General features: G+C 35.6%; 7 protein-coding genes, 2 non-coding genes and 1 pseudogene across 10 annotated transcripts; 4 read left to right on the plus strand and 6 right to left on the minus strand.

Annotated features, from left to right (window-relative positions):
• The first annotated feature begins 11,474 nt into the window (after nucleotides 1–11,474).
• Nucleotides 11,475–13,226, plus strand: LOC112733880 (G-type lectin S-receptor-like serine/threonine-protein kinase LECRK2; annotated as a pseudogene).
• Nucleotides 13,227–13,563: 337 nt separating this feature from the next.
• Nucleotides 13,564–16,600, minus strand: LOC114924106 (G-type lectin S-receptor-like serine/threonine-protein kinase LECRK4). The gene has a single exon (XM_029291591.2). The coding sequence runs from the start codon at nucleotides 14,710–14,712 to the stop codon at nucleotides 13,732–13,734; it is 981 nt and encodes a 326-aa protein (XP_029147424.1). The 5' UTR covers nucleotides 14,713–16,600; the 3' UTR covers nucleotides 13,564–13,731.
• An 18,733-nt stretch (nucleotides 16,601–35,333) lies between these two features.
• LOC112733883 (G-type lectin S-receptor-like serine/threonine-protein kinase LECRK2) lies at nucleotides 35,334–39,916 on the minus strand. Of its 2 annotated transcripts, none has more exons than XM_029291593.2 (3): nucleotides 39,780–39,916; nucleotides 37,445–38,018; nucleotides 35,334–37,350 (listed from the first exon to the last, which is right to left on the minus strand). In XM_029291593.2, exons 2-3 carry the CDS (start codon nucleotides 37,720–37,722, stop codon nucleotides 35,523–35,525), a joined length of 2,106 nt encoding a protein of 701 aa, XP_029147426.1. In that variant the 5' UTR covers nucleotides 37,723–38,018; nucleotides 39,780–39,916; the 3' UTR covers nucleotides 35,334–35,522. The 2 variants fall into 2 exon arrangements, with proteins under 2 accessions (XP_029147426.1, XP_025638766.2); XM_025782981.3 differs by lacking the exon at nucleotides 39,780–39,916 and adding an exon at nucleotides 38,559–38,698.
• On the plus strand, nucleotides 38,892–41,178 carry LOC112738241 (peroxidase 25). Its single transcript, XM_025788592.3, has 4 exons — nucleotides 38,892–39,095; nucleotides 39,209–39,388; nucleotides 39,797–39,959; nucleotides 40,575–41,178. The coding sequence occupies exons 1-4, from the start codon at nucleotides 38,892–38,894 to the stop codon at nucleotides 40,994–40,996; spliced, it is 969 nt and encodes a 322-aa protein (XP_025644377.1). The 3' UTR covers nucleotides 40,997–41,178.
• Nucleotides 41,179–41,460: 282 nt separating this feature from the next.
• Nucleotides 41,461–41,542, minus strand: TRNAS-GCU (transfer RNA serine (anticodon GCU)). The gene has a single exon. It is a non-coding gene; the product is annotated as a tRNA-Ser (tRNA).
• Nucleotides 41,543–66,621: 25,079 nt separating this feature from the next.
• On the plus strand, nucleotides 66,622–69,262 carry LOC112738243 (heme oxygenase 1, chloroplastic). Its single transcript, XM_025788594.2, has 4 exons — nucleotides 66,622–67,547; nucleotides 67,655–67,878; nucleotides 68,678–68,785; nucleotides 68,866–69,262. The coding sequence occupies exons 1-4, from the start codon at nucleotides 67,295–67,297 to the stop codon at nucleotides 68,962–68,964; spliced, it is 684 nt and encodes a 227-aa protein (XP_025644379.1). The 5' UTR covers nucleotides 66,622–67,294; the 3' UTR covers nucleotides 68,965–69,262.
• A 230-nt stretch (nucleotides 69,263–69,492) lies between these two features.
• On the minus strand, nucleotides 69,493–72,245 carry LOC112738245 (protein BUNDLE SHEATH DEFECTIVE 2, chloroplastic). Its single transcript, XM_025788596.3, has 5 exons — nucleotides 72,097–72,245; nucleotides 71,903–72,000; nucleotides 71,364–71,433; nucleotides 70,623–70,719; nucleotides 69,493–69,844 (listed from the first exon to the last, which is right to left on the minus strand). Exons 1-5 carry the CDS (start codon nucleotides 72,152–72,154, stop codon nucleotides 69,766–69,768), a joined length of 402 nt encoding a protein of 133 aa, XP_025644381.1. The 5' UTR covers nucleotides 72,155–72,245; the 3' UTR covers nucleotides 69,493–69,765.
• An 84-nt stretch (nucleotides 72,246–72,329) lies between these two features.
• LOC112738244 (uncharacterized) lies at nucleotides 72,330–74,769 on the plus strand. Its single transcript, XM_025788595.2, has 9 exons — nucleotides 72,330–72,499; nucleotides 72,574–72,707; nucleotides 72,821–72,899; nucleotides 73,137–73,219; nucleotides 73,421–73,459; nucleotides 73,653–73,723; nucleotides 73,808–73,922; nucleotides 74,041–74,143; nucleotides 74,459–74,769. Exons 1-8 carry the CDS (start codon nucleotides 72,454–72,456, stop codon nucleotides 74,113–74,115), a joined length of 642 nt encoding a protein of 213 aa, XP_025644380.1. The 5' UTR covers nucleotides 72,330–72,453; the 3' UTR covers nucleotides 74,116–74,143; nucleotides 74,459–74,769.
• A 66-nt stretch (nucleotides 74,770–74,835) lies between these two features.
• LOC112738242 (uncharacterized) lies at nucleotides 74,836–76,907 on the minus strand. Its single transcript, XM_025788593.3, has 2 exons — nucleotides 76,094–76,907; nucleotides 74,836–75,584 (listed from the first exon to the last, which is right to left on the minus strand). The coding sequence occupies exons 1-2, from the start codon at nucleotides 76,700–76,702 to the stop codon at nucleotides 75,216–75,218; spliced, it is 978 nt and encodes a 325-aa protein (XP_025644378.1). The 5' UTR covers nucleotides 76,703–76,907; the 3' UTR covers nucleotides 74,836–75,215.
• Nucleotides 76,908–101,732: 24,825 nt separating this feature from the next.
• On the minus strand, nucleotides 101,733–101,836 carry LOC112738594 (small nucleolar RNA R71). The gene has a single exon (XR_003169547.1). It is a non-coding gene; the product is annotated as a small nucleolar RNA R71 (small nucleolar RNA).
• Between the last annotated feature and the right edge of the window lie 5,993 nt (nucleotides 101,837–107,829).

Consider the following 107,829-nt stretch of genomic DNA (forward strand, 5'->3'; position numbering starts at 1 on the left):
ATTACCTGCTCAACATGGTCAGCCATAAGGCATGATTGAGACTTTGTTTCAGATTCTTCATCGTCTTCAGAGTCATTTTCAAGATCTTTCCATGATGCCATCAGTCCCTTCTTCTTCCTTTTCTTCGGTTTTTCTTCCTTCTTCAACTTAGGGCAGTCAGATTTGAAGTGCCCCGTTTCTTTACAGTTGTAGCAAGTCACCTTGCTGAAATCTCTCTTTTATTTTCTTGAGCTGCTTCCTTTGCATCTCTCCTTGAGCTTTACCATTTTCCTGAATTTTTTTGCAAATAACACAAATTTATTTTCAGATGAGTTATCACTGGATTCATCATCCATAGGGTTAGTGACAAATGAGAAAGTTATTCCTTTCTTTTTTGAATCTTTTTTCAAATAGGTGTTTTCAAAAGCAAGTAAGTTTCCTCTCAAATCATCATAAGTCATAGAGTCAAGACCACTACTCTCAGAAATAATTAAAGCTTTTGTTTCCCATTCTTTTGTGAGACATCTCAACACTCTTCTCACTAGCACAGATTCAGGATACTTGATTCTCATAGCATCCAAGCCAACAATAATGTTGTTGAAGTGCTCAAACAGATCATCAATGGATTCTCCTTCCTTCATTGCAAACATTTCATATTCTCTGTTTAACATATCTATCCTGGTCTTCTTCACAATGGTTGTTCCTTCATGAGTAACTAGGAGTTTGTCCCATATTTCCTTTGCTGTTGTGCAACGTGATACCCATCGGTATTCCTCAAAACTGATAGCACAATTGAGCAGATTGATAGCCTTGGCGTTGAGTTCAACCTTCTTTCTATCTTCTTCGGTCCAGCTTGCTTCTGGTTTAGGAGTGACCACTCCTTCGGCATTCGTTAGGGTTAGATATTGGGGACTTTCCAGGATTATCTTCCAAAGTCTGTAGTCCACTGCTTGCACAAAGATCTTCATCATCTCTTTTCAATAGGTATAGTTTTTCCCATTGAAAAGAGGAGGTCTGTTGCTTGATTGTCCTTTAGCCAAGTTGTAGGACACCAGATTTGAGCCACTGTTTTCTGCCATTAGGATCTTTGCTCCAAGCTGCAAAGCTTGATCTCTTTGAGACCAAGCTCTGATACCAATTGATGGTTATCAGTGGCTAAGAGAAGGGGGTTGAATCTTAGCCCCCTTTTTTTGATAATACTTGCTGGCCTTTGAAACTACTTCTGGAAACTTTTTGTCTTTTTATCTCGTAACTATCCACGAGACTTTTTCTTTTGTCTCGACCCTAGCCACAAGACTTTTCTTTTTGTCTCGTCAGTCAGCATGAGATATTTTCAGTTTTATCTCCTGGGCAGTAGAAACAGAAATAGAATAGAAGAAAGAGAGAATTACACCAAGATATATCCTGGTTCAGCTGCTAAGTGCAAGGCAGCCTACATCCAGTCTCCATCACAACAATGATAGAATTTTACTATAATCATCCTTGATTAAAAACACCAATTTCTCCCTAGGAACTACCCTTCCTATCCGGGACAAGTCCAGAATCTAAACCCAAACTGAACTTGACTTGGTCACAGCCAAGCTTTCAACTGTAAAGTGCTAACCCAACTTACAAGGGGATTCCCACAGAATCATGAAACACAACACAGATGTACAAAGGAACTCTAAGGACATCTATGGCTTTTCCTTTTAATTTTTCACTCTCTGCCTTTTTCCGCTCTATGGCTTTTTCATACAAACCTCATTGTTTGCCTTTTCTATGAGACTCAAGACATGACAAAATTAAATAGAAAATTACAAAATAGAAAACATTGAAGGAGAAGAAGTCTGTTAGCTTGGGGAGCTATAGAAACTCTGTGCTCACTCTTTTCTGTTCCTTGAATCAACCCTAACTGTTCACCCTTTCTTATAGAGAGAAGCCTTCAAGGTTGAAACCAAACAAAACCAAGCCAATCTTTTTCTTCTTCAAATAGAACCGGTTCGGCCAGAGAGAGAAAAAACGTAACCCATGCAAAACCCAACATGCAATTACCTCTAGTCCTACCTTGGTCACCACTCTTCATCAATCCGAGCCCTTCATCCTTGGCTTGCTCTCCAAGATGAACTTCTGGCCCTTGATACTTCATGATGATGATAGCTTCATCTGCTCCAATCTCTGCCTCTTCCATCATGTAGCCACTGTAGCTACCTTTTGTGGTGGTTGAGCAGAATCAGAGACAAGCCATCCTCTCCAAGGATCTTCTCCTTGCTGGCCGAGATCTTTTTCTTTCTCTTTGGGTATGAAGAGCTCGAGATTACCTCACCAAATCTTACCATTCTTGGTGAGAATCTCAGCCACTACATACTTTTAATTTGCTTTTTCTTGCCATCATTGTGATGGTCTTTAGGCGTGCTTCTTCTTCTTTACGGTAGCTTGCTATAGCTTCCATGGTTGGTTGTGTAATGACCGAAAGAGATGAAGAAAGTTGAGAGAGAGAGGAAAGAGAAATTTGAACATTAACTAATGGATTTTGACAAAGTAAATTAAATGTTCACTTCCATTTGTTTCTCGGTGGTGTGTAGCAGTAAAGGAGCTATCAAATCAATTTGTATAATCTCCCTCATATTTCGCATTCATTTATTAATTTCACTTAAATGAAATTTGAATTCCATTACATGGTGAAGCATGAGATCTGTTGGAGGCATAAAGCAATAAAAGCACTTGCTTTCCTTTCCAATTGGTTTTGGATCATGCATGTGAGACTATTTGGGCTTAAGGTAATATTTGAATTTTGGCCCAAATAATCACAAATTGCCTCAGCCATTTGATATAGGAAACTTTCAACAAGACTGAATGTTTATAAGTATATTGGGCTTGCAATGGAGATTCGGACTGGCCCAAGTGAACATAACAATCAATTCAGCCATATGGATCAAGAAAATTTTGTATCAATGCTGAATGTCATTTTGATATGGGCTTGCAACAAATTTCTTATATTTTCAGCCCAAAGTTAAATCTGCAAAGCAAAAATTAATTTAATCACTATATATGAATTAATATCTTTGCAATTAATTAAATTAATAATGTTTAGTCATCACAAATGTTAATTTAGAGTTTTCCAAACTCATCACCTCCCAAAGAAAAATTATTTTATTAAAAATATGATGAAAATAGGAAAAATGAAAAACGGGCCAGAATCATGGAGTGGGTCCAATTGAGTTTGGTTGGGATTAAGTTCAATGACGCCAAGGTTCAATCTCCCCCTACTTCATGGCTTGTTTCTTACATACCCAGATTTGTCTCCTTGCCTTCTACGAGACAAAAACAAACAGAATCATTAAGATCACAATTTTTCAACAGAACTCAAATCTAACATTCCCAAAATGTTTCTTAATGAACAGAACCTATCTTCACACAAATGTTTAATGAATATGTCAGCCAGTTGTTCTTCGGATTTCACAAATTGAATATCAATAGTACCTTTTTGCACATGTTCTCTAATGAAATGATATCTAACTTCAATGTGCTTAGTTCTAGAGTGCAGAACAGGATTTTTAGAAATGTTTATTGCACTCATATTATCACAAAATAAAGGTATACTATTGATCTTCAATTTATAATCCTCTAATTGATTTTTTAACCAAATTAATTGAGAATAACAAGCAGCGGCAGATATGTATTCAGCTTCAGCCATGGAAGTACAACAGTGGCTTGTTTCTTGCTTGACCACATGTTGAGTGAGCTTCCAAGAAAGCAACACATTCCGGATGTACTTCTTCTATCCACTCGATCGCTCGCATAATCTGCATCACAAAACCCTACTGCACAAAACTCATCAAACTTGGGATACCATAAGCCAAAATCACTTGTTCCCTTAATGTATCTAATGATTCTCTTAACAGCTGAAAGATGGGATTCTTTTGGGTGAGATTGAAAACTTGAACATACACCCACACTTTGAACAATATCCGGTCTAGAGGATGTAAGATACATGAGTGAGCCTATCATTCCTCTATACCGTGTCTCATCCACATCTTTGCCATTTTCACCCTTATCAAGTTTAGTATTTGGATGCATAGGTGTTCCCATTGGTTTGAAATTTTCAAGGCCAAATTTCTTGACTAATTCTTTTGCATATTTACCTTGGTGAATAAAAATACCACTAGGAGTTTGTTTAATTTGAAGACCAAGAAAAAAGGTTAATTCACCCATCAAACTCATTTGAAACTCACTAGTCATAAGTTTTTCAAACTCTTCACACAAGGTTTCATTGGCCGAACCAAACACAATATCATCCACATAAACATGAACAAGAAGAATATCATCATTAGATACTTTTATAAATAAAGTTGTATCGGTGGTTCTCCTTTGAAAATGATTTTCCAACAAGAAGGCACTAAGCCTTTCATACCAAGCTCTTGGAGCTTGCCTAAGGCCATAAAGAGCCTTTAAGAGTTTGAAAACATGAGTTGGAAATTCTTTACTTTCAAAACCGGGAGATTGTGCCACAAACACTTTCTTATCTATAAAGCCATTAAGAAGTACATTTAACATCCATTTGGAACATCTTAAAACCCTTATGGGCACATAGGCAAGAAGCAATCTAATTGCTTTCATTATTGCTATCGGAGCAAATGACTCATCAAAATCAACCCCTTCCTCTTGATCGTAACCTTGGGCCACTAATCTAGCCTTGTTACGAACAACACTATCATCCTCACCCAATTTATTTTTGAAAATCCACTTAGTACCGGTTACTTTTTTACCATTTAGGATTTGGTACAAGTGTCTAAACCTCATTCTTTTCAAATTGAGCCAGCTCCTCTTCTATGGCTTTAACCCATGAAGGGTCTTCAAGAGCTTGCTTTACATTGAGAGGCTCCAATTGGGACAAGAGAGCAACATTGCTTTGTTCAACTTGATTCTTGCTTGAGGATCTAGTGGTCACGCCTTGGGAAGGATCACCAATGATAAAATCATGGGGGTAACCCTTCAAAAACTTCCATTCTCGTGGCCTTTGAGAGATGGTTCTACCTTGATGAGTTTCAGTTGACTACTCTGTTCTGGGTTCTCTGGCTAGGTCAGGAGACAAAACAGAAATATCTCCTTCATTCTGATGAGATGTTTCTGGATAGTCAGGTTCAGCGGCTGGGACGGTCTTGGGATCAACTTGGCTGGCTTCTTGGTTTACATCAGCATCACAACCTGCATCATCTTCTATCACAACACTAGGAATAGAGTTAGAATCACAAAAGGATATATGTATGGATTCCTCTATTGTCGTATGTTCCTTGAGATAAATCCTAAAGGCTTCACTAGTGGTGGAGTATCCAACAAACAATCCTTCATAGGATTTTGGATCAAATTTTGCCAGGTTTTCTTTATTGTTAAGAACAAAACATTTGCATCAAAAAATGTGAAAATACTTAAGATTAGGTAGGGTTCCTTTCCATATCTCATAAGGAGTTTTCTTTAAGCCTTTTCGAATGATGGTTCTATTCAAAATATAACAAGCTGTATTTACAGCTTCAGCCCACAAAAATTTTGGTACCTCATTTTCACAAAGCATTACCCTAGTCATCTCTTGAAGGCTTCTATTCCTTCTTTCAACTACTCCATTTTGTTGAGGAGTTCTAGGACATGAAAAGTTGTGAACAATACCAAAATCATCACAAAATTTTTCAAAATCTTGATTTTCAAATTCTTTTCCATGATCACTTCTCAAGTGGGAAATTTCAAATCCTTTTCATTTTGAATCTTTTTGCAAAGAATGGAAAAAGCATGAAAAGCATCATTCTTGTGAGCTAAGAAGAGAACCCAACCGAATCTAGAGTAATCATCCACCACCACCACCAAACCATAGTGTTTACCTTTCAAACTTTGAGTCTTTGTTGGACCAAAAAGATCAATGTGCAACATCTCTAATTGCCTCTTAGTAGAAATTTCATCTTTTGGTTTAAAAGAAGATTTTACTTGTTTGCCTAGTTGACAAGCATCAAAAGTAATATTTTTATCAAATTTAATGTTGAAAATTTCTCTAACCAAGTTTTTCTTTACAAGCTTAGAAATTTGGTACATGCTTGCATGACCCAATTTCTTATGCCAAAGCCATTTTTCATATTCAAGAGAAGTAAAACATGTTACTTTTTGATCTTTTAGATCCTCAAGAGTCAATCCATACACATTATTACACCTTTTTGCTTCAAACAAGATTTTCCCAGATTTTTCACAAATAACTAAGCAATCCAATTTTCTAAAGATAACTTCATAACCAAGATCACATAATTGGCTAATGCTTAGTAGGTTATGTTTCAAACCATCAACAAGTAAAACATCATTAATAAAAGAAGAAAAACTCTTACCCACTTTACCGATGGCTACTATTTTTCCTTTTCCATTGTCACCGAAAGTAACAAAGCCTCCATCATACTCATCAAGCTTGATGAAGAATGTTGCCTTTCCGGTCATATGCCTAGAGCACCCACTGTCCATATACCACATGTTGTCCTTTCTTTTGGATGCTAGGCAAACCTACAAAACAAGCTCAAGTGACCTTAGGTATCCAAATCTTTTTGGATCCTTTGATGTCAAACCATCTTCTTTGTCCCAAGCCATTATAATCACACACAATTTTGTAAACTTTGTTTCCAATCATTCTTTCACTAAAGAAGCACTGAATAGGAGAATATCTATTCCGATTGCATATTCTACAAAATCTTTGAGTTGCTGTTTTTCTAAAGCTTGTTGGGTTTTGAAACCTCACATCATTTGAAGATGACACCATGTTGGTAAAAGAAGGTTTTTCAACAGATTTTGCAAATTTATGAAAACTCAACCCAGCTTTATCATAAAGAGGTTTTTGACTAGCCAAAAGTTGATTTAAGTTTTCAGAACTTTGAGCAAAGGTGGCTAAGTCATCTTTAAGTCTTTTTACCTCTTTAAGAAACTTCTCATTTTCTTCAAAACAATTAAGATATGCAACCATAGAATGCTATTTTTCACACACTTTTATTTCATCTTTCAACCACTTGTTTTCTTCAACAAGATCAACAGCGGTTTCAGCCTCTCTCAACTTTTCTTTCAGAAAACCATTTTTTGCCTTTAATATTTCTATTTGAGACTCAAGATCTTGGTTTTCACTTAGGAAACATTTAATCTTTTCAGAAAGATGATCAATCATAAAATGAAGGTCTTAAGTGTCAGGGTTATGAAAAACTACCTGCTCTACGTGATCGGCCATGAGGCAGGTTTGAGACTTGGTTTCAGATTCTTCATCTTCATCAGAGTCATTTTCCAAGTCTTTCCAAGAAGCCATGAGTCCTTTCTTCTTTCCCCTTTTCGGTTTATCCTCCTTCTTCAGTTTAGGACAATCGGATTTGAAGTGCCAGCCTCTTTGCAGTTGTAGCAGATCACTTTGCTGAGATCCTTTTTTGTCTTTCTTGAGCTGCTTCCTCTATTTTTCTCCTTCAGCTTCATCATTTTCCTGAATTTCTTAGCAAACAAAACAAAATCATTTTCATATGAGTTATCACTGGATTCATCATCCAGAGTTTCAAAAACGGATTTGAGAGCAATTCCTTTCTTTTTTGTATCCTTTTTCAAATAAGTGTTTTCAGAAGCAAGCAAGTTTCCTCTCAAATCATCATATGACATATTATTAATGTTGCTACTTTCAGCTATTACTATTACTTTTGTTTCCCACTCTTTTGTGAGACATCTCAAAATTCTTCTCACAAGCACAGATTCAGGATATGTGATTCCCATAGCATCCAAGCCAGTGACGATGACGTTGAATCTTTCAAACAGTTCCTCAATCGTTTCTCCTTCCTTCATTGAGAACATTTCATATTCTCTGTTTAGCATGTCTATCCTGGTCTTCTTTACTAGGGTTGTGCCTTCATGAGTGATTTGAAGTTTGTCCCAGATTTTCTTTGCTGTTGTGCATCTTAATACCTGTCGGTATTCCTTGAAGCTGACTGCACAATTGAGCAAGTTGACAGCTTTGGCGTTGAGCTCTACTTTCTTTCTATCTTCCTCATTCCAATCGGCTTCGCCTTTGAGTGAAACCACACCTTCTGCACTCGTAACTGTTGGAAACTATGGACCTTCCAGGATTATTTTCCAGAGTCTGTAATCTACAGACAGAACAAATATCTTCATCCTTTCTTTCCAGTAACTGTAGTTCTTTCCATTGAAGTACGGAGGTCTGTTGCTTGACTGCCCTTCTGTCAGAGTATAGGCAACCAAATTTGATCCACTGTTAGCCGCCATCAGGATCTTTTCTCCAAGCTATGATACCAATTGATGGTAATCAGTGGCTAAAAGAATAGAGGGTTTAATCTTAGCCCCTTTTTTGTTGAGTATTATTTTCTGCCTTTTAAAATAGCTTCAGGAGATCTTTCTGCTTTTTGTCTCATAAGCAGTCAAGAGACATTTTCTTTTTGTCTCGTAACCAGTCAAGAGATATTTTTCAATTTTGTCTCCTACGTAACAGAAACAAAAATGGAGTAGAAGAGAAAGAGAGAATCACACCAAGAAGTATCCTGGTTCAGCTGCTAAGTGTAATGCAGCCTATGTCCAGTCTCCATCACAACAATGATGGAATTTCACTATAATCAACTGATTACAGACACCAATTCTCCCTAGGAACTACCCATTCCTATCTGGGACAAGTCCAGAATGAATTTATACCCAAAACTGAACTTGACTTGGTCACCTGCCAAGCTTTCAACTGCTAAGTGCTAACCCAACTTGCGAGGAGATTTCCACAGAATCATGATACACAACATATAGATGTACAAAGGACCTATAAGACATCTATGGCTTTTTTTCTTTAATTTTGCATTCTCTGCCTTTTCCACTCACTGGCTTTTTCTTACAAACCTCACACTGTTTGCCTTTTTCACCATAAGACTCAGACAGACAAAACTAAAGAAAAGAAAACAAAATAAAACACATTGAAGGAGAAGAACTTCTGTTAGCTTGGGTAGCTATGAGAACTCTGTGCTTTTCTCTCCTTGTCTCAACCCTTGGCCGTTCACCCTTATTATAGAAAGGGAAGCTTCCAAGGTTGAAACCGGTTGAACCAAGCCACCTTCTTCTTCTTCAATAATCAAAACCGGTTCGAATAGAGAGAAAAAGAGAGAGAAACCGAAAGCAAAACCAATATGCAATTACCTCTCTCTCATCCCTTCTCATCAAGCTTCATCAATCTGAGCCTTCCATCTTAACTTGGTCCCCAAGAAGGATTTCTAACCCTTGATGAACTCTTGATCCTTGACAGCTCCTTCTGTTTCATGCATATTTGCTCCTTCCTCAACGTAGCTCCAGTAGCTACCTTCTGTGATGGATGAACAAAAGTGGAAACGAGCTTCACCTCAGAGATCTTCTTCTCTGACCGAAACGGATTGCTACTACTTTAGGCATGGAGACCTTGAAGCTTCTTCATCACATCTTGCCTTAAGTGGAAAAGATCTCAGCCACGCCATGCCTTGGATCTTCTTTTTGCAAGGGCCATCATCACCTTAGCCGCTTGTTTCTTCCTAGCTTCTCTGTGATTTTCTCTGATAGCTTCTTCCATCTTCTTTTCCTGATAGAAGTGATAGACGAAAACAAGAGAGAGAAGAGAATAGGAAACTCTGGAAGTAATGAATATAATTAAACCAAATAAATTCCCACTTTCCATACCCTATGCATAGTAGCGTGTGAGGCAATAAAAGCAATCAAATCAATTTTGATTTTTCTCTTTCCTGTTACCAATACAATTAATCCAAGTTAATTAATTTTGAGTTTCATCCCACTAGAGTAGGTAACCAAACTCATCATGTTTCAATTCCTTTCTTTCTTTTTTTCAATTCGGACCAACCAATTTGTTGGACCAAGAGGAATTTGTTATGGGCTTTATATTGGTTTCCTAGCCTAAACATCAATTGTAATAATTCAGCCACAATGCTTGAAATATTTTTGTACCAAATGCTGAATAAGTTTTCAACCTATTGGGCTTTATGTTGCTTATGTCCAATGATAAAAAATTTTGCACACAAAACAGAAATTATTAAACAAATAATTTGAATCTAAAATCAAATTAATAATTTCTAGTTAATATTTTTAACAATGTTTGATCATCACAATAATTTAAAGTTTTTCAAACTCAACAGAAAATATATGTTAAAATATAAAATATACATCAAATATGAGTTAAACAAAATATATATATATATATATATATATATATATATATATATATATATATATATATATATATATATATATATTTAGTGATTAATTTTAATATATAAATAATATTTTTATTATACAATAAAGGTCTAGATAAGTTTGCAAGGGTGAAAAAAAATGAATAGATTTGTATCTTAAAAGAATATTTTCGGAGTTTTATCATTATATGAACATACACTACTAACAAAATTAGTTTAGTTTCAATGTAGGCATGCATGTATGTATCCCCAGAAGACTTGGTTATAATGGTAAGTCATGCAACGTGCATGGCTATTCTTTTCCAATACGTTGATTTTAGTAGTTGACTTGCCAATGGCGAAGCTTCATAGATTCAAAAAGGTGCCATATGGGCCATGATGGCCACCTCCAACTTCAACATTCGAAATCGTTTGTAAAATTATTCAAAGATCTTAATTTGTCCCTTCCAATTACCAGTCAATACGACATGTTGCAGCAGGACCCTCTCCTTAATTGGTGGAAATTAATTTAGTTTAAGAGTAAACATGTTCATGGTCATGCTAATTCTCAAGCTGCTCATGGCTACCATTTCCACCATCATTCTTGTTCTGTTCTTGCTGCTAATACTAATAATAATAGCAAATGAAGCCACAGCTGTTGATAATATCATTGGGTTGGGCAAATCACTCTCTCCCAAAGGTAATAATAGTAACAGCAACAATCCATGCTCATGGTTATCAAGTCCTGGCAATTTTGCATTTGGTTTTTATCCTCACCGTGATGGCTACGCTCTTGGAATATGGCTTCTGGACACCGACAACACGGTGGTCTGGACCGCTAACCACGACGGTTCGCCACTTCCCTCTACCTCCACCTTGCAGCTAACCACACAGGGCTTGCTTCTTCGACAAGAAGAAGAAGCACTCAATACCACTAACTTTTCGTTTTCAAACCTTGGAGAAGAAGCAGCTTCAGCTTCCATGCTGGATGACGGTAACTTTGTGATCTATAATGCTTTCAATGGTGTCGTGTGGCAGAGCTTTGATCACCCAAGTGACACCATTTTAGGAGGACAAAGGTTGATCAATGGAAACAAATTGATCTCTGGTGTCTCCAAAACAGACCATTCATCAATTGGGCTTTTCTATCTCATCATGCAGAGACATAACAACCTTGTCTCTTACCCTCTCAAAAGCCTCCCTTAACCTTCTGATGCTTACTTTGTCACCGGCACCAGCACCAGTGCTTCTTGCACCTTCACCTATCATCTTTACCTCAACCATACAACAGGCTCTCTACTTATTAGGAACGACACTAATTTGATGCCCATTCGAAATCTTTTTGTTGCTGCTGAGAATGAGAACAAGAACAAGAACAGGAACACAATTATTTATCGTGCAACTCTGGATTTTGATGGAGTTTTTCGACTCTATTCTCATGACATGGCTAACAAAGTCATCAGCATAGTAAAAACCTGGCCTGATAATGCTTGTTCTGTGAAGGGCTTCTGCGGCTTCAACAGTTACTGTGCACTGGCTGATGAGAATCCTTTTTGCTATTGTCTTCCGGGATTTGATTACCTTGATCCGAACCAGAACACTCTTGGCTGCAAAAGAAACTCCTCAGAAGACAAGTGTAGTGAGGAAGAGTTTTACAGAATGGTTTCTTTGGATAAATTGGCCTGGGATGGCGACCGGTCTTATTTTCAGGCACAGATGGCAGATGAGGAACATTGCTCTTCTTCTTGTTTGAAAGATTGCAATTGTTGGGCTGCTTCTTATGATCAGAGTACCAAGATTTATATGAAGCAGCAAACCCCTCTCAGATATGCAAGAAGGGTACAGTTGAACGAAAAAGTACCCTCCTTGAAATTCTTCAAGGTAGGAAACTTGAACTTGAATCATGTTAGTAGTGAGCCTGTCCCTGAGACTCCACTTTCTCATAAGATCATCAAGACTACTAGTAACAAAGCAATTCTACGTATTATTCTTGTTACCTCCATTTTCACTCTGATTTTCTGCTCCACTATTGGGATATCTTGTCATTTGATGTCAAGATTCGAGTTCTCAAGTACAAAAGGCTCTTGGAGATTGGGGACTTGGGGCTGAATGAGGAAGTGGCTTTGAGGAGATTTTCATACACTGAGCTCAAGAGAGCAACCAACGGTTTCAAACAAGAGTTGGGAAAGGGCTCTTTTGGAGCAGTTTACAAAGGGGTTTTATACAAGGCGGGAAGATGTAGGAGATTCATTGCGGTGAAGAGACTTGAGAAGTTGGTTGAAGATGGAGAAAGAGAGTTCCAAGCAGAGGTGAGAGCCATTGGAAAAACACACCACAGGAACCTTGTTCGCTTGCTTGGCTTCTGTGCCGAGGGTCCCAAAAGGCTTCTGGTCTATGAATACATGAGTAATGGTTCCCTTGGGAAGCTTCTCTTTGGCGATGAAAGGCTTCCAGATTGGGATGAAAGAGTCAGAATAGCTCTGGATATTGCAAGAGGGATCCTCTATCTGCATGAAGAATGTGAGGCACCATCATTCACTGCGACATAAAGCCTCAAAATATCTTGATGGATGAGTTCTGGACTGCCAAAATATCCGATTTCGGGCTAGCAAAGCTTCTCATGCCGGATCAAACAAGAACTTTCACAGGGGTTAGAGGGACAAGAGGATACTTGGCCCCTGAATGGAACAAGAACACACCAATAACAGTGAAGGCTGATATCTACAGCTATGGGATAGTGCTTCTTGAGACAGTGTGTTGCAGGAGAAACCTTGATGCTAATGTGTCAGAGCCAAATGAGATTCTTCTGTCTGGTTGGGCCTATAAGTGCTTTGTTGCTGGAGAGGTGCATAAGCTAGTTCATTGGGAAGAAGTGGATAAGAATGTCGTGGAAAATACGGTGAAGGTGGCACTGTGGTGTATCCAAGATGAACCTGTTCTCCGGCCTTCAATGAAGAGTGTTGTGCTCATGCTTGAAGGGGTTACTCATGTGCCAATGCCTCCTTGCCCAACTTCTAATTCCATGTGACAAAAAATGTTAATGTTGCTGCCTCCCCTTAGTTGATTAAATTGAGTTGAGTTAAATTGAGTTGGTTAATAAATGTTCTAAATTCAATTTTATCAAAGAATTTTTCTAGTACAGAATACTGAGAATAGTGAACAGTAAAGATTGTCATGTATTCTCTGTAAATTTAGTGATCATCTTTTGTTTTTCATTCAATTTAACTCTGCGCATAAAAAATAATAAAAGAAAAATCCTCCCAAACCAAAACGCTACCAGGAGTAGTTTCTAAAAGTCAATAACATATTTCCATAACGTAGTGTAGAAAGTTAACGAGCTAAATTAGAGGCAGAATGAAAAATGTCTAGATAAACAAAATTTTCTGAAACCTGATATGAAGGTTGGACACCGTTTAACAAGTTTGATTTTATTTACAAAAGCACGAATAGCATTGATTCATGCATGTATGTGGAAGATAATTTACAATAAGAACTTGAAAGTAAATTAATACAGAAACAATGCACAAAAATATATATATGAAATCAACTCAGGGAAGACAGCAACAATAACATTTTTTTGTCACATGGAATTAGAAGTTGGGCAAGGAGGAACTGGCACATCAGTAACCCCTTCAAGCATGAGCACCACACTCTTCATTGAAGGCCGGAGAACAGGTTCATCTTGGATACACCACAGTGCCACCTTCACCATATTTTCCACAACATTCTTATCCACTTCTTCCCAATGAACTAGCTTGTGCACCTCTCCAGCAACAAAGCACTTATAGGCCCAACCAGACAGAAGAATCTCATTTGGCTCTGACACATTAACATCAAGGTTTCTCCTGCAACACACTGTCTCAAGAAGCACTATCCCATAGCTGTAGATATCAGCCTTCACTGTTATTGGTGTGTTCTTGTTCCATTCAGGGGCCAAGTATCCTCTTGTCCCTCTAACCCCTGTGAAAGTTCTTGTTTGATCCGGCATGAGAAGCTTTGCTAGCCCGAAATCGGATATTTTGGCAGTCCAGAACTCATCCATCAAGATATTTTGAGGCTTTATGTCGCAGTGAATGATGGGTGCCTCACATTCTTCATGCAGATAGAGGATCCCTCTTGCAATATCCAGAGCTATTCTGACTCTTTCATCCCAATCTGGAAGCCTTTCATCGCCAAAGAGAAGCTTCCCAAGGGAACCATTACTCATGTATTCATAGACCAGAAGCCTTTTGGGACCCTCGGCACAGAAGCCAAGCAAGCGAACAAGGTTCCTGTGGTGTGTTTTTCCAATGGCTCTCACCTCTGCTTGGAACTCTCTTTCTCCATCTTCAACCAACTTCTCAAGTCTCTTCACCGCAATGAATCTCCTACATCTTCCCGCCTTGTATAAAACCCCTTTGTAAACTGCTCCAAAAGAGCCCTTTCCCAACTCTTGTTTGAAACCGTTGGTTGCTCTCTTGAGCTCAGTGTATGAAAATCTCCTCAAAGCCACTTCCTCATTCAGCCCCAAGTCCCCAATCTCCAAGAGCCTTTTGTACTTGAGAACTCGAATCTTCGACATCAAATGACAAGATATCCCAATAGTGGAGCAGAAAATCAGAGTGAAAATGGAGGTAACAAGAATAATACGTAGAATTGCTTTGTTACTAGTAGTCTTGATGAATTGATTGTTCCAAGAATCTCAGGGACAGGCTCACTGCTAACATTATTCAAGTTCAAGTTTCTTACCTTGAAGAATTTCAAGGAGGGTACTTCTTCGTTTCCCTGTATCCTTTTTGCATATCTGAGAGGGGGTTGCTGCTTTGTACAAATCATGCTATTCTGATCATAAGAAGCAGCCCAACAATTGCAATCTTTCAAACAAGAAGAAGAGCAATCTTCCTCCTCTGACATTTGTGCCTGAAAATAAGAGCGGTCACCACGTGCCCAGGCCAATTTATCCAAAGGGACCATTCTGTAAAACGCGTCCTCACTACACTTGTCTTCTGAGAAGTTCCTTCTTCATCCAAGAGTATTTTGGTTCGGATCTAGATAATCAAATCCCAGAAGACAATAGCAAAATGGATTCTCATCGGCCAGTGCACAGTAGCTGTTGAAGCCGCAATAGCCCTTCACTGAACAAACAGTATCAGGCCAAGTGCTTACTATGCTGCTGTCTTTGGTAATTATGTCATGAGCATAGAGTCGGAAAACTCCATCAAAATCCAGAGTTGCACGATAAATAATTGTGGTGTTGTTCTTGTTCTTGTTCTTGTTCCCGGCAGCTAAATAATTAGTAGAAGTATCAAAAGGAAGCTCAAAAATGATCCTCAAATCAGTGTCATTCCTGATAAGTAGATAGCTTGTTGTTTGGTCGAGGCAAAGATGATAGGTGGTGATAGGAGCGTTGTTGTTGGTGCCGGTGGCATAGTAAGCATCAGAAGGGTAAGAGAGGCTTTTGATAGGGTAAGAGACAAGGTTGTTATCTTTCTGCATGACGAGATAGAAAAGCCCAATTGATGAATGGTCTGTTTTGGAGACACCAAAGACCAATTTGTTTCCATTGATCAACCTTTGCCCTCCTAAAATGGTGTCAGTTGGGTGATCAAAGCTTTGCCACACAACACTATGGGAAGTGTTCTTGTTGAGGTTGACCGGTGTATAGCTCGTTCATTGATGAATTTTTTCAAGCTTCTCGTCGGAATGAGTTATACGTCGGCAAGGAGAGAACAAGGGGGTGGGTACCTGCAAAAGACACTCCGACGCTCAAGTCAGTAAGTGTTTAAGATGTATAAGAATAATTCTATGAATATAGAATGTAAGACATAAAATAGAAATCATCATGTGTTGTATATTATAATAATTATATGAATATAGAATATATCTAGAATGTCTCTAGAACGTATCTAGAATGTATAGTGTATATAGAGATTGGTGCCTTTTATAGGTATAGAGTTGATGAATAGAATTGATGATATGACCGTTAATCATTAAGTAGAATAATGGTCATTAAGTCAGTAATGAATGTGTCAGTTATAGAATGAATGATAATTAAGGCCGAGTTATAACTCATAATACACAATAAAGACCGAGTTATAAGGTGACGGATCATAGCCCCCAAGCTTTGTCTGCCGATCATATGATCCAGGCTAAGCTTAGAAAATAAAATGATTTATAACTCGGTTAAAAGATAAGTGAATAATGATATGGTGAGCCCCCAAGCTTAGTCGGGTTATTATGTCGGCACGTATTCAAAAAATAATTGAATGATAAGAGTCATTCAATCAAGATAGTTGTGTGGGGGATACTTTTCCACTTAAGAACAATTTTAGAGATAGATATCCATTGGCGGAATCGATTGTATGATCCGAGGATATAATGGTTAATTGTCTTGGGAATTTTTCCGACCCACAACAACTTATTGATAAATTTCTCTCTCAAAGCAATTAGTTATTGAATATTTACAATTTACAATGAAGATCTGACATGAATAAGATAAATTGAGAAAATGAATAGGTATAAAACATATATTGAATAATATATATTGTAAAAATAAAATAGTTCAAAGTAAAAAAAAAAAATATATATATACCTTGAAAGTTGATAATTGTAGAGAAGAAGACGACATATATGAATGTCATACATGCCAAATGTGAATATCTGAATTTTGTTTTGTAGGACATGCTTTAATTTGATAATAAAGCAATAAGATAACAGTTATTGAATTATACATTTAGTATAATTTTCTAGCAGTTACAATATGACGAGGGATATTCTTCGTGCAATAATAGTAAATTGCCTGTTCAATTTTCTACATTAAACAAATAGTAACATAAAATTTAATAGCATAAAGTGAATAGTGTAACAGTTATATACAATTGATATATAATTAATTTTTGATGAAATCTAATTTTAAGATTTGAACTCATCATTAGTGTCATTTAATTGTATAAATGAAATCATTAAGCAATAATAATATAATACATAATGAAATAAAAATACAATTGACATGGTTGTTATATGTCATTATTGTATAGAACATATATTGAGGTTTGAATATAACTAATAAATAAGTAAATATTAGTTACACAAAATATAAATGCAAAAGTATGTTGAATAAAATATACAATTTTACTTGTGTAAATAGGAAACTTTGAAAAAGTAAGCAAAATTGATAAGTGAGTTTGTGCTCGAATTGATCGAGTTTGTTCTCGGATTGATTGAAAGCCGAGTTTATTCTCGGATTGGTTAATTGATCGATTATAAGATGTGAAATATTATCATACGTAAAAGTGAAGCAATTTGAAGGTATAAAATATAAACCTTATAAAAAGTTACGAATTACGATAGATTAAAATTTGATAAGAAGTATTAAATAAAATCTTAAACAAGATTGTTGAGATTGGTTCAAAAATTTGAATGTAAATCAAGTTTTATAAACCTAAGGGGAGTAGGAATTATTTTACTCGTCCCCACAGACGGCGCCAATTGTTCTTGCTGAGGTTGACCGGTGTATAGCTCGTCCGTCGATGAATTTCTTCAAGCTTCTCGTCGGAATGAGTTATACGTCGGCAAGGAGAGAACAAGGGGGTGGGTACCTGCAAAAGACACTCCGACGCTCAAGTCAGTAAGTGTTTAAGAGGTATAAGAATAATTCTATGAATATAGAATGTAAGACATGAAATAGAAATCATCATGTATTGTATATTATAATAATTATATGAATATAGAATATATCTAGAATGTCTCTAGAACGTATCTAGAATGTATCTAGAATGTATAGTGTATATAGAGATTGGTGCCTTTTATAGGCATAGAGTTGATGAATAGAATTGATGATATGACCGTTAATCATTAAGTAGAATAATGGTCATTAAGTCAGTAATAAATGTGTCAGTTATAGAATGAATGATAATTAAAGCCGAGTTATAACTCATAATGCACAATAAAGACCGAGTTATAAGGTGACGGATCAGGAAGCATTATAGATCACAAAGTTGCCGGAATCCAGCATGGAAGCTGAAGCTGCTTCTTTTCCAAGGTTTGAAAATGAAAAGCTAGTGATGTTGAGTGCCGCTACTGCTTCTTCTTCGGTTCCTTGTCGAAGAAGCAAACCCCGTGGGGTTAGCTGCAAGGTGGAGGAAGAGGAAAGTGGCAAACCGTCGCGGTTAGCGGTCCAGACCACGGTGTTGTCGGGGTCCAGAATCCATATGCCAAGAGCGTAGCCATCACGGTGAGGATAAAAGCCAAATGCAAAATTGCCGGAACTTGAAAGCCATGAAGATGGATTGCTGTTATTATTATTACCATTGGCAGAGAGCGATTTGCCCAACCCAATGATGTTCTCAACAGGTGTGGCTTCATTTGCTATTATTAGTATTAGAAGCAAGAAGAGAACAAGAATGATGGAAATGGTAGCCATGAAAAGCATGAGAATGAGCATGAGCATGACAATGTTTACTCTTAATTAATAACTTAGTTTCCACCAGTTAAGGAGAGGGTCCCACTCCAACATGCCGTATTGACTGGTGGCAATGGCACGCGGCACCTTTTTGAATCTATGAAGCTTCGCCTTTGGCATGTCATAACTACTCAAATCAGCGTATTATATTGGAAAAGAAAAGCCATACATGCAGGTTGAGCGACTTACCATTATAACCAAGTCTTCTTGGGGGATACTTACTGCCGATTGGAAAACTTTAAAAGTAATTTTTTTTTATTTTTGACTTATGAAAGGTAGTAGTATTAATGTTTGGTGCAATTTTCAAAACCAAATTGTAACTTTTTAAGAAGCTATTTAGGAGCTTATAGAGAAGTTAAAAAAAATGACTTCTCTCATAATACTTCTACTTTTCATCATATTTCTATAAAATAAGCACTTTTAGAGTTAAAAATCCAAACACAAAATAACTTATTTATAAGTTACTTTTAACAGAGTCACTTATTATTTAAGTTATTTTATCAAAAGGAGTTTAATTAAATTAGTTACTCAAACTAAGCCTTATACTTATTATACAATATACATGCATGTTCACATGCCTACGTTGAAACTAAACAATTTCTTTAGTAGCAGTGTGCGTTCATATTATGATAACTCTCAAAATATTTTTTAAGATTTATTTTTTGTCCTTACTTCCAAACTTATTTATTCCTTTGGTGTCTATGAATCTAATTTGTCTTAAAAATAGAGATAGAATAAAATAAAATTTACTCTTTTATTTTTGAATTCCATGAACAAAATTTAGATATTATAGAAAAGACCTTCTAAACATACTCATCTAACTTAATTTATAAAGTAGAAGATAAAATAAAAGAGAAAGGATTAGGAACTAATATATGTAGTGTACAATATGTACAATGGAAATTATATTAAAATTAAAAATAAATTAAGGTTAATTAATTAATTTTTAATTGTTTCATATTTGAAATTTGAAAGGAATTAGAATTTCCCTCAGTGAGGTAAAAAAAAACGCAGCCCTAATTCTAATTCTCTCTAGCGTCGTTCTTCTTCTTCTTTCCTTTCAGCACCGGCGTCTCCTCTTCATTTCTCGTGTTGCCATCATCCACCGCACCAAGTCTCCCCTCGTGTTGCCCTCCTCAATCGCTCCTCAGCGAGTGCATCCTCCCTCATGTCGCCCTCCACCATGATACCGCAACCCCGACCATCGTTAGCACGGCCGTTGAAACTCGCCACCCCATGCTGCCCGACGGCCTCCCCCTGCTCGCCACCAGACTTGTTGCAATCCTGCTCTCCGCGACTGACGCCCACCAACACGGTAATCTATTGAAGAATTTCAATATTATTGAAGAATTTTAATATTAGGTGTGAACACATTCCCCTGACTCTGCTCATCAAATTTAAGGTTCTTAACAGAATGAATGTTATGAGTTGTTGCAGATTGTGTGGATGAAATTGATGCACAACAGGTCTTTGACTATGCCCTTTACAAAGATGGAAAAAATACCAAGCTCTCTTATCCCTTAAAAAAGTTTAGTTTTGATATTTCCGGTAAAAGCTTTCACAATGGCCGTTTCAACCAAAGAATGCTAGTGAAGGCTTCTTCTCTTCCCAAGTACAATTTTCTCACCAAGTTCACAACTTGATTCTTCAATAAATAGCTATACATGAAGACATGAAGTTCATTTGATCTTGCTTTTGTACTATTATATTTTGCAGTGTAAAATTAGAACAAAGAACTATCACATCTCTATTAGAAGAAAATGAAATTGTCAAAGGAGTTCACTACAAAACTAAGAGTGGAGAAGAACTTACAGCAAAGGCTCCTCTCACCATAGTTTGTGATAGTTATTTTTCCAACTTAAGGTGTTCTCGTTGCAATCTTAAGGTATGAATTTTATCATGTTAGATTTATATTTTTTATTATATTGTAGAATAGAATAATGGTTCATAGTTCAAAGTTATTCAAGAGATTTTTTAACTTTCTTTAAGTTGATCTACCATCTTATTTTGTTGGTCTATTCCTGGAGATAACTTCAGTTATGTAATTGTTATAAATTCTGGATAGATAACTACATTGTTAATTAACTGCTCTTAAATCAAAATCTTATTAGCTTTCATTAAGGTAAATGAAAGTACAGATACCAGGGGACAAACCTTGGATTTAAGTCGTGACGTTGCATTGGTGAACAAGAGCTGTGATTTTGTAAAAGACGAACACTCAGTACCGCCGGTGTGGTGGCAGGACATGAACAAGGGCCTAGTTAGGGGTTCGGATGGTCTCTGGAGGTAGCCGGTATAGATGGTTATTTTGAGTATACTATTTGTAGTACAATTTATTATCCTGTTGTGTTAATGTAAATAAAAAAATTAAAAGAAAAACTGAAATAGGTTGGATGTTCATTTTACTAGGTATGCTGATAGTTAATTTCATTCTAATTTGGATGTTTAATTGATTTTGATTGAATTTAACATAATTTTGTCTGATTAGTAGACTTTGTTAAAAATATTGTAAGCATGGAGTCTATTATAATTTGAAATTTTACTAACACGCTTAATTCTGATTAAGTTGGTCATTTTCTTAAAATTTAAACTAATAAATTATAAAATATGTCACTATTAGATCAAGTGTCTAATAAATAAAAAATTAATCGATGTGTCTAATAGCAAGAATCCTTATTGTAATTGATTAATACAATAAGAATTCTTACTGTTTATATTACTCTTATTCATTGAATTTTCTTTTTGGCATCAATGATTGAGATAAATCATGTACTATACTTTAAGCCATTTAAATTAAGGCGGATGTTCATTTTAGTATGATTGCGGATGGTTCTTTTCATTCTAAAGCGGATGATTACTTTTGGTATACCATTTGTAATATAATTTATGATCCTATTGTGTTGATATAAACAAAAAATTAAAAGAGAAACTAAAATAGGCCAGATGTTCATTTTACTAGGTAAGACGATGGTTATTTTCATTGTAATTTGGATGTTCTATTTATTATTATGTTTCTTTCAGGGGAAAAAATAAATTAATAAAGAAGTTGTAACTGTATTCATAAACGTGTGATTAAAGACAAATTAGGATTAGTGGTCACCGAACATAGCCGTTACTTCCTATTTGAGATCCTATAAGGAAATTGATTTTGCTTTCTAATTTCTCTAGCATTTTTATTTTTGGTCTATAGCCAGCTATCCACACATTGAAGAAAATAGTAGTATTCTTATGCATGCAACCACATTACATTAGAAAGTGTAGCTCCGTGTCTCTAACTAGTTTGACGTATATTAATTGAAGACAAAATTAAGTTGGATATTCAATATTGGCTTCAGTCTCACTATGTTTAGTAGTTTAGTACTATTTTATTTCAACTTTTGGCCACAATATACATAGTCCAATCTAATGCTCTTTTTCTTGTATTTTTTTAAAGCTTTTCAAACATTCAGTTCTTTGTGCTTTTTGCCAACCCTTTGTACACAAATAAGAACACGTTTTCTCTTATTGTAAATCACAGCTTTATAGGTTCTTGAGTTCATATATATAACATAAAGATTAACAAAGTCAGAAAATCTATAGTATGTTGTCATTTACATTGTTCAATATTACAGAACAAAGAAATTCATGGAGCAAGCAATATCTTCTCAACATGTTGGCTGCTTTCTAGCTATGATGCAATGTGCCCCGCTGCCTCAGAGAGAGGGAAGTATTTGTACACGACAGGCTTTACCTTTCCTTCTGTAATTGCTGGCCAAATATTCTTCTCCCCTTTACTAACAATCACAGCTTTATTTTCAATGCTTCTATTCCGCAAGCCATCCCCTACATTCAATCAAACAAAATTCTGGTTATTGGTTGTCATCAAGACCCCATAAGGCAGCACCTTTGATCACATTAAGCCTCTTTCACACCCATTGAACATATTTTTTTTCTTCACTCATCGCCTTGTTCTCCTATTCATTTCTTAATTTAAACTCCTCTCATTTGAAGCTAATGTCAATGTTTATGAACCCCTGCTTCATGCTATTAGCCTTATTTCCCAAGAACCTTAACCTCCAACATGCTTCCTTCTTTCCATTAGGATATGAAAAAAAAAATAAAGCATAAGGATGTAATCACCAACTGTACATGTAAATCCATTGTCTGTTTGCCATGCAAGTGATAATTTTCAGTAGGAATTTAATTGGTTGCGCAGACCTGGTCAATCAACTAAAACCACAACAACCACCAAGGTAAATTATTTTCATACAATGCAACAACATGGCAGCCCCATAAAAGTAGTTTTTACAGCCAAAAACAGCCATCCAAATAGATAATAAATTAGCCATCCATTTCAGTAAAAAATCGGTACTTACTATCTCAGATCATAACCTGGTTTGAGCATCAAATATGCATTTGTTTACCTAACAAAAGCAAACCAAGAAAAAGGAAAAAAACATGCAACCATCAACCGATTCAAAGAAGCCTTCAACATAATAAAATCAAACCAGCATTCACGATCATCAAAATCAATCAGCAAAATGTCCCTATAGTAACCATCTTTACTTAAGAGGAAAACCTTGTTCAGGCAAGCATAAAATCGAATACGAAAACCAACCATTCGATTACATACTGAAGTAACCATCCAATTAAATAATGAAAAGATCTATCATACAAACCAACCATCCAATACCCTACTAATGTAACCATCCAATAAGGGTCAACCAAACATCGATAATGGTCAACTAGTTTACGTCACATTGCATGCAACGGTCCACACGTTTATGTCACATTGCATGCAACAGTCCACACGGGCAGGGAAAAATATTTTCTGCTTTCTAAACTAGATTGGCAAAATTTTTTGAACATTCCCACGCTAAAGTTAAATCAATTTCAACAATCTCAACCAATTTCTCATCCCACATGCTCCAGGATACTAAAACTGCACCTATTACATTTTAACCATGTAGAATCAACCATCCCAGCAACACAATCTGTCTCTAGAACAAGATGCAACAGCAATGATGAATCATGAAACGAAGAAACTAGCCCACTTACCGTGGATGGTCGACGATGCTCTGGTTGTGTTGTTCGTGCTGCTCTCGGTGAATGGTCCACGTCAACTGGCGACACAAGGCGCGGATCCTCCGCTGCAAACAGTGGCACAGGGATGCTTCAAGCGACGGCGTACAAGCGCGGGGACTGGGCGATGCTCGGTGGGTCGGCGGTGACAGACTGGTGGTTCAGCGCCGAGGTTGCGATGCGGATGTTGCCAGCGATGGTGTATGGTCACGAACAGGAGTCGCTGATGCAGTTCGCGTCGGAGTTGATGCGGGTCACGAGAAAGGCGGGTGCGCGGCGGATGGGGTTGGTGACCAGCTACAGTGACGCGGCGGAGGGGATTTGTGAGTAGCGAGAGTGACATTTTGGAGGGTTAGGGTCACGGATGGTCAACAATGGTAAATTAGGGGTAATTTAATTTAGGGATAGTAATTAGGGTAAATGGAAATCATTAATTTAATTTGGGCCATATAAACAGTTCACTGTATATATTGTATGGAAACTTCATTGTGCCTCTAGCGGACTCTAAATAAAAAATTTTTTTAACATTCTCTCTCACATAAAAATTCTTTTTATATTTTAAATTTACATAAATTTTGTATTAAATTTTTTATTTATTTTCTTCCAAAATTCTTCTCTTATTCGAATCCATCAGAATTGAATTCTATACTTTTTGGAAGACTTATAAACTCCAATACTCTGTGATTACACTATTTCTTTCAAAAAATTATACTAATAATTACAAAAGCTCATTCGATTTTAGAAGTAATTTATTTATTTCATGAACAAACTCCCACTCATGGAAGCTACTAGCCTTTCTAAATATACTGATGGTTATCACTGGCTAAGAGAAGGGGGGTTATCTTAGCCCCCTTTTCGCTTGACAATGCTTGCTGGCCTTTGAAACCACTTCTGGAAACCTTGTCTTTTTATCTCGTAACTAGCCACGAGACTTTTTCTTTTATCTCGTCCCCAGCCACGAGACTTTTCTTTTTATCTCGTCAGTCGGCACGAGATATTTTCAGTTTTATCTCCTGGTCACCAGAAACAGAAATGGAGTAGAAGAGAGAGAAGATTACACCAAGATATAACCTGGTTCAGCTGCTAAGTGCAAGGCAGCCTACATCCAGTCTCCATCACAATAATGATGGAATTTTACTATAATCATCCTTGATTACAAATACCAATTCTCCCTAGGAACTACCCTTCCTATCTGGGACAAGTCCAGAATCTAAACCCAAACTGAACTTGACTTGGTCACAGCCAAGCTTTCAACTGTAAAGTGCTAACCCAACTTACAAGGGGATTCCCTCAAAATCATGAAACACAACACAGATGTACAAAGGAACTCTAAGGACATCTATGGCTTTTTCTTTTAATTTTGCACTCTCTGCCTTTTTCCGCTCTATGGATTTTTCATTACAAACCTCACTGTTTGCCTTTTTTCCATGAGACTCAAGACATGACAAAATTAAACAGAAAAATACAAAACATAAAACATTGAAGGAGAAGAAATTCTGTCAGCTTGTATTGCTATGAGAACTCTGTGCCTTGCACTCTCACTCCTTGAATCAACCCTAACTGTTCACCTATACTTATAGGAAGAACCCTCCAAGGTTGAAACCAAACAAACCAAGCCAATCTTCTTCTTCTTCTTCAAACAGAACCGATTCGGCCAGAGAGAGAGAAGAGATAACACATGCAAAACCCAACATGCAATTACCTCTAGTCCTTCCTTGGTCACCACTCTTCATCAATCCGAGCCCTTCATCTCTTCCTTGCTCTCCAAGATGAACTTCTGGCCCTTGATGCTTCATGATGATGATAGCTTCATCTGCTCCAATCTCTGCCTCTTCCATCACGTAGCCACTCTAGCTACTTCCTGTGATATTTGAGCAGAATCAGAGATAAGCCATCCTCCAAAGATCTTCTTCTCTAATGGCCGAGATCTTTTTCTTCTTTTTGGGTTTGAGGAGCCCGAGATTACCTCACTAAATCTTACCATTCTTGGTGATAATCTCAGCCACTACATACTTTTAGTTTCCTTTTTCTTGCCATCATTGTGATGGTCTTTTGGCATGCCTTTCCTTCTTTTCAGTAGCTCAATGTAGTTTCCATGGTTTGCTGGGTAATGTCCGAAAAGGAGAAAAGAATGAATGAGAGAGAAGAAACAATTGGAAGAGAAACAATTAAATGAATTAAACAAATTAATTGAATAGAAGTTATTTTTCCTTCCCTGAGTTGCGTGTAGTCTTAATGCCATCAATCATATCAATGACATTCTCTCTCATGTTTCTAATGCTAGCAAATTAAATTTTGAAATCCATCCCAAGAGAAGGATTGGGATCCGTTGGAGGTAAGAAGCAATTTTGCTTCCTTTCTTAATAGGTTTCGGATCAAGCATTGGTTCATTTAGCAACAATTATTAATTTGGGCTTGTAGCAATAATAGTTCAATTTTGGCCCAAGTAATGTTACCATTAATTCAACAATGTGGATCAAAAGGATTTTTGTATCAATGCTGAATGTTAGCTTCAATTTGGGCTTATGATGATTTTTGAATTCTGGCCTAAATAATCACAAATTACTTCAGCCACATAATATAGGAATCATTAAACAAGGCTGAATGGTTTTAAGCATATTGGGCTGGCAATAATTCTTTTCCTATTTGGCCCAATAAGAAAACCTGCATCACAAAATTATTAATTAACATATGTTAAATGAAAATCGAATTAATAATTTTGTAATTATTATAATTAATAATGTTTAGTCATCACAAATATTAATTTAGAGTTTTCCAAACTCATCAATCTCTCCCTTGATGACAAACATTATTAAAATTGAAATGGAAAGAAATTTAAAGATTGAAGTATAGAATACTCCCTTTGAAGATTTGAATTTCTCCCCCTTTCTAAATGTCACATGGCTCTCCCTTAATATATGCCATTATTACCAAGGGAAGCACTAACCTGTAACAATTTTTATCAAGCCTTAAGTAACAATGTTATTCAACATATCTTTTACATGATGTTGAATGCTTGATTTATGAGCAGATTTGTATGATAGTCAAAACTCATTTGATATCAATAATATGGTTTTCTGCTCAATCACACACAAAACAATTAATGCAAACAAATTTTGAAGTTTCCTGAAGCTGTTCTTTGAAAATATTTTCCAATGTATAAATCAGAGCAAGTTAACCATAGCAAGAAAATTTTTCTTATCGAGCATAATCATCACAAAAAATTGCAAGCTTCATATTTCTCAATTTTAAAGAAACTGCCAAAAATAAATTCAAAGACAATGAATATTATACCAAGACAAATGTATCACCATTATATTCAACCAAGCATTTCAACAGCAGCATTCACAGAGCAAAGTAATTGCATTATCAACATGCATTAATAAGCATCAAGTGTATCATTGCAACAAGGGTGATCATGAATTCTTTACAGAATTTCATCTCCTGTCTTTCAGTTTCAATTTTATTCCTCCCCCTTTTGGCATCAAGGGGTACCTGCAAAAAGAATATGACATAGCAAGCAGAATATTCAAAATATTTCCAAAAGTGTCCATAGAGTATCACAGAGTTATAGTACTGATAGTAACAAGCCAAAACAGAGTATCAAATTGAGCCTAAGTGTACCAATATCAAACAGTAATAAGAAGTTTAATCATTAGAGAGATGAAAATCAGATTCCTCAGCCCCTGCCTCACTACCCACTTCATCCTCAAGGCTTTCCAGCATCAGACCGACCCTGTCTTTGCATTTCTTCCAAGCCGACTCATTTTCATAGGCTAGTTTGCGTGCCGACTTATGAAATTGCACCATGAGTTCTGACATGTTTGAAAATTCTGTGAGAATGTTTTTGATAGATTCAGTTGCCTTGGAGGATTCCGGCCGACTTTCAAAATCATCATCAGAAGCCACAGATTTCTTTCCCTTTTTAACAGTGCCGCCTCCTTTTATCATTGACACTTTGTTCTCTACAGCCTCATTCAAAAGGTCAATTTTAAAAAATTCAAAGATGCTGGTTAAGAACATACCATAGGGCAGATTTGCCTTTTTGGTGCTCTTTACCGAATCCCACATATGACGGATCATAAGATAACCAAAAGAATTTGGAGTAGATGTAACAAGTGCAAAGATGATTAGAGAATTAGAGAGTGTTACTCTATTGTGAGAGCCGCTTTGAGGAGTCAGAATATGTGTGATAATCCTGTGAAGCAAGGAGTTGGTTGGTCCGAGAGCTTTGTGTGTAGGAGTGGTGCCATCCAAACCAGAGAGATTCTCACAGATGTATTGAAGAACAACCTTATAGGTGACGCCGACTTATGAGTCCCACCTTTCGGCCATGTATGCTTGCGGCCCTTCCTCCTTGTAGCCCAAGGCCGTTCCAATGGTGGCGGTATCAAGAGTGATGTGAACTCTCTTCACATATGAATGTATGGTACCATCTATGAGTCTCACATTGGCGTAGAACTCTCGAACTAAACCTGGGTAAACTGGCTTTTGGATGTGAAGCAGAGGAGTCCATTGAAGCAGTTCAAAAAGAGGAGACACATTAATCCCCTTGCTGGTGAGAGAATCCAAGTTGACAAGGTAGGTTGCACAGAGATGACGCTTCTCAAAGACTTCTTTATGGAATTCATATGAAGCGCAGGAATTGAATCGGGCAGGGTCATAGTGAGAGTGTGTCTTGTTGAATTTGTTCTTGAAGTCCAAAGATTCCAGGTTAGCAGGTTCCTTGGTATTGTGTAGAGCAAATTCTTTAGTTTTCTGGCCACTCTTCCCGGGTGTGGCTTTCTTCTGTGGAGATGGTGGTGGAGACGGAATGGGTGATGTGTGAGACTCTTCCTCTTCTTCCACGGGAACTCGCTCTTTCTTCTTCCTTGAAGAAGTTTTTGTAACTATGACCTTCCTACGCATGGTGTCGGTTTGTTTTGAGGGAGGTGAAGGAGAAGATGATGATGTAGAGTGAATATGAATATGAGTGTGAGATTGTGGAGTGGACGGTTTTTGAGAGAAAAGAATGCGTTCGCTTTTTTTGGGTGCAGTTTTCTTTTTCATGGTAGTAAAAATGGATGGAGATGGAAGTTGAAGAGAAGGCCGAAGGGTGAGGTGAGTGAAGGGAGGTTAAAGAGGCATTAAATGCTGATTGAAAAGAGATAGTGGAGGGAGTTAATGACCATCAAGAGGGAGCGGTTATTAACCAAAGGGGTTTTTATTTATTTAAATTAAACTGAAAAAGGGGTTTCCTTGAATCAAGGGATTAGTTGGAAGGAAAGATTTGATTTGACATTATCCTCTTCCAATAAGATTTGATGAGACAACAAAAGGATTGTGATTTTCAAAAATGAGGAACTAACAAAACGGTCAGAATGGTGTCAAGGAAATTTGGTGGGGCCCATGGGAATTAATTTTGGCGCTGTCTCCCCCTTAATCACAGCCCTTCCAACACTTTTATTTTTATCTCGTCCATTCCTACAAGACAAAACTGAGCAGAATCAATATTTCACAGTTATCAATAGAACTTAAATCAAACATTCCCAAACTTTTTCTCAATGTGCAGAATCTGTCTTCACATAGGGGTTTTGTAAAAATATCAGCAAGTTGGTCTTCAGATTTTACAAATTGAATATCAATAGTATCCTTTTGCACATGTTCTCTAATGAAGTGATATTTTATCTCAATGTGCTTGGTTCTTGAGTGCAGAACAGGATTTTTTGAAATGTTTATAGCACTCATATTATCACAAAATAAGGGTATACTATTGATCTTTAATTTGTAATCTTCCAACTGCATTTTTAACCAAATTAATTGTGAACAACACGCAGATGCAGAAATATATTCAGCTTCAGCCGTGGATAGAGCCACTGTGGCTTGCTTTTTGCTTGACCACATGTTTAGTGAGCTTCCAAGGAAGCAACACATGCCGGATGTACTCCGTATATCCACTCTATCTCCCGCATAATCTCCATCACAAAACCCTACTGCACAAAAGTCATTAGATTTAGGATACCACAAACCATAATCACTAGTCCCCTTAATGTATCTAATGATGCGCTTAACGGCCGAAAGATGGGATTCTTTTGGATGAGATTGAAATCTTGAGCATACACCCACACTTTGGACAATATCCGGTCTAGAGGAGGTAAGGTACATGAGTGAACCTATCATTCCTCTATACCTTGTTTCATCCACATCTTGGCCATCATCATCCTTTTCAAGTTTTATGTTAGAATGCATTGGTGTTCCCATTGGTTTGGAACTTTCTAGGCCAAACTTTTTGATAAGTTCTTTTGCATACTTTCCTTGGTGAATAAAAGTACCACTAGGAGTTTGCTTAATTTGGAGCCCAAGAAAGAAATTTAGCTCTCCCATTAAACTCATCTCAAACTCACTAGTCATGAGTTTTCCGAACTCTTCACACAAGGACTCATTGGCCGAACCAAATACAATGTCATCCACATAAACTTGAACTAGGAGAATATCATCACTAGATGCTTTAATAAATAAAGTAGTATCGGTAGTACCCCTTTGAAATTGATTTTCCAACAAGAAGGCACTAAGCCTTTCATACCTAGCTCTTGGAGCTTGTCTAAGACCATAAAGAGCCTTAGATAGTTTAAAAACATGATTTGGGAAATCTTTATGTTCGAAACTGGGGGGTTGTGCCACATACACTTCTCTATCAATAAAGCCATTAAGGAAAGCACATTTAACATCTATTTGAAATATTTTGAAACCCTTATGGGCAGCATAGGCAAGAAGCAACCTAATTGCTTCCATTCTAGCTACTAGAGCAAAAGACTCATCAAAATCTATACCCTCTTCTTGATCGTAACCTTGGGCCACTAATCTAGCCTTGTTACGAACAACTTGTCCATCCTCACCAAGTTTATTTTTAAACACCCACTTAGTACCCGTAACTTTCTTACCATCAGGATGGGGTACTAATGTCCAAACCTCATTCTTGTCAAATTGAGCAAGCTCTTCTTGCATTGCCTTGACCCATGATGGATCTTCAAGAGCTTGTTTGACATTGTTGGGTTCCATTTGTGACAAGAGGGCAAAATTGCTTGGTTCGGATTGCCTTTTGGTGGAGGATCTTGTTGTTACTCCTTGAGAGGGATCACCAATTATAAAGTCATGAGGATAACCCCTCATAGACTTCCATTCTCTAGGCTTCCGGAGTGGTGTTGAGCTTTGATGAGTATCTGGTGGTCTCACTGTTTCAGTTTCTCGTGTCTGCTCAGGAGACAAAATAGAAATGTCGCCTTCAATCTGACGAGACAAAACTGGACTGACAGATTCTTCATTTTGAGCAGATTTGGGATTTTCTTTACTTGTTCCAGCTTCTTCACCATTTGAATCATTATCTATCACAGCACTGGAAATTAAATTAGAATCACAGAAAGTAACATGTATGGATTCCTCTATGGTTCTATGCTCTTTGAGATAAACTCTATAGGCCTTGCTTGTGGTGGAATATCCAACAAACATTCCTTCATAGGATTTTGGATCAAATTTTCCAAGGTTTTCTTTATTGTTAAGTACAAAGCATTTGCATCCAAAAACATGAAAGTACTTAAGATTTGGAGGGGTTCCTTTCCATAGCTCATAAGGGGTTTTCTTCAACCCTTTTCTAATGATTGTCCTATTCAAAATGTAACAAGCCGTATTCACAGCTTCAGCCCATAAAAATTTAGGAATCTCATTCTCACAAAGCATGGCCCTAGTTATCTCTTGAAGGCTTCTATTCCTTCTCTCAACCACCCCATTTTGTTGAGGTGTTCTAGGGCATGAAAAGTTAATAGAAATTCCTAAGTCATCACAGAATTTTTCAAAATCTTGGTTTTCAAATTCTCTTCCGTGACCACTTCTCAAATGGGCAATTTTTAAATCTTTTTCATTTTGAATTTTCTTGCAAAGAGTGGAGAAGGCATGAAAAGCATCATTTTTATGAGCATCGAAAAGTACTCAACCAAATCTAGAGTAATCATCTACCACCACAAGACCATAGTGTTTACCTCCTAAACTTTGAGTTCTAGTTGGACCAAAAAGATCAATATGTAACATCTCTAATGGCCTTTTGGTTGAGATTCCATCTTTAGGTTTAAAAGAAGATTTCACTTGTTTGCCCAATTGGCAAGCATCACAAGTGAGATCCTTATCAAATTTGATATTTGGAATTCCTCTAACCAAATTTTTCTTGACTAGCTTAAAAATTTGGTACATGCGTGCATGACCCAACTTTCTATGCCATAGCCATTTTTCAGATTCAAGAGATGTAAAATATGTCACATTTTGTTCTTTCAAATCCTCAAGAGTCAATCCATACACATTATTTCATCTTTTAGCTTCAAATAAAATATTCCCAGTTTTCTCACAAATAACCAAACATACAAACTTCCTAAAAATAACTTCAAAACCCAAATCACACAATTGGCTAACACTAAGTAAATTATGTTTCAAACCATTTACAAGAAGGACATCATTTATACAAGATGAAAAGTTTTTACCAGCTTTCCCAACAGCCACTATTTTTCCTTTTGCATCATCACCGAAGGTGACAAGTCCTCCATCATATTCATCAAGCTTTATGAAGAAGGTTGTCTTTCCGGTCATATGCCTAGAGCATCCTCTGTCCATATACCACATATTCTCCTTTCGTTTGGATGCTAGGCACACCTGCTCAACAAGGTCAGCCATGAGGCATGGTTGAGACTTCGTTTCAGATTCCTTCATCTTCTTCAGAGTCATTTTCAAGATCTTCCCATGATGCCATTAGTCCCTTCTTCTTCCCTTTCTTTAGTTTTTCTTCCTTCTTCAACTTAGGGCAGTCAGATTTGAAGTGCCCCGTTTCTTTACAGTTGTAGCAAGTCACCTTGCTGAAATCTCTTTTCAGTTTTCTTGAGCTGCCTCCTTTGCCTCTCTCCTTGAGCTTTACCATTTTCCTGAATTTTTTTGCAAACAACACAAATTCATTTTCAGATGAGTTATCACTGGATTCATCATCCAGAGGGTTAGTGATAGATGAAAAAGCTATTCCTTTCTTTTTTGAATCTTTTTTCAAATAGGTGTTTTCAAAAGCAAGTAAATTTCCTCTCAAATCATCATAAGTCATAGAGTCAAGACCATTACTCTCAGAAATAATTAAGGCTTTTGTTTCCCACTCTTTTGTGAGACATCTCAACACTCTTCTCACTAGCACAGATTCAGGATACTTGATTCCCATAGCATCCAAGCCAACAATAATGGTGTTGAAGCGCTCAAATAGCTCATCAATGGATTCTCCTTCCTTCATTGCAAACATTTCGTACTCTCTGTTTAACATATCTATCTTGGTCTTCTTCACAATGGTTGTTCCTTCATGAGTAGCTAGGAGTTTGTCCCAGATTTTCTTTACTGTTGTGCAACGTGATACCCGTCGGTACTCCTCAAAGCTGATAGCACAGTTGAGCAGATTGATAGCTTTGGCGTTGAGCTCCACCTTTTTTCTATCTTCTTTCGTCCAGCTTGCTTCTGGTTTAGGAGAGACAACTCCTTCGGCACTTGTAACAGTTGGATATTGAGGGCCTTCCAGGATAATCTTCCAAAGTCTGTAATCCACTGCTTGCACAAAGATCTTCATCCTCTCCTTCCAATAGGTATAGTTTTTCCCATTGAAAAGAGGAGGTCTGTTGCTTGATTGTCCTTCGGTCAGATTGTAGGACACCAAATTTGAGCCACTGTTTTCTGCCATGAGGATCTTTACTCCAAGCTGCAAAGCTTGATCTCTTTGAGACCAAGCTCTGATACCAATTGATGGTTATCAGTGGCTAAGAGAATAGGGGGTTGAATCTTAGCCCCCTTTTCGCTTGACAATGCTTGCTGGCCTTTGAAACCACTTCTGGAAACCTTTTGTCTTTTTATCTCGTAACTAGCCACGAGACTTTTTCTTTTGTCTCGTCCCCAGCCACGAGACTTTTCTTTTTATCTCGTCAGTCGGCACGAGATATTTTCAATTTTATCTCCTGGTCACCAGAAACAGAAATGGAGTAGAAGAGAGAGAAGATTACACCAAGATATATCCTGGTTCAGCTGCTAAGTGCAAGGCAACCTACATCCAGTCTCCATCACAACAATGATGGAATTTCACTATAATCATCCTTGATTACAAATACCAATTCTCCCTAGGAACTACCCTTCCTATCTGGGACAAGTCTAGAATCTAAACCCAAACTGAACTTGACTTGGTCACAGCCAATCTTTCAACTGTAAAGTGCTAACCCAACTTACAAGGGGATTCCCTCAGAATCATGAAACACAACACAAATGTACAAGGGAACTCTAAGGACATCTATGGCTTTTTCTTTTAATTTTGCACTCTCTGCCTTTTTCCGCTCTATGGCTTTTTCATTACAAACCTCACTGTTTGCCTTTTTTCCATGAGACTCAAGACATGACAAAATTAAACAGAAAAATACAAAACATAAAATATTGAAGGAGAAGAAATTCTGTTAGCTTGTATTGCTATGAGAACTCTGTGCCTTGCACTCTCACTCCTTGAATCAACCCTAACTGTTCACCTATACTTATAGGAAGAACCATCCAAGGTTGAAACCAAACAAACCAAGCCAATCTTCTTCTTCTTCAAACAGAATCGGTTCGGCCAGAGAGAGAGAAGAGAAAACACATGCAAAACCCAACATGCAATTACCTCTAGTCCTTCCTTGGTCACTACTCTTCATCAATCCGAGCCCTTCATCTCTTTCTTGCTCTCCAAGATGAACTTCTGGCCCTTGATGCTTCATGATGATGATAGCTTCGTCTGCTCCAATCTCTGCCTCTTCCATCACGTATCTACTCTAGCTACTTCCTGTGATATTTGAGCAGAATCAGAGACAAGCCATCCTCCAAAGATCTTCTTCTCTGATGGCCAAGATCTTCTTCTTCTTTTTGGGTATGAGGAGCCCGAGATTACCTCACCAAATCTTACCATTCTTGGTGATAATCTCAGCCACTACATACTTTTAGTTTGCTTTTTCTTGCCATTATTGTGATGGTCTTTTGGCGTGCCTTTCTTTCTTTTCGGTAACTCAATATAACTTCCATGGTTTGCTGGGTAATGTCCGAAAAGGAGGAAAGAATGAATGAGAGAGAAGAAACAATTGGAAGAGAAGCAATTAAATGAATTAAACAATTTAATTGAATAGAAGTTGCTTTTCCTTCCCTAAGTAGCGTGTAGCCTTAATGCCATCAATCATATCAATGACATTCTCTCTCATGTTTCCAATGCTAGCAAATTAAATTTTGAAATCCATCCCAAGAGAAGGATTGGGATTCGTTGGAGGTAAGAAGCAATTTTGCTTCCTTTCTTAATAGGTTTCGGATCAAGCATTGGTTCATTTAGCAACAATTATTAATTTGGGCTTGTAGCAATAATAGTTCAATTTTGGCCCAAGTAATGTTATCATTAATTCAACAATGTGGATCAAAAGAATTTTTGTATCAATGCTGAATGTTAGCTTCAATTTGGGCTTTTGATGATTTTTGAATTCTGGCTCAAATAATCACAAATTGCTTCAGTCACATAATATAGGAATCATTAAACAAGACTGAATGGTTTTAAGCATATTGGGCTGGCAATAATTCTTTTTCTGTTTGGCCCAATAAAAAAACCTGCATCACAAAATTATTAATTAACATATGTTAAATGAAAATGGAATTAATAATTTTGTAATTATTATAATTAATAATGTTTAGTCATCACAAATATTAATTTAGAGTTTTCCAAACTCATCACATACAATTACAATAATGTAAGAAAAACATAAACAAGAATAATGTATATAAGAAACCGAAGGAACAACAATGCTGTAATATGCATTAGTAAGATTGCTAAATTAAGTTGAAGCAAGAGGAGATGGAGGAGTTGGAATAGGTTTCCAACCTTCCAACATCAAGATAACATTCTTCATTGAAGGACGCAGTGATGGATCATCCTGCACACACCACAACCCCACCTTCACCATTCTCTCTAATGTCTTCCAATCTGTATCCTCTTCTTCTGATTCATTAACAACAAGCTTCCTCAACTCTCCTTCTGCATAACACTGATACACCCAACTTGAAAGAAGAACCTCCTCTGGACACTTCACATTTACATCTATACTTCTTCTGCGGCACACTATCTCCAACACCACAACCCCATAGCTGTAAATATCAACTTTCACAGACACCAATGGAGATGAACATGAAGATAAAGATGGTGATGCCTCATTCTTCCATTCAGGTGCCAAGTAACTGCTTCTTACCTCATCATCAGTAAGCAACTCTGGTTGTTGAGGGTGCTTCAAAAGCCGTGCTAATCCAAAATCAGATATCTTTGCTGTCCATGCTTCATCAATCAGTATATTTTGTGGCTTAAGATTGCAATGGACGATTCGAACTCCGCACTCTTCATGCAGATACTGCACTCCTCTGGCTACATCCAATGCAATTTTAATCCTCTCTTTCCATGGAAGTGCCTGATCATTATGATGATGATGATGATTCTTACCCTTAAACAGAAGATTCGCGAGGCAGCCATTGCTAACATATTCATAAACAAGAAGCTCCCTTGACCCTTCAATACAATACCCAACAAGCTTAACCAGATTCCTATGGTGAGTTCGAGCAATGGCAGTAACTTCAGCTCGAAATTCCCTCTCTCCTTCATCATCAGCAATCCTCTCTAGTCTCTTCACAGCAACGCTTTTGTTACTACCATCACCTGTTACTGTTCCTTTATAAACTGCTCCATAAGACCCTCTTCCTATCTCTTCCGTGAAGCCACTAGTTGCTTCCACAAGTTCGTCAAAGGAAAACGAGCGCAATGAACATTCCTTGGTGAATCCCAGGTTTGAGCTTGCAGACAACTTTGCATAACTATAAACATGATGCCTATAATTGAAGAAAACCGAGACAGCAATGATCACACAGAGCAATGTAACAGATCCCAAAGAAGAGGATAGAATCAGTATTAGGCTTCTCTTGTTATCAACAACAACATGGGAATCCGAGTCTAGATGTGTTTGGTTAATTAGAAATCCTGAATGATAAGGCACTTTGAAAATGGCTGTGGCTGTGTCTGATGCATTTGGAACCTTTCTTCCATATCTGAGTGGAAGCCTGTATATGCTACAGATACCACCATTATTTGCATACAATGCTCCCCCACAATCACAATCTTCCTTGCAAGACTCCTCACATGCTTCCATTGTTGTTTCTTTTGTAACCAAATATGGGAAATCACTCCATGACATGTGCTCCAAAAGAGTAACATCGTACAGCGAAGATGGGTCAGGATTAGATTGACATTCATCTTTGCTGTAGTTCAGTTTGCATTCCAGAAACATGCCATTGTTGCTGATGGGGACGAAACCAGGATAACAGTGACACATATTGGTGTTGGAACAGTAACTGTTGAAGCCACAAAAACCATTGATTTGGCATTTATCATGCAAGGCTTCCCACCTAATTTGAACACTTAATTTCCTTCTATTTGCCTCAGCATCAAATTGATGCTCGTACAATCTGAAAACCCCATCAAAATCAAACGTTGCCCGGTATATTGAAGTTGTGTTCTGTTTCTTTGACTTATTATTTCTCAACAAGTTTGTGTTGTTGGCAAAACATTGAAGCTCTCTTAGGCAAAGAAATCCTTCCGTGTTAAGACTCAGCTGCACCGAACTAAACCAAAAAAAAAAATGTGTTAAGTTAAACCTTCTAGATGGAAAACTAGAAATGAAGTGAAGTGAATAATGGGGTGAATTGGGTGACTTACCCGGTAGTAGCATTGTCAAACTCAGCCCAGTAGTGATACTCAGCGTATGGTAAGGTTTTGAGGGGATAAGCAACAAGGTTGCTATCCGATTCTTGCATGATAAGATAGAAAAGTCCAGTGGAATGATCTGTTTTGGACAAACTAGACACCAATCTGTTTGCTGCAGTTAAGTTCTGACCTCCTAAAATGGTATCGGTTGGATGATCAAAGCTTTGCCACACAACAACATGTGAATCATCATAGATTACAAAGTTTCCGGAATCCAGCATGGATGCCATAGAAGCCCCTGTGACATTATTCGTAATCTTTTGTCCTTGTTGAAGAACCAAGCCATCAATGGTCAAAAGTAAGGTGGAGGAAGAAGGTAGTGGCGGATCGTTGCGGTTAGCAGTCCATACTAGAGTGATGTCAGGCTCACCAAGCAGCCATATACCAACAGCATAGCCATAACCTTGAGCATGAGGGTAAAATCCAAATGCAAAATGGCCAGAACTTGATAACCATGATGAAGATTGGTTTCCTTTTGGAGAGAGGGAATGACCCAACTCAATCTTGGTTATTCCATCATCTGCATCTGCAAGGGATGAGTGTAGCAGTAGAATAGAAGACAGAAAGAGCAGAACAATGAGAATGGGGGATTTAGAAGCCATGTCTATCTAGCTATTTGAGACTAATTCAAACTCCAAACATTCAATTTTAACAAATATGTATGTCTTTTACTTTTCCTCTTGCCGTGTAGAATGGTGAATGCAGCTTTAAGTTATGTAAGTCAATACCAGTCTTTAAGGCATAGATTTAGATTTATTCAATGGCATAATATCACTCATATCACTAAGGTTCTTACTTGGCACAAACTGTATGGTGCAGTTCAAGTACTCATACTGTAAATTTTTTTCACTTGATAAACAGGCATGTGAATGGTAATTTACTAAGTTTAAGTTGATTAGCAGGAAGTAACACTAAAAGCTAATGTGAACAAAAGAAAAACAAGTGAACTAACTAAAGCTAAAAGATGAGTGTTGCTGGGCCAAAAATAAGTCATATATAAAGCATAAACGCGTAGAGGAATAAAGCAGAGGCATCAAAGACAAGAACAAGAGTGTGCTGAAATGACCTTTCCATTGTGCAATCCACTCTGTGAACTCCACCTTCCATTCTCTAACACAACATTTGCTTAAGAAAACTTATATGGGAAACCATCTTTTAATTCCTCCGTGTATGTCCCACTTTTATCAAAGTTTCATTGACTTATGGGCCAAAACCTTAGTGATTGGCCGGATAAAGTAGAGTAGATTAGGAAAAGCTTCAGACTTATTTATTTTTGCATGGGACAAACCCTTATATAAGTGCCAATTAAAGGAGAGAAACCATCAAGTAACTAAAACCAAGTTCAATTTTCTATAGGAATACTAGTTTCTTCAATTTCTGGTATCATTGTTGGTGCAAAATGGATGCCATATTGAGCTACCTAGTTATGTTTATGATGATGACTTTGGCAGTAGTTCAAGCCCAACTAAGAACAGGGTTTTATTCTAGTTCATGCCCAAGTGCTGAGGCCATTATACGGTCCACTGTTGAATCTCACTTCAACAAAGATCCTACTATTGCTCCTGGCCTTCTCAGGCTTCATTTCCATGATTGCTTTGTACAGGTAATGCTATCTTATTGCTATCTGTTCTTCTATGCTGTCTCAACCTTATTCATTCACTACATAGCATTGTTTAAGCTTGATTAACAAGTCATTGGAAATATCTTCTTCCATAGGGGTGCGATGGTTCAATTTTGATTGCAGACTCTTCTGCAGAAAGGAATGCAGTGCAAAACATTGGTCTAAGAGGTTTTGAAGTCATTGATGATGCAAAATCACAGATAGAAGCTACATGCCCTGGAGTTGTCTCATGTGCTGACATTCTAGCATTGGCAGCCAGGGATGCAGTCCATTTGGTATTAAAATAACTAATCATATTATGTGTACATCAAAATCAGCTAGCGAATCAGTCACCCATATAGAATATATATTGAAATACAAAATAACACATTAAAAATCAGTTAAACAATAGATCATGTATTTGTCACAAATACACCGTGACTGATTTGATAGATAATTTTTAGCGTGCACATAGCATTTTTGTAAAACAAACATAAGACGTGTTATTTGTACTTATTTTTGTTTTTGTTTACGAAGCCGACGCATCATAATCTAATAGAAGAAAAGTGTGTGTCGATATAAAGGACAAGACAAAATAAGTACCCAATACATTTTTGTAAAATGATGTTGAACTCTATATTATCATGGACCAATGGACTCTTATAAAGGAACTGATAAAATTAACACCTGAGAAAAAATGGCAGAGTGGTGGTCCAAGTTGGCTAGTACCAACAGGAAGAAGAGATGGGAGGATTTCTTCATCAAATCAAGCCTCAAACATGCCTTCTCCGCTTGACCCGGTTTCTGTCCAGAAGCAAAAATTTTCAGCCAAAGGTCTAGATGTTCATGACCTTGTCACCTTATTAGGTATGCAATGTTTCACTGTATTTCACATTATTAAATACAAACTTATGTTGGATATAATAATCATCTTGTATGAAATATTCTATTGATTTATTATCATTAGTCTATTAAATTACAAAACTTTCACGAATTAAAGCCAAAGTGGTTTTGAAAATGAGTAGCATGCACTAAAATAGTTTTTAAGATTCCAATTATATAAATTACATATCTGAAATTGACAAAAGTGTACCACATTAATCCCTTAATGTAATTCCCTTAATGTAATTGGTGCAATTAAGATCTCAAAAATTATTTTAATACACGCAGTCAGTCTTAGAGACTGTTTTAAGGCTTAATTCAAAGTTTCACAATTTTGTTTCATCTAATAATAGATGATAAATAAGTCCACGTATAAAATTCATACCAGGTGTACACCAAAATCAACCATAATATAAATACATATTAGAATATAAAATACATATTGAAAATGAGTTATACACAAATATATGACTGATATATATATATATATATATATATATATATATATATATATATATATATATATATATATATATATATATATATATATATATATTCACCTGGCATAATCTTAGATAACTTTTTACCATGTAATTTCAGGTGCACACACCATAGGGCAGACAGACTGCAGGTTCTTCAGTTACCGTTTATACAATTTCACGACCACTGGGAACGCTGATCCCACCATAAACCAATCTTTCTTGGAGCTGCTTCAAGCTCAGTGTCCCAAAAACGGAGATGGTTTGAGAAAGGTGGCATTGGACAAAGATAGTCCTGCAAAGTTTGATGTTAGTTACTTCAAGAACGTGCGTGATGGTAGTGGCGTTCTAGAGTCAGATCAGAGGCTTTGGGAAGATCCAGCTACAAAAAGTGTGGCTCAGAATTATGCTGGGAACATTAGAGGGATACTGGGATTAAGATTTGAATTCGAGTTTCCTAAGGCCATGATTAAGTTGAGTAGCATTGAAGTGAAGGCTGGTACTCAAGGAGAAATTAGAAAAGTGTGCTCTAAATTTAACTGACCAATCAATAATCAGCCAAATGCCTCTAGGTGAATCCAAAACCTTTACGTGATGATGCTTATGATAGACATTAGGATGTTTCTTCTATTAAGTATCAGAATGTTTCTTTTTCATATTAAATGGATGTTCTTTTATATATTTTATAAATTTTTTTATATACTAAGAATTTGGAAGTTTCGTGATCTCCGTCCCTATTTATCCAACGTATCATTCAGAATTTTAATTTGGAGTGAGAAGCAATTAATATCAAATATTATAAATTAAAAATAAATAAAATTAATTAAATATAATTATAAATTAGTTAAGTTATTTATTTTTTTGCTCATCAAATCTTTGGTTACATATACTTTTCCATAGTTTGGGTATATCAGCATATGAATTAAGATCATATTTTTCCATAGTTTGGGTATATCAGCATATGAATTAAGATCATATAAGCATTGTGTATGATAAAAAGGTTGAATCGTCGCCTGAGAGATTCGAACTCTCGCGGGGAAACCCCATGTACTTAGCAGGCACACGCCTTAACCACTCGGCCAAAGCGACTTGTTTATTCGTGGTTCAAATACATTTAATTTAATGGTGTAATAAATCTATTTCTGACGATTTCAGCTGCATAATGCATATAACGCTTATAAAGATGTATATTTGGTCGACAATTTACGGAAAGATAGAAATGGATTGTTTTGATGCATTGTCAATAACTAAATCTGATTCAGTACTTTATAAAATTGTTAGGGGAATTTCTTCTATGAAGAATGAATTTAGATGAAAAATAAAAGATATAATTAAATTTTTAGAAAGAGTATGTATTACACATGTTTTTTATTTTTTTTTTCTTTACTAAAAAGAAAAAGAAAATTCGTACTTTTTAGTTTTTAGTGAAAAGTATTCTTAACGTATGAACTGTTATTAAAACACATCATTATTAAACAATTGTTAGCTTAGTGGAAAAAAAATGTGATATGCATTTCCTAAATTGAAGTTCTAAGTTTGAATTTTATGAAAATTGTACTAACTAAGAAGGCTCAAGTTAAAGCATCTATTCCAATAATTCACAACATTATTCTTTGAATCTTTTAAACTGATTTAAACCATATACAAGTGCATAATTCTTTTCTTCTCTTTCTTTCTCTTTTCGTATTTGTTTTTGTACGGACAACTAATATGATTTAAACTATCAAGGTACTTGTAAAACAAGATAGTTACTTTATATTATTTTTATTATTATTATATAACTAAAATCATATCAAATTATATTAATTGGATCAAATAAATTTTGAGTGACATGCTATCACTTTACTTAATCCAAAAGGAATCTCTACTATATATATCTTGACATCATAATTCATAATTCCCTCTACGTTATATTAAAACAGACTTTTAGATAGTGTATATATATCTGTATATTATCTTGATCATCAAAATGTCTGAGACATATTTACAGCTCATCACTTGCTATCACTTAAATAGAATAATTATTGTGACCCGTAAGATTTAACGAAAGGACAAATAATTTTGGCTCCTTGAAATGACAAAATTTAAATTACTCAAACTTATAAAATTAGTTGTCACACACGCGTGTATAAGATTTAATTTCCATATATTAATAGTGTAAAATCTATATATATTTTTTTAGTGTTTTCTAATAATACTTATATATATAAAATTTTTAAATTTAAATGAAAAATTAAACAAGAGAAAAAATTATTAATTATTGAAGATGAAAAATCTAGAAAGATTTATCAAGAGTAACAGAAGTTAGAAAATGAATTTTTATTTTAAAAATAAGTAAAATATACGAAAGAGAAGTCGAGTATTATAATACATAAAATTTCAACCAAATTATCATTAAACGTGGAAAAATATATTTTTTGATACACTTTTAAAATAACATTTAAAAGTTTCCAATTTAAGTAGATGATTATATTAAAGATATTATCAAATGATTCACAATCATGTTACGTATAAAAAAAATTATCAAATTAGTTATTTATATCAAATATATTTTAAAATATAAAATATATTTTAAAAATAAATTAAATAATATATATTTATATACAAATACATAATAATTTATTTAAAAAAATTAAATAAATAAAATAAATATTTTATTTACGAATATAAGTTATTTGGAATATTTTTACTAATTTGTACAATATGTCTTATCTCGTTTACTGTGTAAATGAGATAAATATGTGCATATCTCGTTTACACTATAAATAAAATAAGACACGTCAGCGAGTATACGTATCACATTTGTACATGTGATACATAGAAAAGAGTCACCTCCACGTATCTTGTTTACAGTGTAAACGAGATACGCACATATTTATCTCGTTTATACTGTAAACGAGATATACACTAAGTTAAAACATTGTCACTGTAAACGAGTTATAATATGACAAATTTCAACCATCTATAAAAGGATCTACAAATTATTGTTATTCTCCACAAACATCTCAATCATTCTTCTCCTCCGTTTCTTCAATAAATTAGTAGAAATGTCTAGTGATGGTTGTAACGCTGTATTCCAACTGTCATATGTAAAACAGTGACACTGGGATTATATTTGAGTGTGAGAATTCTATTTTGCTTTGCACTCAAAGAATAGATTTTTTGTCAGAGTTAAAGAGTCTGATATTGAGGCACCTCGAAGCTAATGAGAGAAAAGAGGTTGGAAGAGTTCGGTACAAGATGCTAGCACCGATGAGAAATGGTGTATTTCGGTTTCATCTATTTTGACTCGATGGCGATGAGCATGTGCGCCTCATGTTTGATGTCCACGGGAGAATTGTGATTGAACAAGTGATTGGACTTTCTGTGGAGGTTCATAATGTTGGTGGTGGTGGTTTTGGCAGCTCGAATTTTGTCCAAGATGACGATCCACCTCTTACACTACCATCCCTCCACTATGCTAGACCAGTGGTAGACATGGATGTTGTAGAGTTAAGAACATAACTAACTTAAATGATGATGACAAACATTTATTTATTGGGTTAAACACCCAATTAGTTTTGATTGTTTTTTATTAGTGTTGCAGGCCAAAATTAAAGTAGCAGCAACCCAAAGAGATGGAAACAAGAAACAAAGATTGTTAGTGGATTTTCTAACACTCAAAGCCCAAAGAAATGAAACAAAAAAATCAATTGGGTTGAGTGGAAAGCCAATCCAAGCCTAAGTTAATCCATCCAAGTTAAAGCCAACGTCTACAAAGTTCTCTTCGGTCAGACTCATGAAGAAAGAGGGAAAGCTTCTTCCTGGTTCATTCACCAAAGAAGAAAGAAAGAGAAAGGTAAATCACAAAAGCAAATGTCTAATCTAATCAAAGCAAGCTAAGATAAGTCAGATGATAAAGGTGATTTATTTACATTTGCATGCAATTTATTTTCTTCGCTCCTTCTTCAAATTTCTACAACACCAATTTGGGATATATGAAGAAAGTGATTTCTGATAATCACTACTGTGAATCAAAGGCTCAAATTATTTCTTGGAGACAAAGAACTAACTCAATTGTTTGGATTTGGGTTTACCACTGAACAATTTTCTCTGCTGCTCTAAAGTTTTCGGTCAAGCAAAAAGGACCAGCTTTAAAATCCCTAATTTTGGGGTTAAATGAAGAAAGTGATGGCAAGCCAAGGGAGCTCAGAGTTCAAAGAGTTGACTTAGGAGATATCTAAACCGTGACTCTGCAAGAGGTACAAAAGGAAAAACATTTTTCGAATTTGAGTAAGGAGAGAGAACCAGTATCTGAGTTTGTTTGAGAGCTTCCCTGTGAAGATTTCAACGTTTTGGACAGTGTTTCTAAGCTAAGGAACATTCCGTTAAGATGAAGAGCTTCATCAGAAATAGCTAAATCCGGTTCAACTTACAGCAACAAAGGCTGCTAAGCATCGATCTCCTTCATGATTTTTAATCTTGTATTTCAATTTCAATGTATATCTTTCTGTATTGTCTTTGAGAGGTAAAAGGCTGAGAGAAAGACATTGAGAAAAAGCCTAAGAGTGAAAAAGGCAGAGTGAAACACTTGAGAGAAAAGTCAAGAGTGGATTATGATTTCCTTTGGTTGTAATTTTCTATCTTGTGCCAAGTACCTGTGAGGTACCCCTTTCTAGTTGGGTAAGCACTTATTGAAAAGAGTTTAGGTATTAGCATAACCAAGTCAAGTTTAGGAAGAAACTTGTGAGTCCATATAGGATTATGTGAATCCTAGGAAATTGGTGTATGTAATACTTTGACTATAGTGAAAATTCCACCACTGTTGTGGTGGAGACTGGATGTAGGTTGCAGTGCACAAGGCAACTGAACCAGGATACATGACTGTGTCAACTTCTTCCTTTCTCTTGCTATTCTATTTTCTGATATTTATGAGACAAAACAAAATTGTCTCTTAAATTTTTCGCTGCACAGATCAAAGAGAATCAAGTTTGATGTTGGTAACAAAGGCTAAATCAATTAAAGTAAAAGAAGGCCACAGATTCAACCCCCCCTTCTCTAAGCCTCCTGTAACCTACAGACATTGATGTGAGGAGTCCGACAAAGAGTATGTTACCGATAACAATGAAAATGGTTCCTTTAAGGATGATGATGAGGATGAGTTGGTACCAGAGACTCCAATTGGTGGATCAATTCGATACCTTTTGTCTGCTCCGTAACCAATTTCAGAGTTATTAGATGTACCCAGCCACTATCATATATTGGATTTGGATGTAATACACGAGGTAACTTTATTTTCAATATGGGTGTGGACGATTACAACACAGACGACGGTGTGGAGTTTAGGGTTGGTCACAGATTCAGAAGTAGAGACAATCATGCAAGGCATGAAGAATTACAGTATTCGGAGAAGTGTTGAGTACCGTGTTGTGGAGTTGGATCGGTTAAAGTATCATGTGCATTGCAGGCAATTTACTGATGGTTGTCCTTGGAGTCTCCGTGTCGCTGTTCGACAGAATCTCGGATATTGGTAAGCCTTACTTTATATTTGAATGAATTTTCTTATTTTGGTTAGAATTTTGACTGATTATATTTGAATTTGTTAGGGAGGTGCGTAAATTCGGCGGACTGCACACTTGTTTATCCCCACCATATCTCAAGATCATCGATAATTGGACAGCAACCTCATCTGTAGAATCATCATGCCCCTCATACAGTCTAGCCCATCAGTTACTACCCCTATTCTACAGGGTACAGTCAGGCAAAGCTATCACTTCAAACCCTCGTACATAAAGGTTTGGATGGCAAAGCAAAAGATAATTGCGCAGATATTGTGAGTTGGGAGAGAAGGGGATAGTGAATCAAATAGCGCAATTCTTCAAGGCGTGTATTACACACACTTTCCTTTAGACTTAATTCGCCCCCACCAATATACAATGGTGTGCAAAATGGGTTACTGGCGAATTTCCTGTAGGATACAATGAAGAATACTTGACTTGTTTATGCACTCACACAGTCAAGCCTTACACTAAATGATAATTTACAGAATAATATTCTCTATTATTTCTTTTGCGCATAAGAAAGTGTTGAGATGGATTATACAGCAATAATGAAATGAGGGAAATTTATAGAGACGAAGTACATGCAACATGCAGCTACGTACTCAACAGACACACCTTTTCAAATAGTTACAACCTTTTAATAGACATAACTATTCAAATAGTTGCAACCTTTTAACAAGCATAACTTTTGAATAAGTCACAACTCTATGAAGAGATGTAACTCTTCAAAATAGCTTTTCACATATTTTGAAAATATATATCTCACAATCCCCCACCATTTTCAAAATTTCTTTTCAATCCTATCATTATGGAAGTTTTATGCTTTCAGTAGAGGTATCTTGCGATTTGAACCTTTACCTAGTAACCAGTGGTATCCACTCATTCGAATTTAAAATGGTAGACAAGCTTTGAACCATTTAACTCATATGAACAAGAGTGCACTGATGACACATAAAATTTCGGTATCATTTAGATGTTATACTAAATATGACACATTTAGTATACTACATGGCCTTGTGTCTTGTATCCTTTCGTGAGTGTTTTAAGAGTAAAATCTTAACTCTAAGAACTGGCCTCAGTTCACACTCATATATGTAGACTCTATAAAAAATATCCCATAATTAAATACTTCAGCAATAATATGCTTGCTATAGGTCTATTAAGAGCAAAGCTCATCCTATTCCTTTATACCATTATGGTTCCAAGTACTTTTTACCTTGGGATGAAAGAAATAATTATGAGTACTTGCAATTACTCTAATAGTATACTTTACCGCATTGAACTCAAGACTTCATGTTACTCAAGTGTGAGTTGGGTTTCCACCATTGGTAATTATTTAAAATACGGATTTTAGTCCCATCCATTTTGATGTTTTAAACACCAAATCCCTTGTCAATTCTTTCGTCAAAGGATCTGCAAGATTTTGTTCTGACCTTATAAAATTTATAGATATAACTCCATTACCAATAAGGTTTTTAACATAGCTATGTCTTACTCCAATGTACCTAGATTTTCCATTATAGACTTGGCTATAAGCCTTTGATAATGTTGCTTGGCTATCACAATGTATAGAAATTGGAGCCATTGGTTTTGGCCAAACTGAAATTTCATGTAATAAATCTCTAAGTCATTCAGCTTCCTTCCTTGCTGCTGCCAAAGCAACAAATTCTGCAGCCATAGTAGAGTACGTTATGCAAGTTTGTTTCTTGCATCCCCAAGAAATAGCACCCTACCAAGGGTAAAGATCCAACCACTTGTTGATGCATGATCCTCTGTATAGCTTATCCAACTTGCATCTGTATATCCTTTTAAAACAGAAGGTTCACCACTATACAACAAAGTATAGTTTATTGTTCCTTTCAAATATTTTAATATTCTTTGGACAGCATGCCAATGGTCTTTAAAAATCTTAAATTTATCAAAGACTTCATCTTTAGAATGCATCAAATATATATAATAATATCTACTAAAATCATCAATAAAAGTTACAAAATATTTCTTTCCACCTATAGTAGGCCAACCATGCAAATCACATACATCAGAATATATTAATTCTAATAACTTTGAATTTCTTTGTACTCTTTGAAAAGGAAGTCTTGTTATTTTGGTTAACATACAAGTTGTGCATACATCTAAATTTTTAATTGATTTTAGAATAAGATCATATTTTATCATATCATTTAATTTATGAAAATTAACATGTCCTAAACGATTATGCCATAAATCAAAGGACTCGGCAATATAAACAGAAACATTATTATTATTATTATTATTATTATTATTATTATTATTATTATTTACAATATTCAATTTAAACATATTCTCACATAGATATCCTTTACCCACAAACACTCCACCCTTAGACAGAATAAATTTGTCTCCTTCAAATATAGACTTAAACCCATACTTGTTAAGTAGATGGACAGAAACTAAATTTTTTCTGACTTCGGGTACATAATATACATCAGTAAGAGTCAGTACTCTTCCAGAAGTGAATTCAAGTTCCACCGTTCCTTTGCCCATTACTTGAACAGTTGATGCATTTCCCATGTACAGAATAGTCCCATTCTCTTCTTTGAATGTCTTGAAAAAATCTCTATTCTTGCATACATGTCGAGTCCGGAATCTATCCACCATGATCCAATGTCTTCAATCATGTTGATCTCAGAAATAACAGCAATAAGATTATCTTTTATTGCTGTGTTGTTCTTTTCTTTCTTCTTTTTTAAGAAACGACATTCTTTTTTAAAATGTCCTAGTTTTCCACAATGAAAACAATTTTTTTCTTTTTATTCTTTCTGAAATCACCATTATTACCTTGAGATTTATTAAAATCTCGGTATCTCTTTTTGTTAGGCTTGTTGGATTTTCCATCTTCCATTACGTGAAGATTAGCATGAGCACTTTGCTCTTTAGTATCATCTTGTTTACGATACTCTTCTTCAAAACGAAGGTGATTACTTAATTGCTCAAGAGAAACATCATCCTTTCTATATTTCATAGTTCTTTTGAATTCTTTCCATGATGGAGGGAGTTTGTCAATAATTGAAGATACAATAATGGTATCATCTATGTGCATGTTATGTTGCTTAAAATTATTTAAAATATGCTCAATTTCATGTAGTTGTTCCATAACAGATCTATCATCAACCATCTTATAATTATTAAAGCGAGTGACAAGAAATTTCTTACTTGTTGTGTTCTCGGCCATATATTTTACCTCTAATTTGTCCCATAGTTCTTTTGCGCTCCCAACATTTTGGTAGACATCAAACAGTGCATCAGCTATGCCATTGAGTATGTGCCTGGTGCATATATAGTCATCGTTGTCCCATTTTTGCCTGGCTCGTGTTTCTGCAATGGCCTCCCCTTTAACTTCTGGTGGCCTTGGTATGGTAAGAACATATGCCACTTTTAGTGTTGTGAGGAGGAAGTGCATCTTCTTTTGCCATCGTATGAAATTTTTACCATCAAATCTTTCTAACTTGACAAAATCCGACGTCATCTCCTTAATTGTTGCAGTGACCATTTTGTTTTATTGGTGAATAATTAAGCCTAAAGATTGTGAGTTGGGAGAGAAGGGGATAGTGAATCAAATAGCGTAATTCTTCAAGGCGTGTGTTACACACACTTTCCTTTAGGCTTAATTCGCCCCCACCAATATACAATGGTGTGCAAAATGGGTTACTGACGAATTTCCTGTAGGATACAATGAAGAACACTTGACTTGTTTATGCACTCACATAGTCAAGCCTTACACTAAATGATAATTTATAGAATAATATTCTCTATTATTTCTTTTGTGCATAAGAAAGTGTTGAGATAGATTATACATCAATAATGAAATGAGAACAATTTATAGAGACGAAGTACATGCAACATGCAGCTACGTACTCAACAGACGCACATTTTCAAATAGTTACAACCTTTTAACAGACATAACTATTCAAATAGTTACAACCTTTTAACAAGCATAACTTTTGAATAAGTCACAACTCTATGAAGAGATGTAACTCTTCAAAATAATTTTTCACATATTTTGAAAATATATATATCTCATAGATATATGGTGAGTAGGAGGAATCATACAACAAGGTATCACAGTTGTTACAAGCATTGCAGAGTTAATGTCCTGGCACAATATATGATCTCAATGCGATACTGTACTATGATGGGCAGTTGGTGGTGCATGACTGCTGCCAATTTGATAAGGTTTTCTTGAAATTTCTTTGAGATACTGTACTATGATGGGCAGTTGGTGGTGCATGACTGCTGCCAATTTGATAAGGTTTTCTTGAAATTTCCTTCTTGAATTGAAGCTTTCAAGCATTATAAGCCTTTCGTCTCCGTGGATGACACGCACCTGTAGGACAAATATGGGGGTTATAAGACCCCAGATTTTTGAAAATTTAAATAATAAGTTATTTGTGATTTATTATATTTATTCATGATTTTATTTTCAAAAAATATTTACGAAAAAGTAATTAAATCAAAGTTATGAGACATTTAGTTTAAAATTAATTAGGATTTATATAATTTTCATAATAATTAGATTTTTTATTTAAAATTTAAAATTTTAGTCATCGAAAAATAATGAAAATTTGTTAATTTAATTTGAATATTGGGATTTTGAATTTAATTTCATGAATAAACGAAAATTAATTATATTATCTCTAATTTTAAATTAGAGTATTTATTTGAAAAAATCAATTAGTAAATTGATGAATAAATAATGTACTTGAAATAATTTTATTGGGTCAAATTTAATTTTTAATTACTACTCTACCCTCTAATTTTATTAAAAAATTATCAAAGCACCCTTATCCCTCTTTACCCAAAACAAACCTAACCCTAACACTCACTCCAAACCACCACCCCCTACAGCCCTATATTTTTCAGGAAATAGACGAATAAGCCTTTGAAAAGCTTACTGAGCATTGGACGTAAAATAGTTTATTTTGAGGATTAATTTGTATCTAGTTATTGTGTTTCCTCGCTTTATTATTGGTTATGCATTTATAAAGAGTGACAGGAATTTGTAATCATAATATATGTTGTATATTATTTGTATAGACTATGATTATAAATAAAGAATGCTATAATGATGTGATATATTTGTGTGTGTGTGTGTTTTAGAAGAAAAGTTTTTAAGGATTTTAGGTAAAGGTGTTACGACCCAAAATGAGTCATAACAGGCGCTCAGGAAAATAATCTTATAGCAAGCTTAACATACTCAAATATAAATTGAATAAGCAAGTTACAAATATTTTACAAGTTCTAAAAAAATAATTATATATTTTTAACACAAAAAATTAAAATAACTAAGAATGGTTGGATCCTGCCTGTGACATATGGAGCATATACTTCTAGGAATTCGACAAAGAATAGGTACTCATTACAAACCATTACTCTTAAATAGAAAGTCTCACAAGGTCAAATATTTGTTCTTGAAATTTTAAAAAAAAAGGGGTGAGTTTTGCAACTCATTGACTAGACAATAGATCTATAATTAACATGAGACTATACAAACATTATTCATCAAAGTAATTTTAATTAGAAAATAATAGTTGATAATAATAAGTGAATCAATAAGGGAGTTCTCATACAGAAATCAAATCAAAAGTCCACACCTAGGCGGCTCCACCTCTATGGGTAGCCCTTTCCTCTAGTGTGTCCGTACGGAATAACAGATCCAACGTGTGGCCTACAAGTTAGGCTAGTAATGCCCCTGCTAGCTGAGGTCTGAGCCAGATACATCTAGGTTAACGTCATAACCGCCGTTAACTACGATTTTCTAATACGAGCCTCCCAAACCAATTCAAAATATATAATTTCAAATACAACAAATCTTTGATCTTTCAAATATATAAGGTATCGAATCAAATCAAATCAGATAATACTTTCTTATCCAAATCATATTCAATCATATTTTCTCAATGTTAAGGCATTTCAAACATATTTCACAATTCTAAAATAAGTGAGTACCAACCAAATTTTAATACTTCAAAAATACATATTTGAGTAAAATCAATACTTTAAAATAATATAAAACTTCTTCAAACATACATATAGTCTCGTAAAAATATATAGTCTCAAGTGCATATTAAAATGAGCTTAACAAGGATAAATATTTAGTTCTAATAAATCAATTAGTAAAACTAATTTAAAATCCTTTGATAATAATCTTTGTGAGTATAACTAAGTTCAAAGCACCGTATATCAAAATAATTATAGACGTAAAGTCAAACAATTATAAATGTAAAGCCTACTCACAATGTGGTCCCAAGGAATCGAAGATACCAAACCCGGAGTGCCAAATTCAAGATGAGAAGGATTGAAGTAGAATAAAACCAATGAGCACAGAATTTGGACCGGAGTAGCGACAAGATGGAGCTGGCGATAGTCATGGGAATCGGGATAATGACAGAAACGGTTCAGCTCCAGCAACACTAACAATGCCGGTGGCAACAACGATGGCTTGGTTCAGGTACATCCGAACGGCGACAGGAATAGCGCAGGAGCGGATGGTCCCTCCTCCTTGGCGTTTCTCTCTCTCCGGGAACTCCTCTCTCTTCGAAGCTCCAAATCTGCAACTACGACAACGACGACGAGGCTGGCTTTGACGGCGGCGGCTAGGCTTTTCTTGGCGGCAGAGGCGCGGCGGCCATGGCAGCAGCAGCAGAGTTCCAACGGTGGTGGAACCTCCCTACGACCCCTTCTCTCTCCACGTGCATTCTATTTCTCTCTCGGCGACAGATCTGGCAGCGCAAAATGGAGGCATGAACGGCGGCGATGGTGGCTGGGCTTGACAGCGATGACCCTTCCCACGGCGGCTCTGGGTAGAACAGCGTGTCTTCTCTCTGTTTGTGAACCTCCATGGACGGAGACGATGAAGACCTCGATAGGGACGACGGCGACGCAGGCTCCACGAGACGCTGACGCCTCCTTCTCCTTGCACAGCTCTCTTTCTCCCTTGGTTCTGGCTTTCCTTGCGTTGACACGACGGCGGTGACGGTGGCAGTGACGCCCACCGGCGCCACCTCCCTTCCTTCCTCTTCTCTTCCCTCTCTGGTTCTCCCCCTCTTCTATTTTCCCTTTATGTTCTTTTGTTCTGCTGTTGGGTAAGGGGTAAGGGTGGCTAGGGTTTTGGTGAGTGTGTGTGAGGGAGTGTGTTGTGTCAAAATTAGGGTTAGAATTTTGGTTTGGAAAAAAGAGAAGTAAGGGTATTTTAGGGATCTTACATTCTTACCTCCTTATAAAAATTTTCGTCCTCGAAAATTGATATAACCTGCAAAACTTTACTTGATTTTAGCACTTTACGAAATATGAGAAAGAAGTATAACGAGGTGCAAAAGTTACAAGATAGGTTTCTGTTAAAACGATGCGATTGGCATTCACCTACTCTCGCTCCCTTAAAAACTTAGATATACATAGCACTTTTCAGTTAGTTTATCAATCTCCTCAAAATACACTTTTACTTCATAATCTCTTGGTTCTGTTGTACATCTCCTTGGTAGTAACCAGACCCACGTCAAGCCTTAGAATCACAACTTTCTGAACTTCAACATCGATAAGTTGTATTCTAATGAACTAACGTATCGTTTGCTATCTGGGAATTGCACGTGACATCGAAACAAGCACGAGTTTACTCAAAAGGATTCAAAATCTAGGAAGAGAAGAGTAAACATCATAAATAGTATTCGCACGAACGTAGAAGGATGCATTAAGATTGCAATTAAACAATGATGTACATAATCAATGTAGTATGCCAGAAAGAGTCAATTGAATCTTAACGAGAAAATCTGAATCAAGAAATTTTGATAGAAAAATAAAAGAAAAGATAGTTCATTAGGTCAAAACAAGTTTAAGTTGAATCAAAGAAGTACAAAGTTCACTAAAAGAAGGTAACCAAAGTCAATGGCAGTTTTTTTTTTCCAGAAAGATTTAAGTGGATGATTAGAGACACAATAAGGCAAGAAAAGAATAAAATCAAAAACCTTTTCAAAGAAGATCTAGAATAAGAATTCGAGGAGAATACTAGAAGATATGATGTAACATAATAAAGCAAGTTCAGATTACATCAAGGAGTTACATAATTCACGTAAAGGAATGTAACGTCAACACCTATTTTGTCGAGAATCTATGGGATAGCCAAAAGCATGATAAGATCTAGATATGCACAAGATGTAGGACATGAAACAAAATAATCAAATTTCATTTCAACAAGAATTAAAACATGGAACTCCCGATATGAAATATAGCGGAATGAACAATACATCAAATCACGCGGCATGATTATAGCGCATACTTCAACACAAACCATCCCAAGAAGAACACTTAACGTTCCCAAATCTAACGATTACCATTACTTAAATAAAAGAAACGAAAGAGTTTAGAAGAACTATTTCTCGTAGGTTATAATTTCTAGCTCTCCGTATACACTATGCTCAACAATCATACCACAAGATGTGACAGCTAAAGATAGAATATAGATTTATTTTTCAACAAAACTAGAAAGTGAACAAAACAAAACAAAGTCCAGCAGAACAATATCATCATAGCATAAGAGGCTTTAGGGCATAAGTAAATGTTGAAATCACCGAAAAAGCTTCACCATATTCCTTATTCCATAACCATTCCTCATCAACATCATCATCATAACTCTAAAAAGGCCAAAAATAATGAGAGTATTGCAAATAATTGAGAGGGTAAATTAGGAGAAGGACATAGATGTTGCATCCAAAATTAGAAGCTAGCATATATATAAAAAAATAGTATCACTTGAAAATTTCTACTTCTAAACATCAACAACTATAACAAAACGAAATATCCAAACACAATCAATCAAAGCATAATGATAAAGGAAAGATTCAAAACAAGCAAATGCAACATGTAAGAACCCAATTTTTTCACGCAAAACCATTTTAATAAAATAATTTTAGTGCCTGGAATAGATTCAAAATTTAGAAGTTTTAATTTGAAAATATAAAGGTGAAATTTGGTTTCAATGAACTTTTCGGAGTCAGAAAATGTATTTTCTGCGAAAGGCCGAGAACTGGCAGCCGAACCGGTCGAACCGGTTTAAGCCTGCCCGGTACTGAGTTTTGAGAAAAATAAGATTTAGAAAATTAGTTTATTATTTTGAAAGGATAAAAATAATTTAGAATCGAAAACCGGACACTAATCTTAAAGGTGACCAAAAACGCTAACAGGTTGGACCGGGTCCAAGGTCCAACATATATAAGCTCACTTAATGAGCTTTTCAGCCCATTTCTTCCCCAAAAGAAAGAGGGGCGTGGTTATGAGAGAAAAGAGGAAGAAGGGAGTGGTTACTATTCACCTCCACCTTTCGTAAGCCATAACTTTTGATCCGGAGCTCCGATTGACGAGCCATTTGTGGCCATACAAAGCTCTCGACGATCTCTTCCTTTCTATCCAAAGAAATTTGGTAACATCTCACGTCTCCATTCCCAGTTTCCAGCTCTAGATTCTGCGTGATTTTATGTTTGGTTTTTGAGTAGATTTTGTGGTTTTGGTTGTTTAGGGGATCTCTAGTAGCGAGTAATTGATGGATTTTACCCCTAATCTCGTTGAACAAGGTAAGGTTTCACTAAATCCTTGTGGTGTTGTATGTTGTGGTTTCTAGGTTTTGATTTTGCTATACATATGATGTTAGATTGAGTTTTGGGTATTTGTTGGAGTTGGTTGAGGCTTTGGATCAAGCTTGGTGGCTTCGTTTTGGTGTTTGGTGCGTTTAAAAATCGACCAAGGTATGATTTCGGTTTTCTTTAAGTAATATGTAATGTTTTTGGACACTTAGGCTAGTTGACCATAGAATAAGATTGAATTGGATATGTGGTTGTTTATGGTATATGTATGATGATGGTGATTGTTGAGGATCATTGGCGTTAATGATGTATTATGATGTTGGTTAATGTTAGTTATTGTTTGGTGATAAATTGTTGGAATTGATGAGGATTTGTAGTGGTTATTGATGTTGGTTGTTTGATGATACTTGATGAATTGACTTTGTAATTGTTGCTAAATAATGATGTTGAGGTATGATGTATAGTGAACTTGAATGAATGTATATGGCTGATTATTAGTATAAAGCATGAACGAGGTTGTTGATGAAGATTGATAGTGAAAGAATGATGATTGGTGAAGGTGTTGGTGGAGGAATGATTATAGTGTTATATATTTGATATTTGAGGTTGAGGATATTGAAGGGTGAATGAAAAATTTGGTATGAATGGTAGGTTGTGACACAAAGGGTGAGTTATGAGGTAAATTGGAGTTGGTATGGTTTTGGTCTGATTTTGGTTGAAATATTTTTAAAGTTGAGGTTTGGCAAAATTCTGCATAATCTATTTTCTGGCAGCAGCTTCAGAAGTTTTTTGGGAACGATATAACCATCACAATTGAATGGGATTAATTTTTCTCGAATCTTTGTGATGTGCAGAAAAATCCTGGAAAATTGGGTTAATGTTTAACAGTTGGATTAGGAGATATAAATTTTTGAAGTTTGTTACTTTAAAACTGATTTTCTGCTGCTACATAATGAAACAGCAACTTTCTGAGCCTATATCTCCCAATTCTAACCATAATTTTGAGTGGGACCAAAAGGACATTGAGACTTGGACTATTTTCTTGTTTGTGTCAAAATTTCAGACTATTATAAGTTTTGTGGAAGGAGTTGTGCTCGTTTTAAAAATAGAGCTCTTAGCTATTTTGACAGCAAAACTAGTTTTTGAAAGTAAACTTGTAATCAGTATAACTCTCTCCAGAAAAATGATATTTCTATGAGACTTTGACTGATTTAAATCTCTATGAGTCTAGTTTATTTCTGGAAAATTTCAAATTCATCGAATGAAAATATGATTTTTGGTGGATTTTCTAAGAACATGGTAGCTTGCTGTCTTGGTGCAGAGATTTCAAACTTAAAATCAGTTTTTGGAAGAGAAATGGTTTTTCTTTTTATTTTATTCAACTAAACTATTTCAACTGGGTTCGAATCTATAGCATACTTCCATTTTGAGTCTAGAGACGAAGAATTAGGCTTGTAAACTTCTGTGATACCTATTTAAGACTTTTGGTTCGTTTTTGGATATCAAAACGTAGAGAAGGTCCTAGGTGCTTTTAACTTGGTAATTTGGTAAAAGTTAGAAAACGGAGGCCTATGTTTCTGGAGTATTGAGGATGAGTTTGGTTGAGAGAAAAGAAAGATTAGTGGACTTGGTGATTATTGACTGTGAAATTGAGAAAGTAATGGACTAACGAGTTCGGAATGGAATTAAGAACTGATGATGGTTATTATGAGCTTGGTGGATATGGAAGAAAAGTGTGCAGGGCACTATATCCCTGACGTAGCAGACTTCTCTGCTGCATGAGTAGAGGTTGTTGAAAGTGATTTGAGATGAGAAATGATAATGTCTGGTGATGATTTGAGGTTGATGGACTTGTTGGATTATATGGAAGTGTGCGGGGCCTATATCCCCGGCGTAACAGATTTCTCTGGTGCATGAATATAAGTTGTTGAGAGTGTGCGGGGCCTATATCCCTGGCGTAGCAGATTTCTCTGCTGCATGACTAGCGTTGTTGAGAGTGTGTAGGGCCTATATCCCTGGCGTGGCAGATTGTTCTGCTGCATGATTTGTTGTGGTTATTTCCTTCTCTGCTGCAGGAAGTGTGCGGGGCCTATATCCCCGGCGTAGTAGACTCCCTACTACATGAGTGTGCAGGGCACTATATCTCTGGCGTAGTAGAAGAGCTACTGCATGAGTGTGCAGGGCACTATATCCCTGGCGTGGCAGAAAAGGCTACATTCGAGAGGATGTGTCAGCTTGGCATATACGGACCGACAAGTGATATCACGATCCAATAGGATAGGCATTCATCATATGCATCTTCTATATGCTTGTTTGCTTTGATTACTTGAGTGTGCCTAATTGTACAACATGTCTACTTGCTTCTTGAATTACTTGCTGTAAATGAATACTATCTTTGTTTTACTTACTTGCATTATTTGTGATTGTCTGGTGCTGAGGAGGTTAGGCAGGCGGTGGCGATGGGATCGCACGGAGGTTAGGTTGGCGGAGGCTGTGGGATACAGCGGTGTGATTAGTATTAGTTAGAATCCCCTAAGATTAGATAACCCTGGTTTATGGTTTAAGTTTCTTAGTTATTTATTTTATTTCGCTTAAGCTTGAATATCCGTATGTGATGTGAAGTTCTAGGATTGCTTTCAGCATCCCGGAGCCTTACATCTTACATCATTGGGAGCGGTTACCATATTGAGAACCTCCAGTTCTCATTCCATACTTTGTTGTTGTTTTTCAGATGCAGGACGTAATCTACTTCTGTGAGATTGCGGATATGGTGACAGAGCGGAGTATGGTTCGTTCCTTGTTTATTTCTGTTTTACTTTCGTCATAGTATTCTCTCACCTTTTGTATAATTATCTTTATGGCCATAGAGGCTTATTTGAGGGATAGGTTGTATAAGCTGTTTTAATTCTAAAACTCTGTATCTGTCTATTTGTAACTAGTCGGCTTAAATTCCGCAAGCTGCGGCTAGTTCTCTATGATTATTATATTCTTGTATTTGTAGATGAATTATTCTCTTATACCTATACCTTGTATATTATGCGTTAGCTTCGTGTGAATGTTTCACGCTTTTGTAATTCTTTCTTTGAGCTTAATCCTTCATCAGGCTTCTAGATTATATTATTTCCTTCTATATATATAAATATGTATGAGCCTTAGGACTGTCGTAACCTCTGATTAACCTATGCTTTACAGATAGAGGTAAGTCTTAGGGTAATTGGGGTGTTACACAACATATGATAAAATCCGAAATAAATGAATCAAATAAAAATAGGAAACTCACAAAAAGAAAAAAACTAATGATAAATTTTACATCTTCAAGATCAAACTATGATCAATCTATACCCATTATTTCCTAGGTTAACAAGCTATGATGGAACAACTCAAGATCAAACCCAATGACTCAAAAAGAACTCACAGTACAAAAATTCATTCATTAATTTATTTAGAGTTTAGACATCCCTAATTTTCATACATTACAAACAAGAAATTTTTCAATCTCCATCGCCCACAATTTCAGTGCAAGGTGTCAAATACAGATGGACTGGCAATTTAAAATATTTCCGACATAATTCTATAATCATAAAAGAAAACATATGTAACATATAAGAGTTTATGCCTCAATACAGTATTTGTTGTACAAGCACATGGTTCTCAAGTGAGCATTACCATACTAATCATATGAATTTAAAAGGAAAAATTCTTCCTTGATATCTTAAAAGCGAAATATCTAAAGGAAATAGCATTAAATAATAGAGAGCCATCACTATATCATAAAGCAAATGACGTATAAGTTGAGCAATTAGAACTTAGTTCTTTGACTCTTTGTTCATGGAAGAATAACAACAAAAATAAATAAATAAACAATTGCATAAGTATGAAAGTCAATTTTAAACCATAAACACTTTATGAACAAGATAAGATATGAAAATCTCCTAGCTCACTATTAACTGATTTTAACAATTTTCAATCAAGATTCATCAAGTTACAACTATATCAATCATCAATTCAGCAGTAATTACATATTATTGAACAACTTTATAGCAGCAACCAATAACCTCATGCATCCCTCAAAAGCAATCAACTCAGATTACTTATTTGTTATGTTAGTTACTGTAATAATCATTAATCAAGCAACATATACCAGCAAGCAACTATCTAAATTAGTGGCTAACACTCACATGCAAGTTACACTTTAACACATATTCAAGATAATCATCATATGATTTATAATCATTAGTTGAATATAACAAGGAAAAAAAGTTGTATATAAAATTTGTTCTGCTTTGAGGATTTGGATATCTAGTCTTTTCCGTTGAAAATCAGTAGAAATTATTTTCAATATGTAAGATCTATAATTCCAATTTCACAAAGCACTACAAACTAAGAAAACTAATCTCTCTAAACCTCTGAGAATAAAAACTAGTTGAGAGCAATGAAATTTTCAAAAAAACTAAGGTCGAAAAAATTTTCAAATTTTAGATCTTAGCCAAGAGCAAAATTCATAATCTAATCACCAACAAAAAGCAAGCGTGCATAATCTAGATATCACCTGAACAATCAGAAAAATAGTTCCATAATAGAAAACCCATATTTGACAACATAGTACCATAATAGAACTAGATCAGCAAATTAGAAAAGCTCAACCGAACTTCTAGATTGAAAAACATTTTCAATCCAGCCAATTAATCATCCAAATAATTCACTACACCTAAGCAGAGAAAATCATCAATCTAACAAACAACAATAACACTTCATTCATATATTTATCACATAATTCTTCTCCTTGAGCAAATGAATAACAATTTTCAAAATTATTGATTCGAAAGAAAGACAAAATCACAAACAAATCAAACCTCATAACTTCAAAGATTATTAATATAAGAAGAACAAACTCTAATATCCAGAACAAAGCATCTCGATCAACAATTAAGAAAATTTATGCAATCCGTAAATTCAAATAAAGTTCTATAAAGGAACTAGATAATGAAGCACATCAAACACCAATCAAATCTTCTAAATAATACATAAAACATTGTCATCAGGAATCGTAAAGAACACGAAGATGAAGAAGATTAAAGCATGCATTTACAAAAGCGAGAAAGATTAGAACTGGCTACGAGAGAAATTGCGAACCGGAGCCGAAACTGAAACCATTGAAAAAAACGTTAAAGAAACCTACCAAAGGATAACCGAAGATTGGGTAGAAGAAAAGGATAGGAGTAGCAAAAGTGGCAGAGGACACATGATCACAATAATCAGAAGACAATAATGACACAGAGGATAATGATGACATTCCTATAGGCCTCTGATAGTGCCACAATTTGTACAAATAGGCGCGCTTCTATTTATACAATTGTGATCCTACCATAGGACGCTTGCTCCATATTACACAGATTAAACCTAAGCTCTGATACCACTTTGTCACGACCCAAAATGAGTCATAACCAGAGCTCAGAAAAATAATCCTATAGCAAGCCTAACATACTCAAATATAAATTGAATAAGCAAGTTACAAATATTTTACAAGTTCTAAAATAAATAGTTATATATTTTTAACAAAAAAAATTAAAATAACTAAGAATGGTTGGATCCTGCCTGTGACATATGGAGCATATACTTCTAGGAATTCGACAAAGAATAGGTACTCATTACAGACTATTACTCTTAAATAGAAAGTCTTACAAAGTCAAATATTTGTTCCTGAAAATTTTTGTAAAAAAAAAGGGTGAGTTTTGCAACTCAGTGACTAGACAATAGATCTATAATTAACATGAGACTATACAAACATTATCATCAAAGTAATTTTAATTAGAAAATAATAGTTAATAATAATAAGTGAATCAATAAAGGAGTTCTCATACAGAAATCAAATCAAAAGTTCACACTTGGACGGCTCCACCTCTATGGGTAGCTCTTTTCTCTAGTGTGTCCGTACGGAATAACAGATCTAACGTGTGGCCTACACGTTAGGCTAGCAATGCCCCTGCTAGCTGAGGTCTGAGCCAGATGCATCTAGGTTAACGTCATAACTGCCGTTAACTACGGTTTTCTAATATGAGCCTCCCAAACCAATTCAAAACATATAATTTCAAATACAATAAATCTTTGATCTTTCAAATATATAAGGTATCGAATCAAATCAAATCAGATAATACTTTTTTATCCAAATCATATTCAATCATATTTTTTCAATCTTAAGGCATTTCAAACATATTTCACAATTCCAAAATAAGTGAGTACCAACTAAATTTCAATACTTCAAAAATACATATTCGAGTAAAATCAATGCTTTAAAATAATATAAAACTTCTTCAAACATACATATAGTCTCATAAAAATATATAGTCTCATGTACATATTAAAATAAGCTTAACAAGGATAAATTTTTAGTTCTAATAAATCAATTAGTAAAACCAATTTAAAATCTTTTGATAATAATCTTTGTGAGTATAATTAAGTTCAAAGCATCGTATATCAAAATAATTATAAACTTAAAGCCAAACAATTATAAATATAAAGCCTACTCACAATGTGGTCCCAAGGGACCGAAGATACCAAACCCAGAGTGCCAAATTTAAGATGAGGAGGATTGAAGTAGAATAAAACAAATGAGCACAGAATTTGGACCGGAGTAGCGACAAGATGGAGCTGGCAATAGTCCTGGGAATCAGGATAATGACGGGAACAGTTCAGCTCCAGCAGCACCAACAACTCCGGCGGCAATGACGATGGCTTGGTTTAGGTACATCCGAATGACGACATGAACAGCGTAGCAGCGGATGGTCCCTCCTCCTTGCGTTTCTCTCTCTCTGGGTACTCCTCTCTCTTCGAAGCTCCAAATCTGCATCTATGACAACGACGGCGAGGCTGGCTTCGACGGCGGCAGCTAGGCGTTTCTTGGCGGCAGAGGCGCGGCGGCCATGGCAGCAGCAACAGAGTTCCAACGGCCATAGAACCTCCCTGTGACCCCTTCTCTCTCCACGTGCGTTCTATTTCTCTCCCGGCGACAGATCTGGCGGTGCAAAATGGAGGCACGAACGGCGGCGATGGTGGCTGGGCTTGACAGCAACGACCCTTCCCGCAGCGGCTCTGGGTAGAACAACGCGTCTTCCTTCTATTTGTGAACCTCCATGGACGGCGACGATGAAGACCTCGACAGTGACGACGGTGACGTGGGCTCCACGAGACGCTGACGCCTCCTTCTCCTTGCGCAGCTCTCTTTCTCCCTCGGTTCTGATCTTCCTCGCGATGACACGCGACGGCGACGGTGGCAGTGACGCCCACCGGTGCCACCTCCCTTCCTTCCTCTTCTCCTCCCTCTTCGGTTCTCTCCCTCTTCTCTTTTCCCTTTCTGTTCTTTTGTTTTGCTGTTGGGTAACGGGTAAAGGTGGCTAGGGTTTTGGTGAGTGTGTGTGAGGGAGTGTGTTGTGTCAAAATTAGGGTTAGGATTTTGGTTTAGAAAAAAGAGAAGTAAGGGTATTTTAGGGATCTTACAAAAGGCTTCTACTTATTATAGTTATATATAGAAGTGGTCGTAATATCCTCGCTATCAGAGTGGCACAGTTAGAAGCGTGACATTCTTGTAATAAAGGTGTTATAAGGGTATGTTGCTAATTGTAGTGGCACAAGACGGTAATAGTAACATCCTTCCTATGGCCTTTGCAATTGTTAAGTCTGAGACTATAGAGTCCTAGTCGTTCTTTCTTACCAACCTGAGATGACATGTGAAGGGCTTTTGATTATATCTGATAGATCGCAAGCGATCAAGGCCACACTTAGAGCCGATCGATGAGAGCGGGTGACTGCCTCCTAATGCATTCCATGCGTATTGCATGAGGCACATGGCGGCGAACTTTATGTCTCATTTCAAATCTGTCGAGGGAAAGTGATATCTAATGAATGCTGCTTATGGTCCAAGTAAGGCTAGGTACGAGTGGTACATGGGTGCTTTGAGGACACTATTGCGAGAAATGGAAGATTGGGCTGGTAGAGTCAACAAGAAAATATGGTTACAACATTGCGATAGTGGTCGACAATTTAGGCACATCACCACCAACTAGTCTGAGTGCATTAATGCAGTTCTGAAAGGTACACAATATTTACCAATTTTAGCCATCATCAGATGCACTTACGAGAGACTACAGTAGTTGCTTGTCAAGAATGGTTGGGAGGCATAGGCCCAAATGGCGGCCGATAATCGGTTTTCACAGTAGCTACTGGCAACTGTTAAGAAGAATAGGGAGGAAATCTGAAGATGCGTGCTATACACTGCAACAGGAGGCCCTTAGTCTTTGTGGTGGATGAGTTAAAGCCTTTTGAGGGTTGGAGCAAGGGTTATTTCGTGTGCGGTTGAGTGAGGGGACATGTGACTGTGGTCTTTTCCAGTCATTTCATTTCCCCTGTCGTCATGCACTTACTGCTTGTGCCGCCACAAATGTCGAGTGGGGGACATATGTGGATCTAGTGTACACACAGGAGGCCGTGTTCAAGTTGTACGAGGTTGAGTTCCCCCGATCCTGGACAAGAAGCTATGGCCGGAGTGTTACGAGACACATTTGCGTCCTAATCCTGTCATGCGCAGGAAAGCAACCGGCCAACCAGTCTCCACGGAGTTTTGTAATGATATGGATGAGGTCAAGCGCCAAGAGAAACGGTGTGGGCTCTGCAGGTAAACCAAACATACCCGTAGAGGTTGTCCCAACCAACCAACAGAGGATAATTAGAAGTGTGTTTTTTGTTGGCTTATAATGTTTGTTCTAGTTGTGTCTTGTAGTCATATAGTTTAGTTATACCATTTGTGTTGTTGATTTCATTTATTATAAATCGAATGTAATGTTTATTTCGTTCTTTATATTATACTTGAAATGAGGTACTGTACTAAGTAAACAACATCACACAATCTAAATTAAGTTCGGTACACAAACTACATAAAGTTCACGAAGCTAGTAAGTAACATACAAAAAACATCCTAAATAAATAAAATTCATTACTCAATTTAAATAAAGTACAAATAACAATAAAATATAAAATACAAACTGAATAATATGAAAAGCATCTGAAATACATCATCGGTGCTGGTCGTGAGAGTAATGCAACCGATGCCTAATGCCACAACCTAGAGGTTGTGCCCGACGAGGTGGTCTGACAGGTCATGGAGTCGGTGGAGCCCATGTGTGCGATGGTACTGGTAGCAGTGATACTGGCAGCGATAGTGGTGGAGGATGTGAGTACACCTGAGAAGGATCGTATGGGCCAAGAGCATATGGTTGTGTTTGGTACTGAAGCTCTACGGGTGGATACTATGGTGGTGCAGGTCCAAGGGCGTGCAGTCATCAATCGCCCGTAATCGATCGATGGGGGTGTCACATATTGAGAACCCGAGGGGAGATTGGTACCATACGAGGTGCTGGACCCCAGTGACCAGGAAGGAGCCCACACCAAGGTAGATGTAGGAGCTAATGAAAAATGAGACTCCTGGGCGATACTCCGCTATCTGCCTATGCAGAACTGCTTCGCAAGACGATGCATGATCTACTGGTCTGTCGTGTGAATCTGGAATACCTTGTCGAACTGGATCTCCTCTATCATGGATCTATCATGACCACTCGTCGATGCACCCAGATCCACCCAACCAGGTGGGGAGGTAAAAGGATCATTTCGAACCTAATGCGTCTGTGAGACTAGAGGTGGTGGTGGTAGTGGTGGTGAGTCCTCCCTTCGGCTGGTATGTCACCATGGTCCTCCTATCTCGCATACTTTGCCTCCTCCTCAAACTCGACATTTAGTCTCTCTCTATGAGGCTTGACCCGCTCCCTCCGAGGACCCACCGCTGCTCCACAGTCCCTCGCACCATTCTCCCTCCTAGTTGGCCTCTGAGTGTCTGCTCGAACCTCTCTGGCACGTCTACGACGATTAGGAACATCCTGGGAAAGGTCAAGCATGTCCCTGGGCTGACTGGCAGTAGACTGCACGTCATCCGGTAGTGTCGAAAGCCTGGGATCATCAAGTACGTCCTCGCCAGAGAGATGTCTAACGTAGCAATCATGCTGATACCAGACCTAGTACTCCTACATAGGCTAATAATCTGTGAAGGGTTGAATAGAGATCCTGTGACCCTCCCGCAATGTGCCAAGTCACATTCAAGCGGTTGATGCTCTGTTTTGTGTGTCCGCGCGTGCCATAAAGTCCGAGTATCTTACAAATATCAAGAAAAATATTCGAGAAAGGGAGAAATAAAGGTAATGGACAAGGAAAGTGACAAAAGAGGCGCTGTGAACGAATTACTTATATAGGCGCGTCTAAGTTTTATCTCGTTTATCACGTTTGCAAACATGTAAAAGAGATATGCACAACCTTATTTCGTTTATACTGTAAACGAGATAAGGCAATGTAAATCGATAAAAACACTACAAATTATTTATTTTATAATTAATTTATTTAAAAAATCCGCTTATTTAGTGACTAATTTTTGTATACTAATAATATTTTTAAATGATTAATGAATACTAAAGGTCAAGAAGAATGTTTTAAGAGTAGAGACTAACGAGAGGGAAAAAACTAATTTTAATTTATATTAATAAACATACTAAAGGAATGTAAATTATGGTAAACGAAGAAAATTCAAGAAAAGCATTAAAGATGAAAATATTAAATTAAAAGTGAAAAATCATTAAATTTGGTGGGATGAAAAGTTTGTCTACTAATTTTATAAGAAAGAATAAGTAGTTTAAAAAAAAATCAAAATGTGTATTTGAAAGGAGTAGGAATTACAATTAGTAAGTTTGATATTTTTTTTCTTAAATATCTCTTAATTAAGTAGGTTAAAAATTAATTTATTATAAATTAAAATTTTATTTAAAATTTTTTATTAATTAATATATTATTATATATACAAAATAATATTTAAACCTTTAGCACTTAGTTAAATAAGCGAATGAGTAAACTATTCCACAAGTTTGATAATTAAATTAATTATACTTTTGCGCAAAAGTATAAAACAATTTTCAGCACAGAAGAATCTAACAAAGTTGTAAATGTCATCAAGGCCTCAGCCCTCAAGGGAGGGGGAAAATAAAATAAAAAAGAAAAGGACTTTTGTCCCAATTCCCAAATAAATATTCTTGCCTAAACATGCAACAAGTACCTAAACCTTTTAATCCCCCAGATTTTCATGAAGTTAATTAAGGAAAAGAAATTCTAGGAAATAAATTTAAAATAAAACAAATAAGCGGATAAATTTAAAGCTCAAGGATGATAGAGAGCAGAAAAACCCGATAACTTGATAAGGATGAAGTTAAAGATATAAAATATAGAATATAAAATATGATCCTCCAATCATAGATACCAATATAGATTGCACAAAATTAAAAGAAATTATATCCAACATAGTCGCAAAAATATCAAATAAAAAACTTCTAGTCATATTTGATTAAAAAAATTCTTTGCTAATATACATACCCATTAGTCAGAACAATTTCAACGTCACGCAGTTTTATATTACATGGTTTACAATACATTTATATTATTAGTAATGTTATTATTATTATATAATTAGTTGAAGATTAAACCTGTTACTTGTGCAACATTCCATTCCTTGGCTTATTTAAAGGTTCCGTGCACTCATTCTTTTATTTCACTGCAACTTCAACAAGAAAAGAAAATCAAATATCCTTTTAGATTTGTGATTGTTAAGGATGTCTATGGAGTTTGTTTGTGTGTCTGAAGCTCCACCCAGGAAGATGTTTGTGGAGGAACTGAAGTCTGTGTCTATGAAGATGCATACAAGGGAGCAGGCTAGGGATGGTGAGAAGCAACCTAAGCAACCAGAGGAGCGATCAGTTTCCAAATGGGACCCTACCATTGATGGATACCTCAAGTTTCTTGTGGATAGCATGGTTGTTTTTGACACTCTTGAGAAGATCATCCAACATGCTTTTTACCCTTCATGTTAGTTACAACCGTTATGATTCAAATTAAAAAATCATTCTTATTGTTTCCTTAGCAGGACCGATTATGATTATTACATGATTGAATCTCTTGATGTCCTTGTGCAGATGATGAATTCAGGAACACGGGGTTGGAAAGGTGTGCAAATTTGGCAAAAGATTTGAAGTGGTTCAAGGAAGAAGGTCATGCCATCCCAGAACCTTCTTCACCAGGTCTTAACTATGCCAAGTATCTCAAGGAGTTGTCGGAGAGCGACGAGCAAGCCTTTATCTGCCACTTTTACAACATCTACTTCGCACATTCAGCCGGTGGAAGAATGATTGGGAAAAAGGTAACAGATCAGATACATGTAAAACTCCATTTATGTCAAAGTTGCAGATATCTCTGCATAGTTCTGTTATATTCTATGCTATATTCTTGGTAATTAATCAATAGTACTGATGGAATGTTGTTTCACTTAGCCTTTGAAATTCAACCCAACCATGCTAGGTATACACAAAAAATAGCCACTAAATCAGTCACTCGTAGTCATATAAAATACATATTGGAATACAAAATACAAATTAAAAATAAATAAAACTATACATATATTTATACACATATATACTGATTGATTTGGTGGATGATTTTTGGTGTATATATAACATTTTTTATTTCACCTGATGGCAAAGGTTCAAATGATGTCACTTCCAATTAATTACCAAACTGAAAGAAAAATGCTATTTATACACCAAATATTCTTGATATTCGTATAAAAATATGATTGCTACTAATTCATTTTGTATTTAAATTATTTTTTAATTAACAAAACAAAGAGAATATATGTTTGATTGTTAAGAAAATATTAGCGTCAAAACACTGTATATTATAAAGGATGTAGACGTAGCAGACTAAAACTAAAATAAGGAAGAATAGACTAAACAAAATTCTGCATGTGTGTGGTATCCCACCACTGCAGGGTTGATCCTTTTCATAACAGCAGCATATAAAGCTTTAGCGGTTGTAATATTTCTATACATTTTAAATCTATCTCAAACTATCAACATGTGGCAGAAAAACTGAAAAAATATATGATAGTTTACCTGTTCTGTACTCAAGATTTTCTTGCATCTTAATCTTCACTAATGCAGGTAGCTGAAAAGTTGCTTAACAAGAAAGAGTTAGAGTTTTATAAATGGGATGGCAACCTTTCCCAGTTGTTACAGAACGTGAGGGACAAGCTGAACAAAGTTACTGAAGTAAGTTTCTTTAACTCTCATAATCCTTTTACTACATTGCCGTGCAGTTTTTCTGATAGATTCCTTTGTGATTTTCTCAGGGATGGACTGAAGAAGAGAAGAATCGTTGTCTTGCTGAAACGGAGAAAACATTCAAGATGTCAGGCGAGGTTCTCCGTTTGATACTGTCACAATCATAGGCGCTGCTGCCATGATACCTCTGTAAATAATGTGTTCATTTATAAACTTTATGCACTCTCAGAATAACAATGAAGGACGCATCAGTGCACACGGCTTCAATCTGGTGCAATTTGCAGAAAGTAAATACATGCAATGACTATCTTAAGGATTTAAATTCATAATATTGGCTGAGATCCATCTTCACCTGTAATAATATACCAATGAAATCAAAAAGCAACATGTAACTCAGATATTGGAGTTGTACTGTCATTATAATTATATAATTAAATATTGTCTGCTGGTGCATTACTTTGAGAATGAGCATTCATTGCCCTGCAAGCTAAGAACATTTTATGAAATGTATCTAACAACAATATCCTTTATATTATGATGATTGTGAAGTATATGCTATTAAATTTTCAATTCAAGCAGAGATAGGTTTGCTAACTATGCACATGAGGTTCTTTTTTATGATTAACTGAGTATCCCTTGGTTGGAACCAACCAAACTGAAACTTGCTTAAAAATTCATTTAAAAGAAAAATAAACTTCTTCAAACTATTAGTCTGACATTGAAAAGTGATTATCAAATATCAATTGAACATCTTCCAAATTGCATATACTAATTATACAGAACCTGAAGTTTATTTAATCGACCAAGGAACAATCATGAACTCAAACAAAATCTTATTGTCACAGCTGTAGAGTACTATAACATTGATCACACATACAACAAAAAAGAAAATGAACAAACGGATTCCAACTTGCTTTTCTCTTCCTTTAGCCATGGGGAATCTTCAAAAATTCAATGTAGGCAATCTTCTAATCATCAAATGTGCTCATGAATCCACCAATGAAGCCAGCCCCATTACAATTTCCACACAAGATGTCCTTTTTACCCCTGCAAGAAACATGTATGTTTGATAGGATTCCATTGTAGCTAATCACAAACAAAGAAGAGATTTGCCATTATGTTTAATAGACTTGAACAAAGTATTATATTCTGAGTGCTTTTCGTACCCAAATTTTCAACAATGTTATGAAGAGGGGAAGGGAAGTCATACAAATATGAGAAGTATATTGGTCATGCCGGACAGGCAATCCATACCAACACAATTAGGTAGCATTTAGAAGAGAGACTGAGACTAAGAGACTGAGACTAAGGTAGCGTTTGTTTTGAGGTACTGGGACGGAGACTGGAAGATGAGACTCAGTATCATATTTGTTGGCCCAGAAAAACTGGTACTAAAATTTCAGTCTCTGTCTTCAAAATTTCAGTGGGGACACAAGAGACTAAAATTTTTGGGGACGGAGACTGAAACTTTAATAACATTTTATATCTAAAAGACTCCATTTCAATTAATTAATTCAAACTTTACCCTTTGTGCAAATTAAATTAGAGCTTCATTCTTATTTCAGTCTCTGTCTCCTACTTTACACCAAACACAATACTGAAACTTATTGCAGTCTGTCTCTCAGTCTCCGACTCTTATTACAGTATTGCTGAAATCGCATGATGCAAGCAAGATGTGGCAGCGACAATGATGTTTATACATACACTCAATATTTCTATTGGAAATTGATACATACAAGTACATAATGGCATCGCAAAAAAACAAATACCACAGAAAAAATAGCTCAGAACACATGCTCATACTTGAACATTTTGATCTAATTACCTGCATAGCCAACATAATCCACCAGCTTTAAATTGTCCATTGAAGTGGTCTACCGAGTTAACTCCAGTGCCTTTGCATTGAGTGCATAAGATTGCACCTGATAGTAGAACAAAAGCATAATAAACCAGTGCAAAAGATTTATACATGAATGAAGATATTTCTAATGGAACGCTATCAAGAACAAACTTAAACATCTGCCAGCTCATCCTATCAAGAAATTAGAACTATCTGTTCTAATTGTGACCAACACACACACACACACACACACACACACACATATATATATAATTAAAAAGTAAAAGAAAGAGAAGCTGGCATCAAGCAGGCATTATGAGAAACCATGATTTATCATCAAGAATGATAAATATTCTGCACTAATACAAAAAGGAGAGGACTATCATTGGCAATTGGTTACCAATACTATGTGAAGGTATGTCCAGGCTAATTAATTGCCTTGTCACATGGAGAACGAAATGATAAAGGCTGAGCCACTACCACATTTCCAAATGTACAAGATCCCTAATGGAACTAGCATACCATTGTCATTGTAAGGTAATATCATTATTACCATCACTATTGGTGCAGATTTCCATCACTATTGCCAAACACTTGTCGAGGAAAAGGGATGATATATGAAACTAGCAATTGCTATATGAAACCAGATAAAGGTACTCATTAAGAAAACTATAAAAAGGTGGAAAACCAACATAGAAAGGCAATTAATCCAACATTTCCACATACCATTTCCGTCACAGTCAGGACAAACAATGGTCTTTGTTTTTGTGGTGGTTTGACTGTTGTCTTCCGCAGCCTGTATTCAATCAAGCTCAGAAAGGAATTCAAGGTGCTTGCATTGCAATACACAATAAATAGAAAACTAGTGACATTTGATACATGCTCTACCACATCAAACTTTTCAAGAAAAACTAAATATATACTCATGTCCTGAAGAATCAATTTATGAAATTCAAATGACCAAAATCCTTTCATAGAACTTCAACCCTTCACAATTAACGAATTTCCACTGTTTTGACAAAGAATGGAAATTGATCGCCCAATGTCATGAAGGTCCCTAACAACAAAGTTCAATGCTGAATAAGTTTTCTTTCTCCCAGCCAGTTAAATTTAATTATCACAAGATTGAATACTGAACACAAATAACTGATTAGCTCAGCTCCAATGGTCTCTCTCTGCTGCGAACAAATTATCATTTATGATATAAAACAAATGAAAAGACAAAGCATCATACTTTATAAATGGGATACTGAATTCAATCTCACCTTAACCTCCAAAGACTGAAATTTTCGAGCTTTAGCATTCTGGCATGCTTCTGTTATCGGAAAAGCTTTTCGAACAACCGAATTTCCAGTAACTACTCCTATTTCAAGTAAAACGAAGTCGCATTCAATTACATAAACACTGCAACAACCAGCAAAACACGAGAAAGCACACTCACAGAGAAAGTTAAAGGTACCTGGTCGGTTCGAGGACTTTAAGGAACAAATAGGAGCAAAACAAAGAGAGTGCGCCATTCAAAATCTCAAGGTCGAAGAAGGAGAGTGAGTTCTTCTCAGTTCTCAACTTCTTGGTGGCAACGAAAGAACAGAGTTGAAGCAGATAACTGAGATAAGGCCCTCAAATTCGTGGGTTAAGGTAAAAGTTTATTCCTTTATTCCTTCAATGCCCTTGGGCATGTTCCAATTACCTGATTTACCTCCAAAGACGACAACTTTGATGCACAAAATGGTGGGCATAACGGTAATCACACTTCACCCCCACTTTATACACACTCCTCTTGTTGCTACACTTCGGTTTTGAGAAACACAAACAAATGGCGAGCACTCTGTTGTCCCTACACAGCTTTTTTCCGATCCATAGTAAGCATAATCCCTGGTTTGTTTTTCAAGATTTCATTTCCCTTTTCAGTAAATGTCTTATGTGTTTGTTTCAGGGAGGAGGGAAGAGATTGGAAAGTTGAGTGCTTTCAGGACTTCATTTGGCGGACAAGTTTTGTGTAATCCAAGTTTCTGTGGGACACAAATAGCTATTAACAACCATGGAAACCGTTTAGTTGTTAACTCACTGGTTACTGCTTCACCCTTCTATGGCTCTTATGTTAATTTTCTTGCATGTAATTGAGATAACATGAACTATTGAATTCTAGCTGTGGTCTGTGGTGAATTTTCTTTCGTTGACAGCTTGGAAGGAGGGTGAAGAGTAGGACCAGAGAAACAGTGGTTCCAGAACCAGATTATAGGATTCCAATTGTGCTACTTGGTAGATACTTGTTACTTCTTCTCATTCTTTATTTGTATGTGTTTTAAGCACATAATTTTATGGTGGAAATTGGCATGGCATAATGAGTTGAATGTGCATATGTTCTTGAAAGCAAGGTGGATTAAAATCTAGAGGAATGAAATGGAAGCATATCTTGCAAACTACTTTTACCATTACTTAAATGAGCCAATTCAATTTCTCCCTAGATTACTGTTTGACTCAAAATTGTACTATCAGGAGTTGCTGGTGGGTTGGCCTATACAGAGAATTTGGTACCTGCAGTTCCTGTTGGCCTTCTTGGATTGCTTCTCTTGGTTCAGGTAACTATTATTTATCAGTAAATGGTGGTGTAATAAAGAGGGTCTCGCAAATTTGCATAACGATATAAGTACTTTGTTTCAAAGAAGCTGTATCATTTTCTTAGCTGCTTTTTTACCACTCTGATTACTACAATATGTATCATCTTTTCCATTCCATTTTTGGCAGCTGACTTTTTCTTTTATTATTTGTCTTTCCCTCAGGCCACTAGAGTGAGATTCGTCTTTGATGATGAGGCTCTGGTTTGTTGCCTTCTCGCCTCTCGCTTCTGTCAAAATCAAATAGCTATTCATTTTTAGTCAATATAATCATAATATATAACTTAATCTGCATATTATTTCTGTGATCTTGTCTTCATCTAAATGTATTGTTGATGCTTTTTGATTTTGTAGTTTTAATTATGTATATATGAGTGAGAGAAAATTTATGGTTTAGGAAGTAAGGATAGGTGACCAGCTTGAGGAATCAGGAGAAAATGCATTTGTGGGAGGAAAAAACCGCTGGAAGTAAGAATCAAATTTATTGTATATACTAATTGGAGTTTCAGAGCAGTAGCATGAATGAAAACCCTGCTTTTATATGCTGTTCAGGTACTCAACATTTGTTAATTGGGAATTCTGGTGGCCTAACTTCCCTATTTTAGTCTACTTCAAGGAGACACAAACAAAGCCTGAGGGACAAATTCATTTCTTCCCAATAATCTTTGTAAGTATAATAAATATAGGAAATCATTTCCAGCTACTTAAATTTTATATTTACTTTCAGATTCAACATTTTCTTCATGTTTACTGTTTCTTGATGATTTATTGTGTATGACAAGCAGAATGGGAAGCAGCTTTATGATGTTATGGTGGAAAGAGCTGGACCTTCAAAAACTAGTGGTCCAAAAGAATCCTAAAGAGCTAGCTGTGTGATTAGATCCTCAGGTATCAATCCCATATTCTGTATTTATTACCACAAAGCTGTAGTTACCAAATTGGTTTGCCACTACCCACAAGTTACATGGCACTTGTGAAAATGTAAAACATGTTATTTATCAACAGAATTTTTGTATATGTAGCATCTATGCCTGCACAAAATGGTTATTTGATCATGACACCATAGAACAAAAGAGTTCTAAAATTTACTAAATGTAAATGTTTTTAAAGTTAGGATGCCTCGGAAACCATAGAAATCCTATGGTGAGTATGGTCCTTGTAAAAAGGCTTCTGAAGATAAGAATATTGGTGTTTGTATTGCAGATATTAAGAGTTCCTGTTACTCCTGCACATTGCTCTCTGTTGATTCAAATTGCACACAAATTGAAGCTAAAGAATTCATTCAATGTTGACCAAGAAGATAAATTTCGTTCAATAATATTCTGGAGTCTTGTTGGAACATATGTGGATACTTTCAGTTTCCATTGATATTGATCAATTGTATTTACCATCATAGAAGGTGTATTGTATAACGTACACAATACCTATGTATATAGATTCTGTTCTGTTAGCTGCTACAGATGATAGGTTCACTCTATAATTTATACGTCCATATTGTTTTATGACACCAAAAACGATATCATGAATTTTAATTTTTAAATCCTTTTCATGGACTGATGTATGAACCTTTTATAAATAGATTTCAATGAAAATTTGAATTTCTATTTAAAAAAAAAAATTGTAGCTGGAAATCACTTCTCAGTGCTTACAATTAAAAACTAGGATACAAGCCTCAAAGACACCCACAGATATATTAATGTACACAAGAATCACAAGTGAATTTCATGTCTAGAACATATTCCCTCCCAATTTCTACAGATAGATATACTTCCGTGTGATATCAAGTAACTACCGAGTTTGCCGTTGGCGGCGTAGTTTTGCCTCCCATCTTAACTTCTTTCCATCAGCATCTCTAATCAAATTCACCATTCAAGAAGTAGCTTTTCCAGAACAAGAGCAATGACTTGGTTTTCCATCAAGGTGCTACTGCAAATCTGAAAGCTAAAAATTACACAATCAATCATCTTACATCCTTCTTGGTGCAGTGTGCATCCGTGTCATGCTTGGTGCAATCATTATAACCCACACTACTTAGGAAGTCTCGGATCTCTTTGGAAGTGCTATTGCTGGCCTCTAACAAACGCTCGTCTTCCTCATATATGAGATATGGTGCTTGGCTTCCCTTTCTTGAGAGCAACTTTGTTGCTCCTTTGAGGACATGATATTCCCAGCCTTGGACATCTATTTTAAGCAGAAGCACTCGCTCCAATTCCGGAATCACTTCATCAAGAGGAACAGTCCTTACTTGAATTGCAACCTCTTCATTGGACTTGAATGCCAACTTTGCACCTGTGGCAGAGATAGCACTGTTGTCCAGCCTACCAACCAACTGATGAATCAAGTAAAAGAAAATTTGATCTCATCAGAACTCCCAATCTATTTCAACATAAACTAATGACTATAACTGAAATATCACTCATTGCTTCCTATGACTAAACTAGAAGCAACCCTGAGACATCACCATTAATTATGATTACATATGACATAGGATTAACATGTAAAACTTCACAGTTGCATTTTCAATTTCCATTAGTAATTAGTGTAGTTACTAAGCTCAAACTAACTCCTGATATACATTAACCACTCTAATTACTTTACACTTTTAGAGAGTAAATGTGACACAATTGAGCTCTTACATTATCCTCATTAGCTGCAATTTCCTACTCTACTCTCCAAAATTAACCCTACACCTAAAGGATTATTTTCTGAGCTATTATATTAGTATCAGCCTTCAACAATTATAGCTCAAGTAAACAAATAAACAAATAAATCAACGCCAAATACAGGAACCAAAATTGAATTCAAGCAACAAAATTACATTTAAAAATAAAATAGCACCTTGTGAACCGTAACGTTACCAAGCCGATCAGAAGCGGCAGCCTCAAACAATGTAACCAAATTGGTCACCCTGTTGAAGAAAATCCCTTCACAGATCTTCTGCAAGTTCTCAAAGATGGGCTCGAAGGCCAAGACCGGGAAGCCCATAGCCGAAGCGGCGAAGGTGGCCATGCCGACATTGGCACCCACGTCGACGAAAAAGCCGTCTCTCCCTTCGGTCTTGGCCTTCTCCAGAATGTCCTGAACCGTCACGGATATGTCGGGCTTCCGAAAGGGCTTACCTTTGAGGATCCTGACGATGTTCTTGTGGGGCTTATCGGGAAGGGTTCCAAAATCGGAGAGTGAGAAGAGGAATGGGTAGCGAACCCCTTCGACGGTGCTAGCGATAACAGGGTGGGACTGTGGGGAATTGAAGCAGTCAAAGGGGGAGATTGCATGGAAGGAGAGGCGATTGTTGAGGGCGAAGTAGTTAGGGTTAGGGTTAGGATTGGAGGGGCGAGAAGAGGAGAGGAAGATGAAGATGAGGATGAGTGTGGAGGAGAAGAGTAAAAAGAGGAACTTTGGGGAGAGTAGCCTCGTGGGTTTGTCTCTTTTCCAGGCATTTGGCATTGGAAACGAGAATGGATGGGATTCAGGTTCGTGAAAGATGGGATCTTTTAGATTTCGATCTGCGAACGGGAGAATGTGATAGCTTCAACCTGATCAATGATGACTCAGTGAGTAGTGAAGAAGAACAAGAGTGTCAGAAAAAAGAAGCACAGGATCCAAATAAATGTTTTTTTTTTTTTGGGTATTAAGTGAGTAAATGAAAATTAAGTCCTAAAGATTTTGGCATCCAACTAATTAGTCTTTAAATAAACAAGTATAATTATTCGTGTCATGCACGTAATAAGATTTGAAATTATAATTTTAAATTATTTTTTTAAAATTAATTTGAATTATAATAATTTGATTAATAAAAAAATAATAAGTTATATTTTTTTTAATTTAGTGTTAATTAGATTAACTCTAAAATAGTTATTAATCGATTTTAATAATCTACTTTCTTCAATAAATTAAACATATATATTGAATATGATCATAAATAATATAGTAATAGTTAAATCCACCAATAAATATATTGACTATTATCACACTATGAAACAAATTAAATATAAAGGCTATTAGCACTTATAAATCTATAAAATCGCACTGTTTTTGATTCGTGCAAGGGTTTACTTATCAAATAAACTTAAAATATGAACAAAAAATATTTATAAAAGGGACCTAGCATCGCTTGAAAGAATTATGAAAAATAATCAACCTACCTTATCATCCATGAGAATCATTTCTATGTAAGTCGTCTTGTTCTTGTCAAATTTGGATGGGACTTTCCATATCCTTATAATTCTTGCCTTTATTTTTCAAACTTTTTCATTACATAATCTACCATAAGTAATATTGTTGATAGAATCGTAGTTAGTAGCCTTAGGTATGAAAAATAATAAATAGAAGAATATCTGGTACGAATTTTCTAGATGATAAATAATTGTAACAATTCACTATATACTTGCTACAATTAGGTGAAATTTATGCCATTATATTTTATTAACCTTTATGATTAATTCAATAGAGATACTTACTCAATATATATGTTATCGATATTAATTATATGCCAATGTTTTTAGGAAAGAGATAAAAGAGGAGATATATAAATATATATAATATTATTGTTATATAGAAAGTATACATAAATTACTATATTTTTTTATTATATTATACAACTTAAAATTATAGTATCATATTATTATTAATTTAGATACTTGTTATAATTATATTAAATTTAATTATGACTCTAAATAAATAAAATATAAAACATTCAATATTTTTTTTCTTTTTTACATTCAATATTTACTGTAGATATAAAAAGTAAAATAAGTAATAAAAAATAGGGTAAAAAATGTAAACAAGTCAAGGGCAGAACAATTTGACACAAATAAGCCAAAGCAAAATCTGATTTATCAATTAACCAAAGTCATTTTAAGTCATTTTCTATGCAAAATAATTTTTTAAAAATGGCTTAAAAAATATTAGGAATACTATAAAAGTTTGTAATATTCTAGTATTTTAGGTAAATACGGGTTATAACTATATTTATTTTAATTTTTAAATTATTATTGACTATGTAGAGTATTTTTTTAATGTCCTAAGTCATTAGGACATTACAAATTTTTATAGTACTCCTAACATCTTTTAAGCCATTTTTTTAAATTATTTTATATAGAATAAAATATTTTTTTGTGGTATAATTTAAATAAATTTATTAAAAAAATTATAAAAAAATATTCATGAGCTATTAAAAATTAGTAAAAGAGTATTGTATGAATTCGAATTGATAACTCATTAATATTTTAAAGAAGTCTCGTAATTAAATATTTTGTTAGCTTTTTTTAATGCATGAAATAAAATATATTTTTTTTATTTTTAAATTATTAATTTTTTTAATCAATTATTAATTTTTTAATAAAAGAATGGACAGAATTAAATCATGAGTAATTCGAATCTGGCCAATTCGAATTACTATGTGCAGCGTGTGTGAGTGTAATTCGAATCACCCTGATTCCAATTACATGTTTCTGCGTAATTCGAATCAGCTGAATTCAAATTATGTGGTTTTGGGTATCAATGTTTAATTCGAACTATGTAGATTCGAATTACATGAAAAGTGAGTTCGAAGCAGGTAGGTTCGAACTACATTTAAATGTGCTTTGGTTGATTGATGAATCAGATTTTGCTTTGGCTTATTTGTGTCAAATTGTTCTACCCTTGGCTTGTTTATGTTTTTTACCCAAAAAAATATGAACAAAAAATAAAACATATTAATTAAAATTTAATTTGTTATCTAATTAATCTTATGTTCATACGATATAACTTTACGAAAATGTTATGAATCACAACCTTTTTTATTCTTAAAAAAAATACTATATGTAACCTTTAGTAGTACAAAAATAATTATAAGAATTAATTATTGATATTGATATTAATTACAATTGATTACTAATACGCTAATTTTTTTAAAATATATTTTACCTTTTTAAAATATAATGCATGTACTGTGTAGACCTTTTTTATTATTATTATTATTATTATTATTATTATTATTATTATTATTATTATTATTATTATCCACTAATTGATATCAAATTAAATGAGTTATTATTAATGTGTGCATCAAAATTCAAATATCTCCTAATAAAATTATTGCACTTGAATGAGAATTATAACTATATCAATTGATATAATTAGAATGATTAAAAATATAGATGATTGATAAGTAGTTTAATAACGCATTAAATATTAATTTGATATAATTATAATAAAAATATTTTCTTAAATTAATATAATAATGCATTATTCATGAGCTAATTATAATATAATTAGAATAAATTTATTTGAGAAAAAAAAAAAGAATTCATGTGTAATTTCCAAAAATTATAATAATTATATACATATACATAAATAAAAAATATATGAATTATATTTTATTAAACTCTATGTTACCGGTTATTAAAAATATTTAAATTACGTATATTAATTATTTTTTTGTTATAATTATTTTATTTTATATATATGATTATTTTTTATTCTACAATTATGCAATAATTTTTTATTTTTTATATCCATATATATTCCTCAATCCCAGCCCATTCGTACACAAATAACAGTTTTTTTCTAATAGTGATGTTTTAATTTTTTGTTTTCTTTTTTTCACGTATCTTTTCTTTTTTTTTTTTAAATAGTGATGTTTTAATATTTATTTTTTTTAGATATATTTTTTTAAATAATTACATTACTAATCTAAAATATAAAATGAGAAAAAAAAAGGTGATACATATATCCAAGAAAGAAAATAAACTTAAAAATCAAAAAGAAAAAATTTATATTAAAAAATATAAAAAGAATATATTCAAAAAGAATAGTCATAATATATAAATTGAGTCAACAATTTAAATTTTTCCAAAACTAATTTAATCAAATACCAATATTAGAAATAAATTACTTAAATAATATTTAATCTATTCTAGTCCTTAGACACGTATAGATTAGATTCATTCTTGTAACAATAACCAACTGAAACAACATCGTAAGTTTGAACTTTTAGAATTCGTGCAAATTCAGATCATTCCCTTGTTCTTTGAAAACCTTTTGTATCCCTGATAGAGTTGCATCGCAATTTCTTTTATGAAAAAGGAGTTACGGATGTGGCTTTGGAATGTTGGAGACCAAAATTCGGAAGTCACTATTTATATCTGAGTGTGACATCCATTAAATCCTAAAGGTCAAATAAAATAGTATCTCTGGTTTTATTCTCATTTAATTCTAAATCAAAAGTAATAATGACTTATTTAATTCATCATTTATGATAATAAATGAGATGACCATTATATAAGTCATTTAATGTAAAATAACTTAATTTGCGATTATAATTGATATATGTATTGCCTATAAATAGATTAGAAAATAATATTTTCGTAACAAAATAATCATTCAATTTGAATTATAATTAATTGATTGATAGAAATTATAATAAATTGTATAATATTTAAATAATTAACTAAATTAATTAGTTGATATAATTAATTTATTATCATAAATTGAATTTAATGAGTTAAAAGAAATAAATTAAAAAATACCATCAGAAACATGCCACGATAATTTTATCATTAACTGCAGAAATTTAATTTTTATATAATAGAATAGATATTTACAGATTATTATATTAAACACAGACTAAAAAAATACACTAAACAAAATAAAAGCATCAATGATAAAATAAATCCTAAAAAATCACTTAAATTCAAAAAGCACCTGTGATGAATTATGATAAATCAGAAGTAAAAGTAAAATAAATAATTAAAAATAAAGTAAAAATAACAATTAAAAAAAGTAAAATAAGAGAAATTAAAATATAATGTGTGGAGTAGATAAAAAAATTATTACAATAGAAGATTAATAAAATTAATTAATACAAAGGATGAAAGAGAAAAATAAAAAATACGATCTTATTAAAAAAATTTCAAAAAAATATTTTAAAGAAGAACCTATTAATCAACTTTTATAAAAATATTACAAAAAATTTAAATTATGTTTAAATAAAATAATGATACACTTAAGAATTATTAATCAAAATAAATAAAAAAAAGAGTTAATACAAAACAAAATCATAGAAAAATATTAGCAAAATTAAGATAAAAAAACAAAAATAAAAAATTACAAATATTTTACATGAAGTACAAAATAGAGAAAGAGAAAAAAATATATAAAATAATAAGATAATAAATTGAATTAATTGAGTTCATTTATTTCATTGCTTTATATATTATTTATTAAATAATTTAATATTTATCTCAATCAAATTAAATAATAAATTAGTTATAATTAATTTGATTTAATTAATCAAACAAAATTTAAAACAATTTGATATTTATTCTAATTAAATTAAATATTTGAAGTTATGATTAATGTAATTTAATGAATCAAATAAAATATTAAATGATGAAATATTTATCCTAATCAAATCAAATTACATAATTGATTAGTTATAATTAATACAATTGAATGAATTAAACACATTAAATTGAAAAATAATTTAGTTAATTTGTGTCTTAAGAACACATTTTAAAAATATTTATTTTTTAATAATTTTTATAGAATATTTTTTTATAATATTTTTAACCTATGGTCTAAAGACATAATTATAATAGCCTATTTAAAATTACTTAATTAGTTAATACAAATAATTAGTATAATTGATTTAGTTTAATAAATTAAAATAAATAAATGTGAAAGAAAAAGATAAAGAGAAAGTAAAATTATAAAAACCTGTAGCCATTAAAAAGCAATAAAAAAGTCCCTTTTAGTTTTTTATTTATTAATTATTAATTTATTATAATTAATTTCACAATATTTATTATACGTTATTCATCTTACAAATTAATACAATCAATTAATTGATGATATCAATTATCGATAATTAATTTTAATTGATATAACTCATTTTGCTATACTTTTTTAAATAAATAATTATTAATGCACGTCTCAATTTTTTATTAAAGTAGAATAAAATAAAATACATAAATTGAGTACATATAAATCTAAAAATTATAAAATTTTATTAACAACTCAAACAAATTAATACCATAAAGCTAAATTTAATGTCTATTTTAAAAATAATTAGTGACCTTTTATTCTTTTAATTATTAATAATTTAAATAAAGTAATACCCTATTACTTATATATTCAGAAGCATTTTTCTATTATATCACTTATTTACTCACAGTCTTAAAGTCTATAAAAATATACAATTGTATTATCATTCAAAACACAAATTCATCCTTTATTTTTATTAAATATTTAGATTAATTCAGTTAGATGGGTGTTTTAATAAAAGGATAGATTATTATTATTATTATTATTATTATTATTATTATTATTATTATTATTATTATTATTATTATTAAAATAAAAAATATCATTAATTGATAATTAGCCTAATAATAGATTAAATATTGATTTGATATAATTAACCTGAAAATATTTTCCTAAAATAATATAATCATACATTATTCATGAGCTAATTATAATGCAATTAAAGATATTATTATAACATAATATCTACTTATTATATTTCTATTACATTTTGTATATATCATCAAAAGATGCATGTTTTATTTTTTTTTTTTTTAGATAAAATCTATTTTCACCGGCAAAGAAATTGTGTTTAGGTCAACGATTTACTATATGTTTAGGTAAAATTTTTTTTGAATATAATGAAAATACAAATAAAGAAATAAAGGATAAAAATAAACTTAAATATATATGACACTATTTCATTTTATTAAAATATTTAAAAATAGCATATCCACGAAAAATATTCCTAATATATAAATTGAGGCAATAATTTAAAATTCTCTAATACTAATTTAATCAAATACTAATATTAAAACCAAATTACTTAAACAATATTGAATCTATTCTAGTTCTTAGTCACGTATAGAATAGAGTCATTCTCGTAACGACAACCAACTGAAACAATATTTCCCTCAATGGCATTGCATGCATGCAAAAGAAAGTCGGTAATTTCTGAAAAAAAAAAAATCACAATATGTTATAAAATTATTCCAATAACGAAAAACTTAAAATAAGAAAATTTAAATATATTACCAATCGTTGAAATTACATATCCGAGTTTGTCACGAATTTAGCAAAACTGAACTTAAACTGAGGGAATTCAATCTCATTATGTGCTCCACTTCAAAAATTTTCGCGCAGACATAAAAAGTATGGAGGGGATGGAACTTGAACTTGGCCTATAAAGTTCCGTGGAAACAATTCCTCAATCAAAAATCGAGCTCCTTCCAAGAAAGCTAACTTTAACCACATTCCATTAGATTGGTCATAATAGGTGAGTAGATCCAACCATCCTTCGGTAAAGTAGAGATTATTGTCCTTTCTTTGAACGCTTACATCCATGTAGTTGGAACCCGAATCAGTGAAGATAACTCGATGAGGTATTTCATGGATGTGATGCATTGTAAACGATTGTGGCAAAAGACAATCGAACTGGAACATTAGACGATAAGAATAACTTAGAGTAACAACAATTAATAAATTATCAAAAGAATAATATAATAGAATGAGTATATGAAAAATATTATAAAAAGTTATAAATTGTACCTTAAAAGGATCAACTTCAATAAACAACGAAGAATACATTCTTATTCTATGAAGTAGTAAAAAACAAAAAATATAAAATTATGAGTTGACTCTCAAATTTAGATTCATGTACCACAGAAAAACACTATATATAGACTTTAGTAAAACGAAAATAAATATGTAAATTATTTATTATTAAGGTAATTTTTTATTATATACAGTAATTACGCATCGCATATATTAATTTTGTTAAAATTATATAATTTTGTCATATCATGATTAGAATCATTATCTTCTATCATGATAAAAGAAATCTCGGATAATGAATAAGAATATTATACTTAATATACACAAATTGAAATAAAAAGGGGTAGAGATATATTATCATGCACGGGTCAGCTAACTTAAAATGTTTGAAATAAATATCATAAGAAAATAGAATTATAACGGGTTAAAGTAATAAAAAAATAACTTGTACAATTATTATATGCTAATGCTAAAAATAATTTTACGTAAATCCTATTATAATTTTTACGATTACCCGTGATAAATTATTATAATTTTAAGTTGTTGCTTTACCCACGTGATAATTTCAATTTTATTATTATTATTATTATTATTATTATTATTATTATTATTATTATTATTATTATTATTATTAAAAGTATTTTTAATTGATAATTAATAAGTAATTTAATAGTACATTAAATATTAATTTGATATAATTATAATGAAGATATGTTCCTAAATTAGTATAATTATATATTATTTATTAAATATTAATTATAATATAATTATAATAAAGATATAAAGATATTTTTTATAAAATAATTTAGAATAAAAAAATTTCATTCATTTTGGAGGAAAAACGAAGTCACGAGAAATTGACACGTCACCTTTATTAGTTGGGGGAAAATCCAGTTTTAGTATATTAAGTAGATAAAAAAATATAGCAAATGATAGACACATAATATTTTTCTATTAATTTATCAACCAAAATTTAACAGTAATATTTATATGTATTGTTAATTACTCTAATATATCTATCTATAAAAAATAGTTATGTAGATAATAATTTTTGGAGTGAAACTTTACTTATTTTGATAGAATTTATGATAAATAGAGAATAATTAATAAAGAGTATATAAAAACTCAAAAGATAATAAATATTTTACTGTCTAAAACTACATCATCATTTTTATACTCATATGACAGTAACGAGACATGCACCACTATAAATAATGAAATACATGGACAATTTTATTTTGTTTCACAGTATTCATTAACAAAATTTACTATCTTAAAAGACCTAATTATAATTTTTTTTAAAGATTAATTAATCTAAAATTAATATCTTCAAAAATTTAATTATCACTTTACTCTACGTACAAAGCTATTTTTTTATATTTATCTTTGGGGCGTGCCCTGTTTTCTAGGGTTTGTTGGTGTACTCTACTCTACTAGAATTTTTTTTCAGGAGAATCCTTAATTGTGAGCCTGTTTCATAGAAGACTACTAGAGAACAATGACAGCACATGCTGCCAATCCAATTCATGTTACTAATGTTATTATGACAGATAAAGAAACAGTCATTCTGTTCAATGATGAGGACATAAAGGAGGGGATAGAAAAATGCTCGAGGAGTCTTGTAGGTAGGCTATTTTCAGATTGAAAAATTAGCCCAGGGACTATTGAGGCAGCTTTATATGCGATCTAGAGCCAACCGATAGGTTTCAAAGTCATGGATCATGGAGAAAAATTATTCCAATTCTACTTTGACAATGAAATGAACTTGATCAGGATTGAAAGAGGTGCACCTTGTCTTTTCAAAAATTATATTTTGAATCTACGAAGGTGGAATGAGGACTTAGAGATTAAAGATGAGGAATTTGCAACGGTTCCAACATGGGTTCAGCTATGGGATTACCAGAACAATACAAAACAAGAAATCTGGGCAGCAAAGTAGGAGAAACACTCGGGAGAGTGTTAGAGACGGATCTGTTTTCGCTAAGGGGTAAGGAGGACCGATTGTTGAAGACGAAAGTGATGCTGGACATCACAAAATCACTAAGAAGATCTATTAAAATTTCAGGCATTAATCAGAAAGTAACTGAGGTGAACCTGAAATACGAATGTATTGGTAACTTTTGTTATTATTATGGTTTTATTGGTCATAAAGTGAGAAATTGTCAGCAGAATTTGGAGGATACGGCGGTTGGACAGTCAAAGGAGGAACAATGGGGTTCGTGGCTGAGAGCTGAACAAGTTGGGAGGAAAATAGAAAATCTAAAGGAGAACCAAAACCCCAAAAAACCTAAAAAGGAGGAGGAGAGGAGACAAACGTCGAGGAAGCCTACACCAGTAAATCTAATATGTACATTTGCTATCTTATCAGTTCAAGAAGGCAATTTACAAAATAGTGTAGCTGAGGTAGGTTTCAAACCAAAAAATCGAATCATAGAGGGGGGAAGAGGACAGAAGGAAGTGGGAGAGAGTGACCCAAGGCTGGAAAGAAGAAAACAGAACAAGGTGAGGGAGGAGAATTTGATAGAAGCTGCAAATTCTAACAATTTATTCAACTTCAAAGCAACAAGCCGAAGTGAAGAAGGTAACGGAGGTAGCAAGCCGAAGTTGAAACAGTATGCCCGAAGAAAACCAACCCTCAAACTGGTCTCAGGATCCAAGAGGAGCAATATGTGGTTGCAAGGCATAGCGAATAGGAAGAGACAGTGTCAAGTAGTGGATACATCAACAAGCATAGGAGAAGGTGCTACTGATGAGCGAATAATTTATACGCTTTTTGGCATTGTTTTTAGTATGTTTTTAGTAGAATCTAGTTACTTTTAGGGATGTTTTTATTAGTTTTATGTTAAATTCATATTTCTGGACTTTACTATGAGTTTGTGTATTTTTCTGTGATTTCAGGTATTTTCTGGCTGAAATTGAGGGACTTGAGTAAAAATCAGATTCAGAGGTTGAAGAAGGACTGCTGATGCTGTTGGATTCTGACCTCCCTGCACTCAAAGTAGATTTTCTGGAGCTACAGAACTCAAAATGGCGCGCTTCCAATTGCGTTGGAAAGTAGACATCCAGGGCTTTCCAGCAATATATAATAGCCCATACTTTGGCCGAGTTTAAACGACGCAAATGGGCGTTGAACGCCAGTTCTACGCTACAGTCTGGAGTTAAATGCCAGAAACACGTCACAAGCCAGAGTTGAACGCCAGAAATACGTTACAAACTGGCGTTCAACTCCAAGAATGACCTCTCCACGTGTAAACTTCAAGCTCAGCCCAAGCACACACCAAGTGACCCCGGAAGTGGATTTATACATCAATTACCTACTTCTGTAAACCCTAGTAGCTAGTTTAGTATAAATATGACTTTTTACTATTGTATTTTTATCTTATGATTTTGAGTTCATCTTCGGATCATATTGATCATATTTTGGGGGCTGGCCATTCGGCCATGCCTGAACCTTTCACTTATGTATTTTTAACGGTAGAGTTTCTACACTCCATAAATTAAGGTGTGGAGCTCTGCTGTTCCTCAAAGATTAATGCAAAGTACTACTGTTTTTCTATTCAATTCAACTTATTCCGCTTCTAAGATATTCATTCGCACTTCAATATGAATGTGATGAACGTGACAATCATCATCATTCCCCCACGAACGCGTGCCTGACAACCACTTCCGTTCCACCTTAGATTGAATGAGTATCTCTTAGATCTCTTAATCAGAATCTTCGTGGTATAAGCTAGATTGATGGCGGCATTCATGAGAGTCCGGAAAGTCTAAACCTTGTCTGTGGTATTCCGAGTAGGACTCTGGGATTGAATGACTGTGACGAACTTCAAACTCGCGAGTGCTGGGCGTAGTGACAGACGCAAAAGGAGGGTGAATCTTATTCCAGTATGATCGAGAACCTCAGATGATTAGCCATGCAGTGACAGTGCATCGAACCATTTTCACAAGAGGATAGGATGTAGCCATTGACAACGGTGATGCCTCCAGATGATTAGCCATGCAGTGACAGCGCATCGGACCATTTTCACAGAGAGGATGAAAAGTAGCCATTGACAACGGTGATGCCCTTACATAAAGCCAGCCATAGAAAGGAGTAGGACTGATTGGATGAAGACAGCAGGAAAGCAGAAGTTCAGAGGGACGAAAGCATCTCTATACGCTTATCTGAAATTCCCACCAGTAAATTACATAAGTATTTCTATCTTTATCTTCTATTTAATTATTATTTATTTTCGAAAACTCCATAACCATTTGATATCAGCCTGACTGAGATCTATAAGGTGACCATAGCTTGCTTCATGCCAACAATCTCCGTGGGATCGACCCTTACTCACGTAAGGTTTTTTTACTTGGACGACCCAGTGCACTTGCTGGTTAGTTGTATCGAAGTTGTGAATGAAAAACGATTTATGAAGACGTGCGTACAGAGTTTTTGGCGCCCTTGCCTGAGATCACAATTTTGTGCACCAAGTTTTTGGCGCCGTTGCCGGGAATTGTTCGAGTTTGGACAACTGACGGTTCATCATGTTGCTCAGATTAGGTAATTTTCTTCTTATTTTGTTTTCAAAAAAAATTCAAAATATGTTTTTTTCAAAAATCTTTCAAAAATTTCTCATCTGTTTTCGAAAATTATTCTAAAATTTTTTAAGAATGAATTCTAGTGCTTCATGAAGCATGTTGAAGCCTGACTGGCTGTAAAGCCATGTCTAAATTCAGTTGGACTGGGGCTTCTAACCCAACATTATCAAGAGCAAGCTAGTTGTTGCTGATCCACCTGCTGCTGTTCCAGATCCACCTGATTTGCATCCTAAAGCTGACTGGCTATTAAGCCATGTCCAACCCTTTGATTGGAGCTTTGGGCTAATATTGAAAGATTCCTGGAATTCTTCTTAAAGATTTTGAATTTCTTATTTTCTTTTTCCTACATGTTTTTTGAAAATAATATACAAAAATCCAAAAAAAATTATAAAATCATAAAAATAAAAAATATTTTGTGTTTCTTGTTTGAGTCTTGAGTCAATTTTTAAGTTTGGTGTCAATTGCATTTTTTCTAAAAATACTTTGCATTTTTCGAAAATTCATGCATTCATGCATTGCATTCATCATGATCTTCAAGTTGTTCTTGGCCAGTCTTCTTGTTTGATCCTCATATTTTCTTGTTTTGTGTCTTTTCTTGTTTTTCATATGCATTCTTGCATTCATAGTGTCTATACATGAAAAATTTCTAAGTTTGGTGTCTTGCATGTTTTCTTTGCATTAAAAATTTTTCAAAAATATGTTCTTGATGTTCATCATGATCTTCAAAGTGTTCTTGGTGTTCATCTTGACATTCATAGCATTCTTGCATGCATTCATTGTTTTGATCCATAACTTTCATGCATTGAGTCATTTTTCATGTTTTTCTCTCTCATCATTAAAAAATTCAAAAAAAAAATCTTCTCCTTTTTCTTCTCTTAAAATTTCGAAAATTAGATTTGACTTTTTCAAAAAATTTTAAAATCTAGTTGTTTTTATGAGTCAAATCAAATTTTCAATTTAAAAATCTTATCTTTTTCAAAATATTTTTCAAAAATCAAATCTTTTTCATTTTTCTTATTTATTTTTGAAAATTATAAAAATATTTTTCAAAAATCTTTTTCTTCATTTTATATCATAATTTTCGAAAATATCTTCAACCATTAATGTTTTGATTCAAAAATTTCAAGTTTGTTACTTACTTGTTAAGAAAGATTCAAACTTTAAGTTCTAGAATCATATCTTGTGATTTCTTGTGAATCAAGTCATTAATTGTGATTTTAAAAATCAAATCTTTTTTCAAAATTAATTTCAATCATATCTTTTCAAAAATATCTTTCTATCTTATCTTTTTCAAAATCATATCTTTTTAACTATATCTTTTTTAAACATATCTTTTTCAAAAATTTGATTTTAAAATATCTTCTCTAACTTCTTATCTTCTTATCTTTTCAAAATTGATTTTCAAATTTGTTTCAACTAACTAACTAACTTTTTGTTTGTTTCTTATCTTTTTCAAAACTACCTAACTAACTCTCTCTAATTTTCGAAAATATCTCCCTCTTTTTCAAAAATTCTTTTTAATTAACTAATTGTTTCAAAATTCAATTTTAATTTATTTCTTCTTTTAATTTTCGAAAATCACTAACCATTTTTCAAAAATAATTTTCGAAATTCTCTTTCTCTCTCATCTCCTTCTATTTATTTATTCATCTACTAACACTTCATCTCACCAAATTCGAACCCCCTCTTCCATCTGTGTTCGAATTTTCTCTTCTTCCCTTCTTTACATTACATTCTTTTCTTCTTCTACTCACACAGGAGAACCTCTATACTTGGGTAAAAAGGATCCCTATTATTATTATTTTTCTGTTCCCTCTTCTTCATATGAGCAGGAGCAAGGACAAGAATATTCTTGTTGAAGCTGATCCAGAACCTGAAAGGACTCTGAAGAGAAAACTAAGAGAAGCTAAATTACAACAATCCAGCAAGCACCTTTCAGAAATTTTCGAACAGGAAGAGGAGATGGCAGCCGAAAATAATAATAATAATGCAAGGAGGATACTTGGTGACTTTACTGCACCTAATTTCAATTTACATGGAAGAAGCATCTCCATCCCTGCCATTGGAGCAAACAACTTTGAGCTTAAACCTCAATTAGTTTCTCTGATGCAACAAAACTGCAAGTTTCATGGATGATGAGCGGATATTTTATACGCTTTTTGGGGTTAATTTCATATAGTTTTGAGTATGTTTTAGTTAGTTTTTAGTCTATTTTCATTAGTTTTTAGGAAAAATTCATATTTCTGGACTTTACTATGAGTTGTGTATTTTTATGTAATTTCAAGTATTTTTCTGGCTGAAATTAAAGGAGCTGAGCAAAAATCTGATTCAGGCTGAAAAAGGACTGCTGATGCTGTTGGATTCTGTCCTCCCTGAACTCAAAGTGAATTTTCTGGAGCTACAGAACTCGAAATGGCATGCTTCCAATTGCGTTGGAAAATAGACATCCAGGGCTTTCCAGAAATATATAATAGTCCATACTTTGCACAAGGATAGACGACGTAAACTGGTGTTCAACGCCAGTTCTCTGCCCAATTCTGGCGTCCAGAGCCAGAAAAGGATCAAAAGCTGGAGTTGAACGCCCAAACTGGCACAAAAACTGGCGTTCAACTCCACAAATGGCCTCTGCACATGGATTGCTTAAATCTCAGCCCCAACACACACCAAGTGGGCCCCAAAAGTGGATCTCTGCATCATCCATCATAGTTTACTCATTTGTTGTAAACCTAGGCTACTCGTTTAGTATTTAAACAACTTTTAGAGACTTATTTTGTATCTCATGACATTTTAGATCTGAACTTTGTACTCTTTGACGGCATGAGTCTCTAAACTCCATTGTTGGGGGTGAGGAGCTCTGCTGTGTCTCGATGAAGTAATGCAAGTATTTCTGTTTTCCATTCAAACACGCTTGTTCCTATCTAAGATGTTCATTCGCGCTTAACTGTGATGAAGGTGATGATTCGTGACATTCATCACCTTCCTCAAACCATGAACGTGTGCCTGACAACCACCTCCGTTCTATATCCGATTGAATGAGTGTCTCTTAGATTCCTTAATCAGAATCTCCGTGGTATAAGCTAGAACTGATGGCGGCATTCATGAGAATCCGGAAAGTCTAAACCTTGTCTGTAGTATTCCGAGTAGGATTCAATGATCGAATGACTGTGACGAGCTTCAAACTCGCGAGTGCTGGGCGTTAGTGACAGACGCAAAAGGATGAAGAATCCTATTCCAGTATGATCGAGAACCGACAGATGATTAGCCGTGCTGTGACAGAGCATGTGAGCATATTCTTCACTGAGAGGATGGGATGTAGCCATTGACGACGGTGATCCCCTACATACAGCTTGCCATAGGAGGACGTGCGTGCGTGAATTAGAAGACAGAAGAAAGCAGAGATTCAGAAGATAAAGCATCTCCAATACTCCAACATATTCTCCATTACTGCATAACAAGTAACCTTTAATTTATGCTCTCTTGGTTATTCGCAATTCAACTGATAAACATATTTGACTTCCTGACTAAGATTTACAAGATAACCATAGATTGCTTCAAACCAACAATCTCCGTGGGATTCGACCCTTACTCACGTAAGGTATTACTTGGACGACCCAGTGCACTTGCTGGTTAGTTACACGGAGTTGTGAACCATGGTCTTGGCATCATGTTTTTGACGCCATTACCAGGGAAAGAAAGAGCGATGAATTTTACATAATTAAAGTGTAATCACGATTCTGCGTACCAAGTTTTTGACGCCGTTGCCGGGGATTATTCGTGTTTGGACAACTAACGGTTTATTTTGTTGCTTAGATTAGGAAAAATTTCTCCTTTTTTGTTTAGAGTCTCTTATTATTGTCGTGTTAAAATTTTAGAATCCTTATTTTATTTTTAAAATCTTTTTCAAAAAAAAATAAATAATTTTTCTACTAAATTCTGTGCCAAACTTTAAGTTTGGTGTTTTCTTGTTGATTTTTCTTAAAATTTTCGAAAATTTATTTTGGTTTTCTAGAAATTTTAAGTTTGGTGTTCGTCCTTCATGTTCTTGTATTCTTGTGAGTCTTCAAAGTGTTCTTGAGTTTTTCTTGTGTCTTGATCTTAAAATTTTTAAGTTTGGTGTTCCTTGGTGTTTTCCCTCCAAAATTTTCGAAAATAAGGAGCATTAGATCTAAAAATTTTAAATCTTGTGCTATCTTATTGTTTTTCTCTTTCCTCTTAAAAATAAAAAATATCTTTTCTCTCTATTTTAAAAACAATTTTTCGAAATATATTTCTAAAAAAATTCAGATTTTTATTTCAAAATTAAATTTTTTTTTTCAAAATCATCATATCCTTTTCAAAACGTCCTAACCACTTTCTCTCTCCTCAGTTTTTCGAAAATCTTCACTCAATTTTTATTTATTTTATTTTAATTTATTTCATTTTCGAAATAAACATATAAATAAATAAATAAAAATATTTTTTTTCTATTTTACATCATCTCCCTTTCTCCATCATGGACCTAAGCGGAAATGAACAGTCCAGGAGGACTCTGGGGTCATATTCTAACCCCTCTACTGCTTCATATGGGAGTAGTATCTGCATACCCTCCATTGGAGTCTGTAGCTTTGAGTTGAATCCTCAGCTCATTATCATGGTGCAGCAAAGCTGCCAGTATTCCGGTCTTCCACAGGAAGAACCTACAGAGTTTCTGGCACAATTTTTACAAATTGATGATACAGTACATGATAAGGAAATAGATCAGGATGTCTACAGACTATTACTGTTTCCATTTGCTGTAAAAGATCAAGCTAAGAGGTGGTTAAATAACCAACCTAAGGCCAGCATAAAGACATGGAAACAACTGACAGAAAAATTCCTGAATCAATATTTCCCTCCAAAAAGGATGACACAGCTAAGGCTGGACATCCAAGGCTTCAAGCAAGGAGATAATGAATCTCTTTATGATGCCTGGGAGAGATACAGAGAGATGCTACAAAAATGCCCCTCTGAAATGTTTTCAGAGTGGGTTCAGTTAGACATCTTCTACTATGGGCTTGCAGAAGGAGCTCAGATGTCTCTAGATTACTCAGCTGGTGGATCTATCCACATGAGAAAGACAATTGAAGAGGCTCAAGAGCTCATTGATACAGTTGCCAGGAATCAGCAACTGTACCTAAGCAGCAACCCTTCCATGAATGAAGAGGTTAAAACAGTAACTGCTGAACTCAGTCCTGTAAAACAAGCTGCTGAATTCAATCAGCAATTGGACTTCCTAACAAAGCAATTAGCCGAATTCAAAGATAGACTACAAGAGACAAGGATGGCTAATATACATATGGAAGAACAGTTTAAGCAAACAAAGCAGCAGCTATCAAGACAAATAACAGAAGAATGCCAAGCAGTTCAATTAAGAAGTGGGAAAATATTAAATACCCCACCTCAAGGCAGCAAAAAGCTAAGGAATGAGCAAACCACCCAAAATTCACCTGAGGACAGTAAGAGCCCAGGGAAAAATAATTTTGGCACTAAAACGCCAGAAAATTGGTGGAAGGCTGGCGCTGAACGCCTAGACCATGCCCAAAACTGGCGTTCAACGCCAGAAACAAGGCAAAACTGGCGTTCAACGCCAGAAATGGGCAAGGATCTGGCGTTGAACGCCCGAACTGGGCAAGATATGGCGCTGAACGCCCAAAATGGGCACAATTCTGGTGTTCAAACGCTAGGAGCAGACAAGGAGCTGGCGTCCAGTTTCACTCCAGCTTCTAACTCTGGCACTCAATTGCCAGTGAGGGATCAGACACACACAAATGCTGATAACAACCCCTCTAAAAAGGCTTCTTCAACCACTTCTGTAGGCAATAAACCTACAGCAACTAAGGTTGAAGAATATAAAGCCAAGATATCTTATCCTCAAAAACTCCGGAAAGAGGAGCAGGATAAGCAATTTGCTCGCTTTGCAGATTATCTCAGGACTCTTGAAATAAAGATTCCATTTGCAGAAGCACTTGAGCAAATACCTTCTTATGCCAAGTTCATGAAAGAGATCTTGAGTCATAAAAAGGATTGGAGAGAAACAGAAAGAGTTCTCCTCACTGAAGAATGCAGTGCAGTCATTCTGAAGAGCTTTCCTGAAAAGCTTAAAGACCCTGGGAGTTTTCTGATACCATGCATATTAGAAGGTAATTGCACCAAGACAGCTTTATGCGATCTTGGGGCAAGCATCAACCTAATACCTGCATCCACTATCAGAAAGCTTGGCTTAACTGAAGAAGTTAAACCAACCCGGATATGTCTCCAACTTGCTGATGGTTCCACTAAATACCCATCAGGCATGATTGAAGACATAATTGTCAGAGTTGGGCCATTCGCCTTTCCCACTGACTTTGTTGTGCTGGAAATGGAGGAGCACAAGAGTGCTACTCTCATTCTAGGAAGACCCTTCCTAGCAACTGGACGATCCCTCATTGACGTCCAACAGGGGGAAATAACCCTGAGAGTCAATGATGATGAATTCAAGTTGAACGCTGTCAAAGCCATGCAGCATCCAGACACATCAAAAGACTGCATGAAAGTTGATCTTATTGACTCTTTGGTAGAAGAGATCAACATGGCTGAGAGTCTTGAATCAGAGTTGGAAAACATCTTTAAAGATGTTCAGCCTGATTTAGAGGATTCAGAGGACATGAAAGAGCCTCTGAAATTTCTTCTGGAAGAGGAAAAACCTCCTAAACCCGAGCTCAAGCCATTACCACCATCCTTGAAATATGTGTTTCTAGGAGAAGATGACACCTTTCCAGTGATCATAAGCTCTGCTTTAAATTCACAGGAAGAGGAGGCACTTATTCAAGTGCTAAAGACATACAAGACAGCTCTTGGGTGGTCCATAGGTGACCTTAAGGGCATAAGCCCAGCTAGATGCATGCACAAAATCTTATTGGAGGATAATGCCAAACCAGTGGTTCAACCACAGAGGCGGCTAAATCCAGCCATGAAAGAAGTGGTGCAGAAAGAGGTCACCAAATTACTAGAGGCTGGGATTATTTATCCTATTTCTGATAGCCCCTGGGTGAGCCCTGTCCAAGTCGTCCCAAAAAAGGGAGGCATGACAGTGATTCATAATGAAAAAAATGAACTGGTTCCTACAAGAACAGTTACATGGTGGCGCATGTGTATTGACTACAGAAGGCTCAATACAGCCACCAGAAAGGATCATTTTCCTTTACCATTCATAGACCAGATGCTAGAAAGACTAACAGGTCATGATTATTACTGCTTTTTGGATGGCTACTCAGGCTATAACCAGATTGCAGTAGATCCCCAGGATCAAGAGAAAACAGCATTCACATGTCCATCTGGAGTGTTTGCTTATAGAAGGATGCCATTTGGGCTATGTAATGCGCCTGCAACCTTCCAGAGATGCATGCTCTCTATTTTCTCTGATATGGTGGAAAAATTTCTGGAAGTCTTCATGGATGACTTCTCAGTATATGGAGACTCATTCAGCTCCTGTCTTGATCACCTGAAACTTGTTCTGAAAAGATGCCAAGAGACCAACCTAGTTTTAAACTGGGAAAAATGTCACTTCATGGTGACTGAGGGGATTGTCCTTGGACATAAAATCTCAAACAAGGGAATAGAGGTAGATCAAGCAAAAATAGAGGTAATTGAAAAATTACCACCACCTGCCAATGTTAAGGCAATCAGAAGCTTTTTGGGGCATGCAGGATTCTATAGGAGGTTTATAAAGGATTTTTCAAAAATCGCAAAACCTCTGAGCAATCTGCTAGCTGCTGACACGCCATTTGTGTTTGACACAGAGTGCCTGCAGGCGTTTGAAACGCTGAAAGCTAAGCTGGTCACAGCACCAGTCATTTCTGCACCAGACTGGACGTTACCATTTGAGCTAATGTGTGATGCCAGTGATCACGCCATTGGTGCAGTATTGGGACAGAGGCATGACAAGCTTCTGCATGTCATTTATTATGCTAGTCGCGTTTTAAATGATGCTCAGAAAAATTACACAACCACAGAAAAAGAATTACTTGCAGTGGTTTACGCCATTGACAAGTTCAGATCATACTTAGTAGGATCAAAAGTGATTGTGTATACTGATCATGCTGCTCTTAAATATCTACTCACAAAGCAGGATTCAAAACCCAGGCTCATCAGATGGGTGTTGCTTCTGCAAGAGTTTGATATAGAAATAAGAGACAGAAAAGGGACAGAGAACCAAGTGGCTGATCATCTGTCCCGGATAGAGCCAGTAGAAGGGACGCCCCTCCCCTCTCTTGAGATCTCTGAGACTTTTCCGGATGAACATTTATTTGCCATTCAGGAAACACCATGGTTTGCCGATATTGCAAACTATAAAGCTGCAAGGTTCATACCCAAGGAGTACAACAGGATACAAAAGAAGAAATTAATTACTGATGCAAAGTACTACTTGTGGGATAAACCCTATCTCTTTAAGAGATGTGCAGACGGAATAATCCGTAGGTGTGTGCCTAGAGAAGAAGCACAGAGGATCCTATGGCATTGCCATGGATCACAATATGGAGGCCATTTCGGAGGTGAGCGAACAGCCACCAAGGTCCTCCAATGTGGTTTCTATTGGCCCACACTCTATAAAGATTCCCGAGAGTTTGTACGTAACTGTGACAGTTGCCAAAGAGCTGGCAATCTGCCTCATGGTTACGCCATGCCTCAACAAGGAATCTTGGAGATTGAGTTGTTTGACGTATGGGGAATTGACTTCATGGGACCTTTCCCACCATCATACTCAAACACTTATATTCTGGTGGCAGTTGATTATGTATCAAAATGGGTTGAGGCCATTGCCACACCCACCAATGATACTAAGACAGTGCTGAAGTTCCTCCAGAAACATATCTTTAGCAGATTTGGTGTCCCTAGAGTACTAATCAGTGATGGGGGCACTCACTTCTACAATAAACAGCTTTACTCTGCCATGGTTCGGTATGGAATTCGCCACAAGGTGGCTACTCCATATCATCCACAAACTAATGGGCAAGCTGAAGTCTCTAACAGAGAATTAAAGAGAATCCTAGAACGGACAGTAAATACCCGTAGAAAGGATTGGGCACGGAGCTTGGATGATGCTCTGTGGGCTTACAGAACAGCATTCAAGACCCCTATAGGGACCTCTCTATACCAACTGGTGTATGGTAAGGCATGTCACCTGCCCGTGGAACTGGAACATAAGGCCTACTGGGCAACCAGATTCCAAAACTTTGATGCCAAATTAGTAGGAGAAAAAAGATTGCTCCAGCTAAATGAGCTAGAGGAGTTCAGATTCACAGCTTTCGAAAATGCCAAGCTTTATAAAGAGAAATAAAAAAAGTGGCATGACAGAAAGCTGTCATCTAGAATCTTTGAACCAAGACAGAAGGTTCTGCTGTTTAACTCTAGACTCAGGCTATTCCCCGGGAAATTGAAATCCCGGTGGAGGGGACCATACGTGATTACAAGCGTATCACCCTATGGTTATGTAGAGCTTCAAGATATTGACTCTGACAAGAAGTTCATTGTTAATGGACAGAGAATCAAGCACTATCTTGAAGACAATGTTGAGCAAGAGTGCTCAAGGTTGAAGCTAGATTAAAAGCTCAGCAAGGTCCAGCTAAGGACATTAAAGAAGCGCTTGTTGGGAGGCAACCCAATTTTTATTTATTTTCATGGTTTTTCATGTTTTATTAGGTTCATGATCATGTGGAGTCACAAAATAAATATTAAAAAATTGAAAACAAAATAAAAAATAGCAGAAGAAAAATCACACCCTGGAGGAAGCACCTGTCTGGCGTTCAACGCCAGAACAGAGCATGGTTCTGGCGCTGAACGCCCAGAACAAGCATGGTTCTGGCGTTCAACGCCAGAAATGGCTAGTAAATGGGCGTTGAACGCCCAAAATGGGCACCAACCTGGCGCTGAACGCCCAGAGTTGTGTGCAAGGGCATTTTGCATGCCTAAATTGGTGCAGGGATGTAAATGCCTTGACACCTCAAGATCTGTGGACCTCACAGGATCATTTCAAGATCTGTGGACCCCACAGGATCCCCACCTTCCCTCCTTATAATCCTAGTTTTTTTTCCACATCTTCTTCTTTTGCTCGAGGGCGAGCAACATTCTAAGTTTGGTGTGGTAAAACAATTATGTGAAGGATCTATAGCTCAGTGGTAGAACATGTGGCTGCAAATCAAGAGATCCCTGAGATACCTCAGGGGATGCACTTCCCTCCACATAATTATTGGAAGCAACTGAGGATAGAAATACCAAAAATCACTAGGAATCAAGCCACAAAGGCAAGGAAGAGACATAAAAGAGCTCAAGAACATCATTGGTTCCTCAAGAAGGAAATGCCATCATCACTAAGGTGGACTCGTTCCTTGTTCTTACTTTCTCTGTTTTTCGTTTTCTCTATGATAAGTGCTTATCTATGTTTGTGTCTTCATTACATGATCATTAGTAGTAATTAGTGTCTATTTTGATTTTATCCCCAATTAAGTTATAGTCTATTTTTCTCATCATCAGCAAACATGAATAAAATAGTAGATCTTTTGAATAAGAGGCAATAAAATTTTGAGTTTTTAATAAGAAAAATTCTAATTAGTAACATGTGGTGGCAATGCTTTCTGTCTTCTGAATGAATGCTTGAACAGTGCATATGTCTTTTGAATTTGTTGTTTAAGACTGTTAAATATGTTGGCTCTTGAAAGAATGATGAACATGAGACATGTTATTGATAATCTGAAAAATCATAAAAATGATTCTTGAAGCAAGAAAAAGCAGCAAAGAACAAAGCTTGCAGAAAAAAAAATTTATATATATATATATATATATATATATATAATAAAATAGGCGAAAAAAATAGAAAGAAAAAGAAAAAGCAAGCAGAAAAAGCCAAAAGCTCTTAAAACCAAGAGGCAAGAGAAAAAAGCCAATAACCCTTAAAACCAAAAGGCAAGGGCAAATAAAAAGGATCCCAAGGCTTTGAGCATCAGTGGATAGGAGGGCCTAAAGGAATAAAATCCTGGTCTAAGCGGCTAAACCAAGCTATCCCTAACCATGTGCTTGTGGCGTGAAGGTGTCAAGTAAAAACTTGAGACTGAGCGGTTAAAGTCAAGGTCCAAAGCAAAAAGAAGATTGTGCTTAAGAACTCTAGACACCTCTAATTGGGGACTTTAGCAAAGCTGAGTCACGATCTAAAAGGTTCACCCAATTATGTGTCTGTGGCATTTATGTATCCGGTGGTAATACTGGAAAACAAAGTGCTTAGGGCCACGGCCAAGACTCATAAAGAAGCTGTGTTCAAGAATTATCACACTGAACTAAGAGAATCAATAACACTATCTGAATTCTAAGTTCCTATAGATGCCAATCACTCTGAGCTTCAATGGATAAAGTGAGATGCCAAAACTGTTCAGAAGCAAAAAGCTACTAGTCCCGCTCATCTAATTAGAATCTGAGCTTCAATCAAAAACTCTGAGATATTATTGCTTCTCAACCTATTAGTCTTCTATTTTATTTGTCTAGTTGCTTGAGGACAAGCAACAGTTTAAGTTTGGTGTTGTGATGAGCGGATATTTTATACGCTTTTTGGGGTTAATTTCATATAGTTTTGAGTATGTTTTAGTTAGTTTTTAGTCTATTTTCATTAGTTTTTAGGAAAAATTCATATTTCTGGACTTTACTATGAGTTGTGTGTTTTTATTTAATTTCAGGTATTTTTCTGGCTAAAATTGAAGGAGCTGAGCAAAAATCTGATTCAGGCTGAAAAAGGACTGCTGATGCTGTTGGATTCTGACCTCCCTGCACTCAAAGTGGATTTTCTGGAGCTACAGAACTCGAAACGGCATGCTTTCAATTGCGTTGGAAGGTAGACATCCAGGGCTTTCCAGCAATATATAATAGGCTATACTTTGCACAAGGATAGATGACGTAAACTGGCGTTCAACGCCAGTTCTCTGCCCAATTCTGGCGTCCAGCGCCAGAAAAGGATCAAAAGCTGGAGTTGAACGCCCAAACTGGCACAAAAACTGGCGTTCAACTCCAAAAATGGCCTCTGCACGTGGATTGCTTAAATCTCAGCCCCAGCACACACCAAGTGGGCCCCAGAAGTGGATCTCTGCATCATCCATCATAGTTTACTCATTTGTTGTAAACCTAGGCTACTCGTTTAGTATTTAAACAACTTTTAGAGACTTATTTTGTATCTCATGATATTTTAGATCTGAACTTTGTACTCTTTGACGGCATGAGTCTCTAAACTCCATTGTTGGGGGTGAGGAGCTCTGCTGTGTCTCGATGAAGTAATGCAAGTATTTCTGTTTTCCATTCAAACACGCTTGTTACTATCTAAGATGTTCATTCGCGCTTAACTGTGATGAAGGTGATGATCCGTGACATTCATCACCTTCCTCAAACCATGAACGTGTGCCTGACAACCACCTCCGTTCTATATCCGATTGAATGAGTGTCTCTTAGATTCCTTAATCAGAATCTCCGTGGTATAAGCTAGAACTGATGGTGGCATTCATGAGAATCCGAAAAGTATAAACCTTGTCTGTGGTATTCCGAGTAGGATTCAATGATCGAATGACTGTGACTAGCTTCAAACTCGCGAGTGCTGGGCGTTAGTGACAGACGCAAAAGGATGAAGAATCCTATTCCAGTATGATCGAGAACCGACAGATGATTAGCCGTGCTGTGACAGAGCATGTGAGCATATTCTTCACTGAGAGGATGGGATGTAGCCATTGACGACGGTGATCCCCTACATACAGCTTGCCATAGGAGGACGTGCGTGCGTGAATTAGAAGACAGAAGAAAGCAGAGATTCAGAAGATAAAGCATCTCCAAAACTCCAACATATTCTCCATTACTGCATAACAAGTAACCTTTAATTTATGCTCTCTTGGTTATTCGCAATTCAACTGATAAACATATTTGACTTCCTGACTAAGATTTACAAGATAACCATAGATTGCTTCAAACCAACAATCTCCGTGGGATTCGACCCTTACTCACGTAAGGTATTACTTGGACGACCTAGTGCACTTGCTGGTTAGTGGTACGAGTTAGGAAAAGTGTGATTCACAATTCGTGCACCAATGGACTTCCATCTGAAGATCCTTTTCAGTTCTTAACTGAATTCTTGCAGATATGTGATACTGTTAAGACTAATGGAGTAGATCTTGAAGTCTACAGGCTCATGCTTTTCCATTTTGCTGTGAGAGACAGAGCTAGAATATGGTTGGACTCTCAACCTAAGGATAGCCTGAACTCTTGGGATAAGCTGGTCAAGGCTTTCTTAGCCAAGTTCTTTCCTCCTCAAAAGCTGAGTAAGCTTAGAGTGGATGTTCAAACTTTCAGACAAAAAGAAGGTGAATCCCTCTATGAAGCTTGGGAGAGATACAAGGAACTGACCAAAAAGTGTTCTTCTGACATACTTTCAGAATGGACCATCCTGGATATATTCTATGATGGTCTGTCTGAATTAGCTAAGATGTCATTGGATACTTCTGCAGGTGTATCCATTCACCTAAAGAAAATGCCTGCAGAAGCTCAAGAACTCATTAACATGGTTGCTAACAACCAGTTCATGTACATTTCTGAGAGGAATCCTGTGAGTAATGGGACGCCTCAGAAGAAGGGAGTTCTTGAAATTGATACTCTGAATGCCATATTGGCCCAGAATAAAATATTGACTCAGCAAGTCAATATGATTTCTCAGAGTCTGAATGGAATGCAAGCTGCATCCAACAGTACTCAAGAGGCATCTTCTGAAGAAGAAGCTTATGATCCTGAGAACCCTACAATAGCAAAGATAAATTACTTAGGTGAACCTCATGGAAACACCTATAACTCATCATGGAAAAATCATCCAAATTTCTCATGGAAGGATCAACAAAAGCCTCAACAAGGCTTTAATAATGGTGGAAGAAACATGTTTAACAATAGTAAACCTTTTCCATCCTCTACTCAGCAACAAACAGAGAATTCTGAACAAAATACTTCTAATTTAGCAAACTTAGTCTCTGATTTGTCCAAGGCCACTTTAAGTTTCATGAATGAAACAAGGTCATCCATTAGAAATTTGGAGGCACAAGTGGGCCAGCTGAGTAAGAAGATCACTGAAACCCCTCCTAGTACTCTCCCAAGCAATACAGAAGAGAATCCAAAGAGAGAGTGCAAGGCCATTGATATAACCATCATGGCCGAATGCAAGGAGGAAGGGAAGGACGTGAATCCCAAGGAGGAAGACCTTATGGGACGTCCAGTGATCAACAAGGAGTTTTTCTTTGAGGAACCAAAGGACTCTGAGGCTCATCTAAAGACCATAGAGATTCCATTGAACCTCTTTATGCCCTTCATGAGCTCTGATGAGTACTCCTCTTCTGAAGAGAATGAAGATGTTACTCAAGAGCAAGTTGCCAAGTTCCTTGGTGCAATCATGAAGCTGAATGCCAATTTATTTGGTAATGAGACTTGGGGAGATGAACCTCCCCTGTTCACCAATGAACTGAATGCATTGGATCAACTGAGATTGTCTCAGAAGATACAGGATCCTGGAAAGTTCCTGATACCTTGTACCATAGGCACCATGACCTTTGAGAAGGCTCTATGTGACCTTGGGTCAGGGATAAACCTCATGCCACTCTCTGTAATGGAGAAACTGGGAATCTTTGAGGTACAAGCTGCTAAAATCTCATTAGAGATGGCAGACAATTCCATAAAACAGGCTTATGGACAAGTACAAGACATATTAGTAAGGGTTGAAGGCCTTTACATCCCTGCTGATCATAATCCTAGATACTGGGAAGGATGAAGATGAATCCATCATTCTTGGAAGACCCTTCCTAGCCACAGCAAGAGCTGTGATTGATGTTAACAGAGGTGAACTAGTCCTTCAATTGAATGAGGACTCCCTTGAGTTTAAAACTCAAGGACATCCTTCTGTAAACATGGAAAAGAGGCACAGTAAGCTTCCCTCAAAACAGAGTCAACCAGAGCCCCCACAGTCAAACTCTAAGTTTGGTGTTGGGAGGCCACAACCAAATTCTAAGTTTGGTGTTGAACTCCCATATCCAAACTCTAAGTTTGGTGTTGGGGAGTCTCAACAATGCTCTGAACATCTGTGAGGCTCCATGAGAGCCCACTGTCAAGCTATTGACATTAAAGAAGCGCTTGTTGGGAGGCAACCCAATTTTTATTTAATTATATTTTTATTAGTTATATGTCTTTAGAGGTTCATGATCATGTAGAGTCACAAAATAAATATAAAAATTGAAAACGGAATCAAAAATAGCAGAAGAAAAATCACACCCTGGAGGAGGATCTTACTGGCGTTTAAACGCCAGTAAGGAGCATCTGTCTGGCGTTCAGACGCCAGAAATGCACAGTGAAGAAGAGCTGGCGCTGAACGCCAGAAACAAGCATCTGGCTGGCGTTCAACGCCAGAAATATGCTGCATCTGGGCGCTGAACGCCCAGAACAAGCATCAATTCGGCGTTTAAACGCCAGAATTGCATGCAAAGGCATTTTACATGCCTAATGGGTGCAGGGATGCAAATCCTTGACACCTCAGGATCTGTGGACCCCACAGGATCAACTCAGCATCTGTGGACCCCACAGGATTCCCACCTACCACCACTCACTCTCTTCCCTCTTCTCAATGTTCATCCTCTCTTCCCAATAAATACTCTTCCCCAAAACTCTTCACCAATCACCTCAATCTCTCTTCCCTATCACCACTTCACCACTCACATCCATCCACTCTTCCTCATAAACCTACCTCATAAACTCCACCTACCTTCAAAATTCAAAATCAATTTCCCACCCAAAACCCACCCTCATGGCCGAACCTTACCCCCCTCCCTTTCCTATATAAAGCCCTCCATTCTTCCTCATTTTCCCACAACACAACCTTCTCTTCTCTTCTTGGCTGAATACACCTCTCCCTCCTCTCCTCCATATTTTCTTCTTCTTCTCCTACTATTCTTTCTTCTTTTGCTTGATGGCGAGCAATATTCTAAGTTTGGTGTGGTAAAAGCATAAGCTTTTTGTTTTTCCATTACCATTGATGGCACCTAAGACCGGAGAATCCTCTAGAAAAGGGAAAGGGAAGACAAAAGCATCCACCTCCGAGTCATGGGAAATGGAAAGGTTCATCTCCAAAGCCCATCAAGACCACTTCTATGATGTTGTGGCCAAGAAGAAGGTGACCCCCGAGGTCCCTTTCAAGCTCAAGAGAAATGAGTATCCGGAGATCCGACATGAAATCCAAAGAAAAGGTTGAGAAGTTCTAACAAACCCCATCCAACAAGTCGGCATCCTAATGGTTCAAGAGTTCTATGCCAATGCATGGATCACTAGGAACCATGATCAAAGTAAGAACCCGAACCCAAAGAATTATCTCACCATGGTTCAGGGGAAATACTTAGATTTTAGTTCGGAAAACGTGAGGTTGGCGTTTAACTTGCCCATGATGCAAGGAGATGCACGCCCCTACACTAGAAGGGTCAACTTTGATCAAAGGTTGAACCAAGTCCTCATGGACATATGTGTGGAAGGAGCTCAATGGAAGATTGACTCCAAAGGCAAGCCGGTACAACTAAGAAGACTGGACCTCAAGCCTGTGGCTAGAGGATGGTTAGAGTTCATCCAACGCTCCATCATCCCCACTAGCAACCGATCTGAAGTTACTGTGGATCGGGCCATCATGATTCATAGCATCATGATTGGAGAGGAAGTAGAAGTTCATGAAGTCATCTCCCTTGAACTCTACAAAATAGCCGAAAAGTCTTCCCCTATGGCAAGGCTAGCTTTCCCTCATCTTATTTGCTATCTATGTTACTCAGCTGGAGCTTTCATAGAAGGAGACATTCCCATTGAGGAAGAGAAGCCCATCACTAAGAAAAGGATGGAGCAAGTAAGAGAGCCCATTCATAGATCTCAAGAGACGCTTGAAGCTCTTCACCATGAGATCCCGGAGATGCCTCAAATGCATTTTCCTCCACAAAACTTTTGGGAGCAAATCAACACCTCTCTAGGAGAATTAAGTTCCAACATGGGACAATTAAGGGTGGAACATCAAGAGCACTCCATCATCCTTCATGAAATTAGAGAAGATCAAAGAGCAATGAGGGAGGAGCAACAAAGACAAGGAAGAGACATAGAAGAGCTCAAGGACATCATTGGTTCCTCAAGAAGGAAGCGCCACCATCACTAAGGTGGATTCATTCCTTGTTCTTAAATTCTCTGTTTTTCGTTTTCTTTATGTTAAGTGCTTATCTATGTTTGTGTCTTCATTACATGATCATTAGTATTTAGTAACCATGTCTTAAAGTTATGAATGTCCTATGAATCCATCACCTCTCTTAAATGAAAACTGTTTTAATTCAAAAGAACAAGAAGTACATGAGTTTCGAATTTATCCTTGAACTTAGTTTAATTATATTGATGTGGTGACAATGCTTCTTATTTTCTGAATGAATGCCTGAACAGTGCATATGTCTTTTGAAGTTGTTGTTCATGAATGTTAAATATGTTGGCTCTTGAAAGAATGATGACAAGGAGACATGTTATTTGATAATCTGAAAAATCATAAAAATGATTCTTGAAGCAAGAAAAAGTAGTGAATACAAAAGCTTGCAAAAAAAAAAGAAAGAAATGGCGAAAAAAAATAAAATAAAATAAAAAGCAAAGAAAAAGCAAGCAGAAAAAGCCAAAAGCTCTTAAATCTAAAAGGCAAGAGCAAAAAGCCAATAACCCTTAAAACCAAAAGGCAAGGGTAAATAAAAAGGATCCCAAGGCTTTGAGCATCAGTGGATAGGAGGGCCTAAAGGAATAAAATCCTGGCCTAAGCAGCTAAACCAAGCTGTCCCTAACCATGTGCTTGTAGCGTGAAGGTATCAAGTGAAAACTTGAGACTGAGCGGTTAAAGTCAAAGTCCAAAGCAAAAGAAGAGTGTGCTTAAGAACCCTGGACACCTCTAATTGGGGACTTTAGCAAAGCTGAGTCACAATCTGAAAAGGTTCACCCAATTATGTGTCTGTGGCATTTATGTATCCGGTGGTAATACTGGAAAACAAAGTGCTTAGGGCCACGGCCAAGACTCATAAAGTAGCTGTGTTCAAGAATCAACATACTGAACTAGGAGAATCAATAACACTATCTGAACTCTGAGTTCCTATAGATGCCAATCATTCTGAACCTCAATGGATAAAGTGAGATGCCAAAACTATTCAAGAGGCAAAAAGCTACAAGTCCCGCTCATCTGATTGGAGCTTTGTTTTATTGATAGTTTGGAATTTATAGTATATTCTCTTCTTTTTATCCTATTTGATTTTCAGTTGCTTGGGGACAAGCAATAATTTAAGTTTGGTGTTGTGATGAGCGGATAATTTATACGCTTTTTGGCATTATTTTTAGTATATTTTTTGTAGAATCTAGTTACTTTTAGGGATATTTTTATTAGTTTTTATGTTAAATTCACATTTCTGGACTTTACTATGAGTTTGTGTGTTTTTCTGTGATTTTAGGTATTTTCTGGCTGAAATTGAGGGACTTGAGCAAAAATCAGATTCAGAGGTTGAAGAAGGACTGCTGATGCTGTTGGATTCTACCCTCCCTGCACTCAAAGTGGATTTTCTGGAGCTACAGAACTCAAAATGGCGCGCTTCTAATTGCGCTTTCCAGAAATATATAATAGTCCATACTTTGACCGAGTTTAGACGACGCAAATGGGCGTTGAACGCCAGTTCTACGCTGCAGTCTGGAGTTAAACGCCAGAAACACGTCACAAGCCAGAGTTGAACGCCAGAAATACGTTACAAACTGGCGTTCAACTCCAAGAATGACCTCTCCACGTGTAAACTTCAAGCTCAGCCCAAGCACACACCAAGTGGGCCCCAGAAGTGGATTTATGCATCAATTACTTACTTCTGTAAACCCTAGTAGCTAGTTTAGTATAAATAGGACTTTTTACTATTGTATTTTCATCTTATGATTTTGAGTTCATCTTCGGATCATATTGATCACGTTTTGGGGGCTGGCCATTCGGCCATGCCTGAACCTTTCAGTTATGTATTTTTAACGGTAGAGTTTCTACACTCCATAGATTAAGGTGTGGAGCTCTGCTGTTCCTCAAAGATTAATGCAAAGTACTACTGTTTTTCTATTCAATTCAACGTATTCCGCTTCTAAGATATTCATTCGCACTTCAATATGAATGTGATGAACGTGACAATCATCATCATTCCCCCACGAACGCGTGCCTGACAACTACTTCCGTTCCACCTTAGATTGAATGAGTATCTCTTGGATCTCTTAATCAGAATCTTCGTGGTATAAGCTAGATTGATGGCAGCATTCATGAGAGTTCAGAAAGTCTAAACCTTGTCTGTGGTATTCCGAGTAGGACTCTGGGATTGAATGAC

This window comes from Arachis hypogaea, chromosome 13 (assembly GCF_003086295.3).
Source record: "Arachis hypogaea cultivar Tifrunner chromosome 13, arahy.Tifrunner.gnm2.J5K5, whole genome shotgun sequence".
NCBI classification, from domain to species: Eukaryota; Viridiplantae; Streptophyta; class Magnoliopsida; order Fabales; family Fabaceae; genus Arachis; species Arachis hypogaea.

What these genes read in the sequence shown, in the direction of transcription:
- LOC112738244 (XM_025788595.2), top strand. Translation starts at nt 72,454, where the DNA reads ATGGCGAGCACTCTGTTGTCCCTACACAGCTTTTTTCCGATCCATA. An exon ending in GATTCCAATTGTGCTACTTG is followed by an intron (nt 72,900 to 73,136) that starts GTAGATACTTGT and finishes TTGTACTATCAG; the next exon opens with GAGTTGCTGGTGGGTTGGCC. An exon ending in TCTTTGATGATGAGGCTCTG is followed by an intron (nt 73,460 to 73,652) that starts GTTTGTTGCCTT and finishes TTTATGGTTTAG; the next exon opens with GAAGTAAGGATAGGTGACCA.
- LOC114924106 (XM_029291591.2), bottom strand. Translation starts at nt 14,712, where the DNA reads ATGTCGAAGATTCGAGTTCTCAAGTACAAAAGGCTCTTGGAGATTGGG.
- LOC112738241 (XM_025788592.3), top strand. Translation starts at nt 38,892, where the DNA reads ATGGATGCCATATTGAGCTACCTAGTTATGTTTATGATGATGACTTTG. An exon ending in TCCATGATTGCTTTGTACAG is followed by an intron (nt 39,096 to 39,208) that starts GTAATGCTATCT and finishes CTTCTTCCATAG; the next exon opens with GGGTGCGATGGTTCAATTTT. An exon ending in CCAGGGATGCAGTCCATTTG is followed by an intron (nt 39,389 to 39,796) that starts GTATTAAAATAA and finishes AAAAAATGGCAG; the next exon opens with AGTGGTGGTCCAAGTTGGCT.
- LOC112738245 (XM_025788596.3), bottom strand. Translation starts at nt 72,154, where the DNA reads ATGGCGCACTCTCTTTGTTTTGCTCCTATTTGTTCCTTAAAGTCCTCG. An exon ending in TTCAGTCTTTGGAGGTTAAG is followed by an intron (nt 71,434 to 71,902) that starts GTGAGATTGAAT and finishes GATTGAATACAG; the next exon opens with GCTGCGGAAGACAACAGTCA. An exon ending in TCCTGACTGTGACGGAAATG is followed by an intron (nt 70,720 to 71,363) that starts GTATGTGGAAAT and finishes TTCTACTATCAG; the next exon opens with GTGCAATCTTATGCACTCAA.
- LOC112733883 (XM_029291593.2), bottom strand. Translation starts at nt 37,722, where the DNA reads ATGGCATCCATGCTGGATTCCGGAAACTTTGTAATCTATGATGATTCA. An exon ending in TTTGACAATGCTACTACCGG is followed by an intron (nt 37,351 to 37,444) that starts GTAAGTCACCCA and finishes TTTTTGGTTTAG; the next exon opens with TTCGGTGCAGCTGAGTCTTA.
- LOC112738243 (XM_025788594.2), top strand. Translation starts at nt 67,295, where the DNA reads ATGTCTATGGAGTTTGTTTGTGTGTCTGAAGCTCCACCCAGGAAGATG. An exon ending in ACATGCTTTTTACCCTTCAT is followed by an intron (nt 67,548 to 67,654) that starts GTTAGTTACAAC and finishes GTCCTTGTGCAG; the next exon opens with ATGATGAATTCAGGAACACG. An exon ending in GAAGAATGATTGGGAAAAAG is followed by an intron (nt 67,879 to 68,677) that starts GTAACAGATCAG and finishes TCACTAATGCAG; the next exon opens with GTAGCTGAAAAGTTGCTTAA.
- LOC112738242 (XM_025788593.3), bottom strand. Translation starts at nt 76,702, where the DNA reads ATGCCAAATGCCTGGAAAAGAGACAAACCCACGAGGCTACTCTCCCCA. An exon ending in GTAACGTTACGGTTCACAAG is followed by an intron (nt 75,585 to 76,093) that starts GTGCTATTTTAT and finishes TTGATTCATCAG; the next exon opens with TTGGTTGGTAGGCTGGACAA.